The sequence below is a fragment of the Anomaloglossus baeobatrachus genome, unplaced genomic scaffold (assembly GCF_048569485.1).
Source record: "Anomaloglossus baeobatrachus isolate aAnoBae1 unplaced genomic scaffold, aAnoBae1.hap1 Scaffold_203, whole genome shotgun sequence".
Lineage (NCBI taxonomy): Eukaryota > Metazoa > Chordata > Amphibia > Anura > Aromobatidae > Anomaloglossus > Anomaloglossus baeobatrachus.
Window position 1 is genome coordinate 188706 of NW_027441973.1, and position 144179 is coordinate 332884.

Consider the following 144179-nt stretch of genomic DNA (forward strand, 5'->3'; position numbering starts at 1 on the left):
GGTACACACAGCACGAGGGGGTACACAGCACTAGGGGGTACACACAGCATTAAGGGGTACACACAGCATTAAGGGGTACACACAGCATTAAGGGGTACACACAGCATTAGGGGGTACTCACTGTACTAGGGGGTACTCACTGTACTAGGGGGTACACACTGCACTAGGGGGTACACACTGCACTAGGGGGTACACACTGCACTAGGGGGTACATACAGCACAAGGGGGTACACACAGCATTGGGGGGTACATACAGCACGAGGGGTTACACAGCACTGAGCGGGGGGGGGGCAGCGATGGGTTGAGTACTCGCAGTGAGGGGGAGGGAGAGTCACACACACACAGCACAGTTTCGGGAGGCTGGTAAACCTGCTGCAGCTCTGTGTGACTTTATCGCAGCGTGCTGCTTACCCGCCCACCAGAGCACACAGGCCGGGGATAAGCCTAGAATGTATGGGCTGCAGTCAGGTCCTGGAAGTCAGGATCTGGAGAGAGCCCGTACATTCTAGCATCTACCCACAGGGCATCAGGCAGTGGGATTTAAAGGGCCGGCAGCCGGGAAAAGCGCGGCTGCCACCAAAGCACAATGGTCCCCGGGAATGTGCCCGGAGGCCGCATAAAAAGTCGTCACGGGCCGTATACGGCCCGCGGGCCCGAGGTTCCCCACCCCTGACTTAATCCGAGCTACCAGCTGTGATCGTGCTGGCACAGCTCCTGTACCGGCATAATCGCCAGAACGTACCATTGTGTCCATTTCCGGGATTGTTCTTTAAAATAAGACGCACAGTGTCGGAAAGGACTTAAAGGAAACCCATCACCAGGAAAATACAGTCCAATCTGCAGACACCATCTTAGGTGGGCTTTGCACACTACGACATCGCAGATGCGATGTCGGTGGGGTCATGTCGAAAGTGACGCACTTCCTGCGTCGCTCTCGACATCGTAGTGTGTAAATCCTAGATGATACGATTAACAAGCGCAAAAGCGTCATAATCGTATCATCGGTGTAGCGTCGGCGAATTCCATAATTACGCTGACGCGACGGTCCGATGTTGTTCCTCATTCCTGCGGCAGCACACATCGCTGTGTGTGAAGTCGCAGGAGCGAGGAACATCTCCTACCTGCGTCACCGCGGCTCCCGTCGGCTATGTGGAAGGAACGAGGTGGGCGGGATGTTTACATCCCGCTCATCTCCGCCCCTCCGCTCCTATTGGCCGCCTGCCGTGTGACGTCGCAGTGACGCCGCACGATCCGCCCCCTTAATAAGGAGACGGTTTGCCGGCCAGAGCGACGTCGCACGGCAGGTGAGTGCATGTGAAGCAGCCGTAGCGATAATATTCGCTACGGCAGCTATCACAATGATATCGCAGCTGCGATGGGGGCAGGGACTATCGCGCTCGGCATCGCAGCATCGGCTTGCGATGTCGCAGCGTGCAAAGTACCCATTATAGAGCTGAGTAGAGTGATTTATAGCATTTCAAAAAGAAAGGGTGTAAATACTTAAGCAACCACATTATTTTAGTTATTTTTCCACTCAAAAAGATTTCAGTTTGTTTCTTCGTCGAATTGTACAGATTATGGGTGACATTAAAAGGTGGAAAAAGTTCTGAAATTATTCTTCTTCGTAGGATTATTGTAACATGACAAAAGCCTGGTATTTTATCAGGGGTGTTCAGACTTTTTAGGTCCACTGTATATACATCTATTAATATGGAATACGTGTTCATTTTGCAATAGATTGTACGGTTTCCATGTTCATTCTATATCTAAATAAGAAAGGATATTCATTCCACTATAAACTGCACATTCTCCATGTCTAGGATGTACGGGAAACCTCTTACACCTTATTTTTAGGACAAAAATGTTGTTCTTTCTTTTTAGTCCCACATCGTAGCAGCTGCTGAATGAGCAGAATCTGTGACTTCTCTGCATTTAGTGGTCACTACTCACCTGCACTGTCATCTGTAGGACTCTCCTCTTTCCACCGCTCATCACCCCTCAAATATGTCTCTGTAGTATTAATATGGGGCAGATCTTCCCCCTGAAACAAATATTGTAAAAGTCACAGACAGATGGAGAAGTCCCATCTATGATCAGCTCTAATCCTGCCATCTCCACCGCTCTCATTACACAAGTATAACACATATAATACTGGAGGATAAAACAAGACTGAGCCCAAGACCTTCACAGCCGTCTACACATCATAGGGAGATTTCATGGCTCCTTCTCTCCATCTACCTGATGATCCTGAGGAACGTCGGGATCTTCTTGTTTACAGTCCTGTGGGAGAAGAGGACAGGGACATCTCTCTGGTGTTGTCCTCTTACTGGATAGAGCTGGAGGAGACACATACAGGGACTGAATTCATTCCTTACATACAGATAATTATAGGCCGTGTGTATTTAGTCCTGTCTATTACCTGGTGATCTGAGGGGCTGGGGAACCTCCATCATGACGTCCTTGTACAGATCTTTGTGTCCTTCTAAATACTCCCACTCCTCCATGGAGAAATAGACGGTGACGTCCTGACACCTTATAGGAACCTGACACATACAATGATACCGTCACCCCCGATCCCTTCATAGCGTTACTGTATAATGTCCCAGCATTCCCAGCAGTGTCACCTCTCCAGTCAGCAGCTCAATCATCTTGTAGGTGAGTTCTAGGATCTTCTGGTCATTGATGTCCTCATGTATCGGGGGGTGAGGTGGAGGCCCCGTGATTGGGCTCAGGGGTCTTCCCCATCCCTCAGACACAGGGGCCTGACAGCGCTCACTAGAGGTCTTCTTCACTACTGTGTAATCCTGGTTATGGAGAGACACAGTAATAAATCTCACTCCAGACATTTCCAGAGTCCTCACCTCTCCAGTTCTGTCCATCTGTTATTCCCATAGATAAGAATGATGTAATGTGACGTCATCAGAATCTCTCACCTCTCCAGTAAGCCGGAAGAGGATCTCTAGGGTGAGGTGTAATATCCTCTCCGCCATCTTGTCCCTGTCCATATCCATCCTTCACGGGGCAATCAGGAGAATTCTCTTCTATAGAAGATCTCCACTGAGAGGATCCGATATTGTAGGGACCTGAATGGGGAGAAGATGACGATGTAACATCATAGAGAATCCGCTGTAATAATACAATTACTGAAGATAATAAGGGGAAATATACAGTGCTGGCCAAAAGTATTGGCACCCCTGCAATTCTGTCAGATAATACTCTGTTTCTTCCTGAAAATGATTGCAATCACAAATTCTTTGGTATTATTATCTTAATTTATTTTGCTTGCAATGAAAAAACACAAAAGAGAATGAAACAAAAATCAAATCATTGATCATTTCACACAAAACTCCAAAAATGGGCCAGACAAAAGTATTGGCACCCTCAGCCTAATACTTGGTTGCACAACCTTTAGCCAAAATAACTGTTAACAACCGCTTCCGGTAACCATCAATGAGTTTCTTACAATGCTCTGCTGGAATTTTAGACCATTCTTCTTTGGCAAACTGCTCCAGGTCCCTGAGATTTGAAGGGTGCCTTCTCCAAACTGCCATTTTGAGATCTCTCCACAGGTGTTCTATGGGATTCAGGTCTGAACTCATTGCTGGCCACTTTAGTAGTCTCCAGTGCTTTCTCTCAAACCATTGTCTAGTGCTTTTTGAAGTGTGTTTTGGGTCATTGTCCTGCTGGAAGACCCATTACCTCTGAGGGAGATCCAGCTTTCTCACACTGGGCCCTACATTATGCTGCAAAATTTGTTGGTAGTCTTCAGACTTCATAATGCCATGCACACGGTCAAGCAGTCCAGTGCCAGAGGCAGCAAAGCAACCCTAAAACATCAGGGAACCTCCGTCATGTTTGACTGTAGGGACCGTGTTCTTTTCTTTGAATGCCTCTTTTTTTTTCCTGTAAACTCTATGTTGATGGCTTTTCACAAAAAGGTCTACTTTTGTCTCATCTGACCAGAGAACATTCTTCCAAAACGTTTTAGGCTTTCTCAGGTAAGTTTTGGCAAACTCCAGCCTGGCTTTTTTATGTCTCGGGGTAAGAAGTGGGGTCTTCCTGGGTATCCTACCATACACTCCCTTTTCATTCAGACGCCGACGGATAGTACGGGTTGACACTGTTGTAACCTCGGACTGCAGGGCAGCTTGAACTTGTTTCGATGTTAGTCGAGGTTCTTTATCCACCATCCGCACAATCTTGCGTTGAAATCCCTCAATTTTTCTTTTCCTTCCACATCTAGGGAGGTTAGCCACAGTGCCATGGGCTTTACACTTCTTGATGACACTGCGCACCGTAGACATAGGAACTTTCAGGTCTTTGAAGATGGACTTGTAGCCTTGAGATTGCTCATGCTTCCTCACAATTTGGAGTCTCAAGTCCTCAGACAGTTCTTTGGTCTTCTTTCTTTTCTCCATGCTCAATGTGCTACACACAAGGACACAGAACAGAGGTTGGGTCAACTTTAATCCATGTCATCTGCTGCAAGTGTGATTTAGTTATTGCCAACACCTGTTAGGTGCCACAGGTAAGTTACAGGTGCTGTTAATTACACAAATTAGAGACGCATCACATGATTTCTCAAACAGTGCCAATACTTTTCTCCACCCCCTTTTTTATGTTTGGTGTGGAATTATATCCAATTTGGCTTTTTGACAATTTTTTTTTTTTTTTTTCATTGAAGACAAAAATAAATGAAGACAATACCAAATAATTTGTGATTGCAATCATTTTCAGGAACAAACTGAGTATTCTCTGACAGAATTGCAGGGGTGCCAATACTTTTGGCCAGCACTGTATAATGAGAACATTCTGGGGGAACATTACACTGTGTGGGGGCAGAAAGGGGCCAAGGACCGAGGGCAGAAAGGGGCCGAGGACCGAGGGCAGAAAGGGGCCGAGGACCGAGGGCAGAAAGGGGCCGAGGACCTAGGGCAGAAAGGGGCCGAGGACCTAGGGCAGAAAGGGGTTAAGGACCTGGGGAAGAAAGGGGCCGAGGACCTAGGGCAGAAAGGGGCCGAGGACCTATGGTAGAAAGGGGCCGAGGACCTAGGGCAGAAAGGGACCGAGGGCAGAAAGGGACCGAGATCCGAGGGCAGAAAGGGGCCGAGGACCGAGGGCAGAAAGGAGCCGAGTACCAATGGCAGAAAGGGGCCGAGGGCAGAAAGGGGCCGACGACCGATGGCAGAAAGGGGCCGACGACCGATGGCAGAAAGGGGCCGAGGACCTAGGGTAGAAAGGGGCCGAGGACCTAGGGCAGAAAGGGATCGAGGGCAGAAAGGGGCCGAGGACCGAGGGCAGAAAGGGGCTGAAGGCAGAAAGGGGCCGAGGACCGAGGGCAGAAAGGGGCTGAAGGCAGAAAGGGGCCGAGGACCGAGGGCAGAAAGGGGCTGAGGACCGAGGGCAGAAAGGGGCCGAGGACCGAGGGCAGAAAGGGGCCGAAGACCAATGGCAGAAAGGGGCCGAAGGCAGAAAGGGGCCGAGGGCAGAAAGGGGCCAACGACCGATGGCAGAAAGGGGCCAAAGGCAGAAAGGGGCCGACGACCGATGGCAGAAAGGGGCCGACAACCGATGGCAGAAAGGGGCCGACAACCGATGGCAGAAAGGGGCCGACGACCGATGGCAGAAAGGGGCCGAAGGCAGAAAAGGGCCGAGGGCCGAAGGCCGAAAGGGGCCGAGGACCGATGGCAGAAAGGGGCCAAGGACTAAGGGCAGAAGGGTTTCCTCACCTCCTGCCTCTCATAGATGGGTCATCTGTATCTATCAGAGGAGAAGATGACGATATAACATCATAAAGAATCCGCTGTAATAATACAATTACTGGAGAAAATAAGGGGAAACATATGAGATTAGGAGACAGAACGTGTAGATTGAGTGTGGCGTGAAATATAAGGTTAATATCTGGTCAGGACGGATACTCGGAGATTGAGGTCACAGTGATGTTACAGTCACATGAGTTACAGCAAATTGACGGCCACAGCGATCACGTGTCATACATAGTGACATCACCGCTGTGACCAATGACGTAGCTGCAGTGATGTCATCAGAGACTAAAGGAAACACAGGAGTATCATCCCGAAAACAACAGAATGGCACTAATATAATCTGCCTGCTGCGCCCTTTGTGTACTCTTCACATCAAGATTTTCGAAGAAATATTTTTAAAGCTGATATTTACTTACTCGGCTCCTTCCTCACCTGACCTAAATCCTACAGAGAACTTGTGGGCTCCTTTTCTAAAGATTTCTGCTGAAGGAAAATAGTCCCATCTCTGAACAGTTTATGGGAAGTTATGGTTGGTGCGGCCCAACAGACGAAGAAACAGAATGACTCGATGGATGGACAGTTATAACTGAAGAGCGGTTATATTACTATACAATTTTTGCACATTTTGTTAGTTGTCACTGTGCTGCTCACTGGTCTCTACAGAGATTTCAGCGGAGCAATCATATCAATGTGGCTGCAGCGCTTAAATCGCAGTAAATAGACAGTTCAGGAGTCAGCTTCATACATAATAGGATATACAGATCAGCCGATTGTATCTCATATGATATGTAAGATACAGTCCATATATCTTATCCTAACAGTAAATACACAGCATAGCAATCACACATGATAGGATTAGATACATGGCTCTGGCAACTGTATCTCACAATATAGGATTAGATAGATGTCTCAGCGGAATGTATAACATGTGATTTGATACACGGACTGAAAGCAGATGCTGACTTTCCTGTTACTTTCTTTTTACTGCACTCTGCAAACTGAGCTCTTCTATGTCAGTGTAAAGCCTCATTCAGATGTCTGTGCTGCATGGGTGTCTGAATGAGGCTTTAGACTAACAGAGCAAAACTGAGTTTTCAGAGCACTGAAAAGGCAGCCATATTTACCAACAAAGGTCACAATATTACCATTCATGGTGGGAACTGTTGCCCAGTATTATAAATGTACACAGATAAGTAAAAATATAACACAAAAAATAAAACAAAAGAAAAAAATATTCTACCAATAATTACGTATATTTATGTAAAAACAAAGAAAAAGAAAAAAAAACAACACATATTTGGTATTGCTGCATCCAGAACACTCTAATCTATATATCTGTCACATTGGTTAACCTTTCAGTAAACACCATAAAACAAAAATAAAATGAATAAAAATGGAAAAAAAAAATATGTTTTCTCATCAAACTGTCAGTGAAAAAGAGGAATAAAAAACACGATAAAAAAAAAAAAAAACCCATGCAACTGAAGGGTGATGAAACTCCGAATGAGATTAGGGAACCTCCAACAATATGGCAGACGATTGAAACATGGAGAAGGATACGGAAATTGTGTGGGGCAAGCGCCTGGGACTCGCCATTCCAGCCTTTTATGGGGAACCCGAGGTTCCTTAAGGGCAGGACTCCATCACAATATGATACATTGGCGAGGCAGGGTTGTGCCTATGTGGCAGATCTACTGGACCCTGGATATTTAATTCTCCCCTATGAGACACTGGCACAACGCTTCCAAGTTTTTGCTGGAAACCCTTTTTTGTTCCTCCAAGCTCGCAGTTTTGCACAGAAATGTATCGCTAATAAACCACTACGTGAGCGAGGGACAGACCTAGATAAGCAAGGACGCAGATTTTCTCGACGAATCATATATACGCAAGATTAAGATCATATTGGTCAAGGGAGACAGGAGTCAGAGGCCTTTTAAGGTCGGGGGAGGTCATACTGGAATATAAAAGTGAGGATTTCTTGAAAGCAACATTGATTCAAAGGAGATGATATCAGCTAGCAGTTACACCGACATGGCACTGATGATTTTTCATTGAGCCTACGTCACCCCCTATATTCAATCAAAAATAAACCCAGCAACAAACTATGTATGCTCTAAATGTGGCATGGAGAAGACAGAGTTATTTCATCACCTTTGGGAGTGTGGGAGGATTCGGGGGGGTTTGGAGGAGCGTCCATTCAGTCTTACAAACCACATATGACATTAAATTCCCATTGATGCCACAATGGGTTATCTTTAACATTCTTGAAGAAGAGCAGCTAAAAATACCAAAACATACTAAAGCAGCTCTTATTGTATGGGCCTCGGCCACTATAAAAAGTATATTACATAAGTGGCTTAGTCCGGAACCGCCATCAATACCACTCATTCAAACAAAGGTCATGTTCATATGTAAAATGGACTGGCTGGATGCTCTTTCAGACAAAGAAAAGCTGACAAGGAAATTCTTTGAAATATGGTCCCTTCATGCCCACGTTAACAGATGTCACTAAAGCCAGGCTTAGAGCTCAGTTTGAGCACACATCGTGGTACCTGTTAGGACTTATAAGTGGACACAACCCAATTCCATAATAATAGACACTATAAAATAGAGGGCGCACGCAGAGAGGGGGGGGGGGATTTTGGGGGCTGTTTGAGCTCATTTTGATAAATTAATGTCTCAACTTTTTGTTATTATTATCTTTGACATACATATTGTATTCTGAAACTTAATAAAAAGAAGTTAAAAAAAAATAAATCACATGTAATTAAATATGGTATCCATGAAAAGGTTGTCTCACCCGGCAATAAACAAAGCACCATACAGCTCCGTCAGTGGAAAAATCAAAGAGTTATAGCTCTCAGAATAGCGATGCAAAATCATTTTTTTCCCATAAAATTGTTTTAATTGTGTGAAGGAAACAAAACATGAATTAAATATAAATGTCGTATTGCTGTAATCGTCCTGACCGAGGAATAAAGCCGACTCATCACTTTTACCACGCGGTGAAAGACATGAAAAATAAATACAATTCTGAATTGTTGGTTTTTGTTCATTCTGCCTCCCAAGAATCACAATAAGGAGTGATCAAAAAATGTGAAGTGTCTGAAAATGATACAAATGAAAACGCCAACACATCCCGTAAAAAGAAAAGCCTTCACATGACTCGTAGAAGAATAAAACAATTGTAGCTCTCAAAATATGAAAACGGTTTAGTGTGTGATAGTAGCCAAACGTAAAAATCCGATATAAACCCTAATCACTTATGCCTCAGCATATCAAATAAATTCTTGACCCACTGTTGATTTGTTTGTTCTGCCTCCCAAAGATCGCAGTAAGGTGTGACTCACATTTATCCTGCTCTCTACACTGAGTGCTTACACAGGGGTTAAATCTCTGAAATACGAGATTCAGATGAAACTCTGAATGGAACATTCCCTATAAGGAGGCAGATGGAGACACTATGTACTGTCTCTGGCCTATGATCCTAGGGTGTTCATTTTTTTTTAAGTGTGCAGTAAAAGAATGGTTGGCCACAGTTTTGTGTATTTCTGAAAAGACAGACACCACAGAACAGAGGCGAGACGGAGACCAGACTAAGGCGGGCTTTGCACACTACGACATCACAGGTGCGATGTCGGTGGGGTCAAATCGAAAGTGACGCACATCCGGCGTCGCAGTCTATATCATAGTGTGCAAATCCTTTTTGATACGATTAACGAGCGCAAAAGCGTCGTTATCGTATCATCGGTGTAGGGTCCGACATTTCCATAATACCGGTGCAGCAACAGGTACGATATAGTTCCTCATTCCTGCGGCAGCACACATCGCTGTGTGTGAAGCCGCAGGAGCGAGGAACATCTCCTACCTGCGTCCCGGCTGCAATGCGGAAGGACGGAGGTGGGCGGGATGTTTACATCCTGCTCATCTCCGTCCCTTCGCTGCTATTGGCCGCCTGCCGTGTGACGTCGCAGTGACGCCATACGACCCGCCCCCTTAGGAAGGAGGCGGGTCGCTGGCCAGAGCGACGTCGCACGGCAGGTGAGTGCATGTGAACCCGGCGTAGCGATAATGTTCGCTACGGCAGCTATCACAAGATATCGCTGCTGCGACGGGGGCGGGGACTATCACGCTCGACATTGCAGCATCGGCTTGTGATGTCGCAGCATGCAAAGTACCCCTAAGGCTATGTGCACACGTCCATGCTGCAAATTCTGCAGCGATTTGGGCAGTGCATTACGCATCAAATCGCTGTTGAAACACTGCGTACTGGATGCAATGTGTCTGCAGAATAGATGCCATTTTCATACGCTCAGGATGCTGCCTCTCCCATAGACGGAGTGGGAGCAGCATCCAAAGCGCACGAAAGAAGTGACATGCTGCATTTTTAAACGCAGAGATTTTGTCAAATTTTTGACTCTCAAAACGCTGCGTTCAAAAAAGCATCATGCGCACGGATTATGCACAATCTTCATAGATTGTGCAGGGGACACAGGACGCATGCATTTATGCTGCAGTGTTATACGCAGCGTAAATGCATGAAATTATGCAAAGTGCGCACATATTCTAAGGGTGGCTTTACATGCTGCGATATCCAGCCCGATATCACTAGCATGCGACCCGCCCCCATCGTTTGTGCGAAACGGGCAGATCGCTGCCCGTCGTGCACAAAATCCGGCACCCCGTCACACACACTTACCTGCATAGCGATGTCGCTGTGACCGGCGTACCGCCTCCTTTCTAAGGGGGCGGTCCATTCGGCGTCACAGCGACGTCACTAAGCGGCCGCCCAATGAAAGCGGAGGGGCGGAGATGAGCGGGACGTAACATCCCGCCCACCTCCTTCCTTCCGCATTGTGGCCGGAGGCAGGTAAGGAGATGATCCTCGTTCCTGCGGCGTCACATGTAGCGATGTGTGCTGCCGCAGGGACGAGAATCAACTTCGTCCCAGCGACAGCAGCGATAACTGGCAGCGGACCCCCATGTCAACGAGGAGCGATTTTGGACGTTTTTGCAACGATTCAAAATCGCTCCTAGTAGTCACACGCTACGACATCGCTACAGCGGCCGGATGTGCGTCACAAAATCTGTGACCCCAACAAGATCGCTGTAGCGAAATCGTAGCGTGTAAAGCCCGCTTTACACCGCGTCTTTATTACAGTGAATGGATCCCTTGGGAGGTTTCACGTGATTCATGCCATTTGGAGATTTACATGTAAACCTATAACACTAATAGGTCAAGGAGAAGGGGCGTAACCTCACTGCGCCTTAAACCAGGCTTACTCGAAGTGGCATAATTAAGTGAGTACTTAGTCATCACCAGAGCCGTAAGGTTTGACTTTGCTGATAGTAGGCACCAGGTACCAATTTAAGGCAGTCCCTAGTTGTCGCATTCCACCAAGAGGTGAGTGGTGCCCAGCGAGAAAGATGGGGTGGGAACTACTGACTCTAGGGAAGAACAGGAAAGATAACCTTTGTCTCTTACTCTGACCAACCCTGAGCTCCCCAATGTCCCAAGACAGTTTTTTTCACCTTGTGTGTCGATCCTGTATTTATCCCTGTCTTACCCTAACTACAACCGTGTCTAGTGAGCAGGGCAGGAGGAACACTAGTCCTGCTCTATATTAATTTCACAAAGGGAAAATCACAGACAAGGGAAAAAGAAACTGCATTCCAAAAGAACAGGTGGGTAAAAAGAGAAGGGAAGCAAAATAAATCAAAAGGGAGATACTGAATACTACTACACCAAACAAACTTCCAAGCAGCAATCTCTAGGATCAAGTCCAAAATGATTTCTCTTTCCATGACTCACACCCCCATACCAAGAACATGGAATGGCAAGCTAACACTGGCAAATACTAAGGCAAAGAGGTGAGTTCTTAAACCAGATGGAAGTGGAGAAATCAGAACAGCTAGGAAAACTTAGGACGGTAAGCCAAGAAAGACACAAGGGTCTGCTTAACTCTAGTAGGGTGAGCACAAGGACAGTCTGCACAGCTAACTGGAAGGCAGAGCAGGTGCAACCAGTGCTTGTGTGTGCGGCGACCTTTTGACCCATGGAATAGGGGCGACCTCTTTCTGTCCTGATACCCCCGTAACAAAACCCTGTTGTAAGATCTCAGCATAGAGCACGGGATAAATGTGATTCAAAAGTCACAGACAGATGGAGACAAAACAAGACTGAGCACAAGACCTTCACAGCTGTCTATACATCATAGGGAGATTTCATGGCTCCTTCTCTCCATCTACCTGATGATCCTGAGGAACATCGGGATCTTCTTGTTTACAGTCCTGTGGGAGAAGAGGATGGGGACATCTCTCTGGTGTTGTCTTCTTACTGGATAGACCTGGAGGAGACACATACAGGGACTGAATTCATTCCTTACATACAGATAATAATAAGCCAAGTGTATTTAGTCCTGTCTATTACCTGGTGATGTGAGGGGCTGGGGAATCTCCATCATGACGTCCTTGTACAGATCTTTGTGTCCTTCTAAATACTCCCACTCCTCCATGGAGAAATAGACGGTGACGTCCTGACACCTTATAGGAACCTGACACATACAATGATACCGTCACCCCCGATCCCTTCATAGCGTTACTGTATAATGTCCCAGCATTCCCAGCAGTGTCACCTCTCCAGTCAGCAGCTCAATCATCTTGTAGGTGAGTTCTAGGATCTTCTGGTCATTGATGTCCTCATGTATCGGGGGGTGAGGTGGAGGCCCCGTGATTGGGCTCAGGGGTCTTCCCCATCCCTCAGACACAGGGGCCTGACAGCGCTCACTAGAGGTCTTCTTCACTACTGTGTAATCCTGGTTATGGAGAGACACAGTAATAAATCTCACTCCAGACATTTCCAGAGTCCTCACCTCTCCAGTTCTGTCCATCTGTTATTCCCATAGATAAGAATGGTGTAATGTGACGTCATCAGAATCTCTCACCTCTCCAGTAAGCCGGAAGAGGATCTCTAGGGTGAGGTGTAATATCCTCTCCGCCATCTTGTCCCTGTCCATATCCATCCTTCATGGGGCAATCAGGAAAATTTTCGATATTATAAAGGACCTGAATGGGGAGAAGATGAGCCAATCATTTGAGTAGGGAAGAAAAATTCAACATGACATGTGCTATGTAAGTAGTAAAACCGACCGATAAAAGTAGCACATTATCTTTATAAAAAAAAAAACCACAATCCTTCATACGGCAATGTGAACGGAAAAATAAAAGAGTAATTGTTCCCGGAATAAAAGTAGGGAGGTACGAAAGAGCAAAAACAAAACATTTCCCAGTTTTTCGGTTAAGAACAGGGCAATGGAATTAGGATTCGATGTTTTCTTGTGTCTAACAGAAGAAGAGGGGCCACACATGGCGTACGGATCTGTGCACTCGGTGACACACAATTTACCACCCATTTCTTGTATGAAGGCAGCAAATTAGTGAAAATTATCCCAATTACAAAATGTGCCCCATTATATTTCACTCCTAAACTAGAAAAATTATGTAGATAACAAAGTTTAGATATTCTAAACTGGTTTTGGAGCTCGTAGACTTTAACCCCTTAACGACCGTGGGCAGTAAAATTATGTTCTAGTGGTCATAGTGTTAATTCCCTCCCGCTGCTGCCAGCAGCCGGCGGAGATAGGGGCACATCTCAGCTGATTTATACAGCTGAGATGTGTGCCTAGCAGGTACGAGCAGATCCGCGATCTGCCTGTGGCTGTTAACCTCTTAAATGGCGCTGTCAAATTGTGACAGACCCAGTATAATCGCAATCGCCATAAAACTTTACTCATAGACCTCCACCGGAAGTCACGTGACCTGATCACGTGGATTCGATGGTTGTGATGGTAGTACAGGGTCATATGATGACTCCTGTAGCCCACATGACTTGGGTCCTGTAACAAGCAGCCAAGTACTGCAGGTTACAGGAGCTGAGTATTTTCCCCGATCTGACCAGTGCTGCTCTGATCGGGAGAAATGAATGAGCGATCAGACTGCTGATCGTTATAGCCCCCTAGGGGAACTAGTAAAATAAAAATAAGTAAAAAAAAAACAAACACTAAAAGTTCAAATCACGCTCCTTTCACCCCATTGACAATGAAAGGGTTAAAAAAAATAAAAATATACACACATTTGGTATCGCCGCGTTCAGAAAGGCCTGATCTATCAAAATATGAAACCAATTTATCTGATTGATAAACGATATAGCCAAACGCCAAAATTATGTTTTTTGGTCACCATAAATTTTGAGCAAAATGCGATAACAGGCGATCAAACTGTAGTATCTGCGCAAAAACGGTACAATTAAAATCTTCAGCTTGAGACAGAAAAAGTAAGCCGTCACTGAGCCATAGATCATGAGAACGCTACAGGATGCGCAAAATGTGCACCACTTTTTTGGACAAACTTCTCTTTTTTTAGCCCCTTAGGCTACTTTCACACATCCGGTTTGAGCCCTGCGGCTCAATCCGGCTGTGAAAACTATGCAACGGATGCGGTGAAAACACCGCATCCTTTGCATCAGTTTTTACATGCGGCCGGTCCGGTTTTTTCCGGTTGCGGCATGCTACTGAGCATGCGCAGTGGAAAATACCGCATGCGGCGACCGGATGCGGTTTTTTCCGCATCGCGCCGCATCCGGCCTCCATAGGGATGCATTGAAAAATGCGCCGCAGCGGCCGGATGCGGCGCGATGCGGTGTTTTTTGCCGGAGCAAAAAACGTTGCAGGGTACGTTCGATCCGGCCGCCGCATCGGCTAAATCTGCCGCATGCGGCAAAAACCGGACCGAACGCAAGCCCCTACGGCACAATGCGGCACTAATGTAAGTCAATGCAAAAAAAAACCGCAATCGGCGTTACAAAAGCCGGTTGCGGTTTTTCTGCAGAACGCCGTATTGTGCCGCAGAGCCAAAATCCGGATGTGTGAAAGTACCCTTAGATAAAAGTAAACCTATCCATGTTTGATGTCTACGAACTTGTACCGACCTCAGACATCACACCCACACATCAGTTTTTCTATATAGTAAACACAGAGAATAAAATATCTGAAGAACAATCGTGCAATCACGCTTTGTTTGCAATTTTTCTGCATTTGGAATTTTTTTGCTGTTTTCCAGTGCACTATATGGTAAAACTCATGGTTTCATTGAAAAGTAGAACTTGTTCCACAAAAAACAAGCCCCACATGGCAAAATGGACTGAAAAATAATAAAGTTACAGCTCTCAGAAGAAGGGGAGCGAAAAAAACAATAAAACCCCCTGAAAAATTGGCCGGGGGCGAAGGGGTTAAACATCCGGGCGATCTGACTCCTACTCTGTAGTGATGTTCTACAATGTCATTACATAGCAGTGCATCTATACGCAAACATGTGACAACGGAGAGGAAATCCGTCCATCTCTACATAAGGCAGAGACGGTTTATTACTGCCTCTGCCTTCTCTGTCCCTGTATACACAGCTCTGCAGTACAATGCAGCTGGAATGGCAAGGGACCTGACAGCGACACAGATCTCTGTGTGAGAGCCCATCCACCATCGGTACTTGCTAACTGTAATTGTTTGGGGTCTGGTAAGTTTAATTTTTGTTTTGGGTGGGTGGGTGGGGGGGGGGGGGTCAGTCTGCTTTCTTTTGGGGATGTCTGCTTTCTTTGATGACGAGTCCTGCTGTATTCTTTAACTTTTTTAGATGCTTGGACACTTCCCTATGGAAACGCAGCTAAGGCTTATTTTTAGAGTAGGGCTTATATTTTAATTACAGTATAGTCAAAAACAGGGCTGTGGAGTCGGTAAGCCAAACCTTCGACTCCGACTCCGACTCCTCAAATTCTCTTGCACCGACTCCGACTCCGACTCCGGCTCCTACATATATTGCTTATAGTTAGGTGAAAAATTTATTGTAGTACATGAATATGTGTATGTGAACATCAGACATTTAATAATTTTTATGATACAATAATCAAGATATTTGGATAGAACATAAAATATATTTATTGGAATACAACTTTAGAACACAAAAAACTGTAATAAATTGTAAATATGTAATACACTATGTAATATACAGTAGATTACATATATATCTTGTGTGTGTGTATATACACTGTATATATATATATATATTATATATATTACATATTTACAATTTATTAGTTTTTTTGTGTTCTAAAGTTGTATTCCAATAAATATTTTATGTTCTATCCAAATATCTTGATTATTGTATCATAAAAACAATTAAATGTCTGATGTTCACATTGTACTACAATAAATTTTTCACTTAAATATAAGCATTATACTAAATGTTGTTATTTAGTAAAATATTCAGCACATTCTGCATTGCACTCCTGTCCCCAATTTATTATATATTTTAGGAGTCGGAGTCGGTGCATTTTATACCGACTCCGACTCCACCAAAATGAGCTCCGACTCCGACTCCACGACTCCGACTCCGACTCCACAGCCCTGGTCAAAAAAGCCCCAAAAATCCTACTAGGGCTTATTTTCAAGGTGGAAAGAGCTGACTGTGCTTCCTCCCCCATACACAGAGGTCATGTGGTCACTGATAAGAAGGAAATTAAATATACTTAAATACTGAACTGACCCCTCCCGCCTCCCTACTTGGAATATGTGAAATATAAGAAAATACCATGGTCAATCCAAATTTCTGTTATTAGCCCCGACCAGGTAAAAATCAGCCATATATACAAAATAATAAGTGTTACTAAATAGCTAAGAAATATTTACATGTGGTCATAAACATATAATATGACAGTGTCCGGCTTTCAGTCATAGGGATGACCCTGATGAGGTTTTAGTCACTGCTCAGTATACAGTGATCAGTGGTTGTATACGTGCTCTCAGCACTGACTGACAGCAGGTTCTAATGCTGAGCGGCTGTCAGTCACTGCGGGGGCAGGGTATATATGTGGTAATCACAGAAATTTCCCTCATTTTCCCACCAGTATCGCTCGACATCAGCAATAAAAACCCGATGCTGAAGTTGGTTTCTTATTGGTCCAGTTTCTTATTCGGGGCTGAAGTTGTTTCTTATTTGGATTTTTTTTCTGTTTTTCTTTTTACAGGTTTAACAACAAACGTAAAAAAATCCCAATAATAAAGTACAATACAGCGAGGAGCCCGGATATGAAGATACTTAAAAGCAGCTACAAAAACTATAAAACGGGCACAAAACTGGCCATTAAAGTGGGCACCGGAGGTTTTTTTGAAAGCGTTAAATGGCCTTGGGTCACTGATCTCACACCACCATTATATAGTGAGGTCTCGCATCAGATTCAGGTCACTCCAGCCCGGCCCAAATGGGTTCTGGGCATCAGAACTGGCAGCAAAGTGAGCAAATAGCCAATTCACTCAGATGTGAATAAGTAACTGGTGTTCTGTAAAGTTCTCTTCCGGCTGATGTAAATGGGTTTCTGGCATTAATTTGTAATCATAAAGGGAAAGCCGCCATTGTTCTCTGATTTCAGTCTATTCTCATATTATTATGGTTTCACCTATATAGATCAGTGGGCCAAGGCCATTTAACCCTTTCCACAACACCCTTCGGTGCCACTTTGATGCCAGTTTTGTGCCAGTTTTATCACTTTTGTTGCTGCTCTTCAGTGTATTCACATCCGGGCTCCGCACTGCAGTGGATTATATTGTGATTTTTTATTTTTGTTGCTAAAAACCATTAAAAATTTTTTAAAAAAAATCGTCGAATAAGAAACCGACTTCAGCCTCGTCATAAAAGCAAAAACAATAAATACGATGAGAGGAACATGAAAATGAAGCCGAGGAAATCACGAGAAAATGCGCAACATTTACTTGAATATCCGAACAAGGAAAAAGATTTTCACAGATCTTTAACCCCTTTATAACTGCCTTACGGATTAAAATGGTAGCAGAAAAAGGTACTTATTCTGATTCGCCGTTTTAAAACAGCGGCAAGAAATAAAGTGTATACCGGCCCTCAGCATCGGAAAATCTCCATGGTTTCAGCTACCGGGGATAGCTCAGACCCTAGAGATCACGATTCAGGGGGGAAAAAATGATTTATCTACCACCTGGTATAATTAATCAATGTAGATGGGAGATAAGTCGCCTCCCTGGTCCCCCGATGTGGCCAAAGTGCCCCCCTAGTCCCACACTCAACCCCATGATCTAAAATGGCCGCCGCGCATGCTGCGCTCATCCTCCTCCTCTGAGTTCTGTTGCATCTCACATGTCAGATGTGACATCAAAGGTCTCACCAGGTCCAGCCAGGTCACCCCCTGTCAATCCCCAGTCTCTCGTTACCTCCTGCAGTGACGATCCCTTCTCCTCCTCCTAAAAAGATGCTGGCTGCATGTGCAGAATGGCTCTCAGTCGGCTCCCTGCTAGTAGTGACACTGAGCTTACTGCAGCTCACACTGTCGTGCTGCGGACCCAGGAAGTGTGAGTGTAGCATCACTGCACCCACACTCATCACATGGGGGGTCTGCACTTGCAGAAAAAGGGAGATATGTTCTCTGAGCGTGCCCCCTATATTCTGGATTTTCGTCATGGGATTTCCAAAAAGGATTACGGTGGACCGGATTTTTTTTTCTTTTCAATAAATTGGTGAATGAGGGAATGTGTTGGGGAGAGTTTATTCAAATAATTTTTTTTTTGTCTTTTTTTTTTATAACTGACTAGGTTAGTGATGGCGGGTATCTGATAGACGCCATGATATCATTAACCCCAACCCCATCAACACCATTTATTACCTCATTTGCCACCGCATCAGGGCAACATGAAGAGTCAGGGCGAAGCACCAGGATTAGCGCATCTAATGGTTGTGCCACTTTTGGGGCGACTGCGGCCTGTTATTTTTAGGCTGAGAAGGGCCAAATAACCATTGTCCCTCCCACCCTGAGAATACCACACCACAGCTGTTCCTGTTCACTTTACCTTTACTGGAAATCTATTTTTTTTTTGGGGGGGGGGGAACCCCCACTTTTTTTCTTAATTATTTATAAATAATGAAAAAAAACAGCATGGGGAGACCTCCATTTTGGATTACCAGCCAAGGTGAAGCTGCCACCTGTGGTCTGCAGCCGTCTGCTTTACTCTAGTTTTGTTGTTTTTGTTTTTTTTTTATTATTTATTTATTTTTTAGGGCTGCATACAAGGTTAAACACCCTTTAGTGCCCCATGAAAGTTACTAAAGGGTGCCAGCTTAGACTATGCAGGGGGTGGGACATTATAAATGTGTTTGACATCTATTTATCTAGCCATCCATCCATCCTAGCTTATTAGGCTATGTGCCCACAATCAGGATTTGCAGTGGTTTAGACATAGAGTGTTTTGACTGCGATGATGTGCAGTACAAGCACAGTAGCAGGATGTTTAGAAATCTCATCCCCACTGTGCTTCCTTTCTCTGCAGCATAAACTGACCAGCGGTGCGGCTTCCTGAGACGCAGGATGTCAGTTTATACTGTGGAGATGACAGTATTCTTCGCAGCCTGGAGAATAAAGTCCGCAGCGGCCTGAACCCGGATCGTGAGCACGAGCAGCTGCATTCTCGTGTGGACAACACTGGCATCTGTGCAGAAGGCTGACACTGCATCCTCACCGGATCATGGGCACAGCCTAAAAGTGCGAAATTTGGCATTACAGCGACATTTTTGTGAACTACCTGCTCACTATATCCCTGAATAAAATCTTTGAGTGGTGTAGTGTCCAAAATGGGGTCACTTGTGGGGGTTTCTGCTGTATAGGTGCCTTAGGAGCCTTGCAAATGCGACATGGTATCTGCAATTTATTTCAACTTTTTCAATATTCACGTGGTGCTGCTTTCGTTCTGAGCCCTCCCGTTTGTCCAAACACAGGTTTCTGACCACATGTGAGGTATCACCGTGCTCAGGAGAAAGTGCGGAACAAACCGTGGGGTCCACTTTTTGGTGTCAAAGTGACACTGGTCAGAATTGCAAAAAATGGCCCCGTCATGAAGTACAAAACTGGCTTCATCCTTAAGGGGTTAATCTGAATGTACAAACCAAAAACAGAATGAAAACGAGTCTGGAATAGCGGAAAACTGGTCCTGAACTGGTTAAAGTTGAAAATAGCTGAGACATGAAGGGTTAATGATAATGATTACCTCAAAATAATAGAGACCCTGCACCTACCTCCACCTGCAGAGCCGCACACTAGATATATAATACCCTGCACCTACCTCCTCCTGCAGAGCCGCACACTAGATATATAATACCCTGCACCTACCTCCACCTGCAGAGCCGCACACTAGATATATAATACCCTGCACCTACCTCCACCTGCAGAGCCGCACACTAGATATATAATACCCTGCACCTACCTCCACCTGCAGAGCCGCACACTAGATATATAATACCCTGCACCTACCTCCACCTGCAGAGCCGCACACTAGATATATAATACCCTGCACCTACCTCCACCTGCAGAGCCGCACACCAGATATATAATACCCTGCACCTACCTCCACCTGCAGAGCCGCACACTAGATATATAATACCCTGCACCTACCTCCACCTGCAGAGCCGCACACTAGATATATAATACCCTGCACCTACCTCCACCTGCAGAGCCGCACACTAGATATATAATACCCTGCACCTACCTCCACCTGCAGAGCCGCACACTAGATATATAATACCCTGCACCTGCCTCCACCTGCAGAGCCGCACACTAGATATATAATACCCTGCACCTACCTCCACCTGCAGAGCCGCACACTAGATATATAATACCCTGCACCTACCTCCACCTGCAGAGCCGCACACTAGATATATAATACCCTGCACCTACCTCCACCTGCAGAGCCGCACACTAGATATATAATACCCTGCACCTACCTCCACCTGCAGAGCCGCACACTAGATATATAATACCCTGCACCTACCTCCACCTGCAGAGCCGCACACTAGATATATAATACCCTGCACCTGCCTCCACCTGCAGAGCCGCACACTAGATATATAATACCCTGCACCTGCCTCCACCTGCAGAGCCGCACACTAGATATATAATACCCTGCACCTACCTCCACCTGCAGAGCCGCACACTAGATATATAATACCCTGCACCTACCTCCACCTGCAGAGCCGCACACTAGATATATAATACCCTGCACCTACCTCCTCCTGCAGAGCCGCACACTAGATATATAATAACCTGCACCTACCTCCTCCTGCAGAGCCGCACACAGATATATAATACCCTGCACCTACCTCCACCTGCAGAGCCGCACACTAGATATATAATACCCTGCACCTACCTCCACCTGCAGAGCCGCACACTAGATATATAATACCCTGCACCTACCTCCACCTGCAGAGCCGCACACTAGATATATAATAACCTGCACCTACCTCCTCCTGCAGAGCCGCACACTAGATATATAATACCCTGCACCTACCTCCACCTGCAGAGCCACACACAGATATATAATACCCTGCACCTACCTCCACCTGCAGAGCCGCACACTAGATATATAATACCCTGCACCTACCTCCACCTGCAGAGCCGCACACTAGATATATAATACCCTGCACCTACCTCCACCTGCAGAGCCGCACACTAGATATATAATACCCTGCACCTACCTCCACCTGCAGAGCCGCACACTAGATATATAATACCCTGCACCTACCTCCACCTGCAGAGCCGCACACTAGATATATAATACCCTGCACCTACCTCCACCTGCAGAGCCGCACACTAGATATATAATACCCTGCACCTACCTCCACCTGCAGAGCCGCACACTAGATATATAACACCCTGCACCTACCTCCACCTGCAGAGCCGCACACTAGATATATAACACCCTGCACCTACCTCCACCTGCAGAGCCGCACACTAGATATATAACACCCTGCACCTACCTCCACCTGCAGAGCCGCACACTAGATATATAACACCCTGCACCTACCTCCACCTGCAGAGCCGCACACTAGATATATAACACCCTGCACCTACCTCCACCTGCAGAGCCGCACACTAGATATATAACACCCTGCACCTACCTCCACCTGCAGAGCCGCACACTAGATATATAACACCCTGCACCTACCTCCACCTGCAGAGCCGCACACTAGATATATAATACCCTGCACCTACCTCCACCTGCAGAGCCGCACACTAGATATATAATACCCTGCACCTGCCTCCACCTGCAGAGCCGCACACTAGATATATAATACCCTGCACCTGCCTCCACCTGCAGAGCCGCACACTAGATATATAATACCCTGCACCTGCCTCCACCTGCAGAGCCGCACACTAGATATATAATACCCTGCACCTACCTCCACCTGCAGAGCCGCACACTAGATATATAATACCCTGCACCTACCTCCACCTGCAGAGCCGCACACTAGATATATAATACCCTGCACCTACCTCCACCTGCAGAGCCGCACACTAGATATATAATACCCTGCACCTACCTCCTCCTGCAGAGCCGCACACTAGATATATAATACCCTGCACCTACCTCCACCTGCAGAGCCGCACACTAGATATATAATACCCTGCACCTACCTCCACCTGCAGAGCCGCACACTAGATATATAATACCCTGCACCTACCTCCACCTGCAGAGCCGCACACTAGATATATAATACCCTGCACCTACCTCCACCTGCAGAGCCGCACACTAGATATATAATACCCTGCACCTACCTCCACCTGCAGAGCCGCACACTAGATATATAATACCCTGCACCTACCTCCACCTGCAGAGCCGCACACTAGATATATAATACCCTGCACCTACCTCCACCTGCAGAGCCGCACACTAGATATATAATACCCTGCACCTGCCTCCACCTGCAGAGCCGCACACTAGATATATAATACCCTGCACCTACCTCCACCTGCAGAGCCGCACACTAGATATATAATACCCTGCACCTACCTCCACCTGCAGAGCCGCACACTAGATATATAATAACCTGCACCTACCTCCACCTGCAGAGCCGCACACTAGATATATAATAACCTGCACCTACCTCCACCTGCAGAGCCGCACACTAGATATATAATACCCTGCACCTACCTCCACCTGCAGAGCCGCACACTAGATATATAATACCCTGCACCTACCTCCACCTGCAGAGCCGCACACTAGATATAATACCCTGCACCTACCTCCACCTGCAGAGCCGCACACTAGATATATAATACCCTGCACCTACCTCCACCTGCAGAGCCGCACACTAGATATATAATACCCTGCACCTACCTCCACCTGCAGAGCCGCACACTAGATATATAATACCCTGCACCTACCTCCTCCTGCAGAGCCGCACACTAGATATATAATACCCTGCACCTACCTCCACCTGCAGAGCCGCACACTAGATATATAATACCCTGCACCTACCTCCACCTGCAGAGCCGCACACTAGATATATAATACCCTGCACCTACCTCCACCTGCAGAGCCGCACACTAGATATATAATACCCTGCACCTACCTCCACCTGCAGAGCCGCACACTAGATATATAATACCCTGCACCTACCTCCACCTGCAGAGCCGCACACTAGATATATAATACCCTGCACCTACCTCCACCTGCAGAGCCGCACACTAGATATATAATACCCTGCACCTGCCTCCACCTGCAGAGCCGCACACTAGATATATAATACCCTGCACCTACCTCCACCTGCAGAGCCGCACACTAGATATATAATACCCTGCACCTACCTCCACCTGCAGAGCCGCACACTAGATATATAATAACCTGCACCTACCTCCACCTGCAGAGCCGCACACTAGATATATAATAACCTGCACCTACCTCCACCTGCAGAGCCGCACACTAGATATATAATACCCTGCACCTACCTCCACCTGCAGAGCCGCACACTAGATATATAATACCCTGCACCTACCTCCACCTGCAGAGCCGCACACTAGATATATAATACCCTGCACCTACCTCCACCTGCAGAGCCGCACACTAGATATATAATACCCTGCACCTACCTCCACCTGCAGAGCCGCACACTAGATATATAATACCCTGCACCTACCTCCACCTGCAGAGCCGCACACTAGATATATAATACCCTGTACCTACCTCCACCTGCAGAGCCGCACACTAGATATATAATACCCTGCACCTACCTCCACCTGCAGAGCAGCACACTAGATATATAATACCCTGCACCTACCTCCACCTGCAGAGCAGCACACTAGATATATAATACCCTGCACCTACCTCCACCTGCAGAGCCGCACACTAGATATATAATACCCTGCACCTACCTCCACCTGCAGAGCCGCACACTAGATATATAATACCCTGCACCTACCTCCACCTGCAGAGCAGCACACTAGATATATAATACCCTGCACCTACCTCCACCTGCAGAGCAGCACACTAGATATATAATACCCTGCACCTACCTCCACCTGCAGAGCAGCACACTAGATATATAATACCCTGCACCTACCTCCACCTGCAGAGCCGCACACTAGATATATAATACCCTGCACCTACCTCCACCTGCAGAGCCGCACACTAGATATATAATACCCTGCACCTACCTCCACCTGCAGAGCCGTACACTAGATATATAATACCCTGCACCTACCTCCACCTGCAGAGCCGCACACTAGATATATAATACCCTGCACCTACCTCCACCTGCAGAGCCGCACACTAGATATATAATAACCTGCACCTACCTCCACCTGCAGAGCCGCACACTAGATATATAATAACCTGCACCTACCTCCACCTGCAGAGCCGCACACTAGATATATAATACCCTGCACCTACCTCCACCTGCAGAGCCGCACACTAGATATATAATACCCTGCACCTACCTCCACCTGCAGAGCCGCACACTAGATATATGGCTGCTCTGTGCTTACAGGACCTGTGATGATGTCACATGGAGGGGAGGAGTCAGGGGTCACATGATCAGCTCCTCAGTGTATGCAGGACTCTGCTGTGCTGGTTGTCATGGTGCTGGATGAGGGGAAGTTTATGTGTGTGTCGCGGGCGGGGAGGGGACGCTGCGCTCTCCCACTGCTCGGGTCCGGCTGCTGCTGCTGCTCGCTCGGTTGGTGGCTTGAGCGGTGGGCCGGATCCCGGGGACTCGAGCGGCGCTCCTCGCCCGTGAGTGAAAGGGGGGGGAGTGGTTTGGTTTAGGATTATTGCCGTGACTCCACCCACGGTTGTGGTGAGGTTGTGACACCACCGCTGCTCTGGATGGGGATCCCGGGAGCGGTGACAGGGAGCAGCTTGGATGTTGGTTCTCCCCTCCGTGGGTAGGGGGGTTGGTAGTTCCGGGGCCCGGTGAGGGAGGGATGGCAGGCGGGTTACGGGGCCTGGTGAGGTGCAGGGTCGCGGGGGCAGCGCTGTGCCGCACGGCACGGTGGTACTCAATCAGCCAATAATGAATGCAAAGTCTCCGGTAAAACAAACGGCTGGATGGACGGGTCCCACAGACGGCTGCGGTAGCTCTCCCGGTAGGTTGATGGTGACTGCCTTTCCCTGCACCTGTGTTGTGTTAACGGTTCCAATGGCTTCCCACCGGTAACCCGCTCCCCAGCTTGGATGGATGCTGAGGGAGCCCCTTTTGCCCGCAGGCTCTGGCCCTGGGAACTGTAGCCTTGGCGGTGACTGTGTTTCCCTTTACGGTTTGAGCTGTTGCCTTCAATCGGGTTTTGACTGCTGGGAAACCCCGGAGATTCCCTTCGCTAACGGATTTGACCGGTTTTACGGCGACTCCTAGCCTGGTCGGGGTCCGTAAGCCCTGCCGAATGGTGCTGGCTTCTCTTTGCTCCCCGATCCGGTACCATCGGGCCACCGCCCGTCCCCAGTCCTTACGGTTTGCTCCAATTAGCCTCTCCTGCAGACGGTCACCACCGTCTGCCAACCTTGCTGTTCCGTCCAGGCCACACACCCGGACGCCTTCAGTCTCCTCTACTACCACTTCACTTCACTCCTCACTTCTCCAACTTCAAACTCTATCTGTCTTCTTTTTCCCGCCTCCAGGACTGTGAACTCCTCGGTGGGCGGGGCCAACCGCCTGGCCCACCCCCTGGTGTGGACATCAGCCCCTGGAGGGAGGCAACAAGGATTTTGTTTGACTTCGGTGTGCCTAGCTGGGGTGTGAGGTGTGTTGTTGTAGTATCTGTGACGACCTGGCTTGTCCAGGGCGCCACATTCCCCCTTAGTAAAATGCAGACCGTCCGCGGGCTGCCCGTCCATCACCGGTTTTATTTATTTATTTTTTTTAACTGCAAAAGATAAAAACGGTAAAAACATGTGAAACATAAGCATTTTTTTTTGTAATCTTCCCACATCGGGAGGCACATTCTTAAACGTTACAAAACATTTTTATTAAAACGGTTACGGCTTCCGCTCTTCTCCCACCCAAACAACCTGGCCCTGATGCTGCCCCTAAGAAGTGGGCAGCACCCCTTGACCCCAGTCCATCACCAGGCTGCCCGAGCGGGTTCTGTCTCTTTCAGGGGACCCACGTCCATGGGGGACCCCTGAACCCCCGGAGGATCGCCACCGGTTACGGTAGTGGCGGGCCTGGGCCATCACTTTCCTCCAGGCCCATCCTCCCAAATCTGCCTCTCCGGAGGCGGTAACGGTATCAAGCCAACAACATTTTTATTTACATTCCACTAAGTTTGTGGTTGCCCTGCCAGTTTTCGGGCTTGTCCGTAGCAGTTTCTATGAAATGGTTTCAGAAAGTCCCTACGGGGACCAGTTGCTGGCAACGGCCGGTTAAATCACGGTTGTCAATCAGATGAACTTCGGTTGATTCGCTTATCATTTAAAAACTTTCAAACTGGTGGTCCCAACGGGGACAACTGCAGCGAGGCTCCGCTGCCATCACTGCTCGCTTTCATCATCCTCAGCCGGCCCCGGGTGGAGGAACACGGGAACCAGCCCCTCCAGCGCATAGCAGGCGCGACGAGGAAGGGCCGCCCGGTACCCGTTATTTCCGCTCCGGGGGATGTAAGTGGCCAACATGTCACACAGGGCAACGACCCCTTCGTCCTCCTCCGAAACAGGCTCTGTGTCAGGTCCGGAGTCGCTATCATCCGTCCCTGCGCCAGGCGGGTCACCGCCAGCTGCCGCAGCCGCCGGGCTCACCACTCTCTCGGCCACTGCTACGAATTGGTGTACGCCAGACAGACCAGCAGTAGCGCGGTGCACGGGCAGGGAAGACGGAGGCGGCATGGGGGCCAGGGGTAGACCGGGTCCCTCAGCCGCAACGGCCGGTCCCTCGGGGACACAGGGGCGTGGGTCACTCACCAGCTCCTCCATCATGGCCTCCATTCCATACACCCGGGCGACCGCAGCTACCTCCTCCACCTCCGCGGTCCACTGCTCCATCAGCATACATATCTGACTCCGGTAGCGTCGGCAGATCCCTGCCGTTCGGGCCCTGAGCCACGCCGCCGTTCCGGGCACCGGCTCTGTAGCCTCTGCGTAGATGGGTGGAGCAGACATACTTTCCAGGAATCAGCAGATCGCAGAGTCCCGGCGTCCCTGCTTCTATAGCCGCGGGCTACATGCGGCCAGACGCCATCCGTCCCCCTTAGTCTTTTTCCGGCTCATCCTCTACAGGGGCAGGGTTTCAGCTTTCGCGCCTCCACTACTCGGGAAGACGCTCCCCAGCTTGGATGGATGCTGAGGGAGCCCCTTTTGCCCGCAGGCTCTGGCCCTGGGAACTGTAGCCTTGGCGGTGACTGTGTTTCCCTTTATGGTTTGAGCTGTTGCCTTCAATCGGGTCTTGACTGCTGGGAAACCCCAGAGGTTCCCTTCGCTAACGGATTTGACCGGTTTTACGGCGACTCCTAGCCTGGTCGGGGTCCGTAATCCCTGCCGAATGGTACTGGCTTCTCTTTGCTCCCCGATCCGGTACCATCGGGCCACCGCCCGTCTCCAGTCCTTACGGTTCGCTCCAATTAGCCTCTCCTGCAGACGGTCACCACCGTCTGCCAACCTTGCTGTTCCGTCCGGGCCACACACCCGGACGCCTTTAGTCTCCTCTACTACCACTTCACTTCACTCCTCACTTCTCCAACTTCAAACTCTATCTGTCTTCCTTTTCCCGTCTCCAGGACTGTGAACTCCTCGGTGGGCGGGGCCAACCGCCTGGCCCACCCCCTGGTGTGGACATCAGCCCCTGGAGGGAGGCAACAAGGATTTTGTTTGACTTCGGTGTGCCTAGTCGGGGTGTGAGGTGTGTTGTTGTAGTATCTGTGACGACCTGGCTTGTCCAGAGCGCCAAGTGTGGGGTCAGGAGGGGTTTACAGTGTGGATGTAGCAGAGCCGTGTGTGTACGAGGTGTACGGAGTGGAGCCGTGTGTGTACGAGGTGTATGGAGCAGAGCCGCGTGTGTACGAAGTGTACGGAGCGGATCCGCGTGTGTACGAGGTGTGCGGAGCGGAGCCGCGTGTGTACGAGGTGTACGGAGCGTAGCCGCATGTGTACGAGGTGTACGGAGCGGAGCCGCGTGTGTATGAGGTGTACGGAGCGGAGCCGTGTGTGTACGAGGTGTGCGGAGCAGAGCTGTGTGTGTACGAGGTGTACTTGAGCGGAGCCGCGTGTGTACGAGGTGTGCGGAGCGGAGTCGTGTAGGGACTTTCCCAAAAAATATTGTAACTGCGCCATTGGGATCCATGGTCTTGGTATTCTGTGAAGGGCTCACAAAGTGAGGTAATGGAAGCTGTAGGCAGACAGGAGACTGAAAGCCGTGGACGGACATGGAGCAGATATCCTGCAAAACCTGGGACGAGTAGCAGAGGCACTACCAGTCACAGGCATACAGCAGAAGTCCTGAAGACTGCAGACAGGCTGCAGAGGTACTGACACCCACAGGCAGACAGGTAACTGAGGTATAGGAAGCCGCAGACGTCCTGGAGACCTCAGACAAGTGCAGACATACTGGAAGCCACAGGCAGATTGGTAGCTGAGGTGCTGGATGCCACAGATAGTCTGGAGATGTTCTGGAGACTGCAGACAGGTCGCTGTGCACAGACTAATAGTCTTATTACCAGGTCACAGGTGTGTATCTTGGTAGCCTTATATAGGCCAGTTAAGCTCAGCACATGGAGCGTGTCCGGCTACCTATAAAACCGAACATGGAGCACAGGAAAGTTTAGCAGACCGGGGGAAGGGAACAGATTTTGAAGGATTCTCTTTCTCTGAACAGAAGGCCATTGTAATGCTAAACTAAATGGATGAGGATCGTAATTTGGAAGAATTGGTGGGAGATCATGATGTAAAATCTAAAGGCCCCGTCACACTAAGCAACATCGCTAGCAACATCGCTGGTAACGAACAACTTTTGTGACGTTGCTAGCGATGTTGCTGTGTGTGACATCCAGCAACAACCTGGCCCCTGCTGTGAGGTCGTTGGTTGTTGCTGAATGTCCTGGGCCATTTTTTAGTTGTTGCTGTCCTGCTGTGAAGCACAGATCGCTGTGTGTGACAGCGAGACAGCAACAACTAAATGTGCAGGCAGCAGGAGCCGGCTTCTGCAGAGGCTGGTAACCAATGTAAACATCGGGTAACCAAGAAGCCCTGTCCTTGGTTACCCGATATTTACCTTTGATACAGCCTCCTCCACTCTCACTGTCAGTGCCGGCTCCTGCTCTGTGCACATTTAGCTGCAGCACACATCGGGTTAATTAACCCGATGTGTGCTGTAACTAGGAGAGCAAGGAGCCAGCGCTAAGCATTGTGCACTGCTCCCTGCTCTGTGCACATTTAGCTGCAGCACACATCGGGTTAATTAACCCGATGTGTGCTGTAACTAGGAGAGCAAGGAGCCAGCGCTAAGCATTGTGCACTGCTCCCTGCTCTGTGCACATTTAGCTGCAGCACACATCGGGTTAATTAATCCGATGTGTGCTGTAACTAGGAGAGCAAGGAGCCAGCGCTCAGTGTGCGCTGCTCCCTGCTCTCTGCACGTGTAGCTCCGTGCAGTGGTAACCAAGGTAAATATCGGGTTGGTTACCCGATATTTACCTTAGTTACCAAGCGCAGCATCTTCCACGCGGCGCTGGGAGCTGGTCACTGGTTGCTGGTGAGCTCACCAGCAACTTGTGTAGCCACGCTCCAGCGATCCCTGCCAGGTCAGGTTGCTGGTGGGATCGCTGGAGCGTCGCAGAGTGACATCTCACCAGCAACCTCCTAGCAACTTACCAGCGATCCCTATCGTTGTTGGGATCGCTGGTAAGTTGCTTAGTGTGACGGTACCTTAAGGTCTCAAACCCTGATTATTATCCAGTAACATCTCGTATACCATCATTAGACATGATTCAGAATTTGGTAGAAAAGGACCTGTTGGCTCTGCACCGTTATGTCTCCTGCAATAACAGTAAGGCTAAGGACAGACGGCGAGTAAAACGGAGAGTGGAATGTGATAAAAAAAAATCGCTTTCCACTCGGACCAATGTTACTCTATGGAGCAGCTCCCATGAGCAATTTTTTTCTCAGCCCTAATCGGACCGAAAAAACAATTGCAGCATTCTGTGGGTGGAATCTGATTAGCTTTCACTCGCACCCATAAAAGTCTATGGGTGCGAGAGAAACATCGCATTGCACTCGCTTCACAACGGAGTGCAGTGCGACATACACATCAGCTGACAAGGGAAAAGATAGGGAGATAAGTCCCTCCCTCTCCTCCGCAGCGCCTGTCCCTCTTTGCCGCAGCTGTGCTGCGATCGCAGGATAGCATCACAGTGGCATCACACTCAGCTTACACTCCAGCAGAGTGGGAGCCAAGTGTCATGCAATGCAATCGCATTAATGCTCATGAGGCCCTAGCCTTAAAAGTTATATAATTTAACCAAAAATCAGTATAATGCCATTCGTGGACTAAAAAATAACAACTGCATCAGACCAGACCTGCAAACCACAAGGAGTGAGGGTTACCATCGTGATTTTCATGTATATAGTTAATCAAGCAGTTGGAGCCTTTTTTCGTGGTGATGGAATTATAGTGTTGTTTGAACCGTATACATATAATGGTCTAATAGTCTGTTAAAAATATATATCTTAAATATATTTTTCTTTAAATATGTGATAAGACGCATGAGTAATAGACTTCAAAAAATGTAAAAATAAATGTATTTTATATTGAGTAGAAATGGTTGACAAAAATAGAACAATTCATTAGTTCAGTTACAGAAATGAAAAATAGTATTCTTCATTAGCTTACGTGAGGAGTTCAATAATAGTCCATTTCTTTACTAAATCAGTAGAAGTCTTATTCTTCATTCATCTTTCCCTGGATCCTGAATGGGTAAGGGCATGCTGGAGACGTGTCATCATGTGTTGCTTCATCTTGGATGGGTGGATGGTTTAGGGCTCAGCAGCTTCGACATGGGTCCTTCTGCAGGGACGATTCCCCTCTGCCTCCGGACCCTTCCCCTCCGAGAAGTGTGATGTTATATATGCAGCAGTTCAAATCCATATAGGGAGATTCTGCTGTACACATGATGTAAGCCTCCAATATAGACAGGACTGTCAGCATATATACTCAATATGTCCTAATATTCTAAGTTTAGCTAGCTGTATTAATAATATTTAATGTTTTTTTTTAATTAATTGTGACGGGATCCCATATCACACAATCAACAGAGCGAGAGATGGCTGTACAATCCAAAGAGCATTTATTCCAAGCAAATCAAATGGTCCATAACATAATCCATAAAACAGAGGGTAAAATTGTCCAGTAATGGCATAAATGTCCAGGGAATCAGTCACAATCCTCCAGCATTCCGTTTCCAGGCAAATGGGGGTTTCTCACAGTCTCTCTGGCATGCTGGCCACAGCCTCAGCTTTTCCCTGCCAGAGGATCAATCTTCTTCCTTCTAGTTCTCAAACAGACTGACTGAATCTTCCTGGTAAGCAAAGAGGTTACAGTAGGTGGACTCTAGGCCCACCTTCACCCACACCCAGGGACGGAAGTTCCTAAGAGGCTGTAACCTTGCACTTACTTACAAACAATACAATGTACACACAAGCAGTACAAATAATGGACAATGAACCAAGCTTAAAATAGGAATCTGTACAGCAAGATACACTTCCCCCCATATTCCACCATCACAACCTCTCCCTTCTTCTGAATAAGTGAGTATGCCATGAGGTCTACACAGATCTCTGGCCATCTCACTTAAGTCCATATTGCTCAGCTGTGGATAGTATATGGTTCTACTTGCCGGGACAGTCCATCAGCATTCTGGTGTTGACTTCCACGCTTGTATTGGATGGAGAAGCTGTAGGTAGTCCCTTGTACAGCGATAGGGTTGGAAGGACAAACTTCCCTTTTTGTCCTCCTTTACTCCAACTGTGTTTCCTGCACCCACAAATCAGCATTGTAGATCTCCCACATCATTTCCTAGGAGAATATCTACAGGCAGGCCGCTCATCACCCCAACCACACATTGCTTGACTCCAAAGCCAAAGTCCAGATTCACAGTCGCCTTTGGGATATTCCTCCTTTGTCCTCCAGCCAATTCAATAACAATCCCTGGTCCATGATGTATCACCTCTGGCCGAGCCACTCGGGGATCAGCTATTGTGAGAAATGCCCTGGAGTCACAAAATCCAATGACTCTCTGTCCATCCAGCACAACCTCCTGTAAGTGCTTACTTTGATGGTAGTTCGGCTGTAGAGAATGAACAGGTCAATTTGGTGCAAGGTCATTCCTTAAACGACCAGCAGGGCAAGTTTTTCGCAAATGCCCAGGTTGCCCACATCGATAACATCTCCTCTGCGTCGTACTCCTTCCAATGTGCATTCTGGAGAAGGCAGTAGGAGAACCTGGTGACAAAGGCCGGAGGCCATACACTCCAACAGCAGCATCTTTGGTGCAGGCGTCAGTGGTACACTCCGGTGGAGGTGGTAGTAACTCTTCCTCAGGAAATATGGAGTGCACAAAATGTACCGGACGAGATGTAGGTGTGTGGGGGTCTCTCCGAATCTTTGCGGGACAATTGGATTGCAGCTGCCTAGGTTGCCCGCACCCATAACATCTCCTTTCTGTAATTTCCTCAGGGCGTGGTCGGAACTGTTGGGGCCCAGAATCGTGAGCCGTCGTTGTCATTGGCCTGCAGCTGCGTGGAGGGGCAGATATAATTGGAGAGGGCCGAGGAGCAGGAGAAGGCTGTGGCTTATTGTCCAGAAGCTCCCTCCATAGTGGTCAGATAGTAAGGGCTTCATCAGCCAGAGCTGCAACTCGATCCAAGGAGCACGGCTTGCGCTCTCTGACCCATTCCCATAATTCTGAGGGACACTTGTAAAGAAATTGTTCTATAAGAAATACCTGCATAACGTCTTCCACAGTGAAAGCGTCTTCCGCTTCCAGCCATCTTCGACATTCCTGGGACATGTTATGGGCATACATCCTAAACGATCCCCACGTGGTGCATGGGAGGTCTTGGAACTGTGCCCTATGTGAGTCTGGGGTGATGGCATGGAAATCCAGGATAGTCCGTTTTACAATGTTATAATCCCGGATCCGCTGTGAGTCAATGGTGCGATAAGCCTCTGCCAGGCTTCCATTCAGGAGTCCCACTAAAAACGCACCCAGCCAGAGTGGGGAACCTCCATCACCGCACACTGCTGCTCAAAGTCCTTGAAGAACCCTTCCACATCTCCAGAAGCCTCATCAAATGGCTTGAAGTCTGCCCGGGTGATCAGTACAGGCTCCCGGATCGCTGAGTTTACACTCCAACTCACATTACTCCCTCTGTCAGACTCCATTGTTTCTTGTCTCCGCTGTGCTCGGCGAGCAGCCTGCTCCGTATATTCCTGAGATACACCGGGGCCAAGAGCTGCCATTTTTTCTTCAAACCGCACCACCCACTGGCTTTTTGGAGCAGGGTTCCCCGTCCCCAATGTTTGTCCGTCAGACATCTGGGAGGAGGTGGACTGGCTCGCATCAACCAGTAGATCAATTAAGGCCTCTTTACTCAGTCCCTGGTAGCTCAGGCCCAGATCTCTGGCTATCTCCTGTAGACTGGATACGGTCCAGTCTCTGTACTCACTCTGTGGGTGGATCTCCATTGGGCTGTGCTCTGTTGATCCCACCACTGCCACCTGTTGTCACGGGGTTCTTCTCCCATATCACACATTCAACAGAGCGAGAGATGGCTGTACAATACAAAAAGCATTTATTCCAAGCAAATCAAATGGTCCATAACATAATCCACAAAACAGAGGGTAAAATTGTCCAGTAATGGCATAAATGTCCAGGGAATCAGTCACAATCCTCCAGCAGTCCTTTTCCAGGCAAATGGGGGTTTCTTACAGTCTCTCTGGCATGCTGGCCGCAGCCTCAGCTTTTCCCTGCCAGAGGATCAATCTTCTTCCTTCTAGTTCTCAAACAGACTGACTGAATCTCCCTGGTAAGCAAAGAGGTTACAGTAGGTGGACTCTAGGCCCACCTTCACCCACACCCAGGGACGGAAGTTCCTCAAGAGGCTGTAACCTTGCACTTACTTACAAACAATACAATGTACACACAAGCAGTACAAATAATGGACAATGAACCAAGCTTAAAATAGGAATCTGTACAGCAAGATACACTTCCCCCCATATCCCACCATCACAACCTCTCCCTTCTTCTGAATTAGTGAGTATGCCATGAGGTCTACACAGATCTCTGGCCATCTCACTTAAGTCCATATTGCTTAGCTGTGGATAGTATATGGTTCTATTTGCCGGGACAGTCCATCAGCATTCTGGTGTTGGCTTCCACGCTTGTATTGGATGGAGAAGCTGTAGGTAGTCCCTTGTACAGCGATAGGGTTGGAAGGACAAACTTCCCTTTTTGTCCTCCTTTACTCCAACTGTGTTTCCTGCACCCACAAATCGGCATTGTAGATCTCCCACATCATTTCCTAGGAGAATATCTGCAGGCAGGCCGCCCATCACCCCAACCACACATTGCTTGACTCCAAAGCCAAAGTCCAGATTCACAGTCGCCTTTGGGATATTCCTCCTTTGTCCTCCAGCCAATTCAATAACAATCCCTGGTCCATGATGTATCACCTCTGGCCGAGCCACTCGGGGATCAGCTATTGTGAGAAATGCCCTGGAGTCACAAAATCCAATGACTCTCTGTCCATCCAGCACAACCTCCTGTACCTGTAAGTGCTTACTTTGATGGTAGTTCGGCTGTAGAGAATGAACAGGTCGATTTGGTGCAAGGTCATTCCTTAAACGACCAGCAGGGCAAATGTTTTGCAAATGCCCAGGTTGCCCACATCGATAACATCTCCTCTGCGTCGTACTCCTTTCAATGTGCATTCTGGAGAAGGCAGTAGGAGAACCTGGTGACAAAGGCCAGAGGCCATACACTAAAACAGCGGCATCTATGGTGCAGGCGTCAGTGGTACACTCCGGTGGAGGTGGTAGTAACTCTTCCTCAGGAAATATGGAGTGCACAAAATGTACCGGACGAGATGTAGGTGTGTGGGGGTCCCTCCGAATCTTTGCGGGACAAATGGATTGCAGCTGCCTAGGTTGCCCGCACCCATAACATCTCCTCTCTGTAATTTCCTCAGGGCGTGGTCGGAACTGTTGGGGCCCAGAATCGTGAGCCGTGGTTGTCATTGGCCTGCAGCTGCGTGGAGGGGCAGATATAATTGGAGAGGGCCGAGGAGCAGGAGAAGGCTGTGGCTTATTGTCCAGAAGCCCCCTCCATAGTGGTCAGATAGTAAGGGCTTCATCAGCCAGGGCTGCAACTCGATCAAAGGGGCACGGCTTGCGCTCTCTGACCCATTCCCATAATTCTGAGGGACACTTGTAAAGAAATTGTTCTATAAGAAATACCTGCATAACGTCTTCCACAGTGAAAGCGTCTTCCGTTTCCAGCCATCTTCGACATTCCTGGGACATCTTATGGGCATACATCCTAAACGATCCCCACGTGGTGCATGGGAGGTCTTGGAACTGTGCCCTATGTGAGTCTGGGGTGATGGCATGGAAATCCAGGATAGTCCGTTTTACAATGTTATAATCCCGGTTTCCGCTGTGAGTCAATGGTGCGATAAGCCTCTGCCAGGCTTCCATTCAGGAGTCCCACTAACAAACGCACCCAGCCAGAGTGGGGAACCTCCATCACCGCACACTGCTGCTCAAAGTCCTTGAAGAACCCTTCCACATCTCCAGAAGCCTCATCAAATGGCTTGAAGTCTGCCCGGGTGATCAGTACAGGCTCCCGGATCGCTGAGTTTACACTCCAACTCACATTACTCCCTCTGTCGGACTCCATTGTTTCTTGTCTCCGCTGTGCTCGCCAAGAGCTGCCATTTTTTCTTCAAACCGCACCACCCACTGGCTTTTTGGAGCAGGGTTCCCCATCCCCAATGTTTGTCCGTCAGACATCTGGGAGGAGGTGGACTGGCTCGCATCAACCAGTAGATCAATTAAGGCCTCTTTACTCAGTCCCTGGTAGCTCAGGCCCAGATCTCTGGCTATCTCCTGTAGACTGGATACGGTCCAGTCTCTGTACTCACTCTGTGGGTGGATCTCCATTGGGCTGTGCTCTGTTGATCCCACCACTGCCACCTGTTGTCACGGGGTTCTTCTCCCATATCACACATTCAACAGAGCGAGAGATGGCTGTACAATACAAAAAGCATTTATTCCAAGCAAATCAAATGGTCCATAACATAATCCACAAAACAGAGGGTAAAATTGTCCAGTAATGGCATAAATGTCCAGGGAATCAGTCACAATCCTGCAGCAGTCCTTTTCCAGGCAAATGGGGGTTTCTTACAGTCTCTCTGGCATGCTGGCCGCAGCCTCAGCTTTTCCCTGCCAGAGGATCAATCTTCCTTCTAGTTCTCAAACAGACTGACTGAATCTTCCTGGTAAGCAAAGATGTTACAGTAGGTGGACTCTAGGCCCACCTTCACCCACACCCAGGGACGGAAGTTCCTCAAGAGGCTGTAACCTTGCACTTACTTACAAACAATACAATGTACACACAAGCAGTACAAATAATGGACAATGAACCAAGCTTAAAATAGGAATCTGTACAGCAAGATACACTTCCCCCCATATCCCACCATCACACTCAATATGTCCTATTATAATGGGGATGATAGCTAGATGTATTAATAATATTTAATGTTTTTACAGTACACGTCGCGCACACACGGCTCCGCTCCGTACACCTCGTACACACACGGCTCTGATCCGTACACCTCATACACACACGGCTCCGCTCCGTACACCTCATACACACACGGCTCTGATTCGTACACACACGGCTCCGCTCCGTACACCTCGTACACACACGACACCGCTCCTTACACCTCGTACATATACGGCTCCGCTCCGTACAGCTCGTACACACACGGCTCCGCTCCGTACACCTCGTACACACACGGCTCCGCTCCGTACACCTCGTACACACGGCTCTGCTCCGTACACCTCGTACACACACGGCTCCGCTTCGTACACCTCGTACACACACGGCTCCGCTCCGTACACCTCGTACACAGGGCTCCGCTCCGTACACCTCGTACACTCACGGCTCCGCTCCGTACACCTCGTACACACACGGCTCCGCTCCGTACACCTCGTACACACGCGGCTCCGCTCCGTACACACACGGCTCTGCTCCGTACACCTCGTACACACACGGCTCCGGTCCGTACGCCTCGTACACACACGGCTCCGCTCCGTACGCCTCGTACACACACGGCTCCGCTCCGTACACCTCGTACACACACAGCTCCGCTCCGTACACCTCGTACACACACGGCTCTGCTCCGTACACCTCGTACACACACGGCTCCGCTCTGTACACCTCGTACATACACGGCTCTGCTACATCCACACTGTAAACCCCTCCTGATCCCACACATAAACTTCCCCTCATCCAGCACCATGACACCCAGCACAGCAGAGTCTTGCATACACTGAGGAGCTGATCATGTGACCCCTGACTCCTCCCCTCCATGTGACATCATCACAGGTCCTGTAAGCACAGAGCAGCCATATATCTAGTGTGCGGCTCTGCAGGTGGAGGTAAGTGCACTGGTGCAGGGTCTCTGTTATTTTGGGGTCATCATCATTATCATTAACCCCTTCATGTCCAGTTCCAGACCAGTTTACTCCGGTTTTTGATCAGGTACATGTTCATATTAGAAAGGGAGGAGCCAGCACTGCTTGATCAGACATGTCAGATGGGAGATAAATCCCCTCCTCCGGTCCCCCGTCTGGCCAAAGTGCCCCCCATTCCCCCTCCTCATACTGATAATCTAAGATGGTGGCTGCACGCTGCATTCATCCTCCTCCTCTGATTTCTGTCACATCTGACATGTCAGATGTGACAGAAATGTCCTCCCCAGGTCCAGCTAAGTCACCCCCTGTCACTCCCCGGTCCTCCCCCGGTCTCCTGATACCAGCTGCTGCTCCTTCCTCGCGATCCCTACTCATCTTCTGAAAAATATCGGCTGCATACGCAGAGCGGTTCTATCCCCAGGGCTTGATGCCAGGTGACATTACACAGCTGGTATCAACCCCATGTATTACCCTGTTTGCCACCGCACCAGGGCAACGGGATGAGCCAGAGTGAAGTGCCAGGATTGGTACATCTAATGGATGCGCCACTGCTGGGACGGCTGCAGCCTGCTATTTTTAGGTTGGGAAGGGCCAAATAACCATGGACCTCCCCACTCTGAGAATACCAGACGCCAGCTGTCAGCTTTACCTTCGCTGGTGATCCAATTTGGGGGGAACCCATGTTTTTTTTTTAAATTATTTATCAATAATTTTAAAAAAAAAATAGCGTGGGGTGCCCTCTGTTTTGGATCACCAGCCAAGGTGAAGCTGCCAACTGTGATCTGCAGGCTTCAGCCATCTGCTTTACCCTAGCTGGCTATCAAAAATGGGGGGAACCCACATAGGTTTTTTTTAAATTATTTATTTTTTTGGTTAAATATAAGGTAAACACCCTTCACTGCCACATGAAAGTCATTAAAGGGTGCCAGCTTAGATTATGCTGGGGGGTGGGACATTAGATATGTGTTTGTCTATCCATCCATCCTAGCTTTTTAGGCTTTGTGTCCACAATCAGTGTTTGCAGCATTTTGGACACAGAGTCTTTTTGCTGCTTCCAAAATGCTGCGCTGTGCAGTACAAGCGCAATGGAAGGATTTTTGGAAATCTCCTGCCCACTGTGCTTGTTTTTTTCCTCAGCATAAACTGACCTGCAGCGCGGCTTCCTGAGCCTAAGGATGTCAATTTATGCAGTGGAGACGAGAGTTTCGTCCAAAGGGAAAATACAGCTAAAGTCTTCAGCATCCTGAATCTGGATCGTGGCCCGGGCAGCTGCGTTCTCCAGTGGACAATACTCGCATCTCTGCACGAAAGCTGACATTGCGTCTAGACACAGTGTCACCTGGTCGTGGGCACATAGCCTAAAAGTGAGAAATTTGGCACTACAGCAACACTTTTGTGAAGTACCTGTGGGTTCAAAATGCTCACTATACCCTCGAATGAAATCCTTGAGGGTCTAGTTTTCAAAATGGGGTCACTTGTGGGGGTTTATGCTGTATAGGTCCCTTTAGGGGTCCTCAAAAAGGCGACATGGTGCCTGCAATTTTTTTCAATTTTTCCAAAATTCACATGGTGCTCCTTCTGTTATGAGCCCTCCCGTTTGTCCAAACAGAGGTTTTTAGCCACGTGTTGGGTATTCCTGCGCTCATAAGAAATTGGATAACAAATTGTGTTGTCCACATTTTGGTGTTGCCGCTTGAAAAAGTGAGCAATTTGGTGCTAAAGCAACAGTTTTGTGAAAAAAAAAGAAAATTTTCAATATGACGACCTAAGTTTATTAAATTCTATAAAGTACCTGTGGGTTCAAAATGCTCACTATACCCCTGGATAAAATCCTTGAGGGGTCTAGTTTCCAAAATGTGATCACTTTTGATGGAGCTCCACTGTTTAGGCGCCTCAGGAGCTCCAAACACGACATGGCATTTGCTAATGAATCCAGCCAATTTTACAGTCAAATGGCGCTCCTTCCCTTCCGAGCCCTGCCGTGCACCCAAACATTTGATTTCCACCACATATGAGGTATCTGTGTACTCAGGAAAAACTGCACAATAAATTGTATGGTGCATTTTTTCCTGTTACCCTTGTGAAAAAAGAGCTTTGATGTCACTTTGATGCCCATTTTGTGCCAGTTTGATACTTTTTTTGTTGCTTTTAAGTTTATTCACATCAGGGCTCCGCACTGTATTGTATTTTATTATTGTGATTTTTTATGTTTGTTGTTAAACCTGTAAAAAAAACCCAAAACAATAAAAACTGAAAAAAAAAATAAACCAACTTCAGCCTCGAATAAGAAACTGGATGATTAAGAAACCAACTTCAGCATTGTGTCTGATGTCAAGCGATACCAGTTTGAAAATAAGGGAAATGTCTGTTATTACCACATATATACCCTTTTCCCCACACTGACTGACAGCCGCTGAGCATTGGAACCTGCTGTCAGTCAGTGCCGAGAGTGCGGTATACTGAGCAGTGACTAAAACCGCATCGTTGCCACCCCTATGACTGAAAGCTGGACGCCGTCTCAATATATGTCTATGATCACATTTACATATTTCATAGCTATTTAGTAACACTTCTTATTTTGTGTATATCGCTGTTTTTTACCTGGTCGGGGCTAATAACAGAGATTTGGATTGACCGTGGTATTCTACTATATGTCACACATTTGGAAGGGGGCGGGGGGGTCAATTCAGTATTTATTTTCATCTTCCTTCCCTTGTAACTGGGGCTGATATAATGACTCAGCGGTGACCATATCCTCTGTATATGAGGGAGGAGGCACCGTCAGCACTTTCTACCCTGTTTCCTTGAAAATAAGACGTACCCGGAAAATAAGCCCTAGTAGGATTTTTGAGGGCTTTTTGAGTATACTTAAGATATAAACCCTACTCCAAAAATAAGCTCCAGTTGTGGTTCCATAATGAATTGTCCAAATATCTAAAAAAGTTAAAGAATACAGGAGGAGTTTTATCAAAGAAAGCAGGCACCCCAAAAGAAAGTGGAGACCCTCAAAAGGAAGCAGATACCCAAAAAAATAATTGCACTCACCAGGCCCCAAACAATTACAGTTGGCAACTACCGTTGGTGCATGGGCTCTCACACAGAGATCTGTGTCACTGTCAGGTCCCTCACCATTCCCGCTGCATTACACCAAAGCTGTGTATACAGTGACAGAGAAGGCAGAGGCAGTAATAAACCATCTGTGCCTTATCTAGAGATGGACGGATTTCATCTCCGTTGATACATGATCGTGGGTAACTGCGCGGCTCTTTTATTTTTCCTCCCACATTGCCGTATAAAGGATAGTTGTTTTTTTTGTTTTTTTTAAATGTCGCATAGGTTTTAATTTTACCATAAAATTTACTGGAAATTAAGTAAAAATTCAAAGTGCTGCGAAATGTTGAGGAAAAAACTAATTCCATCATTGTTTTTACTCTATTCCCGATGTGCTGGAAGTGATCGATCAGCGTGATTCTCCAGGTCAGTGTGATTACGGCAATATCAGACATTTATTATCTCAGTGGTGACTAGAGATGAGCGGACCCGTGGACGTTCGGCTTCTGCTGGTCCAGCTGATCATTTGCAAAGATCGGTTCTGGACTTGGACTTGACATGGACTTTATTTGAAATCATTGATTGGCAGTTCAGGTCTCCGCCCACATGCAGCCATAAACAGATCACTAACAGGGGAGGGCGGGTCTTTTCAGTTTTATTTCTTGGTGCACAATACATCTGATCACACGAGAGCGGTTTCCATACGTAAAGCTCCCGAACCCAAAACTGAACTTTGCTATCTTGCAAAAGTCTGAGTTTGTACCGAAAACCGAACTTCAGGTTCACTCATCTCTAGGAGTAAATAAAAATCAGACTTTTGTAAAAAAAACAAACAAAAAAAAACGTAAAAAAATCGGCTTGTGTCTCCATTTTCTGAAATCAGAGTTAAGTGACGACTTGTTTTTTGCTTGATGAACTGACGTTTTCATTGATATCATTTTAGGTGCAACTTCATTTCATCTTGAATTTTTTTCTACTGCCCAAATGATATCTTCCCTCCATTATTATCTCGATTAATGTTACATATCGGCTCATCTTCTCCCCATTCAGGTCCTTATAATATCGGATCCTCTCAGTGGTTTTTTTCTATATAAGAGAATTCTCCTGATTGCCCCGTGAAGGATGGATATGGACAGGGACAAGATGGCGGAGAGGATATTACACCTCACCCTAGAGATCCTCTTCCGGCTTACTGGAGAGGTGAGAGATTCTGATGACGTCACATTACATCATTCTTATCTATGGGAATAACAGATGGACAGAACTGGAGAGGTGAGGACTCTGGAAATGTCTGGAATGAGATTTATTACTGTGTCTCCCCATAACCAGGATTACACAGTAGTGAAGAAGACCTCTAGTGAGCGCTGTCAGGCCCCTGTGTCTGAGGGATGGGGAAGACCCCTGAGCCCAATCTTGGGGCCTCCACCTCACCCCCCGATACATGAGGACATCAATGGCCAGAAGATCCTAGAACTCCCCTACAAGATGATTGAGCTGCTGACTGGAGAGGTGACACTGCTGGGAATGCTGGGACATTATACAGTAACGCTATGAAGGGATCGGGGGTGACGGTATCATTGTATGTGACAGGTTCCTATAAGGTGTCAGGACGTCACCGTCTATTTCTCCATGGAGGAGTGGGAGTATTTAGAAGGACACAAAGATCTGTACAAGGACGTCATGATGGAGGTTCCCCTGCCCCTCACATCACCAGGTAATAGACAGGACTAAATACACACGGCCTATAATTATCTGTATGTAATGAATGAATTCAGTCCCTGTATGTGTCTCCTCCAGTTCCATCCAGTAAGAGGAAAACACCAGAGGGATGTCCCCGTCCTCTTCTCCCACAGGACTGTAAACAAGAAGATCCCAAAGTTCCTCAGGATCATCAGGTAGATGGAGAGAAGGTGCTATGAAATCTCCCTAGGATGTGTCAACAGCTGTGAAGGTCTTGTGCTCAGTCTTGTTTTATCCTCTCCGGGGCTGGTGGTGAAGGTCGCCGCTGGTAAGGTGTCGCTCATCACAGGCATAGTGGGGTTACCTCAGGAAGGATGACTGAAGACGGACGGGGGTGGTGGTGGTCCCCGTTGGTGCCAGAAAAGGAGAAGCAGAGACAGGGGCTGCGGTTCCAGGTCTTTTACTCACTGGTAGTTCAGGCGCTGCCCCAGAGTACCATTCTCCGCCACGATGGACTCCAGACAATAACGATTCTGTGGAAGGTCAGATCTGGTGTATGTCAGTCTATGAGCCCTTCCTCCTTTGCTGCGCTAAGTATTGGATCCCTGTGGCGTGAATCACTTGGGGATCCCGGTGTCAGTAAAGTGTCCCATTCTGTATGCTGATAGCGTGGTTCCGATGTGGGACTGGTCCAAGACCTCAGCTCTGGATCCTATATGCTATTTGGCTGCAGACTCGGTGGGACAGGTCCGGTGACTCTTCTAGCCATTCCTGTGACCATTGCAGAGTTGGTAGACAACGTGAAGTATATCTGCCGTAGGGTTCTGTACCCAGACAGCGTGGGTCCTGTGGAAGCAGCCGCCTGCTTCTCCCCAGCGCCCGTGTCCAAACGCCTTGGCCCACAGAGCTGCCTCGCAGCACATCCGCTCTGCTCCGTGTCTAGAGCTGTTCCCTCCTTTGTAGTTGTGTTGTGTGTTCCAAGCTGTTGCCTCCAGGCGCTGCCACAGGCTGGTTGACTACTCTCACTAGGTCAACCTGCTCTTCCCACTGTTTGCTCCTGACTCCCCCTGGTGGTTGCTTCTCCCTGACCCTGGGTCCCAGCTCCTGTGGATCGGGGAGCCCCTGGTGCGGTGGTGTCCTGTAAACCCAACCGCTGTAGTGACCCCCTACTGTGACCTGACACTGGTACGGTCCCCATTGGGGAGGGCAACACATTGTAACTGTGTGTATGTGTGTTGGTGGAACTGGTACCGACCCTCCTTGGACCCAGGATAAGTACTACACCTTAATTGAGGTGCAGTACCCTGTGGCGCCTGAAGCCTCAGGGGCGCCACAGCAGGATTAGAGCTGATCATAGATGTGACTTCTCCATCTGTCTGTGACTTTTGGATCACATTTATCCCGTTCTCTACACTGAACACTTACATCAGAGTTTCGACACCAGGTTATCAGACAGAGAGAGGTCGCCCCTATCCCATGGGTCAGAAGGTCACCGCGCAAGCTAGTACTACTTGGATCTGCTTTGTTTTCCACTTAGCTGTGCAGACGATCCTTGTGCTGGTGCTTCTAGGGTTAAGCGGACCCTTGTGTCTTTCTTGGCTTACCATCCTGAGTTGTCTCAGCTGCTCTGATTTTTGCACTCCCTCCTGGTATAAGTTCTCACCACTTTACCTCAGTAGTTGCCAGGGATAACTTGCTTTTCCATGGTGCTGGCATGGAGGTGAGAGCCATGGAAAGAGAATTTTTTTTTAATTTGATCCTGGAGATTGCTGCTTGGAAAACATTTTTTGGTGTCTTCCTATTGATCATCTCCCTTTTTATTCATTTCTCTTCCATCCCTCTTTTTTACCACTTGTTTGGGAATGCAGTTTCTTTTTCCTTTTGTGTCATTATCATAAAGAAGGACTAGTGTTCCTCCTGCCCTGCTCACTAGACACAGTTGTGGTTAGGGTAAGACACGTGATTGTCACACGACATGAAAGAACCTCTCTTGGGACATCGGGGAGCTCAGGGTTGCTCAGAGTAAGTGACAGGGTTATCCTTCCTGTTCTTCTCTAGAAGCAGTGGTTCCCACCCTATCTTTCTCATGATGCACAGCCTCTTGGTGGAACACATTGGTAACTGGTGCCTACTGTCAGCAAACTCCAACCTCAGAGGCTCTGGTGATGACTGGGTAGGCACTTAATCATGCCCCTCTGGATAAGCCTGGTTCAGGGCGCAGTGAGGCTACGTCCCTTCTCCTCAACCTATTAGCATGACAGGTCTACATGTAATTCTTCAAATGACATGATTCAGATGAAACCCCCTAAAGATCCATTCACTGTAATGAGTCAGCAGAGTTAGTCTGGACTCCTCATGGCAGTGCGGCAATCATCCCTATCTAGTGAACGGTTATCTCCAAAAATTGTATTATTACACCAGATTCTTTATGATGTTACATCGTCATCTTCTCCCCATTCAGGTCCTTACAATATTTGATCCTCTCAGTGGAGATCTTCTATATAAGAGAATTCTCCTGATTGACCCATCAAGGATGGATATCGACAGGGACAAGATGGCGGAGAGGATATTACACCTCACACTAGAGATCCTCTTCCGGCTTACTGGAGAGGTGAGAGATTCTGATGACGTCACATTACATCATTCTTATCTATGGGAATAACAGATGGACAGAACTGGAGAGGTGAGGACACTGGAAATGTCTGTAGTGAGATTTATTACTGTGTCTCTCCATAACCAGGATTACACAGTAGTGAAGAAGACCCATAGTGAGCGCTGTCAGGCCCCTGTGTCTGAGGGATGGGAAAGACCCCTGAGCCCAATCACGGGGCCTCCACCTCACCCCCCGATACATGAGGACATCAATGACCAGAAGATCCTAGAACTCACCTACAAGATGATTGAGCTGCTGACTGGAGAGGTGACACTGCTGGGAATGCTGGGACATTATACAGTAACGCTATGAAGGGATCGGGGGTGACGGTATCATTGTATGTGTCAGGTTTCTATAAGGTGTCAGGACGTCACCGTCTATTTCTCCATGGAGGAGTGGGAGTATTTAGAAGGACACAAAGATCTGTACAAGGACGTCATGATGGAGGTTCCCCAGCCCCTCACATCACCAGGTAATAGACAGGACTAAATACAGACGGCCTATAATTATCTGTATGTAAGGAATGAATTCAGTCCCTGTATGTGTCTCCTCCAGTTCTATCCAGTAAGAGGACAACACCAGAGAGATGTCCCCGTCCTCTTCTCCCACAGGACTGTAAACAAGACGATCCCGATGTTCCTCAGGATGTGTTTCCTCCAGCTCTACCCAGTAAGAGATATCTACTCATGTACTTTCTGCACTAATTTTGTGTTTACATTTTTAGACTTTCTGCTCTGGATTTCTTTGCTTCTAGTGTCTTCTCTATGTTGTTATGAAGGCAACTTAAACACCTGCAGAGGGTTCATGAATACCCTGTTTCCCTGAAAATAAGACCTACACCGAAAATAAGCCCTAACATGATTTTATGGGATTTTTCGAGAATGTTTGAAATATAAGCCCTACTCCAAGAATAAGCCTTAGTTACAGTCAGGAGTTGGGAGGAATCAAACTGCTCAAGTTCTGAGGAACCCCACTCTCTTTTTGATTCCATCAGTTGTATTCTACGGTTGATTGTTTAAGGACCTTTGATGATTTCAAAGTCATGTGACATGATGTTACCAAAGGTCTCTTAATTGCAGGAGTCTAAATGAACTGAACAGGACACAGGCTGGCATGCCGGACTGGTATTAGGGGAAATGGAGAGCAAACTGAACAATTTCACAGGCCCCCATAATCCTAGTGGCCCCAGTGTTTATATGCCAATTATAGGACTGCTTAAGGACCTTTTTTACATCACATCATGTGACCAAAAGCTGGTGTGTGTGTTCACGCCAATTTTAACCAGCTTTGCCAAAATGGGCAGAGCTTGGCCAGAACAAGGGTGTGATGCCACCGCTTCTCTAATTCATAACAAACTGCAATGTTTCCTATGCCAGAAATCTCACTCCAGTCCCTGGCATCATTTTTCAGTGTACATCACTGGTCTTGATGAATTTGAACCCTAATGTTTATCTGTACAGGCTGCAAGACCCTGCTACCTGCTTTGGTTACAAAGCCTAATGCGGGCTTTACACGAGATAATATATCGTGCGATATGTCGTCGGGGTCACGGTTTTCGTGACGCACATCCGGCATAGCGCACGACGGCGTCTCGTGTGACACCTCCGAGCGACGCAGTATCGCTCACAAATCGTGAGTCGTCTACTCATCGTTAACTTTCATAATATCGTTTATTTACATGGGTGCAGGTTGTTCATCGTTTCTGTGGCATCACACGTTGCTCCGTGTGACACCACGGGAATGATGAGAACAGCTTATCTGCGTCCCACAGCACCCGCCGGCTTAATGGAAGGAAGGAGGTGGGCGAGATGTTTACATCCCGCTCATCTCCACCCCTCCGCTTCTATTGGCCGGCTGCCGTATGACGTCGCTGTGACGCCGAACGTCCCTCCCACTTCAGGAAGTGGACGTTCGTGGCCCACAGCGAGGTCGTCCGGAAGGTAAGTGCGTGTGACGGGGGTTAAACGAGTTTGTGCGCCACGGGCAGCGATTTGCCTATTACGCAAAAACAACGGGGGCAGGTACGATCGCTCGTGCTATCGCACAATTGATCGACTGGTGTAAAGCAGGCTTTAGGATAGGCTATCAGCATTACAGTCCCAGACAACCCAGTTGAGTTTTCAGCATCTGTCTTTATTTTATTTTCGTCTTCGAAAAAAAACGCTTTGAAATTGTCTATGTTGTGGATCAATGTTTCAAGGAGATGTTTGCAGGTTTTGCCAACTGTCATGGCAGCGTCAGGATCTGTTGAAATGATAGACTCTGGTACTTTGCATGTTAATTTCTCTGCTGTCTGTGAGCAGCGCAGGGAGATGCAGGCATCAAACCACAGGCTTGGGCAGGCTAGTAAGAGTTATTCTCTGCTGGGCTGCTTGTTAATGTCTGTGATCACATGCTGTAGAGGAGAAAGTATTGTTTGCTCCCGTTCTGTATATGCTGGCTGGACTATTTCATTAATGCCAGCTATCGTTTACCTATACTGATCTGGTGAGGTGTTGTGATCCAGATTTATGGGTGTTTTTTGTGCATTATTACTGTGAGCTGTTGTGGTGTTAACCCTTGTTGTCATTCTTGTTGCTGCCTTCGTGCTCTTGCTTTTCTCCTTAGCCTCTCACTGTTTATTTTTGTGAGTTTGCAATGATTCCCGTCTGTCTTAATCTGTATTTCCATCATAATCCTGCCCCTTCCTTCCCTTGGGGATTACAGATTAGATCTAGTCAGGAGACTAGTAATGCACGAGACTCCGGCATCTCCATCTTCAGGGCTAATCCAGATGTTAGGAATAGCTTGAGGTCCCCTAGTGTGAGGGACAGTATAGGAGCCCCCTATCCCTCATTATCCTGCAGTCACATTGTGACAATCAATCAGATTATTTACTGTAGCACATTCCAGAGAACTGGTGCTAGGAATGTGAGAGCCGAATTAACAAAGATGTAACTCTTAAGGCCGCTTTACACACAACGATATCGCTAGTGATCTCATTAGCGACGTGACACGCCCAGATCGTTGCTACGATTTGCCGAGATCGCTAATAAGTCATTTTGTAGCTGTCACACGTACCCATCTCACAAACGACATTACATCGTTCAGTGAGATATTGTTTGATCAAGGCGGTCATGTGGATGTTGTTCGTCGTTGGCAGGGTATCAAACGTAACAATATGTCTGCTGCGTTCCAAACAACGGACAATATTTTGAAACTGAACGTCGTGTCAACGATCAACCATTTTCGCTATTTTTAAGATCGTTCAGAGTCGCACGTAGGTGTCACACGCAACGACGTCATTAAAGACGACGGAAGTGCGTCACGAAAAACGTGATCCCGACTACATATTGTCAGAAATCATAGCGTATAAAGGGGCCTTTAGATCTCGATATTGGACAACAGATTCAGAATACATTTTTCCCTAATTTAATTTCTGATGTTATGGTTTAAAAAAATGAAATGTACTTTCAAGATAATATCATTAAAAATTAATAACTTTGTGTTTATTTTTAGCAGATGACTGTATTGGGATTTCAGATGGATCTCTAATATCTTCAGAATTTATAACAGATGATGAAAGTATCCCACATGATACATATGAAGAGCATGCTGTTGTCCCAGATATACCTTCAGTCCCTCCTAGGAAATCTCTATCATCTGATCTTTTCAAACAAGTCCAAAATTTCGATTTATCACAGAATTGTAAGCAAAATAAAAGTTACAGAAGGGATGTGGAATACGAAACTGCTCATACAAGGGAGAAACCATTTTCATGTTCAAAATGTGGGAAATGTTTTACCAGGAAATCACATCTTAATATCCATGAAAAAACTCACACAGGGGAGAAGCCATTTTCATGTTCAGAGTGTGGGAAATGTTTTACTCGGAAATCAAATCTGGTTGTGCATCAAAGATCTCACACAGGTGAGAAGCCATTTTCATGTTCAGAGTGTGGGAAATGTTTTACCAGGAAATCACATCTTAATATCCATGAAAAAAATCACACAGGTGAGAAGCCATTTTCATGTTCAGAGTGTGGGAAATGTTTTACCAGGAAATCACATCTTGTTGAGCATCAAAAATCTCACACAGGGGAGAAGCCATTTTCATGTCAAGAATGTGGGAAATTTTTTAGTCAGAAATCATACCTTGTTATACATCAGAAACTTCACACAGGTGAGAAGCCATTTTCATGTTCAGAGTGTGGGAAATGTTTTACCAGGAAATCACATCTTAATATCCATGAAAAATCTCACACAGGTGAGAAGCCATTTTCATGTTCAGAGTGTGGGAAATGTTTTACCAGGAAATCACATCTTGTTGAGCATCAAAGATCTCACACAGGAGAGAAGCCATTTTCATGTTTAGAATGTGGGAAATGTTTTATTCAGAAATCAATTCTTGTTGTGCATCAAAGATCTCACACAGGGGAGAAGCCATTTTCATGTTCAGAATGTGGGAAATGTTTTATTCGGAAATCAGTTCTTGTTGTGCATCAAAGATCTCACACAGGGGAGAAGCCATTTTCATGTTCAAAATGTGGGCAATGTTTTACTAGTAAATCACATTTTGTTAAACATCATAAAATTCACACAGGGGAGAAGCCATTTTCATGTTCAGAATGTGGGAAATATTTTATTCGGAAAGAACATCTTGTTAGTCATCAAAGAACTCACACAAGAGAGTGACCGGACTTTGATGTGAGACATCACTATATAATGTTGGGGTGATATCAGTCCCCCAAAGTCATGTAAGGCTACATGCGCACGCTGCTGTTTTTTCTGCACACAAACTGCAACCAAAACTGCCCCTTGTCCCAGAGAGAATGGAAATGTAATAAATCGCTTTTAATGATCCCGTGATTCTGCTGCAATTTTGTTAATGTATTTTTTAAAGGAGAAACAAAATATGATAGGACTAGGATAATTGATAGAAAGAATAGAAAAAATAGAGAGAACAGAGAATAGAAAGAAATAACACAATAGCTTGATAGAGGGCTAGCTCACTTGGACAGCTGTTTTATTAAGTTTTGGGGGTAAAAAATACGTGGGTTCCCCCCCATTTTTCATATCCAGCACAGGAACAGCAGCAGCTGCAACCCTTAGCTGTCTGCTGTACTTTGGCTAGTTATGAAAAATAGAGGGGATCCCACGCTTTTTTAATTTTTTTTTTTTTAATCGATATAGGGTTCCCTTCATTTTTCTAAAACCAGCCAAGGTACAGCAGAGAACTGGGGGCTGATATTATTTGGGTGGGAAGGGCCATCATTATTTGGCCCTTTCCATCCTACCAATAGCAGACCACAGCCGCCCCAGAAGTGACACATCCATAAAATGCTCCAATTCTGGCGCTGGACCCGGCTCTTCCCATTGCCACTGCACCAGGGCAATCAGGGTAATAAGGAGTTAATAGCAGCCCACAGTTGTCACTGAGACCTAGATTAGTGATAGCAGGCGTCTATGCGACACACTAATCTGTAAGTGAAAGTAAATAAACACAGACACCCAAAAAAATCTTTTATTTGAAATAAAAGACAAAAAAGCCCCCCTGTTTAAAAAAAAAAAAAAAAAAAAAATCCAATTAAGAAACCAACCTCAGCCTCAAACAAGAAACTGGACCAATAAGAAACCAACTTCAGTATCAAGTTTTTTATTCCTGATTAAGGCTGATCGGACTCGCAAAAAACCAGGACCGGTGGAACCCTGCTCAATTTAAAAAATAACCAAATCCGCTCCGGAATCCAGTGCCCATATAAGTCTATGTAAGGGATAGGGGGGCGTTGCACTCACCAAGGCTGTGTCATGGTGGCGGCTGTTTCCGGGTCACACTTTCCCTTCCGGAGCCAACAATTGACTATTCACTGCTTTGCTCGCCCATGTAATTGGTTGCAGTTAGACACGCCCCCATGTCAACTGACTGCAACCAATCACAGGCGGCAGGACGGCTACATCTGAATATCACAGCAAATGGCCATAGAGCATGACCATTCGCTGTGAACTCCAGAGAATGAATGAGCTGGTAACCTGACCTCAGGTAAAGGTCACTGAGATCACAGACCTGCATCTCCTAGCAGAAAATCACAGTTTTATTGGCCCAGAGATGCAAATTTGGTCCTGAAATTGTACACCATATTCCTGGCAAAAAAAAAACGCGTTTTTTTTTACACTTGTTTTTGTCAAGGGTTTTTGCCACGATTTTTTGCAGTGATTTTGTGCCAGTAGGTGGTTATTTGTTACTGAAATCGTCTGCACCAGATTTCAATCACCAAATTTGCACCTCCTGGCAGAAAAAAAATATTTTTTTTTTGCATTTTTGGGTCAAGGTATGCAAATTTGGTGCTGAAATTTTTACCCCATATTCCTGCACCCAATGCACACCTCCTGGCAAAAAAAAACACTTTTTTGCCGTGTTTTTTTTTGCTGCAATTTTTGCCACGGTTTTGTGCCAGGAGGTGCACGTTTGGTGCTGAAATTGTCTGCACCAGATTTCAGCACCAAATTTGCATTTTTTTTGTTACTTTAAAAAAACAAACAATGTGCGGTCCCCCCAATTTTCATCCACAGCCAAGATAAAGCCAGGTGAGATCTGGTATTTTCAGCCCGCAGCCGCCCGGTATTGCCGCATCCGTTAGATCCTGAAGCTTTACAGGCTCTCCCGTAGTCCTGGTGGGGTGGATATCGGGGTAATAGCAAGAGTTAATAAAAGCGCACAGCTGCTACTAAACCCTAGGTTGCTGATGGCACAGGCGTCTATGAGATACCTGCAACACTAACCTGTAAATGAAAGTAAATAAGTACAAACACAGAAAAGAATCCGTTATTTGGAATAAAATACAAAACGCACCCTTCTTCACCATTTTATTAACCCCAAACACCCATCCAGGTCCAGCGTAATCCACACGAGATCCCACGTCGCTTTCAGATCTGCTACATCTCACAGTGAGCGGCCACAGAGAACGACTGCTGGCTTTGAGTGTAGACTATGGTTGAGCCGCGATGACTGCAGGCAGATACTGTCACAGGCTGGGGGCGCGTCAGAGACGACAGGACAGCCGGTGGGAAGGGAAAACTCGGAAAGCTGTGTGTATGCGATGAGCCTATTGTGCAGTACACGAAGTGAATGCGCAACCCGGAAGAAGTTTGCCGCCATGACACTAAAGGCCCCGTCACACACAGAGATAAATCTTTGGCAGATCTGTGGTTGCAGTGAAATCATGGACATATTGTTCCCTTTGTACACAGCCACAAACCTGGCACTGATTTCCACAATTTCACTGCAACCACAGATCTGCCGCAGATTTATCTCTGTGTGTGACAGGGCCTTTAGTCTCCGTAAGTATGAAACTCTCTCTTAATTCTTATTTTCCCTTTCATTTCCTAATCCAGATTGTACACCTAGAATCCTGGGCCGAAACCCGGGCATCTTTGAAACCGTGCGGATCTAGACTTTTACAGTCTGGATGTCAGGTTTCCAGGTTTTCCAGTTCTCTTTTGAATGAGCTTGCCCTCAGTTAACATGGAGTTTAAGGTTCTGTTGCCCTACTTCCTGTCCAGCTGCTTAAAAGGCCGCCTCTCAGCCAGTCCAGTGCCTGAGTATACTGCTTGCTGTGTGCTCCTGCTTTGCTGTTTCTACTTCCTGATTGCCTTGGATTCTCCTGAAACTCTACCGACCGACTCTGGACCATACCCGGTTTTCTTCAAGCTGTGCCCGGACTCCGTCTGCCGTCTTTGATCAGCACTCTGCCCGGTTCGTAACCACTCTGGACAATCATCCCATACGGACACTCCTGGACTATACCACTTGCCCCTTGTGTACCGGCTGCCGCACATTTAGGCCTTCCGGGGTTGATTGCCGGACAGTCCCTGTACAGGGGTTCGCTCTGGTGGTCTCCCTGGGGGAGTCCGGTGCGTGGCCCCGGGAATCCCCTTCGCTCCGTTTTGTGTGTTGTTTTACTGTGTTTATTCCCGTTGTGTATCTACCGTGGTGACATATTATATAACATCTTGTACCAAGAACTCGTCTCTGTTGTCATTGCCCTAACGCAATCGAAATCCTCAGAACATACAGTAGTATTACACTGGATCTGCTCAGCCCTATTCCTCATGTTGAGCGATACTGGTGGGAAAATAAGGGAAATGTCTGTTATTACCACATATATCCCCTGCCCCCCGCAGTGACTGACAGCCGCTCAGCATTGGAACCTGCTGTAAGTCATTGCCAGCAGTGCAGTATACTGAGCGGTGCCTAAAACCACATCGGGGCCATCCTTATGACTGAAAGATGGGTCATTCCATGTCAAGTGGACCAGTGGTCCACACTCGACCTTCTCCGATTTTGTTGAAAATTTATAAGGATGTACATGTATGTTTGAAAAGAGGTTCTGTAAATTTTTAGGGCCAGATCTCAAATACATTGGGCACTGTTGACCTTTCACTGGAGGTTCCACCAAGCCTGCGGCTTCAGCTAAGAGGATTTTGCAAACTTTGGCACATAGCCATTAGAGTTCTATACTGGCTATGATGCTGAAATTTGGCATACTAGTTCAACTTTTGCTGCTAAACACGATAAAATTATTACCGGCTATGACAAAACAATATTTCGGCCGCAATTTTGTGTCAAAGTAGCTTGCAAAACGCCTCGCATAAAATTTATGCCTAACTTTTCCCATATATAACTCATTACATAGTTACTTAGGTTGAAAAAAGACCTAGGTCCATCTAGTTCAACCTTCCTCCACCAGTTCTACATTTAGTCACTAAGTCATTTATAACCAACAATGTTTTGTGTACTGAGGAAATCATCCAGCCCTTTTTTAAAAGCTGTTATAGTATCTGCCATTACTACCTCTTGTGGTAGGGCATTCCACAGTCTGACTGCTCTAACTGTAAAGAACCCTTTCCTATTTAGCTGTTGGAATCGCTTTTCTTCCACTCGCAGTGAGTGCCCCCTGGTCCTTTAGTACTGTCTTTGGAAGAAATAAGTAATGTGCCAGTCCTTTATATTGACCACACATGTATTTATACATATAAATGAGATCTCCTCTGAGACGTCTTTTTTCTAAGCTAAACATATCTAACTTTTTCAACCTGTCATCATATGTGAGGCCTCCATTCCTTGTAGTAGTCTAGTTGCCCGCCTTTGAACTGACTCTAACTTCTGAATGTCCTTTTTAAAATGTGGAGCCCAAAACTGGATCCCGTATTCCAGATGTGGCCTTACAAGTGATTTATAGAGGGGTAACAATACGTTGGGATCACGAGATCTAATCTCTCTTTTTATACACCCTAAAATCTTGTTTGCTTTAGCAGCTGCTGCTTGACATTGAGTGCTGCTGCTCAGCTTATTTGTAATGAGAATACCCAAGTCCTTCTCCTGTTCTGTAGTCCCGAGTTTACTTCCATTTAATGTATACGCAGCTATATGATTACTCCGTCCTAGGTGCATTACTTTACATTTATCAACATTAAATCTCATTTGCCAAGTATCTGCCCATTCTGACATCTTATCCAGATCTTTGTGTAATATTGTACTATCCAGGTCAGTTTTTAATATCCTACATAGTTTGGTGTCATCGGCAAAGATTGACACTGTACTATCAATCCCATCCACAAGGTCATTAATAAAGAGATTAAAAAGAATCGGTCCAATCACAGATCCCTGTGGCACCCCACTGCTGACTATAGCCCATTTAGAGAATGTACCATTTATGACTACTCTTTGTTTCCTATCTTTTAGCCAATTCCTTACCCAGTTGCATATTGTGTCCCCTAGTCCTTGCTTCTGGAGCTTTAGTATAAGGCTATTATGTGGTACAGTATCAGTAACTGTAGTTGAGTATCAGTACAGTAACTCAAGACCAAAAACCAATAGTAACTGGTGCTTTGCCCTGTACAACAAACATCTACATGACTTTGCATTGCTGCAATATCACGGTTTAAGCATATGTATTTGTGGAAATATTCACACCCACATATGATGACAAACTTAAAAAAAACGAATTTTACCTATTTTAGGTCAAATTTCTCAAAAAGGGTACCCCTAAAATATATTAATTCTGATATCATTAGAAAGAGCACATTTTTCTCTACAAGGATCATTGTTTTTTTTTTTGGAGTCTCTCCATTTAAGAAAAGAAAAATGCCACTGAACATGGTGTTATGTATGCACGTAATGCATTGATTTTGTGTTTGATTTTCAGATTCTTATCACATGTTACAGAGTTGTATTGTTGCTACCAATGTCTATTATCAAAAACCTATAAACCTTTTTATTTATGAAAAGTTATTGACTAATAATAATAATAACTAATCACTGATTGCTCACAACATGACACAGTTGCAGTCCACACTTTCGTAACAGTAATTGTGGAGTATCTCAAGACTCTCATCTATGGGATTCGTCATATCCACTACTTCAGCGATGGATCTGCAGCCCAGTACAAAAATTTCAAAAATTTTCTCAACTTGTGCCACCACAATGCTGATTTCAACATCAGCGCTGAATGGAATTTTTTTGGTACCAGTCATGGAAAGTCGCCCTGTAATGGGATTGGAGGGACAGCAAAGAGGTTGGCAGCTCGTGCCAGTCTTCAACGCCCAACTGAAAACCAAATACTGACCCCGGTGGATTTATTCAACTTTTGCAACGAGCAACTGCATGGAATCAAGTATTTTTTTTTTTTTGTTCCAAAAGAAAAAATTGACGAAATACGGGTAGTTCAAGAGGAAAGGTTCAAAGATGGACATACAATTGCTGGAACAAGAGAAAATCACCAGTTTGTGCCAATTGATGACAAAAAGATTCACATTTCAAGGGCGTCAAATGACCCATCATCTTTCATTGCCCATGAAGATAGATCTGTCAGATCAGAAATGCCTTTTGTGCCAATTGCAAACCTCCAGCCAGGGCAATACAGTGCCTGCATTTACTATAGGGAGATGAAGGGCAGAGCGCACCACTAATACTGGGACCAAATCTTGGTGGGTGCACCCTGGTGTGGAATAGGAGACAAGCAAAACAGGAGGAGGAAAGACTCCGCACAAATCACTCAGGGGCACACCAATGGTATAGTTATATAAAAGAAAACACCTTTATTTATTGCAGAAGAAGAGACATCTTAAACCCATTTAAAACATACATAGAGACAAAAGAGCACCCACTGAGCAGGACCGAAACCCCGATGTCATAGTAATAGATATAACAGTACAAATATGGAGTACAATACAGTGTCAAAACAATTTATGACAGAAGGAGACCCATAAATGGTGCAATATCAAGTGTCAGATATTAAACAATAAATATATCTGAATCATGAGAGCACCTGAAGAATATCAATCACTGGTACTAGTGTGGCGCCCTGGACAAGCCAGGGGCCACAGAGAACAACACCCACACACCCCACACTCCCAGCAGGCACACCGAAGTCAGAACACAAAACCCTTGTTGCCTTCCTCCAGGGTCTGATGATCACACCAGGGGGTGGGCCAGGCGGTTGGCCCCACCCACCGAGGAGTTCACAGTCCTGGAGGCGGAAAAACCAGGCAGAACAGTTTGAGAGGTGAAAGTGGAAGGAGGGAAAGTAGTGAGAGAGAAGAGTGACAGCTAAGCAGCCTGAAGTTGGTCCGGGTGTGTGGCCCGGTCAGATCAGCAAGGTTGGCAGACAGTGGTGACCGTCTGCAGGAGTGGCCGTTTGGAGTCTACCGTAAGGACCGTGGACGGGCGGTGGCCCGGCGGTACCGGACCGGTACACGAAGAGAAGCCAGCACCATCTGGCAGGGGCTTACGGACCCCGGCATGGCTAGGAGTCGCCGTGAATTTGCCAAATTCGTTAGTGAAGGGAACCTCCTGGGTTTCCCAACAGCCAAGTCCCGACAGAAGGCAACAGTCCAACCAAGTGAGAGAGACACCGCCACAGCCAAGGCAACCGTTTCTCAGGGCCAGCGCCTGCGGGCAAAAGGGGCTCCTCCGGCCCATATCCAAGCCGGGGAGCGGGTTACCGGTGGGAACCCATTGGAACCGTACAAACATCTTAGGTGCATTGAAAGGCAGTCACCACCAACCTGCCGGGAGAAACAACACCGCAGCCGTCTGTGGGACCCATCCATCCAGCCGTGTGTTTTACCGAGAACTGTGTCCTCATCATTGGCTGAGTGAGTACCACCGTGCCGTACGGCACAGCGCTGCCCCCGCGACCCTGCACCTCACCAGGCCCCGCAACCCGCCTGCCATCCATCCCTATCCCATCACCGGGCCCCGGGACAACCAACCCCCTACCCACGGAGGGGAGAACTAACAACCAAGCTGCTCCCTGTCACCGCTGCCGGGATCCCCGTCCAGAGCAGCGGTGGTGTCACCAAAATCACAACCGTGGGTGGCGTCACGGACAATAATCAAAACCCCCACACCAAAATTCCCCTTTTCACTCACGGCCGAGGAGCGCCGCTCGAGTCCCTGGGATCCGGCCCACCGCTCAAGCCACCACCGAGCGGCAGCCGGACCCGAGCAGTGGGAGAGCGCAGCGTCCCCTCCTCCGCCCGCGACAACTTGGCGTCACGAACAGGATCCTACCGTTCTACCGACTGGTGGAAGTGCGCCTTGAGCGACCGCCGGAAAATTTGAAAAGCCGCCATCTTGGGCGCGAAGAGTTCCCGCTCGAGCGTCTCCTCGAGTAGTGGAGGCGCGAAGGCCTAAACCCCGCCCCGATAGAGGAGGAGCCAGAAAGGCTAAGGGGGACGGAAACAAGATGTCTGAGCCCGACGAAGCCGCTGGAGGAGCGGCGGACGCAGCCGCGGAAGCACCCGTAAATGGGAATGGGCCTGCCCAGGTCCCGGCCGCGCTGGAGGAGACACATACAGGGACTGAATTAATTCCTTACATACAGATAATTATAGGCCGTGTGCATTTAGTCCTGTCTATTACCTGGTGATGTGAGGGGCTGGGGAACCTCCATCATGACGTCATTGTACACTGAATTATCAAATCACCAAGACACGAGCAAATGACAACTTACAATGATAGCAGATTACAAGAAGCATCAATACAAACATTAATATAAGTACACCCCATATAATACACAGTACAGAGACTATATAAGTACACCCCATATAATACACAGTACAGAGAATATATAAGTACACCCCATATAATACACAGCACAGAGAATATACACACAGAGATATCCTCTTATGTCACTTGTGGGATTCTCTCCAATAGATGAAACCTTCATATTCAGAGGATGAGGAAGAATTCTCTGTGGAGCCGATATTGCCCCGAACTCTATAAAGAAAAATGACCAATAATTAGTAATAATAATAATAATGCCACAAATTCCCATAAACTGTGTATAATGAATGCGCTGATAATCACCTGGTAATAAACACATCAATATCAGTCACAGATCATTGTGGAATTCAGCCCTTTGTGATCTCTGGCTCCAGCTTTAATATCCAATGGGCTTCCCGGTTATATAGTGACTGCTCAAATCCCCTCCTCCTGGATCTATCCCCCGCTCCATGCCTCTAATGGAAAAAGACGAGAGGGACCCCGGGTGCTGCTCTGCGAAGAGCCGCGATAAAACAGACATTGACCCCTTCATAGCAAGAGGCCGAGGAGCCGCGCCCCGCCCAAGAGGCCAAGGAGGCGCGTCCCGCCCAAGAGGCCAAGGAGCCGCGCCCCGCCCAAGAGGCCAAGGAGCCGCGCCCCGCCCAAGAGGCCAAGGAGCCGCGCCCCGCCCAAGAGGCCAAGGAGCCGCGCCCCGCCCAAGAGGCCAAGGAGGCGCGTCCCGCCCAAGAGGCCAAGGAGGCGCGTCCCGCCCAAGAGGCCAAGGAGCCACGTGTTCTGCAATGCGGTACAACATAATATAACAGACAGACGTCACATGAAGCGAGATATAAGAGGAGTCGTATTACAATTAATGAATTGCTTCATAGAAGAACACGAGACGTCAGAATTACTAAAGGGAGTAACACATAGTAAATACCGCCACGAGCTGCACATGTCCTGACCGCACTGGAGATTACCATTATGGCTAGATGGATATAGGAAAAAACAAAGGCTGGGGACAGGCAGGTCGCATTGCACTTTCCCCCCTCCACAGACAGAGCATTGCACTCTCCCCCCTCCACAGACAGAGCATTGCACTCTCCCTCCTCCACAGGCAGAGCATTGCACTCTCCCCCCTCCACAGACAGAGCATTGCACTCTCCCCCCTCCACAGGCAGAGCATTGCACTCTCCCCCCTCCACAGGCAGAGCATTGCACTCTCCCTCCTCCACAGGCAGAGCATTGCACTCTCCCCCCTCCACAGACAGAGCATTGCACTCTCCCCCCTCCACAGGCAGAGCATTGCACTCTCCCTCCTCCACAGGCAGAGCATTGCACTCTCCCCCCTCCACATTCGTCGCATTGCACTCTCCCCCCTCCACAGACAGAGCATTGCACTCTCCCCCCTCCACAGACAGAGCATTGCACTCTCCCCCCTCCACAGACAGAGCATTGCACTCTCCCCCCTCCACAGACAGAGCATTGCACTCTCCCCCCTCCACAGACGTCGCATTGCACTCTCCCCCCTCCACAGACAGAGCATTGCACTCTCCCCCCTCCACAGACGTCGCATTGCACTCTCCCCCCTCCACAGACGTCGCATTGCACTCTCCCCCCTCCACAGACGTCGCATTGCACTCTCCCCCCTCTACAGACAGAGCATTGCACTCTCCCCCCTCTACAGACAGAGCATTGCACTCTCCCCCCTCCACAGACAGAGCATTGCACTCTCCCCCCTCCACAGGCAGAGCATTGCACTCTCCCTCCTCCACAGGCAGAGCATTGCACTCTCCCCCCTCCACAGACAGAGCATTGCACTCTCCCCCCTCCACAGGCAGAGCATTGCACTCTCCCCCCTCCACAGACAGAGCATTGCACTCTCCCCCCTCCACAGACAGAGCATTGCACTCTCCCCCCTCCACAGACAGAGCATTGCACTCTCCCTCCTCCACAGGCAGAGCATTGCACTCTCCCCCCTCCACAGACAGAGCATTGCACTCTCCCTCCTCCACAGGAAGAGCATTGCACTCTCCCCCCTCCACAGGCAGAGCATTGCACTCTCCCTCCTCCACAGGCAGAGCATTGCACTCTCCCTCCTCCACAGGCAGAGCATTGCACTCTCCCCCCTCCACAGACAGAGCATTGCACCTACTGCTACACACTATTGCACCCAGAGACGGTGACCTACAATCCCTTTTTATTCCCCCCTGAGGCTCATATGTGATAATCTCCATCAGATATTACCTCCTGTTACATCACACCCAGGGCTGGAAACAGCAACTGCGCACTGACTGCCGGCAACTACAGGCTCCTCCCACACAAGAGGCCGGTCACATGGGCGTGACGTCAGCAGAGGCCCCTCTGGCCACTGGGATCTAGACTCTACCATAATCCTATGGGGGTGTCAGCACCAGACCCCGCTTCTATTATATCTATTGTAATCCCCTCTGTGCCCACGTGCACTTAGAATAGACATTGTTTTTGTGTCTGGAAAGGTCGGGCTGGAACCATCAGGCTGCATTATGACCACGCCCCATCACATGACCAGTGACGTCATACCTGTCAGGAGCCCGTACATTCTAGCACCTACTCTGCCGTTTTTTTCTTTCTTTTTCTTGCTCCCAGATCTACACTGAGGAGGCCCCGCCCCTTCCGGTGACGTTTTTCCCCTCAAGAAAGCAACTCCATTCTACACGATAACGTGCGGCTCTGCAGGTGGGTGTTTCTCCATATGTATGAGCACATATTGTATATAGGGGGTATATGGAGATCAGGTATATAGGAGGCTGTGTGGGGGATTATACTGTATATAGAGAGTCTGTGTGGGGGCTTATACTGTATATAGAGAGGCTGTGTGGGGGCTTATACTGTATATAGAGAGGCTGTGTGGGGGCTTATGCTGTATATAGGAGGCTGTGTGGGGGCTTATACTGTATATAGAGAGGCTGTGTGGGGGCTTATGCTGTATATAGAGAGGCTGTGTGGGGGCTTATGCTGTATATAGGAGGCTGTGTGGGATTATACTGTATATAGAGAGGCTGTGTGGGGGCGTATACTGTATATAGGGAGGCTGTGTGGGGGCTTATACTGTATATAGAGAGTCTGTGTGGGGGATTATACTGTATATAGAGAGGCTGTGTGGGGGCTTATACTGTATATAGAGAGGCTGTGTGGGGGCTTATACTGTATATAGAGAGGCTGTGTGGGGGCTTATGCTGTATATAGGAGGCTGTGTGGGGGCTTATACTGTATATAGAGAGGCTGTGTGGGGGCTTATGCTGTATATAGAGAGGCTGTGTGGGGGCTTATGCTGTATATAGGAGGCTGTGTGGGATTATACTGTATATAGAGAGGCTGTGGGGGCTTATACTGTATATAGGGAGGCTGTGTGGGGGGCTTATACTGTATATAGGGAGGCTGTGTGGGGCTTATACTGTATATAGGGAGGCTGTGTGGGGGCTTATACTGTGTATAGAGAGGCTGTGTGGGGGCTTATACTGTATATAGAGAGGCTGTGTGGGGGCTTATACTGTATATAGGGAGGCTGTGTGGGGGCTTATACTGTATATAGAGAGGCTGTGTGGGGGCTTATACTGTATATAGAGAGGCTGTGTGGGGGCTTATACTGTATATAGAGAGGCTGTGTGGGGGCTTATACTGTATATAGAGAGGCTGTGTGGGGGCTTATGCTGTATATAGGAGGCTGTGTGGGGCTTATACTGTATATAGAGAGGCTGTGTGGGGGCTTATACTGTATATAGAGAGGCTGTGTGGGGGATTATACTGTATATAGAGAGGCTGTGTGGGGGCTTATACTGTATATAGAGAGGCTGTGGGGGCTTATACTGTATATAGGGAGGCTGTGTGGGGGGCTTATACTGTATATAGGGAGGCTGTGTGGGGCTTATACTGTATATAGGGAGGCTGTGTGGGGGCTTATACTGTGTATAGAGAGGCTGTGTGGGGGCTTATACTGTGTATAGAGAGGCTGTGTGGGGGCTTATACTGTATATAGGGAGGCTGTGTGGGGGCTTATACTGTATATAGAGAGGCTGTGTGGGGGCTTATACTGTATATAGAGAGGCTGTGTGGGGGCTTATACTGTATATAGAGAGGCTGTGTGGGGGCTTATACTGTATATAGAGAGGCTGTGTGGGGGCTTATACTGTATATAGAGAGGCTGTGTGGGGGCTTATACTGTATATAGAGAGGCTGTGTGGGGGCTTATACTGTATATAGAGAGGCTGTGTGGGGGCTTATACTGTATATGGGAGGCTGTGTGGGGGCTTATACTGTATATAGAGAGGCTGCGTGGGGCTTATACTGTATATAGAGAGGCTGTGTGGGGGGCTTATACTGTATATAGGAGGCTGTGTGGGGGCTTATACTGTATATAGGAGGCTGTGTGGGGGCTTATACTGTATATAGAGAGGCTGTGTGGGGGCTTATACTGTATATAGAGAGGCTGTGTGGGGGCTTATACTGTATATAGGGAGGCTGTGTGGGGGCTTATACTGTATATAGGGAGGCTGTGTGGGGGCTTATACTGTATATAGGGAGGCTGTGTGGGGGCTTATACTGTATATAGGGAGGCTGTGTGGGGGCTTATACTGTATATAGAGAGGCTGTGTGGGGGGCTTATACTGTATATAGGGAGGCTGTGTGGGGGCTTATACTGTATATAGAGAGGCTGTGTGGGGGCTTATACTGTATATAGAGGCTGTGTGGGGGCTTATACCGTGTATAGAGAGGCTGTGTGGGGGCTTATACCGTGTATAGAGAGGCTGTGTGGGGGCTTATAAGGTATATAGAGAGGCTGTGTGGGGGCTTATACTGTGTATAGAGAGGCTGTGTGGGGATTATACTATATATAGAGAGGCTGTGTGGGGGCTTATACTGTATATAGGGAGGCTGTGTGGGGGCTTATACTGTATATAGGGAGGCTGTGTGGGGGCTTATACTGTATATAGGGAGGCTGTGTGGGGGCTTATACTGTATATAGGGAGGCTGTGTGGGGGCTTATACTGTATATAGAGAGGCTGTGTGGGGGCTTATACTGTATATAGGGAGGCTGTGTGGGGGCTTATACTGTATATAGAGAGGCTGTGTGGGGGCTTATACTGTATATAGAGGCTGTGTGGGGGCTTATACCGTATATAGAGAGGCTGTGTGGGGGCTTATAAGGTATATAGGGAGGCTGTGTGGGGGCTTATACTGTATATAGAGAGGCTGTGTGGGGGCTTATACTGTATATAGAGAGGCTGTGTGGGGGCTTATGCTGTATATAGAGAGGCTGTGTGGGGCTTATACTGTATATAGAGAGGCTGTGTGGGGGCTTATACTGTATATAGGGAGGCTGTGTGGGGGCTTATACTGTATATAGGGAGGCTGTGTGGGGGCTTATACTGTATATAGGGAGGCTGTGTGGGGGCTTATACTGTATATAGGGAGGCTGTGTGGGGGCTTATACTGTATATAGGGAGGCTGTGTGGGGGCTTATACTGTATATAGGGAGGCTGTGTGGGGGCTTATACTGTATATAGGGAGGCTGTGTGGGGGCTTATACTGTATATAGGAGGCTGTGTGGGGGCTTATACTGTATATAGGAGGCTGTGTGGGGGCTTATACTGTATATAGGAGGCTGTGTGGGGGCTTATACTGTATATAGGGAGGCTTATACTGTATATAGGAGGCTGTGTGGGGGCTTATACTGTATGGGGCTATATACAGTATAAGTACTGTATATAGGGAGGCTGTGTGGGGGCTTATACTGTATATAGGGAGGCTGTGTGGGGGCTTATACTGTATATAGGGAGGCTGTGTGGGGGCTTATACTGTATATAGGGAGGCTGTGTGGGGGCTTATACTGTATATAGGGAGGCTGTGTGGGGGCTTATACTGTATATAGAGAGGCTGTGTGGGGGCTTATACTGTATATAGAGAGGCTGTGTGGGGGCTTATACTGTATATAGAGAGGCTGTGTGGGGGCTTATACTGTATATAGAGAGGCTGTGTGGGGGCTTATACTGTATATAGAGAGGCTGTGTGGGGGCTTATACTGTATATAGAGAGGCTGTGTGGGGGCTTATACTGTATATAGAGAGGCTGTGTGGGGGCTTATACTGTATATAGAGAGGCTGTGTGGGGGCTTATACTGTATATAGAGAGGCTGTGTGGGGGCTTATACTGTATATAGAGAGGCTGTGTGGGGGCTTATACTGTATATAGAGAGGCTGTGTGGGGGCTTATACTGTATATAGAGAGGCTGTGTGGGGGCTTATACTGTATATAGGGAGGCTGTGTGGGGGCTTATACTGTATATAGGGAGGCTGTGTGGGGGCTTATACTGTATATAGGGAGGCTGTGTGGGGCTTATACTGTATATAGGGAGGCTGTGTGGGGCTTATACTGTATATAGGGAGGCTGTGTGGGGCTTATACTGTATATAGGGAGGCTGTGTGGGGCTTATACTGTATATAGGGAGGCTGTGTGGGGGCTTATACTGTATATAGGGAGGCTGTGTGGGGGCTTATACTGTATATAGAGAGGCTGTGTGGGGGCTTATACTGTATATAGAGAGGCTGTGTGGGGGCTTATACTGTATATAGAGAGGCTGTGTGTGGGCTTATACTGTATATAGAGAGGCTGTGTGGGGGCTTATACTGTATATAGGGAGGCTGTGTGGGGGCTTATACTGTATATAGAGAGGCTGTGTGGGGGCTTATACTGTATATAGAGAGGCTGTGTGGGGGCTTATACTGTATATAGGGAGGCTGTGTGGGGGCTTATACTGTATATAGGGAGGCTGTGTGGGGGCTTATACTGTATATAGGGAGGCTGTGTGGGGGCTTATACTGTATATAGAGAGGCTGTGTGGGGCGTCATACTGTATATAGAGAGGCTGTGTGGGGCGTCATACTGTATATAGAGAGGCTGTGTGGGGGCTTATACTGTATATAGAGAGGCTGTGTGGGGGGCTTATACTGTATATAGAGAGGCTGTGTGGGGGGCTTATACTGTATATAGGGAGGCTGTGTGGGGGCTTATACTGTATATAGAGAGGCTGTGTGGGGGCTTATACTGTATATAGAGAGGCTGTGTGGGGGGCTTATACTATATATAGGGAGGCTGTGTGGGGGCTTATACTGTATATAGAGAGGCTGTGTGGGGGCTTATACTGTATGTAGAGAGGCTGTGTGGGGGCTTATACTGTATATAGGGAGGCTGTGTGGGGGCTTATACTGTATATAGAGAGGCTGTGTGGGGGGCTTATACTGTATATAGAGAGGCTGTGTGGGGGCTTATACTGTATATGAGGCTGTGTGGGGGCTTATACTGTATATAGAGAGGCTGTGGGGGCTTATACTGTATATAGAGAGGCTGTGTGGGGGCTTATACTGTATATAGAGAGGCTGTGTGGGGGGCTTATACTGTATATAGGAGGCTGTATGGGGGCTTATACTGTATATAGAGAGGCTGTGTGGGGGGCTTATACTGTATATAGGAGGCTGTATGGGGGCTTATACTGTATATAGGGAGGCTGTGTGGGGGGTTATACTGTATATAGGAGGCTGTGTGGGTGCTTATACTTTATATAGAGAGGCTGTGTGGGGGCTTATACTGTATATAGGGAGGCTGTGTGGGGGCTTATACTGTATATAGAGAGGCTGTGTGGGGGCTTATACTGTATATAGAGAGGCTGTGTGGGGGGCTTATACTATATATAGGGAGGCTGTGTGGGGGCTTATACTGTATATAGAGAGGCTGTGTGGGGGCTTATACTGTATGTAGAGAGGCTGTGTGGGGGCTTATACTGTATATAGGGAGCTTATACTGTATATAGAGAGGCTGTGTGGGGGGCTTATACTGTATATAGAGAGGCTGTGTGGGGGCTTATACTGTATATGAGGCTGTGTGGGGGCTTATACTGTATATAGAGAGGCTGTGGGGGCTTATACTGTATATAGAGAGGCTGTGTGGGGGCTTATACTGTATATAGAGAGGCTGTGTGGGGGGCTTATACTGTATATAGGAGGCTGTATGGGGGCTTATACTGTATATAGAGAGGCTGTGTGGGGGGCTTATACTGTATATAGGAGGCTGTATGGGGGCTTATACTGTATATAGGGAGGCTGTGTGGGGGGTTATACTGTATATAGGAGGCTGTGTGGGTGCTTATACTTTATATAGAGAGGCTGTGTGGGGGCTTATACTGTATATAGGGAGGCTGTGTGGGGGGCTTATACTGTATATAAGAGGCTGTGTGGGGGCTCATACTGTATACAGGGGTCTGTATGTGGGTCATACAGTATATAGGATATACAGTGTGTTCACCCATATCCTGTCCACCGCCATTAACTTGAGAACGGCGGTAGCTATAGGCATAGAAGTGGTGTCTAGGTATAGTAAAGTAGCTATGCGCCACCTGGTGGAAAACGGACTTAGCATTTTTATCTCAAACGGAACGAGATAGAAAAAAAAAAAGTGAATTACAAAGTTGTAGGGCATCATCAATTCAATATGAATCGACACCTTGCATACAGAAATGCTATGATTAGAACGTGTAAAACTCACAAGGCTGCGGTCGTGAAGCGATACCTCATGGAGACCTTCCTACAAGTCATTTGGTATGGTGGCTGCGTGGATTGGCCTCCACGCTCACCTGACCTGACCCCATTGGACTTCTTTCTGTGAGGTCACATCAAACAGCAGGTGTATGCAACCACTCCACTGACGACGACGTGTCACCTACCACATTGCACAACATGCAGCAAGATACAGTACGCTGTCCAGAGTCCCGATGTGCATTGCAGCTGACAGGAGCCACTTTGAGCATCAAAGTTAAATGAGCGTCATATGCGTGACCAGCATTCAATGTTCTAGGGGGGGGGGGGATCATGGGTTTCATATCATAGCATTTCATAGCAAGGTGTCGATTCGTATTGAATTGATGCCCTACAACTTTGTAATTCACTTTTTTCTCTCTCTCGTTTCGTTTTCGAGATAAAAATGCTAACTCCGTTGTTTTCCAACAGGTGGCGCTATAGGAGGTTTAATTGCGTAGCGCATGGCTACTTTGCTATACCTAGACACCATTTCTATGCCTATAGCTGTCGCCGTTCTCAAGTTAATGGCGGTGGACTGGATATGAGTGGACACACTGTATAAGGAGCTACAGTGCCTTGTGAAAGTATTCATTCCCTTGGCATTTTTTATGTTTTGCGACCTGACAACCTGGAATTTCCCTGTGCTTTCAGGGTTTCCATCAGATCATGTACAGAACCTGCCGACAACTACGAACATTTGGTTTTCTTTTTATTGTGAAGCAAATAACAAATAGGACAAAATAACTGAAAATGTCACTTTGCATAACTATTCACCCCCCTAAAATCAGTACTTTGTGGAGCCTCCTTTTATGGTAATTACAGCTACAACTCACTTTGAATAAGTCTCTGATCTTTCCAAATTTTGCCACTGGGATTTTTCCTCAAGACAAAACTGCTCCAGTTCCTTGAAGTTAAATGTTTCCTCTGGTGAGCAGCGTCTTCACGTCTGACCACAGATTCTCCATTCCTCTGGTGAGCAGCGTCTTCACGTCTGACCACAGATTCTCCATTCCTCTGGTGAACAGCGTCTTCACGTCTGACCACAGATTCTCCATTCCTCTGGTGAGCATCATCTTCACGTCTGACCACAGATTCTCCATTCCTCCGGTGAGCAGAGTCTTCACGTCTGACCACAGATTCTCCATTCCTCTGGTGAGCAGAGTCTTCACGTCTGACCACAGATTCTCCATTCCTCTGGTGAGCAGCGTCTTCATGTCTGACCACAGATTCTCCATTCCTCTGGTGAACAGCGTCTTCACGTCTGACCACAGATTCTCCATTCCTCTGGTGAGCAGCGTCTTCACGTCTGACCACAGATTCTCCATTCCTCTGGTGAGCAGCGTCTTCACGTCTGACCACAGATTCTCCATTCCTCTGGTGAGCAGCGTCTTCACGTCTGACCACAGATTCTCCATTCCTCTGGTGAACAGCGTCTTCACGTCTGACCACAGATTCTCCATTCCTCTGGTGAGCAGTGTCTTCACGTCTGACCACAGATTTTCCATTCCTCTGGTGAGCAGCGTCTTCACGTCTGACCACAGATTCTCCATTCCTCTGGTGAGCAGCATCTTCACGTCTGACCACAGATTCTCCATTCCTCTGGTGAGCAGCGTCTTCACGTCTGACCACAGATTCTCCATTCCTCTGATGAGCAGCGTCTTCACGTCTGACCACAGATTCTCCATTCCTCTGGTGATCAGCGTCTTCACGTCTGACCACAGATTCTCCATTCCTCTGGTGATCAGCGTCTTCACGTCTGACCACAGATTCTCCATTCCTCTGGTGAGCAGCGTCTTCACGTCTGACCACAGATTCTCCATTCCTCTGGTGAGCAGCGTCTTCACGTCTGACCACAGATTTTCCATTGGATTAAGGCCTGGGCTGTGACTCCGCCGCTCCAATACATATACACATTTCCCCTTACACCCTCCAGTGTGGCTTTAGCATTAATTTTGTGTCATTGTCTTGTTGGAAGATGAATCTCCATCCCAGTCTCAAATCACTGACAGACTGAAGCAGGTTTTACTCAAGAATATCCCTGTATTTTGCACCATCCATCTTCCCCTGGACTCGGACCATTTTCCCTGTCCCTGGTGCCGAAAACTTCCCCACAGCATGATGCTTCCACCACCATGTTTCACTGTGGGGATGGTGTTCTGAGTTGATTAGCTGTTTTGGTTTGGTGAGAGATATAGCATTTATCTTAGTGGCCAGAAAGCTCAATTTTGGTCTCATCTGACCACAACACGTTCCTCCATACATTTGAAGAGTCTCCCACAACTTTTGGCAAACTGAAAACAAGCCTTCTAATTTTTGGCTTTAAGTAAAGGTTTTTTCTTATCACTCTTCCATAAATGCCAGGTCATGTTGAGTGTACGCTTATTGTGGTTGTATGGATAGATACTCCAGTCTCTGCTTGGGAACTCTGTAGCTTCTGCAGGGTTACTTTTTGGTCTCTGTGCTGCCTCTCTGATTAATGCCCTCATTGCCTGGGCTGAGGGCCATTCCATGGTAACTTACGTTACAGTCACAAGCCAAAAATTAAGTTAATATTGGCTACAGACTGTTCTTTGAAGGCCGGCACAAAAATGAGTGAATGTATATTTTGTACATTTAACTATTCTCAATAGATTTCAACAGTTTGATTTTTCAACAATACACATTAAATACAATATTCACATAGAGCCACAGCCACACCATGATTTACCAGATACATATATAAACGGTAAAGACCATATTATGTATGAGAAACTGGATGGGGACTGAGGATGAGTCGTAATAACTATGAGATAAGGAGAAACACACGACCAAGTATCCAAATTGCAAAGGTGAAAATCTTTATTCACAAAGGGGTAGGTGCGGGGCGGCACGGAACAAGTAGGGACACAGACCATCAATCTCCAACCATTATGCATTACATTTAAAATTATTCTATGCTGACATAGTCTAGTCATCTGCACATATATGTATAACCAGACATAAAGGTAAACCACAAAGGGTAGAAAAAATGGGTATATAACCACAAAGAGAATTCAATCAAACAGAGATGTATCACTGAAAGATGAAAAATATTTCAAATATAGTATATCAATATAGGTCCTTGCAGCCAATTATACACACATGAAATCCATCATCAATATGGGGGTAGCAGAAGAGGGTAACAAATTACATGCATAACCACACAAGTCAAGGAGGAAAAAGTATGACACTGTCGGACGGAAGGAAATTCATTCACATCCTAACAGTGAAAATCCCCAATCAACGCTAAACTATAGCTGAAAGGTTAAGGTTGAATGTTACTATACCTAACCTACGTATATAATTACATCAGGGAAACAATTTCAAGGTTCAAATATGTGGAGAAATAGCAGTGGCACACTCTACCTGGGAGACTTGTGGAGGTCAGAGAGAGGCGTCCGTGTCCTTCCCGACGGCCGTTTCGGCGGTGAAGCCTTCACCGCCGAAACGGCCGTCGGGAAGGACACGGACGCCTCTCTCTGACCTCCACAAGTCTCCCAGGTAGAGTGTGCCACTGCTATTTCTCCACATATTTGAACCTTGAAATTGTTTCCCTGATGTAATTATATACGTAGGTTAGGTATAGTAACATTCAACCTTAACCTTTCAGCTATAGTTTAGCGTTGATTGGGGATTTTCACTGTTAGGATGTGAATGAATTTCCTTCCGTCCGACAGTGTCATACTTTTTCCTCCTTGACTTGTGTGGTTATGCATGTAATTTGTTACCCTCTTCTGCTACCCCCATATTGATGATGGATTTCATGTGTGTATAATTGGCTGCAAGGACCTATATTGATATACTATATTTGAAATATTTTTCATCTTTCAGTGATACATCTCTGTTTGATTGAATTCTCTTTGTGGTTATATACCCATTTTTTCTACCCTTTGTGGTTTACCTTTATGTCTGGTTATACATATATGTGCAGATGACTAGACTATGTCAGCATAGAATAATTTTAAATGTAATGCATAATGGTTGGAGATTGATGGTCTGTGTCCCTACTTGTTCCGTGCCGCCCCGCACCTACCCCTTTGTGAATAAAGATTTTCACCTTTGCAATTTGGATACTTGGTCGTGTGTTTCTCCTTATCTCACATTAAATACAATATACAATGTTACTTAGTAATTTCTGTTACACAAAAAGTAACGTAAGTTACCAAGTAAAAACATTGTATTTTTTATTTAATTTGTATTGTTGAAAAATCAAACTGTTGAAATCTTTTGAGAATAGTTCAATGTACAATATACATTCACTCATTTTTGTGTCTGCCTTCAAAGAACAGTCTGAAGCCATTATTAGGCTATGTGCGCACTAGAGCTTTTTACCTGCGGATTTACCCGCGGATTTGCCCCGGAAATTTCTTGAGAAATGTCTGCAATCTTTGTGCAGACATTTCCCATGAAATTCAATGAGAAAAAAAAATAGCTGTGCGCACTGTGCGGATTTTTCTCAAGAAAATTTCTTGAGAAAATTTTCTCGAGAAACTTTCTTGAGAAAATGTGCATGTCCATTAATTTCCGCAGGTACCGGGGGTATTCCGCAGGTAGCAATGATGTGCGGTATACCCCCGGAATAGCCGCGAATTACCTGCGGGAATGATCATCGCTGCCTGCGGTTTTGCAGGAAGCGATGTCATTATGTCAGGAAGAGGAAGCGGAGCAGACGTCACACTCCCTGGACGCCGCACAGAAGCACTTCCGTGCGACCTCCAGGTGCCAGTCTGTGTCCTGCTCTGGCCTCGCGGCTGCCTGCACTGCAGGGTGTCAGTGTCTGCCCGCAGTGTCAGCAGCCTGTCACGCTGCAGCGCAGGCAGACACTGACACAGGCAGACACTGACACCCTGCAGTGTTGGGAGCCGTGGGGATGACGATCGCTGCTGTCAGGAGGTGAGATCATTACCTGCTGTGACGATCTCCTGCCTCCTGACGTCAGCGCTGTCTATGCCCGTCTCACGAGCGGCCCGAGACTGTCACTAGCGGTGACGTCACGGGCTCTCGCGATACTTCTGACAACGCAGTCAGTGACAGCGCTGACGTCAGCAGTACAGGAGATGATCACAGAAGGTAATGATCTCATCTATGCTCCTGATGGCAGCGCTCGTCATCCCCTGCAGTGACCTGAGCTGACCTATTGATGTTAGCTCAGGTCACTGCATTGCTCTCCCAGCCAATGGGGAACGTTCTGTTCTTCATTGACTGGGACAGCGACTATGGTATGGATCGCCGTGGGACCCCCCCCCCCCCTATTGGATTACGCCGGACGTGGATTGATTGTTCTTTTCAATAAATTGGTTAAAGAGGCTATGTGGGGAGTGTTTTTTCAAATAAAACTTTTTTTGTTGTCTATTTTTTAATTACTACTGACTGGGTTGGTGACGTCGGGTATCTGATAGACGCCTGACCTCACCAACCCCAGGGCTTGATGCCAGGTGACATTACACATCTGGCATCAACCCCATATATTACCCCGTTTGCCAACGCACCAGGGCGCGGGATGAGCTGGGGCAAAGCGCCAGGATTGGCGCATCTAATGGATGCGCCACTTCTGGGGCGGCTGCGGCCTGCTATTTTTAGGCTGGGGAGTGTCCAATAACAGTGGACCTCCCTAGTCTGAGAATATCAGACCCCAGCTGTCCGCTTTACCTTGGCTGGTGATCCAATATGGGGGGGACCGCACGTTTTTTGTTTTAAATTATTTATATAATTTAAAATAACAGCGTGGGGTGCCCACTGTTTTGGATTATCAGCCAAGGTGAAGCTGCCAGCGGTGGTCTGCAGGCTGCAGCCGTCTGCTTTACCCAAGCTGGCTACAAAATATGGGGGGACCTCACGTCGTTTTTTTTTAATTATTTATTTATTTTATGGCTAAATACAAGGCTAAGCACCCTTTAGTGCCACATGAAAGTCACTAAAGGGTGCCAGCTTAGAAAATGCAGGGAGGTGGAACATTTATATAGGTTTTTCTCATCTATCCATCTATCCCTCTATCTATCTATCTATTCATCTATTCATCTATCTATCTATCCCTCTATCTATCTATCTATTCATCTATCCATCTTTCCCTCTATCCATTATCTGTCTATCGATTATCTTTATTATTTATTGCAGGGACAAACCTGCGGTAAATCCGCGGTAAATCCGCGGCAAATCCGCATGCGTTTTTGCCGCGGATTTTTCCGCAGGTGCGGAAATCTTCCACTCCCAGAAGTTTCTCAAGAAATTTTCTTGAGAAAATTCACATTTCTAGTGCGCACATAGCCTTAGGCTCTGTCCGCACTTTGCAGTTCAATTCTGCAGCGTGTAAGTCAATGCATGTGCGTCTCAGAACGCAGCCGAAAAAGCTGCGTTCTGAGACGCATTCGGCAGAACGCGAAGTGCGGACATTCCTGGAGAGAGTTCATGCGTTCTGGATGCTTTCTCTGCCATAGAGTGGGAAAAGCATCCAGAATGCACATTTTTCACAGTACGCACCCACTCGGCTCTGTAGCATTCCCATAGACTTGCAGCAGAGCCGAGTGGGACCGCACTGTCATTGTCATGGCTGGCTGCGGCACAGAGCCGCGTGATCTGAATGAACTCGGATGAACTGCACCCGACTTCATTGTAATCGCGTGGCTCTGTGCGTGTGCCGCGGCTTGATTTGCGGTCACACGTGAAGGACTCACCTGTGATCGCCAATCCCCTGAGTGACTGCAGTGAGCCGCGCGATCAGCTGTGCTTTCACTCAGGTTACTTGCGGCCACAGCTGCAGTCCTCCACGTGAGAGCGGTGGCTGCGAGTAACCACAGTGACAGCACAGCTGATCGCGCGACTCACTTCAGTTGCTGCATGGAGCTCACAGGAGCGGCGGTGTTCTACTGTCAGTCCTGTCAGCTTCCGATGTAGCAGAGCTGGAAGAGTCTGGGACTTTGCGTGGATTACGTCGGATCTGAAGGTGTTTTTGAGGGGTTAATAAAGTGGTGAAAGAGGGTGTTTTTTTGTCTTTCATTACAAATAAATGATTTTTTGGATGTGTGTGTTTATTTATTTTAACTTACAGGTTCATCATGGAAGGTATTTCGGGGAGACGCCTGCCATGATTAACCTAGGACTTAGTGGCAGCTATGGGCTGCTGCCATTAACTCCTTATTACCCCGTTTGCCACCGCAGCAGGGCAATTCGGGATGAGCCGGTAAAGTCCCGGGACTGTCGCATCTAATTCATGTGGCAATTCCGGGCGGCTGCTGGCTGATATTGTTAGGCTGGGGGGCTCCCCATAACGGGGAGCTCCCCATCCTGAGAATACCAGCCTTCAGCTGTGTGGCTTTACCCTCGCTGGTATCCAAATGGGGGCGACCGCACGCCTTTTTTTTCCATTTATTTATTTTACTGCTCAATATAGACACGCCCACCGGTGGCTGTGATTGGTTGCAATGAGACAGCTGTCACTCAGCGTTTGGGCATGTCTGACTGCAACCAATCATAGGCGCCGGTGGGCGGGGAAAGCAGGGAATACGTGATGGATTAATGAGCGGCCGGCATTTTCAAAAGAGAAGAAGCCGCCACAGTGTGAACGCCGTGCAGCGCCGCGCCGGTGATCGTGGATCGGTGAGTATGAGAGAGGGGGTGGGAGGGAGAGACTGACATGGACAGAGAGAGAGAGATAGAGAGATAGAGAGAGACCGACCGACCGAGAGAGAAAGACGATAGAACTGCCTATGTTATGTTAAAAAAACATGTGGATCGCAATAATAATGCAATGCAAGCGCACTGCTTCACATTTTGGCAGCGATTTTCTACAACTCATTGATTTCAATGGGTGTAAAACACAGCCAAAATGGCAAAAATAACTGACATGCTGCTTCTTTGAACGCATGGTTTTTGCCACAAAATATGCAAATTAAACGCAGCATTTAGAAACGCAAAGTGCGGTCTGAAAATCACCATTTTCCATTTACTTTGCTGGAAAATCAAAACGCAACAATTTTGGCATGAAAACGCTGCAGTTCAAAACGGACCTAAAAAGCAGCTGAAAAGTAGGAGGAAACGCAAAGTGCGGTCATAGCCAATTTTCCCAGATGTGAATAAGTAAGGCTATTTGCTCACTTTGCTGCTAGTTCTGATGCCCAGAACCCATTTGGTCCGGGCTGGAGTGACCTGAATCTGACGAGAGACATCACTATACAATGGAGGTGTCAGATTAGTGACCCAAGGTCATTTAACTCTTTCCAAAACGCCCTTTGCTGCCCACTTTGATGCCCATTTTTGTGCCAGTTTTATCATTTTTGTTGCTGCTGTTAAGTGTATTCACATCCGGGCTCCTCGCTGTATTGTACTTTATTATTTTTATTATTGGGATTTTTTATGTTTGTTGTTAAACCTGTAAAAAGCAAAATAGAAAAAAAATCCAAATAATAAACCATCTTCAGCCCCGAATAAGAAACTGGACCAATAAGAAACCAACTTCAGCCCCGAATAAGAAACTGGACCAATAAGAAACCAACTCCAGCCCCGAATAAGAAACTGGACCAATAAGAAACCAACTCCAGCCCCGAATAAGAAACTGGACCAATAAGAAACCAACTCCAGCCCCGAATAAGAAACTGGACCAATAAGAAACCAACTCCAGCCCCGAATAAGAAACTGGACCAATAAGAAACCAACTTCAATATCGAGTTTTTATTGCTGATGTTGAGCGATACTGGTGGGAAAATAAGAGAAATGTCTGTGATTACCACATATACCCTGCCCCCCTCCCGCAGTGACTGACAGCCGCTCAGCATTGGAACCTGCTGTCAGTTAGGCTGCTTTCACACATCCATTTTTTGCCATCAGGCACAATCCGGTTTGTGCCTGATACAACAGATCAGTCGCAGATTGTGTAAAAACTGATGCGACGGATCCAGTAAAAAACTGATCCGTTTTTGTTATTTTTTTCTTTTTCATGTCAAAGTGGGAGAGAGAGAGACTTCATCATCACCGCACACCCTGGCACTACCGCTCCCTTCATCACCGCACAGCCCGGCACTACCGTCCCCATCATCACCGCACACCCTGGCACTACCGTCCCCATCATCACCGCACACCCTGGCACTACCGTCCCCATCATCACCGCACACCCTGGCACTACCGTCCCCATCATCACCGCACATCCTGGCACTACCGCTCCCTTCATCACCGCACACCCTGGCACTACCGTCCCCATCATCACCGCACACCCTAGCACTACCGCTCCCTTCATCACCGCACAGCCCGGCACTACCGTCCCCATCATCACCGCACACCCTGGCACTACCGTCGCCATCATCACCGCACACCCTGGCACTACCGTCGCCATCATCACCACACACACGCAGGCACCTACCGCTCCCATCATCACCAGACACACGCAGGCAACTACCGCTCCCATCATCACCACACACACGCAGGCAACTACCGCTCCCATCATCACTACACACACGCAGGCACTACCGCTCCCATCATCACCACACACACGCAGGCAACTACCGCTCCCATCATCACCACACACACGCAGGCAACTACCGCTCCCATCATCACCACACACACGCAGGCAACTACCGCTCCCATCATCACCACACACACGCAGGCAGTACCGCTCCCATCATCACCACACACACGCAGGCAGTACCGCTCCCATCATCACCACACACATGCAGGCAGTACCGCTCCCATCATCACCACACACACGCAGGCAGTACCGCTCCCATCATCACCACACACGCAGGCACTACCGCTCCCATCATCACCACACACACGCAAGCACTACCGTTCCCATCATCACCACACACACGCAGGCATTACCGCTTCCATCATGACCGCACACACGCAGGCATTACCGCTTCCATCATGACCGCACACACGCAGGCACTACCGCTCCCATCATGACCGCACACACGCAGGCACTACCCGCCCCCATCATCATCGCACGCACACAGGCACTACCGCACCCATCATCACCGCACTCACTGGCACTACCTGACCTGCCACCGCTGACAGCACAACTCACTTCAGATTCTACGCGGAGCTGACAGAGAGCGGTCACGGTCTGTGGCTGCTCTGTGTCAGCTTCCGATGTAGCAGAGCGGAAAGCGTCGTGGGACTTCTGTGGATTACGTCGGACCTGGAGGTCTATTTAGGGATTTCAATAAAGTGGTGAAAGAGGGTGGTTTTTTTATGTCATTTATTTCAAATAAAGGATTTTTTCGGAGGTATGTGTTTATTTACTTTCACTTACAGGTTAATCATTGGGGGTGTCTCATAGATGCCTGTCATGATTTACCTAGGACTTAGTGGCAGCTATGGGCTGCCATTAACTCCTTATTACGTATGAAAAGCGCTGTGGAATTAACAGCGCTATATAAATGAATGAATGAATGAATAAAATTATTATTATTATTACCCCGATCTTCACCGCACCAGGGCAATTCGGGATGAGCCGAGTAGAGTCCCAGGACTGTCATATCTAATAGATGCGGCAATTCTGGGCGGCTGCTGGTTGATATTTTTAGGCTGGGGGGCTCCACATCCTGAGAATACCAGCCTTCAGCCGTGTGGTTTTATTTTGGCTGGTATCAAAATTGGGGGGAGACCGCACGCTGTTTTTTTTTTTTTTTAATTATTTCTTTATTGTACTGCACTACATAGACCCGCCCACCGGCGTCTGTGATTGGTTGCAATGAGACAGCTGTCACTCAGCGTGGGGGCGCATCTGAATGCAACCAATCATAGGCATCAGTGGGCGGGGGAAGCAGTGAATACGAGATGGAATAATGAGCGGCCGGCATTTTCAAAAGCAGGAGAAGTCGCCAGAGCAATGTGACGGCTGTCCAGCGCCATGCCCGTTATCGGTGAGTATGAAAGAGGGGTTGAGAGGGAGAGAGAGAGACAGACATCTACACAGAGGGAGAGAGACAGACAGAGAGTGGCCAGAAATGAATTCACATCTCATCTGAGCATGCTCAGATTAAGAAAACGGATCCATAACTGGAATGCGTTTTTTTTTGGATGATGCCCATAGGCTTCCATTCTACAACATGCCGAATGGTGCCGGATCCGTCTTGATCTGTTTTTTTGACGGAGACAAAAAACGCTGCATGCTGCGTCCTTTCCGGCAGCCGGACCAAGAAATTTCGCCGGATTCGGCGGACGCCGCATGCAACACAAGGCCATCCGACACAATCCGGCGCTAATACAAGTCAATAGGGAATAAAATGGATCCGGCGCCGGATCAGTTTTATCTGTTTTTCGACGGATTGTGCCTGACGGCAAAAAAACAGATGTGTGAAAGCAGCCTTAGTGCTGAGAGCGCGTATACAACCACTGATCACTGTATACTGAGCAATGACTAAAACGTCATCGGGGCCATCCCTATGACTGAAAGCCGGACACTATCATAATATATGTTTATGATCACACGTAAATATTTCTTAGCTATTTTGTAACACATTATTTTGTATACAGTTAGGTCCAGAAATATTTGGACAGTGACACAAGTTTTGTTATTTTAGCTGTTTACAAAAACATGTTCAGAAATACAATTATATATATAATATGGGCTGAAAGTGCACACTCCCAGCTGCAATATGAGAGTTTTCACATCCAAATCGGAGAAAGGGTTTAGGAATCATAGCTCTGTAATGCACAGCCTCCTCTTTTTCAAGGGACCAAAAGTAATTGGACAAGGGACTCTAAGGGCTGCAATTAACTCTGAAGGCGTCTCCCTCGTTAACCTGTAATCAATAAAGTAGTTAAAAGGTCTGGGGTTGATTACAGGTGTGTGGTTTTGCATTTGGAAGCTGTTGCTGTGACCAGACAACTTGCGGTCTGAGGAACTCTCAATTGAGGTGAAGCGGAACATCCTGAGGCTGAAAAAAAAGAAAAAATCCATCAGAGAGATAGCAGACATGCTTGGAGTAGCAAAATCAACAGTCGGGTACATTCTGAGAAAAAAGGAATTGACTTGTGAGCTTGGGAACTCAAAAAGGCCTGGGCGTCCACGGATGACAACAGTGGTGGATGATCGCCGCATACTTTCTTTGGTGAAGAAGAACCCGTTCACAACATCAACTGAAGTCCAGAACACTCTCAGTGAAGTAGGTGTATCTGTCTCTAAGTCAACAGTAAAGAGAAGACTCCATGAAAGTAAATACAAAGGGTTCACATCTAGATGCAAACCATTCATCAATTCCAAAAATAGACAGGCCAGAGTTAAATTTGCTGAAAAACACCTCATGAAGCCAGCTCCATTCTGGAAAAGTATTCTATGGACAGATGAGACAAAGATCAACCTGTACCAGAATGATGGGAAGAAAAAAGTTTGGAGAAGAAAGGGAACGGCACATGATCCAAGGCACACCACATCCTCTGTAACACATGGTGAAGGCAACGTGATGGCATGGGGCATGCATGGCTTTCAATGGCACTGGGTCACTTGTGTTTATTGATGACATAACAGCAGACAAGAGTAGCCGGATGCATTCTGAAGTGTACCGGGATATACTTTCAGCCCAGATTCAGCCAAATACCGCAAAGTTGATCGGACGGCGCTTCATAGTACAGATGGAAAATGACCCCAAGCATACAGCCAAAGCTACCCAGGAGTTCATGAGTGTAAAAAAGTGGAACATTCTGCAATGGCCAAGTCAATCACCAGATCTTAACCCAATTGAGCATGCATTTCACTTGCTCAAATCCAGACTTAAGACGGAAAGACCCACAAACAAGCAAGACCTGAAGGCTGCGGCTGTAAAGGCCTGGCAAAGCATTAAGAAGGAGGAAACCCAGCGTTTGGTGATGTCCATGGGTTCCAGACTTAAGGCAGTGATTGCCTCCAAAGAATTCACAACAAAATATTGAAAATAAAAATATTTTGTTTGGGTTTGGTTTATTTGTCCAATTACTTTTGACCTCCTAAAATGTGGAGTGTTTGTAAAGAAATGTGTGCAATTCCTACAATTTCTATCAGATATTTTTGTTCAAACCTTCAAATTAAACGTTACAATCTGCACTTGAATTCTGTTGTAGAGGTTTCATTTCAAATCCAATGTGGTGGCATGCAGAGCCCAACTCGCGGAAATTGTGTCACTGTCCAAATATTTCTGGACCTAACTGTATATGGCTGATTTTTACCTGGTCGGGGCTGTCAGGTTGGTCTAAATCAGACCATTTAGATATATTGGATGGTAGCCATATTGGATGGTAGCCAAATTGGATGGTAAGACTGCAGTCCGAATGCAATTGACGCAGAGTCAATAATGAGCCTGGGTAAAAATGCAAATACCATAAGTTTATAGAACAAATCACTCTCATATTTATACACAGGTAGGTGTGTAGACGTGCATGTGTGGACGTGTTAGCCAAAGTCCATTATGATCTAATAAGTATGATCTAATATTACGCGTGACATCTGCAGTTTCTGATCAATATGCTGAATGTAGGAATAATTGTGCTTAGCAGCTTGTTTATTAGTAATTAAATCATAGTTGTGCCTGGTACAAGCTGGTACTTGTGTAAAAGTCACGGGAGAGTCTGCAGGTCATCGTGACAAATTAAACTGTATTATCTATAGTGGTTTCTGGAAAAGGGTCCTTCTGCCCTATCAGGGCTAATAACGGAGGTTTGGATTCACAGTAGTATTTTCCTATATCTCACATATTCCGAGGGTGGAGGGGGGGGGGGGGGGCAGTTCAGTATTTAAGTATTTTTAATTTACTTCTTAGCAGTGACCACATGGCCTCTGTGTATGGGAGAGGAAGCACAGTCAGCTCTTTCCACCTTGAAAATAAGACCTACCCGTAAAATAAGCCCTAGTAGGATTTTTTAATGCTTTTTTGACTATACTGTAATTAAAATATAAGCCCTACTCTAAAAATAAGCCTTAGTTGCGTTTCCATAGGGAAGTGTCCAAGCATCTAAAAAAGTTAAAGAATACAGCAGGACTCTTCATCAAAGAAAGCAGACTAACCCCCCCCAAAAGAAAAATCGAACTTACCAGACCCCAAACAATTACAGTTGACAAGTACCGATGGTGTCTGGGCTCTCACACAGAGATCTGTGTCGGTGTCAGGTCCCTTGCTGTTCCAGCTGCATTGCACCGCAGAGCTGTGTATATAGTGACCGAGAAGGCAGAGGCAGTAATAAACCGTCTGTGCCTTATGTAGAGATGGACGGATTTCCTCTCCATTGCTACGTGTTTGTGTATAGATGCACTGCTATGTAATGAGATTGTAGAACATCACTGCAGAGTAGGAGTCAGATGACCCGGATGCTTAACCCCTTCACCTCCGGCCAATTTTTCAGGGGGTTTTATTGTTTTTTTCACTCCCCTTCTTCTGAGAGCTGTAACTTTTTTATTTTTCAGTCAATTTTGCCATGTGGGGCTTGTTTTTTGTGGAACAAGTTCTAATTTTCAATGAATCCATGAATTTTACCATATAGTGTACTGGAAAACAGGAAAAAAATTCCAAATGCAGAAAAAATGTAAAAAAAAAAGTGTGATTGCATGATTGTTTTTCAGATATTTTATTCTCTGTGTTTACTATATAGAAAATCGGATGTGTCGGTGTGATGCCTGAGGTTGGTACAAGTTCGTAGACATCAAAGATGAATAGCTTTACTTTTATCTAAGGGGCTAAAAAACTCAAAAGTTTGTCTAAAAAAGCGGTGCACATTTTGCGCCATTTTACGCAACCCATAGCGTTCTCATGATCTATGGCTCAGTGACAGCTTATTTTTTGTGTCTCGAGCTTATGTTTTTAATGGTACCTTTTTGCACAGATACTACAGTTTGATCGCCTGTTATCCCATTTTGTTCAAAATTTACGGCGACCAAAAAACGTAATTTTGGCGTTTGCCATTTTTGCCGCTATGTTATCAATCAGATGAATTGGTTTGATATTTTGATAGATCAGGCCTTTCTGAACGCGGCGATACCAAATGTGTGTATATTTTTAATTTTTTTAACCCTTTCATTGTCAATGGGGTGAAAGGAGCGTGATTTTAACTTTAAGGGTTTTTTTTTTTTATTTTTGAAAATTTTTTTTTTTACTTATTTTTATTTTACTAGTTCCCCTAGGGAGCTATAAGGATCAGCAGTCTGATCACTTATTCATGTCTCCCGATCCGAACAGCAGCGGTCAGATCAGGAAAAATACTGATCTCCTGTAACCTGCAGTACTTGGCTGCTTGTTACAGGACCTAAGGCTATGTGCGCACGTGTGCGCTCTGCACTGCACCTAAAAGGTGCGCTTCAGAGCGCAGCTGAAAAGCTCCGTTCTGAAGCGCATGGTGCCGGCGAGAACGTGCGCTCTGCCTGCAGCTCCTGCCATAGACAGAGCAGGGGCTGCCGGCAAAGCGCACGGAAGAAGTGACATGTCACTTCTTAGAACGCAGCGATTCGGGCAGCAGCCGAATCGCTGCGTTCTAATATGCCACGTGCGCACGGCCCCTGCACAATCTCCATAGACTGTGCAGGGGACGCAGGACGCATGCAGTTACGCTGCGCTACAAAGCGCAGCGTAACTGCATGAATTACGCACACGTACGCACATAGCCTAAGTCATGTGAGCTACAGGAGTCATCATAGGACCTATACTACCCTGACAACCATCAGATGCACATTATCAGGTCACGTGACCTCCGGTGGAGGCCTATGAGTAAAGTTTTATGGAGATTGCGATTATACTGGGTCTGTCATTTCGACAGCGCCATTTATGGGTTAACAGGCATGGTACCTCCTAGGCACACATCTCAGCTGTACAAATCAGCTGAGATGTGCGCCTATCTCCGCCAGCTGCCGGCAGCAGCAAGAGGGAATTAACACTATGACAGCTGGGACTTAATTTTACTGCCCGCGGTCGTTAAGGGCTTAAAGTCTACGAGCACCGAAACAAGTTTAGAATATCTAAACTTTATTTACATAATTTTTCTAGTTTAGGAGTGAAATATAATGTGGGCACATTTTATAATTGGGATAATTTTCACTATTTTGCTGCCTCCATACAAGAAATGGGTGGTAAATTGTGCGTCAGCGAGTACACAGATCCGTACGCCATGTGTGGCCCCTCTACTTCCGTTAGACACAAGAATACATCAAATCCTAATGCCATTCCCCGTTCTTAACCGAAAAACTGGGAAATTATTTATTTTTGCACTTTTGTATTTTCAACCACAGATCTGCCAAAGATTTATGTCTGTGTGTGACGGGGCCTTTATTCCGAGAGCAATTACTCTTTTATTTTTCCATTCACATTGTCGTATGAAGGATTGTGGGGGTTTTTTTTTTATAAAGATAATGTGCTACTTTTATCGGTCGGTTTTACTACTTACATAGCACATTTCATGTTGAATTTTTTTTCCTACTCAAATGATATCTCACGTCCCTTATCTCCATTAATTTTACATATGGGCTCATCTCCTTCTCATTCAGGTCCTTACAATATCGGATCCTCTCAGTGGTTTTATGCTATATAAGAGAATTCTCCTGATTGCCCCGTGAAGGATGGATATGGACAGGGACAAGATGGCGGAGAGGATATTACACCTCACCCTAGAGATCCTCTTCCGGCTTACTGGAGAGGTGAGAGATTCTGATGACATCACATTACATCATTCTTATCTATGGGAATAACAGATGGACAGAACTGGAGAGGTGAGGACTCTGGAAATGTCTGGAGTGAGATTTATTACTGTGTCTCTCCATAACCAGGATTACACAGTAGTGAAGAAGACCTCTAGTGAGCGCTGTCAGGCCCCTGTGTCTGAGGGATGGGGAAGACCCCTGAGCCCAATCACGGGGCCTCCACCTCACCCCCCGATACATGAGGACATCAATGACCAGAAGATCCTAGAACTCACCTACAAGATGATTGAGCTGCTGACTGGAGAGGTGACACTGCTGGGAATGCTGGGACATTATACAGTAACGCTATGAAGGGATCGGGGGTGACGGTATCATTGTATGTGTCAGGTTCCTATAAGGTGTCAGGACGTCACCGTCTATTTCTCCATGGAGGAGTGGGAGTATTTAGAAGGACACAAAGATCTGTACAAGGACGTCATGATGGAGGTTCCCCAGGCCCTCACATCACCAGGTAATAGACAGGACTAAATACACACGGCCTATAATTATCTGTATGTAAGGAATGAATTCAGTCCCTGTATGTGTCTCCTCCAGTTCTATCCAGTAAGAGGACAACACCAGAGAGATGTCCCCGTCCTCTTCTCCCACAGGACTGTAAACAAGAAGATCCCGCTGTTCCTCAGGATGTGTTTCCTCCAGTTCTATCCAGTAAGAGATATCTACTCATGCACTTTCTGCACTCATTTTGTGTTTACATTTTTAGACTTTCTGCTCTGGTTTTTTCAGCTGTATTTTCTTTGCTTCTGCTTCTTCTGCTGTTTGTTTCTAGTCCCTTCTCTATGTTATGAAGGAAACTCAAAAACCTGCAGAGGGTTCATGAATACCAATGTATGCAAAGCGCTGTGGAATTAATAGCGCTATATAAATGAATAAAATTATTATTAATTAATACCCTGTTTCCCTGAAAAGACGATCTACACCGAAAATAAGCCCTAGCATGATTTTATGGGATTTTTGGAGAATGGTTGAAATATAAGCCCTACTCCAAAAATAAGCCCTAGTTACAGTCAGAGCCAACGTTGGGAGGAGTCAAACTGCACAATTTCTCAGGATCCCCACTCTCTTAGGGACTCCATCAGTTGTATTCTGAGGTTGATTGTTTAAGGACCTTTGATGATTTCAAAGTCATGTGACATGATGTAACCAACGGTCTCTTAATTGCAGGAGTGTAAATGAACTGAACAAAAGACAGGCTGGCATGCAGGACTGGCATTAGTGGAAAGGGAGAGCAAACTGGGCAATTTCACAGGGCTCCCATTCTCCTAGGGGCCCCAGTGTTTATATGCTGATTATAGGACTGCTTAAAAACCTTTTCGACATCACATCATGTGACCAAAGGTCTTAATTGCAGGAGTATAAAGGTGAAGAGGAGACAGGCTGGTGTGTGTGTGTGTGTTCACGACAATTTTAATCAGCTTTGCCAAAATGAGCAAAGCTCGGCCAGAACAAGGGTGTGATACCACCGCTTCTCTAATTCTTAACAAACTGCGGCATTCCCTATGCCAAAAATCTCACTCCAGTCCCTGACGTAATTTTTCAGTGTACATCGTCACAATCGTTGTCCCGGACAACCCCGTTAAATATCTGACATCTGTCTGTAACTATTTTATTTTCGAAAAAAAAATCTCTTTGAAAATGTCTGTTGTGGATCAATGTTGCAAAGAGATTTTTGCAGATTTTACCAACTGTCATGGCGGCGTCAGGATCTATGGAAATTATAGATTCTTGTACGTTGCATGTTAACTTCTCTGATGTCTGTGAGCAGCGCAGGGAGATGCAGGCGTCAAACCATAGACTTGGGCAGGCTAACAAGAGTAAGGGTTACTTTACACGCTGCAACATCGCTAGCATTTGCTAGCGATGTCGAGCGAGATTGCACCCGCCCCCGTCGCACGGCCGATATGTGGTGATCGCTGCCGTAGCGAACATTATCGCTACGGCAGCGTCACACGCACATACTTGCTCTGCGACGTTGCTGTGACCGGCGAACCGCCTCCTTTCTAAGGGGGCGGTTCGTTCAGCGTCACAGCAACGTCACAGCAGCGTCACATTACAGATTAGATCTCATCAGCAGAATAGTAAGACACGAGACTCCAGCATCTCCATCTTCAGGGGTAATCCAGAGGTTAGGAATAGCTTAGGGTCACTTAGCGTGAGGGACAGTATAGTAGCACTTTGTCCCTCATTATCCTGCAGTCATATTGTAACAACAGTACAGATTATTTACTGTAGCACATTCCAGAGAACTTGTGCTAGGAATGGGAGATCCGAATTAACGAAGATGTAACAGATGTCAAAATTGGCCAACAGATTAAGAATACATTTTTTCCTAATTTAATTTCTGATGTTATGGTTTAAAAAAATAAATTAACTTTCAAGATATCATTAAAAAATAATAACATTGTGTTTATTTTTAGCAGATGACTGTATTGGGAGTTCAGATGGCTCTCTAATATCTTCAGAATTTATAACAGATGATGACTGTATGACACATGATACATATGAAGAGCATGATGTTGTCCCAAATATACCTCCAGTCCTTCATCGGAAAGCGATGTCATCTGATCTTTTCAAACAAGACCAAAATTCCAATCATCAAAAAACTCTCACTGGGAAGAAGTCATTTTCATGTTCAGAGTGTGGAAAATGTTTTATTCAGAAATTCGAACTTGTTTGGCATCAAAGATCTCACACAGGGGAGAAGCCATTTTCATGTTCCGAGTGTGGGAAATGTTTTATTCGGAAATCATATCTTGTTACTCATCAAAAAATTCACATAGGGGAGAAGCCATTTTCATGTTCGGAGTGTGGAAAATGTTTTATTCAGAAATCAAACCTTATTTCGCATCAGAAAGTTCACACCGGGGAGAAGCCATTTTCATGTACAGAATGTGGGAAATGTTTTATTCAGAAATCAAACCTTGTTTCGCATCAGAAAGTTCACACAGGGGAGAAGCCATTTTCATGTTCAGAGTGTGGTAAATGTTTTATTCAGAAATCAAAACTTGTTATGCATCAGAAAATTCACACAGGGGAGAAGCCATTTTCATGTTCAGAGTGTGGGAAATGTTTTATTCGGAAATCATCCCTTGTTACACATCAGAAAATTCACGTAGGGAGAATCCATTTTCATGTTCAGAATGTGGGAAATGTTTTAATTGGAAAACAGAGTACAAGTAAGGCTCAGCATCACCAATTAGCAGGTGCTCGTACGAAAAAAGTAAGGCAAATGAGAGAATTCCAGCACACTGACTACCCCAAATGAAGTAAAGAGACTTAGATTATGCTGTGTTCATTTTTATTGTTGAAAAAAATTATTTCAAAGTGCTGTGCATGGAACTGTCCACAAAAAGTTGACGTTTCAGCCAACAGCCCTTCGTCAGACTGGACTTATCTATATATAAAGTGATAAATAAAAAAAATAAACAATCATAGTACATAAGTTGTAGTAATACAAACATTTGTAAATATTTTTACAGTACAACAGTACATCTCGTCAGAAATAACAATTGGTAATGAATGAAACAAAAACGACTACAGGAATCACAATATACCTCATCTTGTACATATACGGTACATAATTTATATTATGGTAGTATTACCTAACAATAGAGAGGCAAAGCAAATTTCAAATGAAGAAAAATAGTGACACGAGGTAGGCCTGTGTAATAGCACAAAAGTGAACAGGTGATGGCGGAAAGGAGCAGGCTGCCAGATAATAGGATAAAAGGTACAAAAAGAAATAATGAAAATGGGAATAGATGATAATGAAGTGGGCTCACCAAATGTAGATATTGCCTGTGGACCCATTAGAATGATTTCACTCCACTATGTAAATAACGGTAACATAGAGACAAAAGCCATAAAATTGTAAGGGAATAATACATAGTATATTAGAGCTAGTACTAAAAATACTATTGTATATAATGGTAAATTCAGGGTAATAGCATGTTGCTCTAACTAGTTACAAGAGATGCAATTACTAGCATGTATGAAAAAAAAAATCATATCTGGGGGAAGTTATAAGTTAAAATCATTACCTGCAAAAGTACTATATGGATGTGATCATCATAACACGGATGCATAACAGTGTACTATGTGGCTGTAGTAGGGAAATGAGGAATAATACAATTGGATTAGCCAAGAGGCGACTGGAAAAAAGAAAAAAAGGAAGAAAAAGGGGAAAGGAAGGGGATATATAATATAATAAAAGTATATATTTTTTAGTACCTTATGGAATGCTCAATATATGTAGCAGAAGGAAAATTATATCATGAATAATATTCAAATCCCACCATGTGAATCTGTATGGTTGTAAAAGAGCTAGGACTAAGCCAGCATGTCTCCTGTAAAATATGTTATATCAATAAAATGTATATCCATTCACTTTTGGGAGCTAACAAGCATGGAAAAAGAATAAGGAAGAAATAGTTATGTAATACCTAATGCTGATGACACATAAGTAAGGCAAGGAAGTATCTTATATGCAAGGGTGAAGTCTGGGTCCCACTATATGGCTTCCATTAAGATAAAGAACAGAACATTAAAAAGAAGGATCACCAACAGGGATAAGATACCTGCATAGTAAACATTAGGCAGCCTGAACTTACCAGGATGAAATGGGGGAACGTGGAACTTGCCTACATGCCTCCTGCAATGTGCGAGGTTGCTTCAGTTTGTGTTACTTTGGAAACAATGGTAGAGGAGTCCTCATCGTTCTAAGAGAGAGTGGAAAAATTAGTTTGCGACATTGATAATTCCGTAATTTTTATGACTAGGGGCCGAGAGCTGGAGCCAAAATAATTCAGTTCAGAGCACAAGTAAGGCTCAGCGTCACCGATTGGCAGGTGCTTGGAAGAAAAAAGTAAGGCAAATGAGAGAATTCCGGCACACTGACTACCACAAATGAAGTAAAGAGACTTACATTATGTTGTGTTCATTTTTATTGTTGAAAAAAAATATTTCAAAGTGCTGTATATGGAACTGTCCACAAAAAGTCAACGTTTCGGCCAACAGGCCTTCGTCAGACTGGACTTTATCTAGATATAAAGTGATAAAAAAAAACCAATCATAGAACATAAGTTGTAGTAATACAAACATGTGTAAATATTTTTACAGTACAACAGTACATCTCGTCAGAAATAACAATTGGTAATGAATGAAACAAAAACTTGTTGGGCATCAAAGATCTCACACCGAGGAGAAGCCAATGTCATGTTCAGAGTGTGGGAAATGTTTTATTCAGAAATCAGACCTTGTTAGACATCAAAAATTCACACGGGGAGAAGTCATTTTCATGTTCAGAGTGTGGGAAATGTTTTAATTGGAAATCAGAACTTTTTGTGCATCAAAGACCTCACACAGTTGAGATAGCAGGGACAATTGTAATATCCACTTTTAACCCCTTCACCCCCGGCCACTAAAACACCCTAATGACCGGGCCATTTTTTGCAATTCTGACCAGTGTCACTTTGACAGGTTATAACTCTGGAACGCTTCAATGGATCCTGGCGATTCTGAGATTGTTTTTTCGTGACATATTGTACTTCATGTCAGTGGTAAATTTAGGCCGATACTTTTTGCGTTTATTTGTGAAAATTTAGGAAATTGTGCGAAAATTTGGAAAATTTCGCAATTTTCAAACTTTGAAAATTTATGCCCATAAATCTGAGAGATATGTCACACAAAATAGTTACTAAATAACATTTCCCACTTGTCAACTTTACATCAGCGCAATTTTCGAAAAAAAAATAAATTTTCGTTAGGAAGTTAGAAGGGGTCAAAGTTCATCAGCAATTTCTAATTTTTCCAACAAAATTTACAAAATATTTTTTTTAGGGACCACATCACATTTGAAGTGACTTTGAGAGGCCCAGGTGACAGAAAATACCCAAAAGTGACCCCATTCTAAAAACTGCACCCCTCACACTGCTCAAAACCACATCCAAGAAGTTTATTAACCCTTTAGGTGCGTCACAGGAACCAAAGCAATGTGGAAGGAAAAAATGAAAATTTTACTTTTTAACACAAAAATGTTACTTTAGCCATAAAATTTTCATTTTTACAATGGAGAAAAGAGAAAGTGCACCCTACAATTTATTGTGCATTTTCTCCTGAGTACGCAGCTACCTCATATGTGGTGGAAATCAAATGTTTGGACACACGGCAGTGCTCGGAAGGCAAGGAGCGCCATTTGAATTTTTGAACGCAAAATTAGCTGCACTAATTAGCGGACACCATGTCAGGTTTGAAGACCCCCTGAGGTGCCTAAACAATGGAGCTCCCCCACAAGTGACCCCATTTTGGAAACTAGAGCCCTCAAATAATTTTTCTAGATGTTTGATGAGCACTTTGAACACCTGGGGGCTTCACAGAAGTTTATAACGTTGAGCCGTGAAAAGAAAAAAAAAATTTTTACCACAAAACTGTTGCTTCAACTAGGTAGCTTTTTTTTTCACAAGGGTATCAGGAAAAAATGCACCATAAAACGTATTGTCCATTTTCTCCTGAGTACGCAGATACCTCACATGTGGTGGAAAGTAATTGTTGGGCGCATGGCGGGGCTCAGAAGAGAAGGGCACCATTTGACAGCAAAATTGATTGGAATCATTAGCGGACGCCATGTCACGTTTTTAGACCCCCCCCCATGGTGCCTAAACAGTGGAGCTCCCCCACAAATTACCCCATTTTGGAACTAGACCCCTCAAGGAATTTATCTAGATGTTTAGTGAGCCCCTTGTACCCCCAGGGGCTCCACTGAAAGTTGATAACGTTGAACCGTGAAAATTATTTATTTTTTTTAAAAAAAGTTTTTTAAATTTTTGCAGCAACAAGGTAGCTTTTTTTTTTTCTTTTTACAACGGTATCAGGAAAAAATGCACCATAAAACGTATTGTGCAATTTTTCCCGAGTACGCAGATACCTCACATGTGGTGGAAATCAATTGTTTGGGCGCATGGCGGGGCTCAGAAGACAAGGAACGCCATTTGACTTTTCAAACGCACAGACGCGGTGCACTGATCGGCCGCTGCAGGAGGCACGGTCGGATGAGATACAAAAAGCGCTGGGGATACGGAAGAAAAAAAAAAAAGTCACGCCAAAAATTGAGCAGGGATGTTGATCCGCGCTCAGCGGGACGCACGGACAGATGCGATACTTTTTTTCCGTATCCCCGACGTTTTTTGTATTGCATCAGTCCGTGCGTCCCGACGAGCGCTGATCAGGGATGCACATAACGGATCGGCATCCCTGCTCAATTTTTGGCGTGACTTTTTTTCTGTATCCCCGATGCTTTTTGTCACGCCAAAAATTGAGCAGGGATGCCGATCCGTTATGTGCATCCCTGAACAGCGCTCGGCGGGACGCACGGACAGATGCGATAAAAAAGCGTCGGGAATACGGGAAAAAAAGTCCCGCCGAAAACTGACCACGGATGCAGATACATTATCTGCATCCCTGATCAGCGCTCGGCGGGACGCACGGACGCATGAGGTGTAAAAATGGACAGGGGATAGAGGAAAAAAAGAAAAAAAAGTTATACTCACAGTACCCAGAGGATTTGCAGGAGGAACAGAAGGCAAGGAACAGCTTTACAGCAGCAGCCAGCAGGCAGGAAGTTGGACAGCTCAGCAGAAGACCCAGGAAGAAGTATGGGGAGATAAGGTATGCACACCAGTGACTCTGTAAGGGGAATACATGGAATAGCAGAAACTGCTGTGTGAATACTGACATGAAAAAATTCAATAGCTGTATGTAAGGATGAAATGTGAAAAATGGAACCTGCATTACTGCCATGAATATATGAATAAAGAGAAATTTAGCTACTGAATTGATCAATGCAATAGAGCCCCAACACTACGCCAAAGTATTTCTCTACGTTGGGGTCCCTAGCTTGTGTGTGTCCTCTCATGCAGTTAAAAAACTTACCGTGTATGGGAAGCTGAGACCCAGGCTATATATACGATGTGGATTGGCAATAGGTGTGTATGGGGAGGGTTCACAAACGAAAAACTACTAACAAATACAAAATAACGTTTGGAACTCCATTCTATGTCTGAACTGGGTGCAAAAACCTAAAAAAACATCACTATGGGGAGATAAGGTATGCACACCAGTGACTATGTAAGGGGAATACATGGAATAGCAGAAACTGCTGTGTGAATACTGACATGAAAAAATTCAATAGCTGTATGTAAGGATGAAATGTGAAAAATGGAACCTGCATTACTGCCATGAATATATGAATAAAGAGAAATTTAGCTACTGAATTGATCAATGCAATAGAGCCCCAACACTACGCCAAAGTATTTCTCTACGTTGGGGTCCCTAGCTTGTGTGTGTCCTCTCATGCAGTTAAAAAACTTACCGTGTATGGGAAGCTGAGACCCAGGCTATATATACGATGTGGATTGGCAATAGGTGTGTATGGGGAGGGTTCACAAACGAAAAACTACTAACAAATACAAAATAACGTTTCTGCTATTCCATGTATTCCCCTTACATAGTCACTGGTGTGCATACCTTATCTCCCCATAGTGATGTTTTTTTAGGTTTTTGCACCCAGTTCAGACATAGAATGGAGTTCCAAACGTTATTTTGTATTTGACCCATGAAGAAGGACCCAGCGATGGAGGCAGATGTGATCGGCCGGTGAAGACAGGTAAGAGGACGTCGGGGGGACAGCAGAGGGGGACGGGGACAGCAGAGGGGGAGAGCAGAGGAGGGAGATACCGGAGGAGCTGCAGAATAGAGATCACGGGGGAGGCCGGCAGATTGGGATGTCGGGGGGCAGATTGGGATGTCGGGGGGCAGACCGGGATGTCTGGGGGCAGATCGGGATGTCTGGGGGCAGATCGGGATGTGGGGGGGCAGATCGGGATGGCGGGGGGCAGATCGCAGGGGGGCACGGGCAGGGGCCATTATGGGAGCGCGCAGGAGCAAATCACAAGAGCGCGCAGGGGCTGCAAGAGAGCAGGGGAGGAGGGATACCGGAGGAGCTGCAGAATAGAGATGGCGGGGGGCAGATCGGGATGTCGGGGGGGCAGATCGGGATGTCGGGGGGGGGCACGAGCAGGGGCCATTACGGAAGCGCGCAGGGGCTGCAAGGTGAGCACAATACTCACCGCTCCCGCTCCGTGACGTGGCAGCAGCAGCGGTGGCGTGGTACCACTAGTACCAGCCAGTGCTGCACGCTGCAGACATGTTGGGGGAGGGTCCCCAGACCAGCACAGGCCTGGGGAGGGCGGCCACCGGCAGATCAGACCGCCCCACTGCACACTGATTGGAGCGATTGTGCGTCATAGCACGATCGCTCCAATCAGTGCTGCAGGGGGGGGCCACGGTGTCTGCTTGCTTCCAGCCAATGATCGGAGCTGCTGCAGCCCCGGTCCTAGCTGGATTTTACAAGATCACACTATTTTTGGCATTTTTTTTGCCGAAAACAGCGTGATCAATGTGATTGGCGGTTCCGATTTGAACAGCCAATCACATCGATCGCCTTTGGGGGGTGGTGATGCCACCCCCCTGGGGTCAAGCAAAGGTCACCTGCTGTAAGAAACAGCAGGGGACATCATTTGAAAGCCGTTGCTATGGCCACGGCAATCAAATGAAGTTTAGGCAGTAAAATTACGTCCCTGGTCATTAAGGCACGTTAAAATAGGACGTAATTTTACTGCCTGCGGTCGTGAAGGGGTTAAAGATCATGAGCATTGTTCTGTCTCATGGTTTTCGGCTTTGGTTTGTACTGTGTGATTTAGGGAAGAACTAGCTTGACTACTAACTTCTGTAGTGGAGCCCAGTGTAAGAAGCGGCTGTTTTGCAGAGGATTTCACAGAGACTATTATTAAAAAGTCTAAAAAAATTACAAAGAGACAGGGAGGATTATCATGTACTATCCAAACAACCTACTCCGAAAAACCCTACTATTGGTGAGCCAAAAAACTCCACCGTGACTGGTTCTAACCACACAAGGGTTTTCACCAACAGTAGATATAAGAAGACTAGATTTCAGCAATTCAGTAGAATTAGATCCTATTCTGCTGATCCTAGTGTGTCATTTCCACTACTAGCCACTGTTTGAGACAATGGTTCACAAAACCTTTGTTAGAGACGGGAGACTTTTCTCTCTCAGGTAGTACAGGATGATTGGATCAGCGGCCGTGTCGTGTATGGAGACGCTTGACAAACCAAGACAGACAAGTCTTTTAAAGTGTGTAAAAATAGATAAGAGATAACATAAAAGGGGAATTACACAATAGGTTAATTACACAATAGGGGGATGTTTTCGGCTAATTACATGTTCCCAGAGTAATTCATCAATTTTGACATATGTTTGACAAGCATTTTATAATTTTCTGGGAATCGACATTCTTTTGGCTAAATTTGACTTTAGTAATTATATTATTCCAGGAAATTAAGGAATAAAAAGATATGGTGGAGAAAATCCTGCCAAGGACACATACAGTCATATGAAAAAGTTTGGGCACCCCTATTAATGTTAACCTTTTCTCTTTATCACAATTTGGGTTTTTGCAACAGCCATTTCAGTTTCATATTTCTAATAACTGATGGACTCAGTAATATGTCTGGATTGAAATGAGGTTTATTGTACTAACAGAAAATGTGCAATCCGCATTTAAACAAAATTTGACTGCTTCAAAAGTATGGGCACATCAACATAAAAGTGACATTAATATTTTGTAGATCCTCCTTTTGCAAAAATAACAGCCTCTAGTCGCTTCCTGTAGCTTTTAATGAATTCCTGGATGAAGGTATATTTGACCATTCCTGTTTACAAAACAATTCCAGTTCAGTTAAGTTTGATGGTCGCCGAGCATGGACAGCACGCTTCAAATCATCCCACAGATGTTCAATGATATTCAGGTCTGGGGACTGGGATGGCCATTCCAGAACATCGTAATTGTTCCTCTGTATGAATGCCTGAGTAGATTTGGAGCGGTGTTTTGGATCATTGTCTTGCTGAAATATCCATCCCCTGCGTAACTTCAACTTCGTCACTGATTCTTGCACATTATTGTCAAGAATCTGCTGATACTGAGTTGAATCCATGCGACCCTCAACTTTAACAAGATTCCCAATTCCGGCATTGGCCACACAGCCCCAAAGCATGATGGAACCTCCAACAAATTTTACTGTGGGTAGCAAGTGCTTTTCTTGGAATGCCGTGTTTTTTTGCCTCCATTCATAATGCCTTTTTGTATGACCAAACAACTAAATTTTTGTTTCATCAGTCCACAGGACCTTCTTACAAAATGTAACTGGCTTGTCCAAATGTGCTTTTGCATACCTCAGGCGACTCTGTTTGTGGCGTGCTTGCAGAAACGGCTTCTTTTGCATCACTCTCCCATTGTTGACCGATGCACATTGACACCATCTGCAGCAAGATGATGCTGCAGGTCTTTGGAGGTGGTCTGTGGATTGTCCTTGACTGTTCTCACCATTCTTCTTCTCTGCCTTTCTGATATTTTTCTTGGCCTGCCACTTCTGGGCTTAACAAGAACTGTACCTGTGTTCTTCCATTTTCTTACTATGTTCCTCACAGTGGAAACTGACAGATTAAATCTCTGAGACAACTTTTTGTATCCTTCCCCTGAACAACTATGTCGAATAATCTTTGTTTTCAGATCATTTGAGAGTTGTTTTGAGGAGCCCATGATGCCACTCTTCATAGGAGATTAAAATAGGAGAACAGCTTGCAAGTGGCCACCTTAAATACCTTTTCTCATGATTGGATACACCTGCCTATGAAGTTCAAAGCTCAATGAGGTTACAAAACCAATATAGTGCTTTAGTAAGTCAGTAAAAAGTAGTTAGGAGTGTTCAAATCAAGAAATTGATAAGGGTGCCCATACTTTTACACCGGTCAAATTTTGTTTAAATGCGGATTGCACATTTTCTTTTAGTACAATAAACCTCATTTCAATCCAGAAATATTACTCAGTCCATCAGTTATTAGCTATATGAAACTGAAATAGCTTTTGAAAAAGCCAAAATTGTTGTAAAGAAAAAAGGTTAACATTAATAGGGGTGCCCAAACTTTTTCATATAACTGTATCTTGCACAACATGGTCATTACATGAGATTAAGAGAGAATAAAACAATAATCTTTTAACTGGCTAGAGTATGTGTAGCAGACTATAGACAAAATGGCTGAAGAAAACAAAACGGTGTCTACTTTAACAATTCCCCTCTTTATTATGTTCTTATTCTATGCTACATATCCCTACCTATCAGTAGGTCTGCAGAGTTGCCCTACTTCACAATACACAAGGTTTTCCCTACACATATTATGGGGTACTACCATTCAGACATCCCCTGTAAGTCGACCTAACCTTTTTCCCTATGACTACCCTTTTTTTTCCAGGACCACATGACAGCACCACAGGAGGTTGCTGCCTCCTTCCTCTACAGGGACAGGAACACAAGAGGTTAAAAACCCCTCCCCTTCCCAACCTCTCCAGTGTTTTTTCCTGTCCCTGTACAGGACGGACGTAGGAACTTACCGGGATGTACGGGGTCCAGGTGGATCAGGGGGGGGGCTCTGCTCTCTCTCCTTCCAACCTGTCAAGATGCCCCAGGCAGACACCACGCAGCGCGGGGTCCCTTAGCCGCGCCGGTCGAGCAGGAGCTCCCGGCGCCTGTCGCTTCCCTCCGAGGGGAGGGCTCTCGGCCTCCTGCCACAGCAATGCTTCCGGGTGCGGTGTGGAGACGGACGCCGGCGCATGGGCGGACATCGGCGCATGCGCAGATGCCGCACTTCCGGTTTCCGGGTTAGTGCGGCCCTGGAGTTTTGGCGCAAATTTCAAATCCGAAGTTCGGACGGCAGGACTGCGACCTGGCACCTTCACTCAGGTAATAAAAACCTGGAAGGGTAGGGGGGGTGGGGAGTACATTGTTTTTCGTTAGGCTCCGCACTCCAACGCTGCCTGTGATGGATGAAAAAGAAAGTTCAGACACTAAAGCCCCTAAGGATGCCCAGGTCTCTGTAAGTGTCAGCCCTTCAAGGTTTCATTGCCCTGTAGTCAGGAAACTTGTCTGATCCTTGTTATTTTTTGCAGGGTGGAGGTTCTTCTGTGGGTTCTGGCACCATCCCCAAAAAGAAATGTACCACTAAAGTTAGGCGTTGTGCGGTGTGTGATGCAAAACTCCCAGACGCCTATGTTAAGAAGCTCTGCGAGACCTGCATTGCAAAGTTGATATCTGAGGAACAAACTACCCTCCTGACAGACATGAGATCCATGATACGGGAGGAGGTTCAGGCTGTCATGACGAGCCACCCACCAGAGCCCCCGGCGCCTCCTAAAAAACGTCCACGCCATATGTTAGAGTCCTCGGAGGAAGATGAGATGTCCAGGAACTCCGACTCCCCAGGGGAGGATGAGGTCCTGGGTTCCTTGCCAGAGGAAGAGCGGCGTTACTTATTTTCCGCAGGCGACACGGATTAATTACTCCGTGCTGTATGGAAAACTATGATGGTAGAGGATACGGAAGAACCTCGAGCCATACAGGATGAAATGTTTGGGGGACCCCGGTCTCAGCGCCACAGGGTCTTTCCAGTAAATCACCACGTGCGTGCGATGATCCTGGACGAGTGGGAGGAGGCGGAGAAACGATTGATTGTTCCCAGGGACTTCAAAGCCAGACTGCCGTTTGAACCCGATGACAAAGAATGGGAGGACGTTCCTAAAATTGATGTCCCTGTGGCGAAAGTCACACGGAAGATGTCAATCCCGTTTGAGGACTCCTTGGGTCTCAGGGACCCAATGGATAGGAAGGCTGATGGCCTTCTTAAAAAGGCTTGGGAGGCTTCTGCAGCCAACATTAAAGCCAACATTAAAGCCAACATTGCCGCTACTTTCGTGGCACGGTCTATGTTTTGTTGGTTGTCAGACCTGGAATCTCAAATTCGGGATAATGTCCCTAGGGACGCCATTTTGGACTCCCTTCCTATGTTAAAACTGGCGACCGGATTCATGGCAGACGCCTCCGCTGAGTCAGTGCGTTTTTCTGCCAGGAATGAGGCCCTTACTAATTCAACCCGCAGGGCCATATGGTTGAAAACCTGGTCGGGGGACGGAGCATCTAAGAATAAGCTGTGCTCCATCCCTTTTTCGGGTGCCCGGGTGTTCGGTCCTGCTCTAGACGAAATTCTAGAGAAGGCTTCCGATAAAAAGGGCGGTTTCCCAGAGGTCAGAGCTCCCCGTCCTCTCCCCTCCCGGAGGTTTCGTCCCGCTAGGCAAGACTATAGAGGCAGGGGTAAGGCGGGCAGATGGGGTTTCCACAAGGGAGGACCAGATAGGCAACCCCCCTTCGAACCCAGAAGGAAGCCAGATAGATCCTGACGCCATTATCGGGGGGAGGCTCAGCAACTTTTTGGGACACTGGCAGCAGATAACCTCCAATCCGTGGGTCCTTCAAGTGGTGGGGGAGGGTCTACGGATAAAATTTTCAGGGACCCCCCCAAACAGGTTCATCCTGACGAAACCCCAGTCGCGGTCCCTTACCAACCGCCTCTGGTTGGATGTAGATTCCTTACTGCACATCGGGGCAATTCTCCCGGTTCCAGTCTCAGAACAGTTCCTGGGCCACTATTCTTCCCTATTCTCTGTTGCCAAACCCTCCGGAGAATTCTGAACGATCATAAATTTAAAGCCCCTCAATCTGTGGGTCCGGTACAAACGATTCCGAATGGAATCAATAAAGTCTACCATTCCTCTCCTCAACACGCACTCAGTCATGGCCACGGTAGATCTGAAAAGCGCATATTACCACATAGCCATTCACCCACACTCTCAGAAATACCTGAGATTTGCATTAGAGAGGGACAGGATATTGTATCATTTCCAGTTCTGGTGCCTTCCATTCGGCCTCTTTTCTGCCTCCAGGGTGTTCACGAAGATAATGACGGAAGTAGTGGCACACCTGAGAATATCCAATGTTTCCATCGTCCCTTACTTGGACAACCTTCTGCTCTTGGCGGACTCCCCGGAGGAACTCTCCCGGACGATCACCACCACCTTGACGTTACTGACATCTCTCGGCGGGGTCATAAACGATCAAAAGTCCAATCTCACGGCGGAAACAAGGAAGCTGTTTCTGGGCATTCTTCTGGACTCCGATGCGCGCACATCCTTTTTGCCGTCTCAAAAAGTGGAAGACATCAGATCAAGAATCCAAACCCTCAGCCGAAAGAAGCAGTGCTCCATCAGGGAGGCCATGAGCGTCCTGGGCATGATGACTTCCTGCATCCAATGTGTTCGCTGGAGTCAATTCCACTCCAGACCGCTCCAAAAGCTAATCCTGTCGTACACTGTGGGATCCTGCTGGTCCCTCCATTACAAGATTTCCCTAACTCCTCAGGTCGTTCACAGTCTAAGATGGTGGATGTGCAGGAAAAATCTTCGCTTGGGCGTTTTGTGGGATTGCTCGCCGTTCGTCACGCTCACGACCAATGCAAGTCAGACGGGCTGGGGCGCCCATGTGAACTCCCTTTACTTTCAGGGCAGATGGCCTCCAGAAGTGTCAACCCAGTCATCCAATTTCAGGGAGTTGCAGGCTGTCTGGCAGGCTCTGAAGGCAGCTCATCCTTTGTTCCGGGGTCAACATGTTCGGGTCCTATCGGACAATGTTACGACAGTGGCCTTCCTTCGCCATCAGGGGGGCTCTCGCCACCTACCTCTGCAGGCTCTGGCATCGAAGATCTTTCAGTGGGCAGAACGCTCGGTTCTATCCATATCGGCGGTTCATCTCAAGGGCTCGGGAAATCATCTCGCGGACTTCCTGAGCAGGCGCACGATCGACCCCTCGGAATGGGAGCTGAAGGACAGTGTCTTTCAGGATCTGGTCAGACGATGGGGAAAACCTCAGGTAGATTCGTTCGCGTCCAGAACCAATGCAAAGCTGGAAGTCGTCTTCTTCTCTCTGAATCCCCGGGATGCTCCTGCTGCGATCGACGCCATGACCCAACCATGGTCCATGGGTCTGGTGTACGCCTTTCCGCCTCTGCCGTTGCTCCCCAGAGTACTCCGGAAGATTCAACAAGACGGAGCCCATGTGATTCTAGTAGCCCCGTTTTGGCCGAAGCGGAGCTGGTTCTCTTTACTCAGGAACCTGGCAGTTGCAGATCCGGTCCTACTTCCCTTGACGGGCGATCTCCTCAGCCAGGGTCCAGTTCTTCACCAGGACCTGGATCACCTTCAGCTATCGGCCTGGATCTTGAAGGGAGGTTCCTGAGACGAAAAAGCTTGTCACTTGATGTCATCTCTACACTCCAGGCAAGTCATAAGCAGATTACCCGGACCATATACAGGAAGATCTGGAAGAAATTCTGCTCCTTTCTGGGTGAAGAACCTGCTGACAGTTCTCGACCTAATATTCTGAAAATCTTGGATTTCCTGCAACTGGGATTCCGCCAGGGTCTTACGCCTAGCATTTTAAAGGTCCAAATATCGGCACTCAGTGTATTCTTTGATGTGTCACTGGCTTCCAATCCCTGGATTGCCAGATTCGTAAAGGGGATACAGCGCCTTCAGCCTACAATTCGACCCACAGTGCCTCCCTGGGATCTGACTTTGGTGCTCAATGGCCTTTGTGATTCGCCGTTTGAGCCCTTGTCTACCATTTCAATGGAACATTTATCCTTCAAGGCGGTGTTTTTAGTGGCCATCACAACGGCTAAGCGGATTGGTGAATTACAGGCTTTGTCTATCAGGGAACCTAAACAACCTTTCCTATGACCGGAAGAGGTCCACAAGAAATATAAAACCTAGAATAATGTAGCCCCAATTTACCAAAAATAAAGGTGGGGATACAAAAGAGAGAGGACCACGGATAATCAAAGTGAAATACAAGATTTATTAATTGTACATAAGGTGATACAGGACACACAGTGGAGGCAGGCTAGATGGAAACAGCCTGCTAGGAAACAACCCACAGCAATACCAGGACACACCACCAGATGGCAAACCTGCTGACAGGCAGCAATATAATGGAGGATTGTACAAGTTATAAAATAGCCCGTGAAGAGTCAAAAGGGACAGTGTGAAGAAAACAGTTATTAGTAGGAGATCTGTAGAATCCCCTACAGAGTCCCAATGGCAAGGGGGCATAAGTAATTAATCAATATTACCTTGCGTCATGTCAGAGCAGAGATGGTGGATGTGTCCGGGCGTGGGGGCGGGGCCTCGACGCGCGTTTCACCAAAGGCTTCGTCAGGAGGCGTGTCAATGTCTATCAGGGAGCCTTATCTTCAGATTCTAGATGACAGAATTGTACTGAAACTTGATCCAACATTTCGTCCCAAAGTGGTATCCTCGGCAAACCTGGAACAGGAAGTGGTTTTGCCATCCTTTTGCCACAACTACACGAACCAGAAGGAACAGCGGCTGCATTTTTTGGATGTGAAGCGAACAGTATTGTGCTATTTGGAGGCCACCCAGAGCTGGAGATTGGACTCCACCTTATTCCTTCAGTTCAGGGGTAGAAATCGAGGCAAATCGGCATCAAAGGCTGTACTGTCTCGATGGGTTAGATCAGGGGTGGGGAACCTCCGGCCCGCGGGCCGTATGCGGCCCGTGGCGACTTTTTATGCGGCCCTCGGGCACATTCCCGGGGACCGCTGTGCTCTGGCGGCAGCCGCGCTTTTCCCGGCTGCTGGCCCTTTAAATCCCACTGCCCGATTACCTGAGGGTAGATGCTAGAATGTATGGGCTCTATCCAGATCCTGACTTCCAGGACCTGACTGCAGCCCATACATTCTAGGCTTAACCGCGGCCTGTGCTAGTGTGCTCTGGTGGGCGGGGTAAGCAGCATGCTGCGCTAATGTCACAGAATAGCTGCAGCAGATTACCGGCCAGTCAGGCCTGTGCTGTGCTGTGTGTGTGACTCCTCCCCCACTCCAATACTGTGAGTGCTGAACCCATCGCTGCCCCCCCATGCTCAGTGCTGTGTACCCCCTTGTGCAGTGTGCTGCCACCCACTGCTCTGCCCGTGCTGCAACCCACTGCTCTGCCCGTGCTGCCACCCACTGCTCTGCCCGTACTGCCACCCAGTGTTTTGCCCGTGCTGCCACCCAGTGTTCTGCCCGTGCTGCCACCCAGTGCTCTGCCCGTGCTGCCACCCAGTGCTCTGCCCGTGCTGCCACCCAGTGCTCTGTCCGTGCTGCCACCCAGTGCTCTGTCCGTGCTGCCACCCAGTGCTCTGTCCGTGCTGCCACCCAGTGCTCTGTCCGTGCTGCCACCCAGTGCTCTGTCTGTGCTGCCACCCAGTGCTCTGTCTGTGCTGCCACCCAGTGCTCTGTCCGTGCTGCCACCTAGTGCTCTGTCTGTGCTGCCACCCAGTGCTCTGTCTGTGCTGCCACCCAGTGCTCTGTCCGTACTGCCACCGAGTGCTCTGCCCGTGCTGCCACCCAGTGTTCTGCCCGTGCTGCCACCCAGTGCTCTGCCCGTGCTGCCACCCAGTGCTCTGTCTGTGCTGCCACCCAGTGCTCTGTCTGTGCTGCCACCCAGTGCTCTGTGTTGCCACCCAGTGCTCTGTCTGTGCTGCTACCCAGTGCTCTGTCTGTGCTGCCACCCAGTGCTCTGTGCTGCCACTCAGTGCTCTGTGCTGCCACTCAGTGCTCTGTCCGTGCTGCCACCCAGTGCTCTGTCCGTGCTTCCACCCAGTGCTCTGTCCGTGCTGCCACCCAGTGCTCTGTCTGTGCTGCCACCCAGTGCTCTGTCTGTGCTGCCACCCAGTGCTCTGTCTGTGCTGCCACCCAGTGCTCTGTGCTGCCACCCAGTGCTCTGTCTGTGCTGCCACCCAGTGCTCTGTCTGTGCTGCCACCCAGTGCTCTGTCTGTGCTGCCACCCAGTGCTCTGTCTGTGCTGCCACTCAGTGCTCTGTGCTGCCACCCAGTGCTCTGTCTGTGCTGCCACCCAGTGCTCTGTCTGTGCTGTCACCTAGTGCTCTGTCTGTGCTGTCACCTAGTGCTCTGTCTGTGCTGTCACCTAGTGCTCTGTCTGTGCTGCCACCTAGTGCTCTGTCTGTGCTGCCACCTATTGCTCTGTCTGTGCTGCCACCTAGTGTTGTACTTGTCCCCAGTCATGTCTGTGCCACCGCCAGGGCTGTCCATGCCCCCTAGTGATGTATATGCCCCAGCCCCTCCTGTGATGTGTACTCCCAGTGTCTCCTGTAATTTATGCGCCCCAGCGTCTCTTGTGATGTGTATGTCCCGAGACAAACCTGGAAAAGCAGCTGTGAGAACCAAGATGATCAATATCACCGAACATCAGAGCCACACCAAAGAGAAGCAGCTCCAGCCACCACAGTAGGGGTGAGTTAATTAATCGTTTGACCAAATATAACAGGGTAGTTTTCAAGTTGATAATTTTGTGCGGCCCCCAAAGGTTAGTAGGAAATTCCAAATGGCCCCCGGCAGTAAAAAGGTTCCCCACCCCTGGGTTAGATCCACAATATCCTCAACCTATCAATTGGCAGGTAGAACCCTGCCAGATCACCTTAGGGCCCACTCCACTAGATCACTATCTACCACATGGGCAGAAAGGGCATGGGGCCTCTCTAGACCAGATTTGTAAAACAGCCACTTGGTCAGGTCCAAACACCTTTTATAGACACTACAAGTTGGATATTCTGTCCTCCCACCAGACCTCGTTCGGTAGGAAGGTTCTCCAGGCAGTAGTCCCCCCCTGAGGATAAGTTAATTTGGTACTCTCCTGTGGTGCTGTCATGTGGTCCTGGAAAATAGGAATTACTACCTACCGGTAATGATGTTTCCAGGATCCATCATGACAGCACCCTTATTTCCCTCCCTTTGTTTTTACTTCGTGTATATTAACATTGTATGTAGTTCTCAAGCATAAATAAACGTGCTGTTATACCCATCCTGGTGTGGTACTTGAAAAGCCACTGGAGAGGTTGGGAAGGGGAGGGGTTTTTAACCTTTTCTGTTCCTGTCCCTGTAGAGGGGGGAGGAAGCAACCTCCTGTGGTGCTGTCATGATGGATCCTGGAAACATCATTACCGGTAGGTAGTAATTCCTATTTTCCCTCCTATTAATATATAAGAAAGAGGGGAGATGTAAATATATTTGAGACTATATAACATATATAATAATATAATATATGTGGAGACTATAGTTTATTCAATCTGTGTAAATGTGTTTATATGATATATGTCACACACTTCTGAGTGTTTTACACAGTATTAAAGTTCTCATTTTGTTGACTTTCTTGTGGTTGTGTCAACTCCATTTATAGGATTTCCACAATAGGCGCTGTCTGCCAGGTCCACCAAGGTTTCTTATCACATAATATGCATCTGCATCTTCTTGTGGTAGTTATTGTCATCAATACTGGGGTTTGGAGGGATTCAGTATCTTTCTCTTTTTTGATGTTATATTTTCCTGAAAAACACTTACAATTAGTTCCTCGAATTTTCTTCACAAGTATCACAAATAATTTTATCAGTGCTGCAATTACCAATATTACATAAGCTCCTTTGATCACATAGTGTATTATCCCAGTTATCCATCCACCCACGCCTTTGAACAAATTTAATGGATTTAACCATGGGAGCCATGAAGGAAGAGGCAGATCATCTAATGCATTGGCCTTTTTATATTCCCGCTTCAGTTTTTCTGCTTGGACTATATCATGTGTGACCTGCATGAGTCCTTCAGGGTTAACTAAGTGACAACATGAAGGTCCCACCACCTGACAAAAGCCCCCACTAGAGGCAGTGCGATAGTCAAGCACCAGTGAGTGTTGATTGGTTATGATAATGAGCTGTTTTGTATATGCTGATTCTATATTTAATGCATCAATTAGGAGATCAGTCACATTATCACAAATATCTCCCAATTCTTGAATCATTTGGGCATTTCTCATTGTTCTGAGCATTACTTCCAGTGGGCCGGTCAGAACCATACCCGCCTGTGCATACCATGGGGTGCTGAACACATGTTTGTATGTCTGTTTATCTGATTTTGACTCTGCATCACGCTTTGCAAGCACGTGCTGAGGAATATTTTTGCATGTGAAATCATCATCCTCCCATACCCATGTTACCGGTTCTAGTCTAGCTAATGTACAGGTTCCCTCTGCCCCTTTGGGAATCCATCTATAGGCTTTTTCCCCACAGATAATGTATATACCTTTTGGGAGTTCAAATTGATACTCATTTAATAATGCCATAATCATTGAAATAAATCGCACTGTCTTCATACAGACACCAAGAATCCTCCAGGTTGGTAGTAACTGATTTATAATATTGTAGAGGTATGCAATATGGTTCAGTATTAATGGCTATCGTCATTTCCGCTGCCCCGTCACCAAGCTGCCCTTCCGCTGTTTCTGGATCTACATATATTGCACTATGATTTGTGCAAATATCAGTATTACCATCTTCAAATCTATATGCTCTGGACCAAATAGTTTTATGCACATATCTCTGAAGACAGGGTTGCTTCTTACAATACTGGTTTCCAGTGCTTGCTAATGGCATAGGCTTTTTAAGTGGAAAAACTAATTTTTAAATTATGAGTGGGGACTTTTCCCAAATATCTCTGACTTGTTTCCCGGCTTATCCAGGACCCATCATTTTCTTTAAACTCAATAATCCCACTCGTATGTTCACCTTGGTTTTCTCACTGATGGTAAATTTACTTGAAACCAAGGTTGCTTTGTGCACCCTGTTATGGGTAGGGGTGCAGAAGTTTTACTTTGCGTTTCATTTAACTCTAAAGCCTGCATCTTCCAGCATTTTGGACCCATTAATTCACTCTATGGAATAGGGGTAACAAAATAAGGCATAGTTTTTGCTGCAATGGGCGCATGTGAACATATCCAACAATTTGAGACATTTCGTGCTCTTACTATGTAATCATGGTACATCACAAACTTATTATCCCATTGTTTAGGTACCTCACCCCACTGCTGATCACTGCTCAGCTACTTCACTCTGTTGTAATACTTCTTTCTGATGTAATGTTGCTTTCTCCCATGGTTTAAGTGAATTATCACCTTTTATTCCTGAAAGGAAAGTATAATATAGAAATAGAATCTATACACAATACTACCCTAATGTTATTCCTTTAGTCTTTGTGGACCTTCTTGCAGTGGGATGCATGGATCCAAATAGTCTTTCCCTCAACTTTCACTGCGGTTGGTGTGGTGAGTTGGACTTGGTTTGGTCCCTCAAATCTAGGATCCAAGCTTTTCCTCACGTGTTTCCGGATTGTCAGCCAATCCCCAGGCTTAAGAGAGTGTGTGCATACCAGGGAGGAGGGATCTGGAATGGAACTGAAAACACGTTTATGAATTTGATGCAATACATTTTGTAAAGATCCCACATATGTCATCATATCAGAATGTAATGTCTGTAACTGCTGAGGATAATATATTCCTGCTTTTGGTGGTCTCCCAAATAATATCTCATAAGGACTCAATCCAGTCTTTTTGATTGGGGTGACCCTTACAGAGTACAATGCTATAGGAATACATTCTGTCCATGGCTTTCCTGTCTCTGCCATGGCTTTTTAAATTTTTAGTTTCAGAGTCCCATTTAACCCCTTTAGCCCCCAGCCTATTTTCACCTTAAAGACCCGGACATTTTTGCAATTCTGACCAGTGTCACTTTATGAGGTTATAACTCTGGAATGCTTCAACGGATCCCGGCGATTCTGACATTGTTTTTTTGTGACACATTGTACTTCATGTCAGTGGTAAATTTAGGCCGATATGTTTTGCGTTTATTTGTGAAAATTTCAGAAATTTGGCGAAAATTTTGCAATTTTCAAAATTTGAAAATTATACCCATAAATCTGAGAGATATGTCACACAAAATAGTTACTAAATAACATTTCCCACTTGTCTACTTTACACTAGCGCAATTTTCGAAACAAAACTTTTTTTCGTTAGGAAGTTAGAAGGGTTCAAGTTCATCAGCAATTTTTCATTTTTCCAACAAAATATGCAAAAAAAAAAACAATTTAGGTACCACATCACATTTGGAGTCATTGGAGAAACCTAGGTGACAGAAAATACCCAAAAGTGACCCCATTCTAAAATCTGCACCCCTCACTCTGCTCAAAACCCCATCCAAGAAGTTTATTAACCCTTTAGGAACTTCACAGCAACCAAAGCAATGTAGAAGGAAAAAGTGAAAATTTTACTTTTTTTTACACAAAAATGTTACTTTAGCCATAAAATTTAGCATCTTCACAAGGGTATCAGGAAAAATGCACCATTACATTAATTGTGCAATTTCTCTTGAGTACACCGATATCTCATATGTAGTGCAAAATTGTCTGGAATCATTAGCGGATGCGATGTAGCGTTTGGAGACCCCCTGAGGTGCCTAAACAATGAGCTCCCCCACAAGTGACCCCATTTTGGAAGCTAGACACCTCATGGAATTTATCTAGATGTTTAGTGAGCACTTTGAACCCTTGGAGGCTTCACAAAAGCTTATAATGTTCAGCCATGAAAATATATATATATTTTTTTACCACGAAATTGTTATTTCAACCAGGTAGCTTTTTTTTTCACAAGAGTATCAGGAAAAAATCCATTAAAAAATGTAATGTGCAGTTTATCCTAAGTACACAGATACCTCATATGTGGTGGAAAGTAATTGTTTGGGCACACAGCAGGGCTCAGAAGAGAAGGAGCGCCATGTCACAGCAAAATTGGTTGGAATTATTAGTGGACGCCATGTTGCATTTTGAGACCCCCTGAGGTGCCTAAACAATAGAGCTCCCCAACAAGTGACCTCATTTTGGAAACTAGACCCCCCCATGGCATAAATCTAGATGGGTAATCAGCACTTTGAACCCTCACGTGCTTCATACATTGAGCCATAAAAACAAAAAAGTACTTTTTTTTGTCACAAAAATGTTATTTTAGGCTCAATTTTTTTATTTTTACAGGGGTAGCAGGATAAAATGGACAGCAAAATTGTTGGGCAATTTTTCCTGAGTATGCTGCTACCTCATATGGGTCAGAAAACCAGTGTTTGGGTGCACGGCAGAGCTTCAAAGGGAAGGAGCATCATTTGACTTTTTAAATGGAAAATTAGCTGGAATCGTTAGCCGCACCATGTTGCGTTTGTAGATCCCCCTGACGTGCCGAAACAGTGGAGCTCCCCCACATGTGACCCCATTGTGGAAACTAGACACCCCCATAGAAAAAAAATTAGTTTGGCGAAATAAAAAATACAGACGTCAGTAAAACAAAATAAAAAATGAGTGCCTGCAACTGACACTAAGGCAAGTGCCACACGTGAGATCGATGCACGAATCTTGCATCGCATCATCTGGCACAGCCGCACACTCCTGTCTGGAAGAGAGCGACCGTGCTGGATGATGCGATGCGAGACTCGTGCATCGCTCTCATGTGTGGCACTGGGCTGACCCTTACAATATTTTGTAACAAATACTGTAGTTGATGATTACTACAGTATAATTTTACTGGCCCTAAACTAAGTTTATTTGTATTTCTTTCTTAGTTTACAGAATTACAGAAAAAAAATCAGGACGCACGCACGGATGTGCTGCAAAAGGGGGGGGCTAGGTGAGATGGAAAAAAGGATAGATGAAGGATGGAAGAGGGCGCAACGGATGCAGGGAGGCGGAGGATGGGGGGGAGGGTGGAAGGGGAGTGTGAGGTAAGATTGGGGATAGCTACCTTACAGGATGGATCTAGGCAGCAGGATCACAGAAGTTGGAAAAGGCAGCAGATGGAAGAGGCAGCAGATCCGAGAGGGGGAGAGGGGGCAGCAGATGAAGAGGATAGGAGAGCGCGGGCAGCAGATCGGGGAGGGGCGCAGCGGCTGATGGAGTGCGACGGCAGATGCAGGGGGCAGTGGCAGATGCAGGGGGGCAGTGGCAGATGCAGGGGGAGCAGTGGCAGATGCAAGGGGGCAGTGGCAAATGCAAGAGGCAGTGGAAGATGCAGGGGGGCAGTAGCAGATACAGGGGGGCAGTGGCAGATGCAAGGGGGCAGTGGCAGATGCAAGGGGGAAGTGGCAGATGCAGGGGGGCAGTGGCAGATGCAGGGGGGCAGTCGCTGATGCAGGGGGGCAGTGGCAGATGCAGGGGCAGTGGCAGATGCTGGGGGGCAGTGGCTGATGGGGACGGCGCGGTAGCAGATGCAGGGGGAGCGGCGGCAGATGCAGGGGGGGGGCGACGGCAGATGCAGGGGGGGCAACAGCAGATGCAGGGGGGGCGATGGCAGATGCAGGGGTGGGGGCGGCTGATGCAGGTGGGACGACGGCAGATGCAGGGGGGCAGCAGAAGGAGCAGTGCCTCGGCGATGCAGGGGCGGAGCAGAGCAGCAGCGAAGCAGATGGAGGGTGGCGGATGATCTGAGACAGTGGCTGCGGCGGTGGATGATCGGGAAAAGCGGTGGATTTGGGGGCAGTGACTTACCGATAGTCACCCGCAGGGATCGTTCTCCTCAGCTTCCACAGACGGACAAGCTGAGGAGAGCGATCACCTACAGATCTCCGGCCCCAGATCCACGGTGATTGGAGAGATCGATCACAAGGCCAATCTCTCCAATCAGGGCTGGGGGAGGGTGCAGCAAAAGTCACCCAGCTCCAGCCAATGATCAGTGCTACAGCTGTAGTGATCATAGCTGGATTTCAATGTTTCATCCATTTTCAATGGCTGAAACATTACACTGCCTGTGATTGGCTGAGCGGCGTTCGTCAGCCAATCACAGCCTCCGTAGGTCCGGGGAGGAGACACCACCTCTCCTGAGGTCAGGTACAGGTCCTCTCCTTCCCAAACATATATATCCGTCATGGGTCTTTAAGTACCAGGGCACCATGACGGATGTATCCGTCAAAGGGCGTGAGGGGGTTAACAGGAATAAAGCTACCTAAAACAGGTGTCCAATCGACCTTTATAAGCAGAGACTGGTTCCAGCGATATGTCACTTACTTGGCTGCTTGCTGAAGTTTTTATAATAATCATTTTTATCTGCTTAAAATCTAGCATTTCTCAAAATGCTGCTGTGTATAACCCCACCCACACCACTGATTGGCAGCTGTGTACAATGAGCATAGACAGGAAGCTGCCAATCAGGGGTGGGGGCAGGGTTATACAGAGCTTATGGAGATAGTCCTTAGGTGTCTGGCAATAGAAGGTCACAGCGTTTCGCTGCGCAACATGGTTCCTAACTTTCTATTGTTGCTGCTGTCAGTATTCAGTGTACTAGGTAGCGCCTTTGTTGGGTTTTCATCCTCTTCCCTTTAGGGCCCAAGGGAGCTCCTCTTCCTTCAGCTGCTAATCATCTGTATTTCCCCTTAAATACTCTCATTTTCTCTGGACTTGTGCCTTACATTCAGGGTCGGTCTGGCCCGCCGGGGTACTGGGGAATTCCCCGGTAGGCCCCGGGCCCTCAGTGGGCCCCTGTGCCTTACATAGTGCGGGGCAGTGTATAGCGCCGTGGGGCCGCCGGTTTCTCGGGGCCGGCGTTACGTGCGGCAGACTGGGCAGGGGCCCCACGCTGTGATGGGCCCCCCCTCCCACGCTCTGAGGGCCCCCAGCCTTTTAATCACAAACTGCAGTGATAGCACAAGTTCCGTACTATCGCTGTAGTTTGTGCGGCTGCAGAAGGACCTGTGGTGACATCACAGTCATGTGATATCACCGTAGGTCCCGCACTGCGGAAGTCCTAGACCTGTCCTGGAGACCGTGCCGCTATTCAAATGTATGCGCATCTTTCAGACGCGCGTACATGTGAACAGTGCGGCCGGTGACAGGACTGAGACGGAGGAGCTGCTCAGCCCCACACCGACACAGCGGCCGTCATCACACTGCCGCCGGAGCAGCAGAGGAAAAGACGCGCAGGGCTGCAGGTAAGCGCTCAGGAGCCGAAGAAAAAAAAAATGTATATTCTCACCTCTCCTCCTCGTTCCCGCTGTAACTCCAGCTGCTTCTTCCAAACTTCAGGACACAGCTCCGGTGTGCTCCCGGACACGTCCGATTGCTGCAGGACCTGGCGGTGATCACCTGATGCGGTCACCTGACGCATCAGCTGATCGTAAGTCTCGCGGTGACGCCGGCTTTTTACCACCTGGCCGGCTTAAATAATCAGCTGATGCCGTCAGGAGACTTCATCAGCTGATTATCGGCAGCTCCTGCAGCGATCGGACGTGTGTATTTTTTTTTTTGCACTGATGCATCAGCTGATTGTATAACAGGCTTTTATACAATCAACTGCTGTGTAATGTGATTCAGGCCCTTGAACCCGACACATCATCTGATCGCTTTGCCTTCCAGCAAACCGATCAGATGATATTGGATCCGGATTGGACGGCGCGGGACCCTTGACTCAGGATTACTGCGGAGGGGGGTTATTTATTTCAATAAAGATGGAGTCACTAATTGTGTTGTGTTTTATTTATAATAAAAATATTTTTCTGTGTGTTGTGTTTTTTTTATCTGTACTAGAAATTCATGGTGGCCATGTCTAATATTGGCGTGACACCATGAATTTCAAGCTTAGGGCCAGCTGATCATATACAGCTAGCCCTAACCCCATTATTTCCCAGCGAGCCACCCGGCATCATGGCAGCTGGAAGAGTTGGATACAACGCCAGAAGATGGCGCTTCTATGAAAGCGCCATTTTCTGGGGTGGCTGCGGACTGCAATTCGCAGCGGTGGTGCCCAGAAAGCTTGGGCACTTTGCACTGAGGATTCCAATCCCCAGCTGCCTAGTTGCACCTGGCTGGACTCGAAAATTGGGCGAAGCCCACATCATTTTTTTTTTTTAATTATTTCATGAAATTCATGAAATTAAAAATATAAAGGGCTTCCCTATATTTTTGGTTCCCAGCCGGGTACAAATAGGCAGCTGGGGGTTGGGGGCAGCCCGTAGCTGCCTGCTGTACCTGGCTAGCATACAAAAATATGGCGAAGCCCACGTCATTTTTTTGGGGGGAAAAAACTCCTGCATACAGTCCTGGATGGAGCATGCTGAGCCTTGTAGTTTTGCAGCTTCTGTCTGCTCTCCTGCATACACTAGTGGAGAATGAAGAACATATTGAAGAAGGAAATGACATCAGACCTTTTTTTCTTTTTTCTTTTTTCTTCTTCAATAATCTTTAATGGCATTGTTCACTGATTAAAAAACGCATTGAGCAAAACCGCACCAAAACGTAGCGTCAAAAAAATGCAGTGTGTGAACTTAGCCTAACGTGTCTGTGTGTGTGAACAACGGCATAATAGGGGACTGGAATGAGGATTTTACTAAAGGATGGGGAGCCCACTCATACACTGCACAAGGATGAAGGGCCCATTCATACACAGCACAAGGATGGGGGGGCCCATTCACACACTGCACAAGGATGAGTGGGGCCCCATTCACACACTGCACAAGGATGAGGGGGGCCCTATTCACACACTGCACAGGGATGGGGAGCCCATTCACACACTGCACAGGGATGGGGGGGGCATTCACACACTGCACAGGGATGGGGGGTCATTCACACACTGCACAAGGAAGGGAGGCACATTCATACACTGCACAAGGATGGGGGGGCATTCACACACTGCACAAGGATGAGTGGGGCCCCATTCACACACTGCACAGGGATGGTGAGCCCATTCACACACTGCACAGGGATGGGGGGGCATTCACACACTGCACAGGGATGGGGGGGCATTCACACACTGCACAGGGATGGGGGGGCATTCACACACTGCACAAGGAAGGGAGGCACATTCATACACTGCACAAGGATGGGGGGGGACCATTGCTACACTGCACAAGGATGGGGGGGGACCATTGCTACACGGCACAGGGATGGGGGGGCCCGTTACCTATATACAGATCTCCTGTTTATAAAGTCATCTGTGATCACTGAATTACCTGTACACTGACACTATATACAGAGCTCCTGTGTATAATGGCAATGATGGTAATATTAATGTTATATAAACATAAAAGGGCCACATAAAAATGTGTTAAGGCAACAACTCAAAATAGCAATAAACCAAGGCAGCAGAGTCTTTATATTTGCCCAGTGACAAAGACACCCATACACGTCACAGATATAAATGTATAAAACATTTTATTTATAATGCTGTAGGGTATATTAAAAATGTAGCAAAGACATACATAACAAAGGACCAAGGGGAAAAAGGTGCTAGAGGGGAGACACCCCACGTGTCCCGGAGACAGATAAGGGAGAACAAGTCTCCAAGGAATCTAATAGACTTTCCCAGGTCAACATAATCACCAAGTGGATAATAACCCCAAAAGGTAAAGTATAGCCTAGTAAACCAGAATGGTTTCAAGTATGGCCCAGGGGGGAAAAAATCCACTTACCAGGGAAAGAGATCAACCAGAAGGCTGGGGTAACACGTTGGGAAACACGTGTTTCGCTAGATGTGCTTCGTCGGGGGACAGATAAAAATAGTGCAAGGTGTTGGCCTTATAAAGGATATCAAGCCCCATTAAAACGCCCCCTCATAATTGCCTCCAGGTGGGTGACGCGCTGGGTAACGCCACGGTGAGACATCAGCAGCGGAGATCGGATGGAAGAAAACTTCCTGTGACGTCACCAACACTTCCGGTTCTCCGCTGCTAAGGACGCCACCGCGGTCGCGCCCAGAAGGCAAGTGCTTCCAACCAGCGCGTCACAAAGCCAGCCCACTCAAATGGAGCAGGGGATAGAACTCACGCCCACACAGCAGAGAGCCTGCGATAACCCTGCAAGTTTAGAAAACAGAGAATGTTACCGCGGTTTTGCAGGGGACAGGCTGAGAAATAGAAAGATATAGATCGGGACATATAACGGTAGGGGAGGAGGAATGAAAATGAATGAAACAGACATGGCCAAGGCCACACAAGCGTATATCGGCATGTAAGGAGCTCATAACATACTGTAATATATGCATACAATATACATGTAGACATACAGAAATATACAGAAAAAAATATATATAACAGTCATAAATAAAGTTAGAAGCGAGCTGCGATGCATGATATTAGTGGGTCCGATGCCGTGGAGTCCATATTCAAAAATAGGCTTGTGGAAAGTTCAACCTCCTTCCATAGTATATGTCCCGAGAGAAGTAGAGGCAAGAGGAATGAGGGCAGGAATAACAGGGGATGGATCAATATAAGCTAGAAACTAAAACAGCCACTGTTCAAAATTGAGGACCAAAAGTCACTGCACAGATAACAAAGAACAGTCAAAAAACAGTCAAAAAACCTAATAGTACTGTAGGTGCAAATGCCCGAGGTCATTGATGGTAGACTGCGGCATAGGGGTTATGATAGAGCAATGATTACTAGAGCCAAGACTAAAGTAAATCTTGAATCCAGAGCACACTATTTGAAGCAGAAAATCCCTATGGAAAAAACAAAATCAGAAGAGTGTTCCAGTATTTTCTACCCAATATAGTAATAGCTTTTGGAAAATTACTGAGATTGTACGTAAGTTTTTGCCTATTTTATCTGTGGATAAAACTCTTAAAAATATTCTGGACACAGGTTGTAGATTTGTTTCTAGACGTGCCCCTACAATTGGCAGTCTTAGGCTATGTGCGCACGTTGCGTACTAGCCCTGCAGAAATTTCTGCAGCGATCTGAAGAGCACATGTGCGCTTTAGATCGCTGCAGAAATGTCCGTAGTGAGCGCCGATTCCATGCGCTCTGCCTGCAGCTCCTCACATAGACAGAGCAGGAGCTGTCGGCAAAGCGCAGGAAAGAAGTGACATGTCACGTCTTTTTGCGCAGCGCTTCGGCAGTAGCCAAAGCGCTGCGCTCTGAGACGCCACGTGCGCACGGCCCCTGCACAATCTCCATAGACTGTGCAGGGGACGCAGGACGCATGCAGTTACGCTGCGCTGCAAAGCGCAGCGTAACTGCATGAATTTACGCAACGTGCGCACATAGCCTTATCTCTCCTAGTGATGCATATCTGGCAAAACCTGCATGCAGTTCAATAAAAAACTGGTTACCTACATGTGGCTCCTATAAGTGCGGCAAAAAGCAATGTGGGACATGCTCTCATATGTATAATACCAAAGAGAGTGTTAATTCCACTACTGGGAAACGCTATAAAATTAACTCTTTCATCAACTGCAGTTCAGATCACTGCGTTTGTTATAACTTGCGAAAAATGTCGCAAACAGTATGTAGGCTCCACAAGCCGCACTTTAAGGAGACGCATTGGGGAACATTTATATGATATTATGAATCCCGCCTCTAGGAACTTGTCAGGGGCTTCACAGCATTTTTTATATAATCACAATGGGGATGTTAGTTCCTTTAAAGTGAATGCTGTGGAACAGATTCCAGCCCCTAGAAGAGGTGGAGATCGTATTCAGATACTGCGGGACAGGGAAGCCAGGTGGATTTTGACATACAATACCTGCATGCCAATGGGCATGAATATCAAAGGTGATTTAATGTATATATATTGATCTGTTGATTATTGTTCTGAATGCTTTCGGTATTTATTGCATACAGGTATGCTTATGCTTGTAATCATTATTCATAATTGATCCATTTCTTTGAAAAGTGTCAATCCATGGAGATTAATGGATATAAATTTTACCTGTATGGGATCTTATGGAATTTAATGAATTGTATTTGGCACATCCCAAAGGGTTAAATTGATTCAGGAAGATTTCCTTTTTGCAATGTATTAGGCTGCTGCCTTGCTGACATAATTGGGTTAACCTGTGTATGTTTGACCGGATGTAGCATTCTGGGAAGTGAAGAGGTTTTTTTTTTTTGTTTTTTTTTTGTTTTTTTTTTTCTTCTAAATATTATGTGTTTCATTTGGATAACATATGTCTATGACTAAGGGCCACAATGGCCAGAAACGCGTAAGACGCTTTCTTTTTAAGGGAAAAAATTTTTTGGGATGTCATTCTGATGATTGGTGTTTTAACAATTTTTCAATAAAATGAATTTTTAATTCACATCTATCTCGGACGTGTTGCTGGATCAGGAAAGGAATTTCCACTACTTGCTGCTTTATATTCCTGAACACGGAATTTACATCCCTGCACCGTTCTGGGTCCTGGAGCCAGGTGAAAAAATACTACGGGTGAGCTGAAAAAAACTTTTCTTTCTTACCAATTGTGTTCGTTTTTGCTCCCCTTGGACATTATTTTCCTGAATAAGGATGATGGAGAATTGTCTTCTATCTGGACTTTAATCTATTTACCGGCTCCCAGGTATATATGCACAGTTAATGGTTTTTTAAAAGAAAAAAATTACCATTTTGGAAAAAATTCTCTTCACCTTTTCAGCACAAAATGGCCCTATTTAATCCAGACAATACTGACAGACTCAACAGTGCGGCTGCCATTTTTTCAATGGACTATTCCACTGCTGGTGTTGAACCTGTGGATTTAAAAGAATGCATGCAGAAAATGGAGAAATCTATGTCCTCCAGGGTGCGCACCTCGTGGGATTGCATGACGTTGCAAAAATACATTGAGAATTCTATGATACCTCGGGGCTTGCGTATTAAAAAACAACCTACTTTTATGTTTGATTCAGAATTTTTGGTGTCATGGAATGCAATTCTATCAGAGTGCTCCACTAAATTAATGAAGCTCATAGTGGAGAGAGAACAATCCAGGATCATAACTCTGGAGGAGGAGATCAAAGAACTGGATGCATCGCTTGTGAAATATAAGGATGATTCCTCGTATACAAAGCTTAAAAAGGATGTTTTTGAACGACTTGAGAAATTAGAAAATGACATCACGGAAACTAAACGAAGAAAATTCACCCGTGATAGGAGAGACTATGACAATAATGAGGTGTACACATGGCGGGATATCAGAGCTATGAGAAATCCAAAGTCTATACTAAGGAACAGCTCGGATGACTACAGATTAAACCGGCGTGAATCACGGGTGAGTTTTTCTTCTACAGAATTAGACACCACTGAGGGAGAATCAGATCCTGAACCCCTGGCCGGGACGTCAGAACGTAACAGCAGTAATAATAATTTTTTAGGCCAAGGAGCCAAAAAAAACAGAAACCAACAAGGAGGTCGGGGAGGAAGCATAAACCAAATAAAAACCCATGGTTATTCGTTCAGGAATCGCAAGTGAAAAATGGCAATGAATTCACAGTTCTCAATTTATCAGCTATTATTCTTTCTGAGGATGAAACCAATGTACTCAGGAGAGGCCTGAATTTTGTGCCAAGTAGGAACTTTGATTTATATTCCACCATCAAAGACGTGAATAAATTCGTCAGGCAATTGACTATAAAGAAACATTTTTTTCAGCCAGAAACAGAAGATCATGATACTAGTGAGAGAAGGTTGTTCCCAAATCAATTTGAGAATTTAATGTTTATGGAGCAGGTTACTTTGCAGAATTTGGAATCATTGAGTACCAACAGTGGGGAAGATCTAGATTTAATAACTGACACTGATTTTTCCAGTAGAGTGCCAAATCCGCAGTTTTATCCTTTGGCTTCAAGATCTCCTGCCATGGATGATTATCAGCATGTGGTGTTCGAGGAGCTTAAAAAGCTGCATGCGGTTAATAGTGGAATCCTGGATAATGACAACATGACCATCCAGGAACGAACAGCCTTGAATAAATTAAAATCCAACGATAGAATCATTATTAAAAACTCAGATAAAGGCGGCTCAGTGGTGATCTTGGACCGTGGCCTCTATGAAGGACAATTACAGCTTATGTTAAATGATGAACGGACATACCGCAAAGTTGATAGTGATCCAACTATTGGAATACGGACGGGCTTACAACTATTACTGCAGAGAGGTGCAGACATGGGATTATTAACTGAGAAACAATTGGAGTATATGGTGCCTGAAACATCTAGGATCCCTTTATTCCATGCACTTCCAAAGACCCATAAGGGTGTCTTTCCTCCACCCTTTAGGCCAATCGTGTCTGGAATAGGGTCCCTGTTTGAAAACATCGGAACATGGCTGGATGAGAGACTCCAGCCCCTTATGAAGTCCTCTCCAGCATACATCAGGGACTCTAAACATGTTCTTACTGTAATGCAGGAAATTGAATGGCAAGAAGGCTACTCATGGATAAGTAGTGATGTTACTGCTTTGTATTCGTCTATACCCCACAATTTGGCTTTAATTGCATTACAGGAACAGATGCTGGTTTGTACAAGCTATTCGGAAGAATTACAAGAATTTATTTTGGATATAATTTCTTTTTTGCTCAAAAATAATTATTTTATTTTTTTGAATCAGTTTTACATCCAGATCTGTGGCTGTAGCATGGGGGCAAAATTCTCACCATCACTAGCCAATATTTACATGAATTGGTGGGAGAAGCAGTTCATTTATAATTCTTGGAATCCTTTTCTTTCTGATATATTCTGGTATGGTCGCTTCATAGACGATATTTTGATAATATGGCGTGGATGTGAAGCGGCCATACCAGAGTTTTTTAAGTACATTAATTCTAACATGTTCAATCTGAAATTTGTTTCTTGTAGCCAGCGGGAGTCTATTTCCTTCTTAGATCTCACTCTTGTTGGTGACTCAGTGAACAAACGAGTTAACTCTGAGCTCTACAGGAAAGATGTATCAGGGAACTCCCTTCTTTATGCGACTAGCCACCATCCTAAGCATATAGTAAGGAATATACCTGTGGGGGAATATGTTAGGGCCAGGAGATCTTGCAGTACTGAGACAGCCTATATAAGAGAATGCGAGGTCATTGATGGTAGACTGCGGCATAGGGGTTATGATAGAGCAATGATTAATAGAGCCAAGACTAAAGTAAATCTTGAATCCAGAGCACACTATTTGAAGCAGAAAATCCCTATGGAAAAAAACAAATCAGAACAGTGTCCCAGTATTTTCTACCCAGTATAGTAATAGCTTTTGGAAAATTACTGAGATTGTACGTAAGTTTTTGCCTATTTTATCTGTGGATAAAACTCTTAAAAATATTCTGGACACAGGTTGTAGATTTGTTTCTAGACGTGCCCCTACAATTGGCAGTCTCATCTCTCCTAGTGATGCATATCTGGCAAAACCTGCATGCAGTTCAATAAAAAACTGGTTACCTACATGTGGCTCCTATAAGTGCGGCAAAAAGCAATGTGGGACATGCTCTCATATGTATAATACCAAAGAGAGTGTTAATTCCACTACTGGGAAACGCTATAAAATTAATTCTTTCATCAACTGCAGTTCAGATCACTGCGTTTGTTATAACCTGCGAAAAATGTCGCAAACAGTATGTAGGCTCCACAAGCCGCACTTTAAGGAGACGCATTGGGGAACATTTATATGATATTATGAATCCCGCCTCTAGGAACTTGTCAGGGGCTTCACAGCATTTTTTATATAATCACAATGGGGATGTTAGTTCCTTTAAAGTGAATGCTGTGGAACAGATTCCAGCCCCTAGAAGAGGTGGAGATCGTATTCAGATACTGCGGGACAGGGAAGCCAGGTGGATTTTGACATACAATACCTGCATGCCAATGGGCATGAATATCAAAGGTGATTTAATGTATATATATTGATCTGTTGATTATTGTTCTGAATGCTTTCGGTATTTATTGCATACAGGTATGCTTATGCTTGTAATCATTATTCATAATTGATCCATTTCTTTGAAAAGTGTCAATCCATGGAGATTAATGGATATAAATTTTACCTGTATGGGATCTTATGGAATTTAATGAATTGTATTTGGCACATCCCAAAGGGTTAAATTGATTCAGGAAGATTTCCTTTTTGCAATGTATTAGGCTGCTGCCTTGCTGACATAATTGGGTTAACCTGTGTATGTTTGATCGGATGTAGCATTCTGGGAAGTGAAGAGGTTTTTTTTTTTTTGTTTTTTTTTTCTTCTATATATTATGTGTTTCATTTGGATAACATATGTCTATGACTAAGGGCCACAATGGCCAGAAACGCGTAAGACGCTTTCTTTTTAAGGGAAAAAATTTTTTGGGATGTCATTCTGATGATTGGTGTTTTAACAATTTTTCAATAAAATGAATTTTTAATTCACATCTATCTCGGACGTGTTGCTGGATCAGGAAAGGAATTTCCACTACTTGCTGCTTTATATTCCTGAACACGGAATTTACATCCCTGCACCGTTCTGGGTCCTGGAGCCAGGTGAAAAAATACTACGGGTGAGCTGAAAAAACCTTTTCTTTCCTAGCAAATGCCCTAACACAGTACCAAAGCCCGCTGTCCGGGCCCATACGCCATCCATATAAAACGGGGGGGGGGAGGAGGTTTATATTACCTCCATGGCAAAAAGAGGGCCCACCATAGAACAGGCTGTGTCATAGATGGGAAAAGGAATAACTACAAAAATGGGGCGAAGGTAAGCCGCTCATTAAGTCCAAAAGGGGACATGGTTCCAAGAGTGAAAATCCACCGGCACTCCACCTGTGCCAGGCGTTTTTTAAGATCACCCCCACGGATCCCAAGGTGTACTCTATCGATCCCCCGAACCTTCAGAGATGTTGGGTCACAATTATGGACCTCTCTGAAGTGACGGGGGATCGTCTTCAGGGATTCTGGGTTGATAGCCTCCTTGGCTGCCAGAATATCCCGCACATGCTCCCTTGTACGGATGCGGAGCTCCCTGGAGGTCAATCAGATATATATTTTGTCGCAACCACATGTGGCGTAATAAATTACGCCAGATGTGTTGCAAGAAATATATTCCCGGATTGTAAATTCTCGGAGACCATCGGCGTAGCGGAAGGCAGTGGCTCTAATAATGTTTTTGCATCCTCGGCAGCAGCCACATGGGTAACAGCCAACTCGCTGGGGTCCACAACCAAAGAGGGGAGGTGTCTTTATCACATAATGACTATGCACTAGCATGTCTTTGAGGCTCTTACCCCTCTTTGCTGTCATCATGGGACGATCGGGCAGGTATCCCTCCAAAGAGGATTCCGTATGGAGAATGGCCCAATGTTTGATCAACACACCCCTTATCTGTTCCCATTGTCTATAGTAGGTAGAAATAAATCTGGCTACTGAGCCTGTTGGTTTTGCCATCGTGTTCCGCCCAGATAATAGATGGTCACGTTTTGAAAATTTGGCCCTCTGGTAGCCTCGTTTAATAGATCTACCACTGTAGCCCCTATTAATGAATCTCTCCCTCATATCCCCTGATTCGGCCTCAAAAGAGCAATCCGAGGAGCACAATCTGCGCAAGCGCAGAAATTGGCCTGTCGGAATTGCATTAACCATTGACCTGGCGTGTCCCGAAGTGGCATGGAGGAGGGAATTGACCGCGGTGGACTTGCGGAAGATGGTGGTAGATACAGCGCCACTCAGTTCAATAGATATCCGGATGTCAAGAAAGTCGATGGTCCTCTGCCCGGTCTGGTAGGTAAGATGTTCCGGTCATTGGAGTTGAGTCGACGCACAAAGTCCTCAAGTTCAGAACCGGTTCCCCCCCAGACGACAAGAATCTCTTGTTGATCGCTTTCCCTGGTAAGTGTATTTATGACTGTTATATATATTTTTTTTCTGTATATTTCTGTATGTCTGTATGTCCCCTGTTATTCCTGCCCTCATTCCTCTTGCCTCTACTTCTCTCGGGACATACACTGTTCTGCCTTCGTCCACGTGTGAGCTGTGTGGACTCCGGCATACAGCTAACCTTCATCCACTGTTTCAATAAACAGACTGTGTTGCCTTTAAGTCTTTATTTATTAAATGATGATGGATAGATGGATGATCATAAGAAATGGATGATTGATTGGTAAAAACTATAACAAAAGATACAAATCCATATCAGTACAGGCATATCACAAATAACAGAATGACATACATAGTAGTACTGGTATTTACAGAATCTGCATAACATAGAGAGCAATGCATATGACTGAACACAACATTTACACTGCTGAAGCTGCCCTACACCTGCTCTGCATGTATCACGGCCTATGTAATCTGAGTAGAGCCACTGCCACTTCACAGTGCCTACATAACAACTGTACACATATTCCAACACAAATATGTAGTCTAGTACAATGATTCCTACCGGGATCCATTAGTCAGGAGAAACTATTGAAGAAAGGGAGCTGGAGCCGGCCATAGCACCTCTGAATCCTATGGAGACACCAAGACATCTGCGTCTCCAACTCAGTAAGGGAAGGGAAAAAAGGGGCAGTCCAAGGAAGTATCTTTTCCTTAAAGCAACAGGCTCCAAAACAGAAATACTGTAGAGATGTATGAGGAAAACATAAGAAAGCCAACAGTGACCTCTTGTGGGCAACAAACGATATTACCCTTATCCTATTTAATGAATAGGAGACAGAACACTCCCCGCTTGGCGTTAACCAATGCCACTATTGGACTCCTGAGGGGATAACAACAACACAAGTTCAGTGACTGGTCTGGTGAACAGTTTGTTCTCTCCGAGCTTGCTCACTCTGACCTCTACCTTGCGTACTCTCCCATCCTTGCTGGGAAAGGGTTTGGTGACTAGGCCAAGTGGCCACTCATTTCGGTGTGATTGACTGTCCTTTACAAGTACCACATCGCCAAGTCTGATGTTTGGATGGTCTTTCTGCCATTTTGTTCTGGTTTGCAGAGTGGAGAGATATTGTTTCCTCCATCTGTCCCAAAAGGCATTGGACACGTTTTGTACTTGCCTCCATTGTCTTCTGTAGAGGTCTTTCTCGGTGAATTCTCCAGGTGGAGCTCCTGGGACACAGGTTTTCTGTGTAAGTAACATGGCAGGAGTAAGAACTGTTGAGTCTCCAGAATCTCCAGAAAGAGCTGTCAATGGCCTAGCATTTATGGTAGCTGTAACTTCGGCCAAGAACGTAGTCAAGCTTTCGTGGGTAAGTCTGGTGTTTGCTTGCAAGAGGATAGAATCTAGAATCTTGCGTGCAATTCCTATCATTCTTTCCCAGGTGCCTCCCATGTGCGAAGAGTGTGGCGGGTTGAAGGTCCAGGTGCATCCTTGCTCACCTAGGTACCTCTCTACATTTATAATGTCTAGATTGGAAGGGATTTGGAGTTCTCTTGCTGCTCCAATAAAGTTCGTGCCTCTATCAGAACGAATGTGCTTCACAGGGCCTCTGATAGCAATGAAGCGTCGAGTGCATTTATGAAACTTGAAGTGTCCATAGATTCTATTACTTCGATATGAACAGCTCTGACAGACAAACAGGTGAATAGAACTGCCCAACACTTTGCTTCGGCATGGACCTTCCTAGTGCGTCTTGTAGCTACGGACCAGGGGCCGAACACATCCAGTCCAACGTTGGTGAAAGGGGGTTCAGTACTGAGGCTGTCAGGTGGAAGATTAGCCATCTTCTGGTTTTGAAACATGCCACGAAGTTTGCGACACGTAACGCAGTTGAAGATGAGTTTGCTCGCGCTTCTCTTCGCTCCGACTATCCATAGTCCAGCCACTCGTAGACTCCCTTCGGTAAACAAACGACCTTGATGTCTCACCAAGATGTGATGATGTTGAATGAGCAAGGTTGTGACGTGATGACGTCCGGGAATTATTATCGGGTGTTTCTCTGAGACTTCTACCTTAGCTTCTTGAATGCGGCCACCTATTCTCAGCAGCCCATCTTTGTCAATGAACGGGTCGAGTTTCCTCAACGCACTGTCTCTTGGAATGGGTAGTCCTTTGTCGAGATTGTCTATCTCCTTGTTGTAGGCTTCATTTTGTACAACATGGAGTATTGTAATCTTGGCTTTCTCTAGGTTGGGAGCAGTAAACGCATGCTTGCAGTGATGCCAACCTTTACTGCATCTCTGATTTGTTGGTAGTTCGGACTTGTAAAACTGAGTCACGTGTAGTAAAAAAGCGATGGCTCTAACAAGTGAGTTCCAGGTTGAGAATCTACTGAACCGATGAGATCCGAGGTGACGTCCTGAAACCACTGTATGAAGAGCTGACACTTGAGGACGAAGGTCTTCATCGACATCTGGATCCACCAGTTCGAATGTATCGGGCCTGCTGATGTAGGATGTTGTTCGGTACAGGAAGGCAGGGCCTGTGAACCATGTAGTGTCCTTAAGGTGACTTGGTGCAACGGATCTAGTCGCATGGTCGGCGGGATTGTGATGAGTAGATACGTAATGCCACTGATCAGGGCGAGTTGATCTTCTTATTCTCAATACCCGGTTGCTGACGTAGACATAGAAGCGTCGTGTTTCGTTGCAGATGTATCCTAGTACCACCTTGCTGTCAGTGTAGAACTCTGCATCTTTGATCTCCTGATTCATTCCATCTGAGATAAGTTCAGCCAGCTCTACTGCAAGGACGGCAGCACAGAGTTCCAGTCTAGGTATCGTGTGTTCACGGAGTGGCGCCAGTTTTGTCCGACTCATGACGAACCCAATATGGATCTGTTCATTCACATCGGTGGTTTTAAGGTATACTACTACTGCTGCGATTGCTTTGACTGATGCATCGCAGAAGATACAAAGTCTTTGAGATTTGACTTCTGTGGATGGCACAGGAGCGTATGGTCGGTTCACATGAAGATCGGTCAAGGCCTCTAGAGACTTCCTCCACTCTGCCCACAGGTCTGCTTTTTCTGCCGGAAGTGGATCATCCCAATCAGATGTCTCTTGGGTGAAGTCTCTTAGCATCATTTTACCTTGGACGATAACTGGAGCTACGAATCCCAGAGGATCGTACAAACTATTCACAAAGGAAAGGACACCTCTACGTGTGAAGGATTTTTCTTCTTTGTTGATCTGAAAGGTGAAGGCATCTGTCTTCAAGTCCCAAAGTAGTCCTAGGCTCCGTTGCATGGGAAGAGAGTCGATGCTCAGGTCTATGCCCTTCAGATCACTGGAATAGTCTTGAGAGGGAAAGGCTTCCATCAGTTCTCGGCTATTGGATGCAATCTTATGCAACCTTAAGTTGGACTGAGCGAGCATTTCTTGAGCTCTTTTTAGAAGACTGATTGCTGCCTCGTTTGTGGGTGTGGATTTTAAGCAGTCGTCTACGTAGAAATCCTTTTCCACAAAGGATCTAACATCCGACCCGTACTTCTCTTCACCTTCTTTGGCGGAATTCCTGAGACCGTAGATAGCCACGGCAGGGGAAGGACTGTTCCCGAAGATATGTACCCTCATCCGGTACTCTATGATGTCTTTATCTGGGTCGTTGTCACGGTACCAGAAGAACCTCAGGTAGTTTCTGTGTTCCTTTTTGACGAGAAAGCAGTGGAACATCTGTTGGATGTCAGCCATAAATGCCACCGTATCTCTGCGGAAACAGAGTGGAACTTCTAAGAGTCTGTTGTTGAGGTCTGGACCAGATAGTAGGACATCATTCAACGAGACGTCTTCGCACTTGGCACTTGAGTCGAACACCACTCTTATTTGGCCTGGCTTTTTAGGATGGTACACTCCGAAGATGGGTAAGTACCAGCGTTCCTCGGAGTCTTGTAGTGTAGGTGTGATCTCTGCATGGTTATTTCGGAATATCTTCTCCATGAAGGTAAAGAAATGTTCTCTCATCTCGGGAGACTTCTTGAGCTTGTGTCTGAGGGAGAAAAATCGACTGTAGACCTGTTCCCTGTTGTTGGGTAGGCGTTGTCTCCGTGGTCGGAATGGTAAGGGTGCCACCCAGCTGTTCGACTTGTCTTTGGTTATTTCTTGGTCCATGATATCCAAGAACATCCTGTCTTCTATGGACATTGCTGTTTTGTTGTCCTCTTTGGTCCTGTGGAAGACTGTACAGCCTATGTGGTCTTGTTCGCCCTCACAAGCGTGGTCTTCGTTGGAAGGAACTGCGAAAGGACATGGCAGAGGAGTACTGCTTGGTAATTCCTTTACCAACAGACTGTTGTGACATGGTCGGAAGAAAGACGGACGTCCATTTTCTAGTGTGTTGGTGAGCATACTGTTGACTGAGGCTGGCTTGTGTGCTCCTCCTAGACAGACATCTCCTATTACGACCCATCCTAGGTCAAGTCTCTGCGCATATGGAGCGTTCTGGGAGCCGTTAATGGACTCTCTAGCCTTATGCACACGTAGCATGTCTCTTCCAAGGAGTAAGGCTATTGGAGCTTCTGAGTCCAGTTCTGGAATCAGGTGAGCTATACGCTTCAGATGGGGGTGATGAGCTGCTACCTCTGACGAAGGTATCTCGGACCTGTTGTCAGGAATCTGGTTGCACTCCAGTATGGTGGGTAATGATAGGCAGGTCTGGCCATCTATGGATTCCACCTTGTATCCGGTTGCCTTCCTCCCCGCCGTCTCAACGGTGCCTGAACATGTCTTCAAGGAGTAGGGAGAACCGGGGCCCGCAATGTTGAAACTGCTGAAGAAGATGGACTTGGCAAGAGATCTGTTGCTCTGGTCGTCCAAGATCGCATAGATCTTAATTGCTTTGTCCCTGCGGCCTGCTGGGTAGACTCTGACAAGGCAGATTTTCGAACAGGACCTTTCTCCTGTGAGTCCTTTACAGATCTCCGTACATTGAGAGGTAACCACCGTGGTGTCTTCATCAGTGTTCTTCTGTTTTCCATCGTGTTCTTCTGCTTGCGGCAACACTCGTGTAGGTGGTCCAGGGTGTAAGGCTGTATTGTGATCCGTGCTGTCACATTCTGCACATTTCACGCTAGCTTCGCAGTTCCTGGCCATGAGCGATGTTGCAGCACAGCATTTGAAGCAGATGTTGTGTTCCTTGAGGAAGCCTTTGCGATCCTCTAGAGACTTCTCCCTGAAGGCTCTGCATTTTAGTAGAGGATGTGGTTTCCGGTGTAGAGGACACTGTTTACTGATATCCTGGGGTTTGTTCTCTTCTGGAGGATGCTTACTCTCTTTGTGAGCAGGACCTGAGGAGACAATGTTAGTTTTGTGGACTGCCACGGGTGTCCTACTGGGTTTGACACCGGGGGCAGTGGTACACGACAGAGTAAAATCAAAACTAGGGTCATTTCTGATTTTAGCTTGCTGAGCTACAAAATCTACAAATACAACAAAAGGAGGGAATGGCACGTTATGTGTTTGCTTATACCGTGAACCGTGTGAGACCCACTTTTCTTGTAGATTGTAAGGAAGTTTTTGCACTATCGGATTGACACCCCTAGCGGTATCCAAGAATGCCAATCCGGGCAAATCTCCTTCCTCTTGGGCAACCTGTAACTCCACTAACAGATCACTTAGCTCTCTTAGCCTTTGAAAGCCTTTGGGTCCTATCTTAGGGAAGTCATCAATTCTTTTAAACAAAGCATTTTCAATAACTTCTATGGACCCATAGCATTCATCAAGTCTCTTCCACACCAAGTGTAGACCTTTGGGTGGGTTTTTAATGTTAATGTCTCTTAGTCTTTTGGCGTGTTCTACCGATTCACTACCAAGCCATTTTACCAGGAGGTCTAACTCCTCACTACAAGAAAGGTCCAAACCTCTTATGGTGTTCTGGAACGAGGCTCGCCACGACCTATAATTCTCGGCACGATCATTGAACTTTACAAGTCCTTTTGTGACCAGATCTCGACGAGCAAAGAACTTTGCAAAGTCCATGGTGGCTTGGTCAGTGCTGGTGCGAGCCGGTGTATGGTCATGTCTATTGTGTGGTGTATCACCATACCTGTAGGGTGTTTCCGCCTTCGGAAAGTCAGCATAGTACCTCCCCGGAGAGAAAGGTGTCTCTTTGTGGTAAAATGGTAGTTGTATCTTCCGCTCTGTGGGATAGTAGTTTTGGTGAACCTCCTCGTGCTGTACACTCTCTTGCTTGAAGCGGTGTAATTCGAGGTTGGATGGCTGGCAGTCTGCGTAGTCTGTTCGGTGAAGCACATCTGAGCTGTCATCTATCCTGGAGTATTGGTAGACGTATTCTGCGACGCGCTGTGCTGGATCCTGCTGGTCTAGGTCCGGCCTAAGAACATCGCTGCGTCTTTCTTCGGGGTGCTCTGTCGCCTCCAGGAACTCTGCCTTGGCTATTGCGGCCGCTGTCTCCTTTTCTACGGCAAGTCTTTCTAAAGTCAGTTGCAGACGTGCATTCTCTGCTTCTTGCTCCGCTTGCAGACGTGCACTCTCTGTCTGCTTTAGTTTGAGTTGCATTTCCTGTTCGGCGAAGGAGGACCTCACTTTAGCTGCTTCGGCCTCAGCGCGGGCGACGGCAGCAAGCTCCCTAATTGAGGACTTAGTAGAGCTTGCCCGTGACCTTGTCTTCAGGGAAGACGCTCGGCTGACAGACATTGTGCACTTGGCTGCAGACTATTTTAGCAGGAAACAGAGTCTATTTGCGGACGGCCTTCCACGTGGTGGGAGTGGAATGGTGGTTTCTGGCGTACTGCGGTCTAGTCACTGCGGCTGTATGGTGGCTGCTGCGACATCCATATGCGGTACAGCGTGGATGTTAGCGGTCCCGTACTACAGCCTGCGACCGGCTATCTTTACTGGAGCTGGACTGCGCTCTTGTTCTATGTAGCTGTATGGTGGCTGCTGTAATACCCGTGTGCTGTGTAGCGTGGGTGTTAGCTGTCCCGTACAGTTCATACAATCGCTGTCTGCAACCAGCAGCCCGTTTTTACTGTTCTGCCTTCGTCCACGTGTGAGCTGTGTGGACTCCGGCATACAGCTAACCTTCATCCACTGTTTCAATAAACAGACTGTGTTGCCTTTAAGTCTTTATTTATTAAATGATGATGGATAGATGGATGATCATAAGAAATGGATGATTGATTGGTAAAAACTATAACAAAAGATACAAATCCATATCAGTACAGGCATATCACAAATAACAGAATGACATACATAGTAGTACTGGTATTTACAGAATCTGCATAACATAGAGAGCAATGCATATGACTGAATACAACATTTACACTGCTGATGCCGCCCTACACCTGCTCTGCATGTATCACGGCCTATGTAATCTGAGTAGAGCCACTGCCACTTCACAGTGCCTACATAACAACTGTACACATATTCCAACACAAATATGTAGTCTAGTACAATGATTCCTACCGGGATCCATTAGTCAGGAGAAACTATTGAAGAAAGGGAGCTGGAGCCGGCCATAGCACCTCTGAATCCTATGGAGACACCAAGACATCTGCGTCTCCAACTCAGTAAGGGAAGGGAAAAAAGGGGCAGTCCAAGGAAGTATCTTTTCCTTAAAGCAACAGGCTCCAAAACAGAAATACTGTAGAGATGTATGAGGAAAACATAAGAAAGCCAACAGTGACCTCTTGTGGGCAACAAACGATATTACCCTTATCCTATTTAATGAATAGGAGACAGAACATACACTATGGAAGGAGGTTGAACTTTCCACAAGCCTATTTTTGAATATGGACTCCACGGCATTGGACCCACTAATATCATGCATTGCAGCTCGTTTCTAACTATATTTATGACTGTTAAATATATTTTTTTCTGTATATTTCTGTATGTCTACATGTATATTATATGCATATATTACAGTATGTTATGAGCTCCTTACATGCCGATATACGCTTGTGTGGCCTTGGCCATGTCTGTTTCTCTCATTTTCATTCCTCCTCCCCTACCGTTATATGTCCCGATCTATATCTTTATATTTCTCAGCCCGTCCCCTGCAAAACCGCGGTAAAATTCTCTGTTTTCTAAACTTGCAGGGTTATTGCAGGCTCTCTGCTGTGTGGGCGTGAGTTCTATCCCCTGCTCCATTTGAGTGGGCTGGCTTTGTGACGCGCTGGTTGGAAGCACTTGCCTTCTGGGCGCGACCGCGGTGGCGTCCTTAGCAGCGGAGAACCGGAAGTGTTGGTGACATCACAGGAAGTTTTCTTCCATCCGATCTCCGTTGCTGATGTCTCACCGCGGTGTTACCCAGCGCGTCACCCACCTGGAGGCAATTATGAGGGGGCGTTTTAATGGGGCTTGATATCCTTTATAAGGCCAACACCTTGCACTATTTTTATCTGTCCCCCGACGAAGCACATCTAGCGAAACACGTGTTGGGACGCCGGTCCCCACGTGTTACCCCGGCCTTCTGGTTGATCTCTTTCCCTGGTAAGTGGATTTTTTTCCCCCCTGGGCCATACTTGAAACCATTCTGGTTTACTAGGCTATACTTTACCTCTTGGGGTTATTATCCACTTGGTGATTATGTTGACCTGGGAAAGTCTATTAGATTCCTTGGAGACTTGTTCTCCTTTATCTGTCTCCGGGACACGTGGGGTGTCTCCCCTCTAGCACCTTTTTCCCCTTGGTCCTTTCTTATGTATGTCTTTGCTACATTTTTGATATACCCTACAGCATTATAAATAAAATGTTTTATACATTTAGAACTGTGACGTATATGGGTGTCTTTGTCACTGGGCAAATATGAAGACTCTTCTGCCTTGGTTTATTGCTATTTTGAGTTGTTGCCTTAACAAATTTTTATGTGGCCCTTTTATGTTTATATTTCAGTATTACTGTGGTGTATCACAGATTTGTCTCGGGGTCCTATGGATCTTAAAGCCCGCGAAAAAGCGTGGGAAACACAATTGGACCCGGTGTTTGAAGCTGGAGGGGAGGAGCTACCTTCTTTGAGTTCCAGAACTGCTCTGGATCACATGAACAGTCTTAAACCTATGCTAAATAGAAAAACACGCCTATGGTGGAATGTGGCATTTATGAAGAGCTATTTGGATAGAGGGTTGGTTCCGAGGGGACTTAGGGTTAGGGTCTTTCCTTCTTTCTCCGTCTCGGATGAAACCATCAAAACCAAATGGGAAGAAGCCGCGGCTGGCTGCTCCAGGACTTTCATGCAGCTCCTTATTGAGCTGAATGAGAAGTCCATCAGTGAGCTTGAGGCGGAGATTGGGGAGGTTCAGACCCTTCTTTCCTCGGAGCTAACCCCAGATGAAATGTCCAAATATAATGAATCATTGGATAAGGAGTTCTCGAAATGGGAGAAAGAAATTTTGACCACAAAAACAAAAAAATACCAGCGGGACGTGATGGACTATAAGAACGGTCAGGTCTATCGGTGGCGGGGTGTGTCACATCCCAGGAAAAAACATCACGCCTCAATGGTGTCAGTCTCAGCCTCATCTATGTCCTCACTGGATGAGGAGTCTACATCCGATAAAAATAGGAATATGAGACCTAATACCAGAGCCACCAATGCACGGAACAAACAAGGTACAGCCTCCGGTGGTGGACGTGGGACTCTTCCTCCAGTTCAGAAGAAAGGGGGAGACTCGCACCTCGAGGTAATCAACCTATCCAAACATGTGCTCACCCCCCCTCAGATTGAGGTCCTTAAATTGGGTCTGTCGTTTGTACCTTAGGCTGATTTTAATCTTTTTTCAGTGATTAAAGAACTTCACTTATTTCTACGGAGGTTGGTGCTACATAAATTGCACAATAAAGCAACTTCTGGTGAACCATCCCTGTCTGTCCTTGAGCAGGAAGCGATTGCTACCCTGGAAGAACTGGAGGCGGAGTCCACTCACCATCCATCAGGTAATTTTCCACAACACACCATGCCAAGATCTACCACATTCCCGCCTCTATCACTGTGTCCTCCCATCCAGATTTTTGGGGAGTTAGTGACCAGAGATATTCGGCGACTTTCCCGGAAGGGGAGTGGTAATAATCTCACTAGACAACAGCAGTCCCCACTAAGGGAGATACAATCACTTGACGGTGTAGTGGTCAAACCCGCCGACAAAGGCGGGAATGTGGTGATATGGCCTGTGGAACTGTACGAGAGGGAGGCATGGCGCCAACTCAGAGACCGGGATGCATATGAACCTCTCCGCCATAACCCCGTGCGTGGCTATACCGTTGACCTGGAAGAGATACTGTTACGGGCATTTGAGGAGGGGATTATTCCCAAGAAGATCTATGAGGGCCTCTTAGTTAGGTCACCAGTGGTTCCAACTTTTTACCTCCTCCCAAAGATTCACAAAAACCCTAAGGTGACTCCGGGGCGTCCCATTTTTTCTGGCATGGGAGGGCCGTGTGACGTCACTTGCAAATTTATTGAACATTACTTGCACCCACTTGTGGAGACGTTGCCCTCCCATGTCAGGGACACTTCGGACGTCCTGAGGAGGCTGGAGGGTTTAGTCTTAGAGGAGGAGGTATTACTGGTGACCATGGACGTTGAGGCCCTTTATTCCAGTATTGGTCACCGCAATGGACTTGTAGCCACTCAGTTTTATTTGGATGCAAGTAATCTCGATAGGTCCCTGTCCGGTCTGATTATGGAGTTGGAGTTTGTGCTGACGCACAACTTCTTCGTTTTTCGGGACCGGTTCTTCCTCCAGCGGCGCGGCACTGCGATGGGGGCGGCCTGTGCGCCGTCCTATGCAAACCTCTTTCTCGGGTATTGGGAGAGGGAGGTTTTCGGGGACGGCGTGCCGGCGAGCTCCCACGCACAGTACTGGCTCCGCTATATAGACGACATTCTTGTCGCCTGGGGGGGAACCGGTTCTGAACTTGAGGACTTTGTGCGTCGACTCAACTCCAATGACCGGAACATCTTACTTACCTACCAGACCGGGCAGAGGACCATCGACTTTCTTGACATCCGGATATCTATTGAACTGAGTGGCGCTGTATCTACCACCATCTTCCGCAAGTCCACCGCGGTCAATTCCCTCCTCCATGCCACTTCGGGACACCCCAGGTCAATGGTTAATGCAGTTCCGACGGGCCAATTTCTGCGCTTGCGCAGATTGTGCTCCTCGGATTGCTCTTTTGAGGCCAAATCAGGCGATTTGAGGGAGAGATTCATCAATAGGGGCTACAGTGGTAGATCTATTAAACGAGGCTACCAGAGGGCCAAATTTTCAAAACGTGACCATCTATTATCTGGGCGGAACACGATGGCAAAACCAACAGGCTCAGTAGCCAGATTTATTTCTACCTACTGTAGACAATGGGAACAGATAAGGGGTGTGTTGATCAAACATTGGGCCATTCTCCAAACGGAATCCTCTTTGGAGGGATACCTGCCCTATCATCCCATGATGACAGCAAAGAGGGGTAAGAGCCTCAAAGACATGCTAGTGCATAGTCATTATGTGGTAAAGACACCTCCCCTCTTTGGTTGTGGACCCCAGCGAGTTGTCTGCTACCCATGTGGCTGCTGCCGAGGATGCAAAAACATTATTAGAGCCACTGCCTTCCGCTCCGCCGATGGTCTCCGAGAATTTACAATCCGGGAATATATTTCTTGCAACACATCTGGCGTAATTTATTACACCACATGTGGTTGCGACAAAATATATATCGGATTGACCTCCAGGGAGCTCCGCATCCGTACAAGGGAGCATGTGCGGGATATTCTGGCAGCCAAGGAGGCTATCAACCCAGAATCCCTGAAGACGATCCCCCGTCACTTCAGAGAGGTCCATAATTGTGACCCAACATCTCTGAAGGTTCGGGGGATCGATAGAGTACACCTTGGGATCCGTGGGGGTGATCTTAAAAAACGCCTGGCACAGGTGGAGTGCCGGTGGATTTTCACTCTTGGAACCATGTCCCCTTTTGGACTTAATGAGCGGCTTACCTTCGCCCCATTTTTGTAGTTATTCCTTTTCCCATCTATGACACAGCCTGTTCTATGGTGGGCCCTCTTTTTGCCATGGAGGTAATATAAACCTCCGCCCCCCCCCGCCGTTTTATATGGATGGCGTATGGGCCCGGACAGCGGGCTTTGGTACTGTGTTAGGGCATTTGCACCTACAGTACTATTAGGTTTTTTGACTGTTTTTTGACTGTTCTTTGTTATCTGTGCAGTGACTTTTGGTCCTCAATTTTTAACAGTGGTTGTTTTAGTTTCTAGCTTATATTGATCCATCCCCTGTTAGTCCTGCCCTCATTCCTCTTGCCTCTACTTCTCTCGGGACATACACTATGGAAGGAGGTTGAACTTTCCACAAGCCTATTTTTGAATATGGACTCCACGGCATCGGACCCACTAATATCATGCATTGCAGCTCGTTTCTAACTATGACTGTTAAATATATTTTTTTCTGTATATTTCTGTATGTCTACATGTATATTATATGCATATATTACAGTATGTTATGAGCTCCTTACATGCCGATATACGCTTGTGTGGCCTTGGCCATGTCTGTTTCTCTCATTTTCATTCCTCCTCCCCTACCATTATATGTCCCGATCTATATCTTTATATTTCTCAGCCCGTCCCCTGCAAAACCGAGGTAAAATTCTCTGTTTTCTAAACTTGCAGGGTTATCGCAGGCTCTCTGCTGTGTGGGCGTGAGTTCTATCCCCTGCTCCATTTGAGTGGGCTGGCTTTGTGACGCGCTGGTTGGAAGCACTTGCCTTCTGGGCGCGACCGCGGTGGCGTCCTTAGCAGCGGAGAACCGGAAGTGTTGGTGACGTCACAGGAAGTTTTCTTCCATCCGATCTCCGCTGCTGATGTCTCACCGCGGCGTTACCCAGCGCGTCACCCACCTGGAGGCAATTATGAGGGGGCGTTTTAATGGGGCTTGATATCCTTTATAAGGCCAACACCTTGCACTATTTTTATCTGTCCCCCAACGAAGCACATCTAGCGAAACACGTGTTGGGACGCCGGTCCCAACGTGTTACCCCAGCCTTCTGGTTGATCTCTTTCCCTGGTAAGTGGATTTTTTTTTCCCCCTGGGCCATACTTGAAACCATTCTGGTTTACTAGGCTATACTTTACCTCTTGGGGTTATTATCCACTTGGTGATTATGTTGACCTGGGAAAGTCTATTAGATTCCTTGGAGACTTGTTCTCCCTTATCTGTCTCCGGGACACGTGGGGTGTCTCCCCTCTAGCACCTTTTTCCCCTTGGTCCTTTCTTATGTATGTCTTTGCTACATTTTTGATATACCCTACAGCATTATAAATAAAATGTTTTATACATTTATAACTGTGACGTGTATGGGTGTCTTTGTCACTGGGCAAATATAAAGACTCTTCTGCCTTGGTTTATTGCTATTTTGAGTTGTTGCCTTAACACATTTTTATGTGGCCCTTTTATGTTTATATAACATTAATATTACCATCATTGCCATTATACACAGGAGCTCTGTATATAGTGTCAGTGTACAGGTAATTCAGTGATCACAGATGACTTTATAAACAGGAGATCTGTATATAGGTAACGGGCCCCCCCATCCCTGTGCCGTGTAGCAATGGTCCCCCCCCATCCTTGTGCAGTGTAGCAATGGTCCCCCCCATCCTTGTGCAGTGTATGAATGTGCCTCCCTTCCTTGTGCAGTGTGTGAATGCCCCCCCATCCCTGTGCAGTGTGTGAATGGGCTCCCCATCCCTGTGCAGTGTATGAATGGGGCCCCCCTCCTCCTCGTGCAGTGTGTGAATGGGGCCCCACTCATCCTTGTGCAGTGTGTGACTGCCCCCCCCATCCTTGTGCAGTGTATGAATGTGCCTCCCTTCCTTGTGCAGTGTGTGAATGCCCCCCCATCCCTGTGCAGTGTGTGAATGCCCCCTCATCCCTGTGCAGTGTGTGAATGGGCTCCCCATCCCTGTGCAGTGTGTGAATGGGGCCCCCCCCATCCTTGTGCTGTGTATGAATGGGCTCCGCATCCTTGTGCAGTGTATGAGTGGGCTCCCCATCCTTTAGTAAAATCCTCATTCCAGTCCCCTATTATGCCGTTGTTCACACACACAGACACGTTAGGCTAAGTTCACACACTGCATTTTTTTGACGCTACGTTTTGGTGCGGTTTTGCTCATTGCGTTTTTCAATCAGTGAACAATGCCATTAAAGATTATTGAAGAAAAAAAAAAAGAAAAAAAAGGTCTGATGTCATTTCCTTCTTCAATATGTTCTTCATTCTCCACTAGTGTATGCAGGAGAGCAGACAGAAGCTGCAGAACTACAAGGCTCAGCATGCTCCATCCAGGACTGTATGCAGGAGTTTTTTTCACCCCAAAAAATGACGTGGGCTTCGCCATATTTTTGTATGCTAGCCAGGTACAGCAGGCAGCTACGGGCTGCCCCCAACCCCCAGCTGCCTATTTGTACCCAGCTGGGAACCAAAAATATAGGGAAGCCCTTTATATTTTTAATTTCATGAATTTCATGAAATAATTAAAAAAAAAAAAAAATGACGTGGGTTTGGCCCAATTTTCGAGTCCAGCCAGGTACAACTAGGCAGCTGGGGATTGGAATCCTCAGTGCAAAGTGCCCACCGCTGCGAATTGCAGTCCGCAGCCACCCCAGAAAATGGCGCTTTCATAGAAGCGCCATCTTCTGGCGTTGTATCCAACTCTTCCAGCTGCCATGATGCCGGGTGGCTCGCTGGGTAATAATGGGGTTAGGGCTAGCTGTATATGATCAGCTGGCCCTAAGCTTGAAATTCATGGTGTCACGCCAATATTAGACATGGCCACCATGAATTTCTAGTACTGATGAAAAAAACACAACACACAGAAAAATATTTTTATTATAAATAAAACACAACACAATTAGTGACTCCATCTTTATTGAAATAAATAACCCCCCTCCGCAGTAATCCTGAGTCAAGGGTCCCGCGCCGTCCAATCCGGATCCAATATCATCTGATCGGTTTGCTGGAAGGCAAAGCGATCAGATGATGTGTCGGGTTCAAGGGCCTGAATCACATGACACAGCAGTTGATTGTATAAAAGCCTGTTATACAATCAGCTGATGCATCAGTGCAAAAAAAAAAAAATACACACGTCCGATCGCTGCAGGAGCTGCCGATAATCAGCTGATGAAGTCTCCTGACGGCATCAGCTGATTGTTTAAGCCGGCCGGGCGGTAAAAAGCCGGCGTCACCGCGAGACTTACGATCAGCTGATGCGTCAGGTGACCGCATCAGGTGATCACCGCCAGGTCCTGCAGCAATCGGACGTGTCCGGGAGCACACCGGAGCTGTGTCCTGAAGTTTGGAAGAAGCAGCTGGAGTTACCGCGGGAACGAGGAGGAGAGGTGAGAATATACATTTTTTTTTTCTTCGGCTCCTGAGCGCTTACCTGCAGCCCTGCGCGTCCTTTCCTCTGCTGCTCCGGCGGCAGTGTGATGACGGCCGCTGTGTCGGTGTGGGGCTGAGCAGCTCCTCCGTCTCAGTCCTGTCACCGGCCGCACTGTTCACATGTATGCACGTCTGAAAGATCCGCATACCTTTGAATAGCGGCACGGTCTCCAGGACAGGTCTGGGACTTCCGCAGTGCGGGACCTACGGTGATATCACATGACTGTGATGTCACCACAGGTCCTTCTGCAGCCGCACAAACTACAGCGATAGTACGGAACTTGTGCTATCGCTGCAGTTTGTGATTAAAAGGCTGGGGGCCCTCAGAGCGTGGGAGGGGGGGCACATCACAGCGTGGGGCCCCTGCCCAGTCTGCCGCACGTAACGCCGGCCCCGAGAAACCGGCGGCCCCACGGCGCTATACACTGCCCCGCACTATGTAAGGCACAGGGGCCCACTGAGGGCCCGGGGCCTACTGGGGAATTCCCCAGTACCCCGGCGGGCCAGACCGACCCTGAATTTAAGGCACAAGTCCAGAGAAAATGAGAGTATTTAAGGGGAAATACAGATGATTAGCAGCTGAAGGAAGAGGAGCTCCCTTGGGTCCTAAAGGGAAGAGGATGAAAACCCAACAAAGGAGCTACCTAGTACACTGAATACTGACAGCAGCAACAATAGAAAGTTAGGACCCATGTTGCGCAGCGAAACGCTGTGACCTTCTATTGCCAGACACCTAAGGACTATCTCCATAAGCTCTGTATAACCCTGCCCCCACCCCTGATTGGCAGCTTCCTGTCTATGCTCATTGTACACAGCTGCCAATCAGTGGTGTGGGTGGGGTTATACACAGCAGCATTTTGAGAAATGCTAGATTTTAAGCAGATAAAAATGATTATTATAAAAACTTCAGCAAGCAGCCAAGTAAGTGACATATCGCTGGAACCAGTCTCTGCTTATAAAGGTCGATTGGACACCCGTTTTAGGTAGCTTTATTCCTGTTAACCCCCTCACGCCCTTTGACGGATACATCCGTCATGGTGCCCTGGTACTTAAAGACCCATGACGGATATATATGTTTGGGAAGGAGAGGACCTGTACCTGACCTCAGGAGAGGTGGTGTCTCCTCCCCGGACCTACGGAGGCTGTGATTGGCTGACGAACGCCGCTCAGCCAATCACAGGCAGTGTAATGTTTCAGCCATTGAAAATGGATGAAACATTGAAATCCAGCTATGATCACTACAGCTGTAGCACTGATCATTGGCTGGAGCTGGGTGACTTTTGCTGCACCCTCCCCCAGCCCTGATTGGAGAGATTGGCCTTGTGATCGATCTCTCCAATCACCGTGGATCTGGGGCCGGAGATCTGTAGGTGATCGCTCTCCTCAGCTTGTCCGTCTGTGGAAGCTGAGGAGAACGATCCCTGCGGGTGACTATCGGTAAGTCACTGTCCCCGATCCACCGCTTTTCCCGATCATCCACCGCCGCAGCCACTGTCTCAGATCATCCGCCACCCTCCATCTGCTTCGCTGCTGCTCTGCCCCTGCATCGCCGCTGCACTCCTCCTTCTGCTGCCCCCCTGCATCTGCCGTCGTCCCACCTGCATCAGCCGCCCCCACCCCTGCATCTGCCATCGCCCCCCCTGCATCTGCTGTTGCCCCCCCTGCATCTGCCGCCGCTCCCCCTGCATCTGCTACCGCGCCATCCCCCATCAGCCACTGCCCCCCAGCATCTGCCCCCTGCATCTGCCACTGCCCCCTGCATCTGCCACTGCCCCCTAGCATCTGCCACTGCCCCCTGCATCTGCCACTGCCCCCCTGCATCAGCGACTGCCCCCCTGCATCTGCCACTGCCCCCTGCATCTGCCACTTCCCCCTTGCATCTGCCACTGCCCCCCTGTATCTGCTACTGCCCCCCTGCATCTTCCACTGCCCCCTTGCATTTGCCACTGCCCCCTTGCATCTGCAACTGCTCCCCCTGCATCTGCCACTACCCCCCTGCATCTGCCACTGCCCCCTGCATCTGCCGTCGCACTCCATCAGCCGCTGCGCCCCTCCCCGATCTGCTGCCCGCTCTCTCTTATCCTCTTCATCTGCTGCCCCCTCTCCCACCTCTCCCCCTCTCGGATCTGCTGCCTCTTCCATCTGCTGCCTTTTCCAACTGCTGTGATCCTGCTGCCTAGATCCATCCTGTAAGGTAGCTAGCCCCAATCTTACCTCACACTCCCCTTCCACCCTCCCCCCCCATCCTCCGCCTCCCTGCATCCGTTGCGCCCTCTTCCATCCTTCATCTATCCTTTTTTCCATCTCACCTAGCCCCCCCCTTTTGCAGCACATCCGTGCGTGCATCCTGATTTTTTTTCTGTAAACTAAGAAAGAAATACAAATAAACTTAGTTTAGGGCCAGTAAAATAATACTGTAGTAATCATCAACTACAGTATTTGTTACTGAATATTGTAAGGGTCAGCCCAGTGCCACACATGAGAGCGATGCACGAGTCTCGCATCGCATCATCCAGCACGGTCGCTCTCTTCCAGACAGGAGTGTGCGGCTGTGCCAGATGATGCGATGCAAGATTTGTGCATCGATTTCACGTGTGGCACTTGCCTTAGTGTCAGTTGCAGGCACTCATTTTTTATTTTGTTTTACTGACGTCTGTATTTTTTATTTCGCCAAACTAATTTTTTTTCTATGGGGGTGTCTAGTTTCCACAATGGGGTCACATGTGGGGGAGCTCCACTGTTTCGGCACGTCAGGGGGATCTACAAACGCAACATGGTGCGGCTAACGATTCCAGCTAATTTTCCATTTAAAAAGTCAAATGATGCTCCTTCCCTTTGAAGCTCTGCCGTGCGCCCAAACACTGGTTTTCTGACACATATGAGGTAGCAGCATACTCAGGACAAATTGCCCAACAATTTTGCTGTCCATTTTATCCTGTTACCCCTGTAAAATCAAAAAATTGAGCCTAAAATAACAATTTTTGTGACAAAAAAAGTACTTTTTTGTTTTTATGGCTCAATGTATGAAGCACGTGAGGGTTCAAAGTGCTGATTACCCATCTAGATTTATGCCATGGGGGGGTCTAGTTTCCAAAATGAGGTCACTTGTTGGGGAGCTCTATTGTTTAAGCACCTCAGGGGGTCTCAAAATGCAACATGGTGTCCACTAATAATTCCAACCAATTTTGCTGTGACATGGCGCTCCTTCTCTTCTGAGCCCTGCTGTGTGCCCAAACAATTACTTTCCACCACATATGAGGTATCTGTGTACTTAGGAGAAACTGCACATTACGTTTTTTAATGGATTTTTTCCTGATACTCTTGTGAAAAAAAAGCTACCTGGTTGAAATAACAATTTCGTGGTAAAAAAATATATATATATTTTCATGGCTGAACATTATAAGCTTTTGTGAAGCCTCCAGGGGTTCAAAGTGCTCACTAAACATCTAGATAAATTCCATGAGGTGTCTAGCTTCCAAAATGGGGTCATTTGTGGGGGAGCTCATTGTTTAGGCACCTCAGGGGGTCTCCAAACGCCACATCGCATCCGCTAATGATTCCAGACAATTTTGTTAAAAAAAAAATCAAATAATGCTCCTTCCCCTCCGAGCCTTGCCGTGTACCCAAACAATTGATTTCCACTACATATGAGATATCGGTGTACTCAAGAGAAATTGCACAATTAATGTAATGGTGCATTTTTCCTGATACCCTTGTGAAGATGCTAAATTTTATGACTAAAGTAACATTTTTGTGTAAAAAAGTAAAATTTTCACTTTTTCCTTCTACATTGCTTTGGTTGCTGTGAAGCTCCTAAAGGGTTAATAAACTTCTTGGATGGGGTTTTGAGCAGAGTGAGGGGTGCAGATTTTAGAATGGGGTCACTTTTGGGTATTTTCTGTCACCTAGGTTTCTCCAATGACTCCAAATGTGATGTGGTACCTAAATTGTTTTTTTTTTTTTGTATATTTTGTTGGAAAAATGAAAAATTGCTGATGAACTTGAACCCTTCTAACTTCCTAACGAAAAAAAGTTTTGTTTTGAAAATTGCGCTGGTGTAAGGTAGACAAGTGGGAAATGTTATTTAGTAACTATTTTGTGTGACATATCTCTCAGATTTATGGGTATAATTTTCAAATTTTGAAAATTGCAAAATTTTCGCCAAATTTCTGAAATTTTCACAAATAAACGCAAAACATATCGGCCTAAATTTACCACTGACAAGAAGTACAATGTGTCACGAAAAAACAATGTCAGAATAGCCGGGATCCGTTGAAGCGTGCCAGAGTTATAACCTCATAAAGTGACACTGGTCAGAATTGCAAAAATGTCCGGGTCTTTAAGGTGAAAATAGGCTGGGGGCTAAAGGGGTTAAATGGGACTCTGAAACAAAAACTTTAAAAAGCCATGGCAGAGACAGGAAAGCCATGGACAGAATGTCTTCCTATAGCATTGTACTCTGTAAGGATCACCCCAATCAAAAAGACTGGATTGAGTCCTTATGAGATATTATTTGGGAGACCACCAAAAGCAGGAATATATTATCCTCAGCAGTTACAGACATTACATTCTGATATGATGACATATGTGGGATCTTTACAAAATGTATTGCATCAAATTCATAAACGTGTTTTCAGTTCCATTCCAGATCCCTCCTCCCTGGTATGCACACACTCTCTTAAGCCTGGGGATTGGCTAACAATCCGGAAACACGTGAGGAAAAGCTTGGATCCTAGATTTGAGGGACCAAACCAAGTCCAACTCACCACACCAACCGCAGTGAAAGTTGAGGGAAAGACCATTTGGATCCATGCATCCCACTGCAAGAAGGTCCACAAAGACTAAAGGAATGATATTAGGGAAGTATTGTGTATAGATTCTATTTCTATATTATACTTTCCTTTCAGGAATAAAAGGTGATAATTCACTTAAACCATGGGAGAAAGCAATATTACATCAGAAAGAAGTATTACAACAGAGTGAAGTAGCTGAGCAGTGATCAGCAGTGGGGTGAGGTACCTAAACAATGGGATAATAAGTTTGTGATGTACCATGATTACATAGTAAGAGCACGAAATGTCTCAAATTGTTGGATATGTTCACATGCGCCCATTGCAGCAAAAACTACAGTTAGGTCCAGAAATATTTGGACAGTGACACAATTTTCGCGAGTTGGGCTCTACATGCCACCACATTGGATTTGAAATGAAACCTCTACAACAGAATTCAAGTGCAGATTGTAACGTTTCATTTGAAGGTTTGAACAAAAATATCTGATAGAAATTGTAGGAATTGTACACATTTCTTTACAAACACTCCACATTTTAGGAGGTCAAAAGTAATTGGACAAAAAAAACAAACCCAAACAAAATATTTTTATTTTCAATATTTTGTTGCGAATCCTTTGGAGGCAATCACTGCCTTAAGTCTGGAACCCATGGACATCACCAAACGCTGGGTTTCCTCCTTCTTAATGCTTTGCCAGGCCTTTACAGCCGCAGCCTTCAGGTCTTGCTTGTTTGTGGGTCTTTCTGTCTTAAGTCTGGATTTGAGCAAGTGAAATGCATGCTCAATTGGGTTAAGATCTGGTGATTGACTTGGCCATTGCAGAATGTTCCACTTTTTTGCACTCATGAACTCCTGGGTAGCTTTGGCTGTATGCTTGGGGTCATTGTCCATCTGTACTATGAAGTGCCGTCCGATCAACTTTGCGGCATTTGGCTGAATCTGGGCTGAAAGTATATCCTGGTACACTTCAGAATTCATCCGGCTACTCTTGTCTGCTGTTATGTCATCAATAAACACAAGTGACCCAGTGCCATTGAAAGCCATGCATGCCCATGCCATCACGTTGCCTCCACCATGTTTTACAGAGGATGTGGTGTGCCTTGGATCATGTGCCGTTCCCTTTCTTCTCCAAACTTTTTTCTTCCCATCATTCTGGTACAGGTTGATCTTTGTCTCATCTGTCCATAGAATACTTTTCCAGAACTGAGCTGGCTTCATGAGGTGTTTTTCAGCAAATTTAACTCTGGCCTGTCTATTTTTGGAATTGATGAATGGTTTGCATCTAGATGTGAACCCTTTGTATTTACTTTCATGGAGTCTTCTCTTTACAGTTGACTTAGAGACAGATTCACCTACTTCACTGAGAGTGTTCTGGACTTCAGTTGATGTTGTGAACGGGTTCTTCTTCACCAAAGAAAGTATGCGGCGATCATCCACCACTGTTGTCATCCATGGACGCCCAGGCGTTTTTGAGTTCCCAAGCTCACCAGTCAATTCCTTTTTTCTCAGAATGTACCCGACTGTTGATTTTGCTACTCCAAGCATGTCTGCTATCTCTCTGGTGGATTTTCTCTTTTTTTTCAGCCTCAGGATGTTCTGCTTCACCTCAATTGAGAGTTCCTTAGACCGCATGTTGTCTGGTCCCAGCAACAGCTTCCAAATGCAAAACCACACACCTGTAATCAACCCCAGACCTTTTAACTACTTCATTGATTACAGGTTAACGAGGGAGACGCCTTCAGAGTTAATTGCAGCCCTTAGAGTCCCTTGTCCAATTACTTTTGGTCCCTTGAAAAAGAGGAGGCTATGCATTACAGAGCTATGATTCCTAAACCCTTTCTCCGATTTGGATGTGAAAACTCTCATATTGCAGCTGGCAGTGTGCACTTTCAGCCCATATTATATATATAATTGTATTTCTGAACATGTTTTTGTAAACAGCTAAAATAACAAAACTTGTGTCACTGTCCAAATATTTATGGACCTAACTGTATGCCTTATTTTGTTACCCCATTTTCCATAGAGTGAATTAATGGGTCCAAAATGCTGGAAGATGCAGGCTTTAGAGTTAAATGAAACGCAAAGTAAAACTTCTGCACCCCTACCCATAACAGGGTGGACAAAGCAACCTTGGTTTCAAGTAAATTTAACAAAGTCAGAAAACCAAGGTGAACATACGAGTGGGATTTTTGAGTTTAAAGAAAATGATGGGTCCTGGATAAGCCGGGAAACAAGTCATAGATATTTGGGAAAAGTCCCCACTCATAATTTAAAAATTAGTTTTTCACTAAAAAAGCCTACCCCATTAGTAAGCACTGGAAACCAGTATTGTAAGAAGCAACCCTGTCTTCAGAGATATGTGCATGAAACTAATTGGTCCAGAGCATATACATTTGAAGATGGTAATACTGGTATGCACAAGCGGGTATGGTTCTGACCGGCCCACTGGGAGTAATGCTCAGAACAATGAGAAATGCCCAAATGATTCAAGAATTGGGAGATATTTGTGATAATGTGACTGATCTCCTATTTGATGCATTAAATATAGAATCAGCATTTACAAAACAGCTCATTATCATAACCAATCAACACTCACTGGTGCTTGACTATCCCACTGCCTCTAGTGGGGGCTTTTGTCAGGTGGTGGGACCTTCATGTTGTCACTTCATTAACCCTGAAGGACTCATGCAGGTCACACATGATATAGTCCAAGCAGAAAAACTGAAGCGGGAATATAAAAAGGCCAATGCATTAGATGATCTGCCTCTTCCTTCATGGCTCTCATGGTTAAATCCATTAAATTTGTTCAAAGGCGTGGGTGGATTGATCACTGGGATAATACACTATGTGATCCAAGGAGCTTTGTAATATTGGTAATTGCAGCACTGATAAAATTATTTGTGATACTTGTGAAGAAAATTCTAGGAACTAATTGTAA

The 144179-nt window shown here is 46.5% G+C and overlaps 2 protein-coding genes and 2 long non-coding RNA genes across 4 annotated transcripts in view; 3 read left to right on the plus strand and 1 right to left on the minus strand.

Annotated features, from left to right (window-relative positions):
• Positions 1-2318, minus strand: part of LOC142261040 (uncharacterized) — a 13036-nt gene extending 10718 nt beyond the window's left edge. Inside the window, exons 1-2 of the mRNA XM_075332086.1 lie at positions 2239-2318; positions 1951-2041 (exon numbers count right to left, since the gene is read on the minus strand). The gene's annotated coding sequence lies outside the window, so the exon portion shown is untranslated. The remainder of the gene's footprint in view (positions 1-1950; positions 2042-2238) is intronic.
• A 22442-nt stretch (positions 2319-24760) lies between these two features.
• Positions 24761-42397, plus strand: LOC142261047 (uncharacterized). The gene is made up of 3 exons (XR_012728843.1): positions 24761-25248; positions 41943-42092; positions 42222-42397. It is a non-coding gene; the product is annotated as an uncharacterized LOC142261047 (long non-coding RNA).
• Positions 42398-42487: 90 nt separating this feature from the next.
• Positions 42488-87435, plus strand: LOC142261046 (uncharacterized). The gene is made up of 9 exons (XM_075332088.1): positions 42488-42606; positions 42690-42787; positions 45034-45183; positions 45313-45492; positions 45574-45697; positions 45781-45894; positions 48724-49894; positions 56801-56804; positions 86141-87435. The coding sequence occupies exons 1-9, from the start codon at positions 42522-42524 to the stop codon at positions 86783-86785; spliced, it is 2571 nt and encodes an 856-aa protein (XP_075188203.1). The 5' UTR covers positions 42488-42521; the 3' UTR covers positions 86786-87435.
• LOC142261044 (uncharacterized) lies at positions 60744-83722 on the plus strand. The gene is made up of 3 exons (XR_012728841.1): positions 60744-60966; positions 83308-83457; positions 83587-83722. It is a non-coding gene; the product is annotated as an uncharacterized LOC142261044 (long non-coding RNA).
• Positions 87436-144179: the final 56744 nt, after the last annotated feature.

Coding starts and splice junctions, on each gene's coding strand:
- LOC142261046 (XM_075332088.1), top strand. CDS start 42,522: ATGGAGGAGTGGGAGTATTTAGAAGGACACAAAGATCTGTACAAGGAC. Junction 42,607..42,689: donor CCTGCCCCTCACATCACCAG/GTAATAGACAGG, acceptor TGTCTCCTCCAG/TTCCATCCAGTAAGAGGAAA. Junction 42,788..45,033: donor AAGTTCCTCAGGATCATCAG/GTAGATGGAGAG, acceptor CTCCCCATTCAG/GTCCTTACAATATTTGATCC.